Consider the following 118,511-nt stretch of genomic DNA (forward strand, 5'->3'; position numbering starts at 1 on the left):
GCGCGCCCGCTGCTGCTGCTACTGCTGGACGTCATTGCCAAGTAAGTTTATAGCCCAGACCGGCGCCCATAAACTGTACGAATGGTAAATCTACCGTAAGATCATCCCAGCCGAAAATGATGTATTGTAGCTTTCCTACGGGACGAGCAGAGCGAGAGAGAGAGAGAGGGCACGTATGCTTCTCCCCGAATATATATGTCCACCCTGTACCTATGTCTCCAGGCTCGAATCGGCCGTGCGACGATCTCCTTTCCCTTCGTACCAAGCGAATCCGTGTACCGGGAGTTTTCCTTGGGAGAAAACGAAGGAAGATGGCGGATTTAAAAGTGGATTACGTGCATTTCTTTCATCTCGCGCCTTTCCGATTATGCACCCTCGACTGGTCAACGAGATCGAATGTCAAGAAAGTTTATCGGTATGCCAGCCGCATACCGAATCGACTTGAAAGAATGGAGATGAAATATCCACGGTCTGTACGTGCGATATCTCAAGGTCTCTCTATCCGAGACGTACTCGCGTTTCATATGAATCCTCATTCTGCAGAAGCATCCATTGGCTTGCTCGCAGCCAAAAATATTACATTCGCCTTCTGTCGAAGGCATCGCGTGCAAGCCGACTATATAAGCAGCTCTGCGCGTAGGCGTTCTTCTCCGACCGAGCGAAACGCACTCCCCCATTGTTGAATAATCAGGTGAAATCCGGCAGAAACAGATCGGACAAGTTACGCCGCGGTATTACGTGACGATTATGTAACCGCTGATAAGTTCGAATGAGAGGGAGATGGAGCGAGAAGCCGTGAGCCGGATGGATCCGTCGATTCTTGCTTCTCCGACCGTTGTGAATCCTCGGGGGTGCATTGTCGGTACGCGGTGTATACGGTGACGGTTGATCGGCGATCGGCGCACCGGGAGTCTTCCTCACGGATCCGTGCCTCCGACGAATACAAGGCTCAGCTACGCGGCTTTTATCGAGGCTCTCTCTCTATCTATCTCTCTCTCTCTCTCTCTCTCTCTCTCTCTCTCTCTCTCTCTCTCTCTCTCTCTCTCTCTCTCTCTCTCTCTGTTATTCGGGCGAGATTCGGTTTTCGAAACAGTTTAGTGACAGCTGAAAACGAGTCGCCGATAGTTGTATAAAGGATGAAAAGCGCGAGCGACGTTAAAATCGGTAAACTTTTCGTTAAGAAAATCTATACACGATTTTTCAACAACACCGCTACGTAACCATCTTATTGCATAATGATTCCCCTTGAAAAAACAGAGCTTCATCGCAAGAACCGCAGGCCCATTACTTTATACCTCAGTCCTCTCCCCCCTTGTACATTTTCACTACTTCTCCCGTTTTACCTCGAGCGTGATCCTCTTTCTCTCCGGCGAGTATACGTATACGTACACCACAATGCTCACGCACCCATTTCTTCGAAAAAACCACCAGGCGGATTTAACTCCGATAGCAACACCTGTGCTTACCTGCACCTCAAGTGTGATGAACCGCGAATAATGGAAGCGAGGAGAGCACGACCCATAAGGGCCCGATCCAGGCGAAAGACCGCGACGCCATTGTGCGGAATCACGAGGAGTTAATAATCGAACTCGGCTTTTCTTTTCATTCGAAGCCGCCGCGTAGTACTATTATTGCGGCCGTCGCGACGTGTATAGAGGATAAGAAGGGAAAATAAAGGGAAGGAGAGATCGCGAAATGAGCTCACGGGCGCGCGCACGCATTGTACGCGGCACACGCGTGCTCGGGAAAAACTCGCGTTTGTATGTATGGCTCTCTCGCTCGTTGTTGAGTACCTGGCTTTTCAGCCGTCGCCGGCTCGAACGATCGGATTTTCAGCAGCTTTGTGCGCGCGATGTCGATCGAAGGGGTGAGCGTCGATGGTAGGATATCGATGACGAGTTGCCTGTCGTATACGGATCGGTTACTGTTTTGTTTTCCTTCCTTGTCTATTTGGATCTAATATTTGACGATTTATACTAATCTTGCTTTCATTCCTTATCAGATAAACAACGTGTGGCAAAATAAGCTCGCACCATCGCCAGTAATCTTCCGATAAGAAAAAAAAAGCGTCGGGCAGTATTCCAATCAACACGGCAACACCCACGCAGTGGGTCTAACAATACAACGAAGCAATTAAAATGACGCCGCGCAAACGGCTCAATTATCCCTTGAACGGCGTAACGCGCGCGCGTTCGCACACGGCTCTTCATTAAAAGTAAGAAAACGCGGATAACAACATCCTTCCTCCGCGAAGGTGGCCAAGAAATAACCGCCGAGCATCTGTCTGACGGCGGCGCAGCCGTCCACAGACGAGTACGTGTATGGAGAAAAAAAGAAGCCGTGTATGCGCTGTACTCCGTTGTCCCGGCGTTACTTCCGTGACGCTGAGCTTGAATGCGCGCCGATAGTCGCGCGCGCGCGTAGCAGCCGCGAGCCTACTACTACCCAAAGTCGTCGCGTTCTCTCATACGGATATAGGTATACATATGTATACACATGCGACCGAGAATCTCTCCCTCTCCCGCAATACATATCTCTGCACTCGTTCGCCTGCTCGTATATGCAGTAAATGTATGTTGTACGTTCGGCTGGTGTTCGTGCGTGGATCTTGCGCCGGCGCTCTGTATGTACGCCATGTGCTCGGGCTGTGCATGTATAGATATATAGCGCTCTTCTCGGCAATCATAATAGAAGAATAAAAACCGAAAGAAAAGGGAAAAAGTAATAATCTCGGGGATCTTTTAAAATCCATCGAAGCAGACGAAGCCGCCGCCGGATTGTGTCGTGTGTTAGGGGCATTTTCTTCTGCTTCCTCTTTTTCTTTCCCCCTGTATATATATATATATATATATATATATATATATATATATATATATATATATATACTCTCCTTGCTTCCAGATCACTCCTTTTTCCATCTTCTCTTTTATTCTCTCTCACTCGCGAATAACTCCACTATAGCTCGCGCTCCGTCTCCGAGCCGCCGTCAGCGGACTTTCTTCCTTACTCTCTTTTTGTTTGTTTCCTTTCTACTCGTGTTTTTACCCCTTTTTGTTCCCGCTTGTTTTCTATCCTTATCTCGCTCTCGCTCACTCTCTTTCTATCTCAATCCCGAACGTATTGTCTGCTTTTCATTTTGCCATTCTTTTCCCTCCGCACATGCGATGCGTTGCCTTTTTCTAATTTTCTCCCGCTCCTCCCGACGATTCATCTTTCTGGTTGCAGCACTGCGCGAGCTATCTCTCTCCCTCTATGACTTTTTGGAATGTATGCAGGGAAAATATTCGTGAAACAAGAGCTTCCACCAAATGCTGAGGAGTATTAGATGAAAGCTTGAGTATAATGTGCAGAATGTGCGTATTGTTTGTTCGTGGTGGATATAAAAAATGTTCACGCGTTTGTTACCATGTGATCGAAGTTACCTGCACTTTATCAGAGAATACTAAGAGAATACTATAAGTACAATCTTTGAAATGGCAAATTTCCTTGTGAGGTAATGTTTATTGCGGATGCAAATTTATGAATCGCAATCCATACAGTTGACGCAAACGGTGCACTTTGTTTATCCACATATTTGCGTAAGACTTCTAAACTTCGATTGTACGTATCAGTTGTTTGAAAAGACTTTATTAAACAAAATTTCTCAGCAATTTTCTTCGCATGTTTTTCCATCGGAGTATTTCTGACGCATCAGTCATAAATTTAATGAATAAAATAATCAATATGTAAATAACTACAGAAGCTTGCATACGGATGCTAGAAAGAAGGTATTAATTACAAAATTTATTACAAAGTATAATAGGCAGTCATTGTACAGGGACTACAAACTTAAACTGCTATCTTTTTCACCAAGCAAAAAATAGTAACTTTTAAAGCACAGCCAAATTTCAACCACGTTTCGCACATTATGGTATAGTATTTACACTTGGCACGACAGTCGATGATATGCGTTCTTGAGCATCAGGGTTGACCATTTTTGGATAAATCGACCACTTGTGAGGATTAAATCCGCAGTTGACGCCGTACTTTCTGCATAATGTTGAATGCTTTTCGAGACCATAAGCTGTAGAGCAATGTTATAATTAATTTCACATGTTAGACAATTTTAAATAACAATATCAATGACAATTTACCCGTATTTATAGCCAGTAGGATTACAAAAATCAAGAAGAGACAACGCATGCTAATTTTACTGCGCATGTTAACGACGAGGAAGCCTTGACACTTCACGAGCTACTGAAGTTTCGCTGCAGTGCTTGTACCAACTCGATTGCTGCGCATCTTGCTACATAATCAGAGAAATGTTTTCTGTTGGTTTTATCTGTGATTCTTTTAATTAGTCCGCCACAACTGCTCATTTGCACACAATTCTGTAAATATCCGAGGCTATCAACGTTGGCCTCGCGTGATTTCGAACTATGTGATAAGCTCAAAAAAATATACGAGTGTAATCATAGTAACTTAAGCAAACGAAAATGCTGTCATTTCAAAAGTATTATGAACGTTAGTATGGACATGAAAATATTACTTGTTGTATATTACTTAAAAATATTAAAAGCTATCCTACGTTTTGCTGTACGATGTCTGCGTATGTTTGAATTCCCAATTAGATGTTACTTATGTATCAAGCATTCTTAGAGTAAAAGCGATGTTGCGATAAATTAAATTAAATTAAATGTTCATACGTACAAGTGGACCGCTAAAACGATATCAATTACCATAAAAAAGAAGTTTTGACTACCTCTCTTGCGAGCCTTTTCGTCACTAATCATCACCTTAACTCAGTGGCAGCTGACGAAGGTAGGTGATGCGCATATGCATTTTTCTATTACCCTCATAACAAATGCGCGCCAAGTCTAGTATATACCGAGTTCCAGTCGACCGATTTCGATGTGCATTTTATAACATATACGCGAAAACTCACCGTCGTGTAAATTAGATGACGGTTCAAAATCCGTCACGGAGGAAAATTCGAGGACGTTATCCAGAAGAGTAGAATATCGCGTCGTCGACTCCTCTACCCAAGAATACCGGGAGGCACCGAGGCGCAATATCTCCTGGCTCGGATCTTCCAATCTCTCACATATACATACATCCAACGCGCGGAAAAGAGAAAGAGCATCGCGCGGCCGAAGGTATAAAGAGAGAGGAAAAAAATACGAGAAATCCAGGGTGGAAGTCTTGAGCGATAGCTCTCGAAGGTTTTCCAGAGGAGCTATAGTAGAAAAGAAGGCGATGGTGTACCATAGTATGCGCGAGACCACCGCATCCCTCTCGTGCGTGTTATACCCATCCGCTGGCGGCATCTGCAAAATTCTTCACGTGTGTCGTCAATGCGATCTCTGCCATTCGGATTTCAGAGGCGTCAGAGATGGCCATAGCTCTCTCGGGGTGAATCCAAGCGCGCTCGGCGACTTGCACGGCTATACAGCTATATACACGCATGCGGAGGGAGATCGCGAGAAAGGAGTAAGAGAGATATACATCCATCTCTCCGCAGCGAGAGGCAAAACGGCCTATACCTAGAGCTGGCATCGGAACAGGGGGGAGAGTGGAGCATCGGTAGTGGTTGGCATGGCACGGCTGCCTGCCTGGCTATCGAGCGACGCCGATGCAATTCCAATTCCTGGCTGTCAGCGGCAGAGCTGCGGGAGAGAGAGACGCGTCCATTCGTGATCAGCCTCCCGTGAAATCCTGTGCCTCTCTCTCGCTCTCCCTTTTCTCTCTCTCTCTCTCTCTCTCTCTCTCTCTCTCTCTCTCTCTCTCTCTCTCTCTCTCTCTCTCTCTTGCTCTTACTCTCGGTCACGCCAATGCGATTCCCCAAAACGAAAGCCAGGCCGATGCTCGTCTCTCTCTCTCTCTCTCTCTCTCTCTCTCTCTCTCTCTCTCTCTCTCTCTCTCTCTCTCTCTCTCTCTCTCTCTCTCTCCCTGCGTATATATGGATTATTGCTCTCTTGCTTCGACCCCGCGCTCGCGCACGAATTTCGCCGGTTCCTCTGTGGCGAAGCTCTCTATCCCTCTCCCGGTGCTGCGCCAGAGAGGGAGAGAGAGCGAACCACGGAGGAGCGAACGCCGAAATACCGAGCAGCAGCAGGAGCAGCGCTGATGCGGTGTTTGACTCGCGCTTATTCACGATTCTCCCTCCCTCCCTCGTCCCACGTCTCTTTTCCATCAAACCCAGCGTTAATGCGTCAATGCGTGACCTCGTGGATTCTGAATTTCGTAGCTCTCTATGCCCGAATCGCGCGTAGGAGAGATTAACTCCGAGTTGGCTTTGATGCCGCTGGAGCCGCACCTGCGTCGCTTATTTTCCTCGAGTACTTGTTTGACATAATTATTTCTGTGAATTCCTACTCGACTTTCCGTACGAACCACTTCGATCAACAGAACCATTGAATACCGTTCGAATTACCAATATCGTAGTTACAAAGCTCGACCACTGCCGTTACCCAGTCCAACAAAGATCGCACTCGCGAACATTTTTTGAAGGCAAACAATGTGGCAGGAGAGCTTGCGAGTGCTCGACAGCAGCAGTGGCGGTGGCGGTGGTATGGCAGCAGTATTTTCGGAGAAGAAAAATTCCCGGGAACGCAATCATAGGCAAAATATTCGGTCGAATTCCGGGGCGTGTAAGCGACAACTCGTTACCATAGGGATATGCAGTGCACGGCGTTGACGGCTTTTTGACGTGTACACGCATACACACACGGCCGCAGATTGCAAAGCACAAAACGCGGAGAACACGTGTGATCGGGTGCGACTCTCTCTCTCTCTCCCTCTCTCGATCGAGACACCCACTCGCTCTCTCCCTCTGTCTCTCTCTTTTTTACCACAGCAACGATGACGCCGCGTTGAATTCCGAATGTTGCACGTCTCTCTGTCTCTCTCTCTCTCTCTCTCTCTCTCTCTCTCTCTCTCTCTCTCTCTCTCTCTCTCTCTCTCTCTCTCTCCCTCTCTCCCGCTCGCGATGCTATTGTCGCAGCGTCGAAGGTTGATGTGTGCGCAGAGCTTTTTTTTTTGCGCGCCGCGCGTTCGCTGCAGCCTGTATCCGCGATCGTGGAATTGAATTTTATTCCATTTAGAAACACGTCCGTCTGACAGGGTGTTTCGTTACGCTGCATGCGCGCATGGCACAACGGCTCCGATAGAGTGGAAGTTGCGCGCGGGCCGCGCGCCAAAAATCGTTCGAGATTCAAAGTTTAATGAAATTCGCTCGCGCACCCGCGCAATACTTTGTGGCTTTCACTTCGATTTTTTTTCACCGCCAGCTTCTCTCGAGCGAAATTTTCAAAGTAGTCGGGATGAATTCGATTCTCTTTTTTTTCTGTATGCGCGACTCGTGGTGCGATCATGCGTAAGCTTCTAAATTTAGCGTTTACGAGTAAACAATCGCGTGGAGTATAAAATATATTCCCCGGGGACCAATGGAGCACAGTCGAAAATATCAAAAATAATAGACGTTTATCGTTCGAACACGTGCACGAAGCTCCTCCGCGCTACACCCTTCCCCCGCGTGGGGAAATATCGTCCCGTGTAACTCGCTTTTTCCGTCCTCGCCCTTCCGTGTGTGTTATACCCTTTTTAGGGGTGGCACCTACTCTATGACTTATGCGTCAGCTTTATAAGGATGCATAATGTCGCGATGGATACAATAATGATGCGGAGGTCCGTTTTTTTCTTTCGCATAATAGACTCGGTGTATGGTGAGAGAGAGAGAGAGAGAGAGAGAGAGAGAGAGAGAGAGAGAGAGAGAGCGTCGAGCGCTTCATCATTTTGACCCTTTACGAGAATGGAGCTCCCGTCGACGTGACGAATTGGGAGTGAGATTTATTCGCCTTAAATGATATTTATGAATCGATGCGGGCTCGCCCAAGTAGAAAATTATGTTTTATTATTTTCAAGTAACTTTTTTTTCGGGAGTGGAACGCATGACGCTAATTTGATCGAAACGCGGAGAAAAATAGAAACGTGGATTGAAGCATGTCACTAAATAAAATATCATCGAGGAGTAATATAATACGAGCGAATATTATACATAGGTAAACGAGTCTGCTTGATACCCTCATTCCGCGCAGACATGACATCTACGCGTAATTCAGCGCTGCGCGCAGAATCTCCTTGGCGGAAACGAGCCTTCAAACAGCACGCGGCGACGGTCTCCTTTTTAAAAAGGCCCGTGTCGCACGACGCCGCAGACTGCTGCTATTCATCTTTTTAATGAACGGCAAAAGAAGACAGTCCGTATGACTGTAAACGAAATAAAAATTTATAAAAGCCTCCCGCGGGAGCTTGACTTAATTAATTAAAAATGAAGTTTTACGCTTCCTCCGCAAAAAGTCGACCCGCGCATCGCGACGATGCCTCGAAGAGCTCTATCTATCTCGGCTTTGTTTATTCGTCACGCGCTCGCACACGGGAATTTCCCTCTCTTTGCCTCTGCGAAACACGAGTTTTTTTTCTCTGACCCGACATAAAAGTAGAAACAACCCGGGCTATTCGCGCAAAGAAAGAGGGTGGCCGCCTGAAGGGCGGAGATTAAGGGCCACCGAGAAGATGAGTTTGTTAAAAAAAAGGAGGAGCAGGAGAAGAAGAGAGAAGGAAAAAAAGGAGGAAGAAGGCAGAAGCGGGCCAGCAGTACGCGTCAGAGACATCAAAGAGAAAAGACGAAATGAAATCCAACCGCGCGCCTCTCTCTCTCTCTCTCTCTCTCTCTCTCTCTCTCTCTCTCTCTCTCAACGAGGCGACCAACCCCTACAGGTTCTACTTCTTGCAGTCTCGTTTCTGTGCTGGCTCCTGCTCTCTTCCGGTATCCACTCTTTTCTTACACAGTCCGTCCCCTTTCCGCCGCGGCTTGGCTTTCTTGTCGCGCTGTGCCAGTCGCGCCATCTTTTTGTGTATCCTCAGCTCTGCGCGCAACTTCTTCGCCTGCAGTCGCTCTGAAACTCGCCTCTACTGCTACTGCGATTCTACTTGCTTTACGTAACTTTCCGACGTTTTGTAACTCTTCCCTTTAGCCGCTCTGCACTTGTCTAACCTTTTAATTTGCGCGGCAGCCTTTGTGTTAGACGCCGTGTAAGTAAATGAACTATCGAGGAAGAAGGGGGGATGGTATAAATTACTTACACGAATCAAAGTCTTTCGCGATTGTTTCTGCAATACTTTTTCCGCTTCGACATTATCTTTCGAATTATACACTCAGATGAAGTGCAAAGAATAAACGCTTAAATTTACGTATAAGCAAAGCGACTTTGTACTTCTGCGGTTATACTTCGCGCATATATTTCCCACTAGGATGTATAAGAAGGAATAAGAAGAGAGAAGCTCGCGCTCGGCTGACTCGATTCAAATTTTCAACGCTCGCTCGCGGAAACGATCAGATCATAAATATGTATTCTCATCCACGAGCGCTAAATTCATGGAAATTCTTTAATTAAGTTATTTTGGCTTTGCCGGCCTTGCCTTCGCGCCGTATATATAGATATACTTACACAGCGATATCTAGAGTATACTTATAGCGCTGTACAGTTATATGCGCGAAACTCTCGGGAGCCGAGAGAAGACCGTAGCACAGCGCCTTGGCCCAAATCCTTGTGGGAAGCGCGCAAGAAGCTTGGGAATCTTCTTAGTCGTCTTTTCGAAACTTTGCCAAGAACAGGACGGAGAGAGAAAGAGAGATCTGCGTATGACACCGTGCCGCCCGATAGGACTGAAAGAAAAGATGACGTGAAATATAAGAAGCTCGTTTATTTCATACCCGGAAAAACTTTCTCATTCCTTCCGTGATTCGTCGCCAAGAGATTTTTCGTGTTATTCGTTAAGTGGCGGATTTCCATGCATAAATATATCCCTTCAAAAATAAAGGAATGATGATGTATTTTTATTGCCAATCTATGAAATAAAAATAAATGAGGATAAGTCAAGTTTTGGCGTATAAATAAAATTCCAACTGGATCTAGCCGGAACCGAGCAGCCGCTTATCGAATCCCTCGTGTCAGCTAGTGTCTAAATAGATGTCACCTGATCGTACGTTCACCGACTGAAAAAGTGAATATCTTTCTAATATTTTGGTTATTTAAGTTATTCGCGTGTGATTATTCGAAAAGTCGACTGATGAATCGTGTAAACTTATTTATGAATTGATATGTCGATTAATTGCTATAAACCTATAAAACCATGCGATGAGTTCGTCTCGAACCAGGATCCAAAGTGTGCGCTTGCATGTATTCAAAAATGCATTTATAATCGCACAGAAGTATATTATTTAAACTGGCACAAATTTACATTCTTTTTATGAATTTGGAAGTAAAATTTGGAACCAGTTTTGGAACATTGCGATTTGAATCCTACAACTTATAAACACTAGCAAGATTATTGTATAATATTTTACAGCACAGTGGATATCACCCTGTTGTATGTTCATTCACCGACCGATGAGTAGTGAACGTACTCGAGTATTGGCTGTCTGCTGATAAGGATAAATTTTTTAATAATATGCTTCAACGGGGTACAAAACGAAGCCAGTATAACAGCGACGAGGCAACGATCATCAAGCCACTGAATCGTGAAATCTTCAGAAAAACTTTTCCATGCAAATGACTAGCAGCCCAACTAAGGCACGTGGTTTAACGAAGCTGCAAGCGGACAATTAAAAGCAGGAGGAAACGAAAACGCCGAGGGGGGTACGCGCTAGCTATGTTATATAGTTTGAAAAAGACACGAGGTGCGCGTATACACGCGGAAGCAAGTGGCGAATATCGGACGCACAAAGAGGCGGGGGCTCCAGCAGTAGCAGCGGCGGGCTGGTCTCTCTAATGACTTGTTACCGATGATACTGGTCCGTAACGAGGCTACCGCCAAGTGTTGAGGGTGCACACACGCGAAATTCCTGGGGGGGGGGGGCGCGCTCCGCGGGGGGTGGCTGCTGGAACCTCCTCAAACGCCTCGCACTTTAACGCGTTCTCCACCATTATGTGCTGGCCCTCTAGACTCGCGCATCCAGTTACTATAGCAACACCCGCGCCGACTGACAAGAGCACCACCGCCGAGCTGTCCGCAATTTCGCCATCTTTTTCATGCTTCGAGCTACGGATCTCCTCCCCCCCCCTCCATCTCTCTCATCCAGAGTGGCAACCTTTTCAGGGTCTTCGGGATTTTATTAAATTTCCCTGCAGCTGGGAGCGACGTCTTTTTTTCGGTTGTCCAGACACGCGTCTTCTGGGGGGAAAATTACTCAAATTTTCCGCAGCGAGCGTTTTCGAGTCGGTGCGTGCGGGATTCAAATTTTGAATTAAGTTATTCGTTTCAGTTGCGATTACACTAAAATCAAACGTTCCCTACATAAAAGAACTTTGCCACAGCCACGTTTCCCGATATAAATTCTGGCTCTCGCGCTTTTGTCGTGAAACGTCGTTTCCAGTCGTTTACGAGGCATTACGCCGTGACTAACGTAAAATCGCGGCATAGGAGATACACACACTCGCCCGTACGTCATATAGGCGAGCGGTATAATCTCCGAGACTCGCGCGGGAGTTATATGGGCGCACGTGTTGGCGATATGCGGCGGCTGCAAGGCCAGCAGACTATTGATGAATTGTCCGCACGTGCCGAGCGCGCGCGTACCAACTGCCTAATTACACGATGATCAGCGGGTGTCTCTATCGGCGCTTTGCGCGCGCGCGTAGTACAGGACCCCTGCGCGCCTCGAAAAATGCCAAATTGCCCATTCTATGCGCGCTATCGCGGTCGCACGGACGAGCGCGCCTCTGCCTGCGCACTTGAACGCGCGAGCCTTTCAAGTTGTGAACAACTTATTGCTACGGTAGATTTTTTTATTAATCGTATGCATGTCTAACAATAGATATCATCATTTTGTGTGTAAATCTACAAGATAGGAAATGAGACCTTCGCGTCAAATGATGATGATTTGCAAATGAATTAACTAGATCCAAGCAGGACAAGCAAGGCCGAGAAACGATATCATTTAACATTTTTGTTCGGTTATAATACTTAGAACGCTTTTTTACTGTTGGTTTTATACATCTGATACCTAACAATTGATTAAGAGAAGCTATAGATTGACGACGTGTTACAATATACGCTTGCGGTCTCGCGTAAGCCAACCTATATTCACAGATTTTGATTTTTTTACTTATTTATCGAATTATTTATGAGCCTGGAAAATGTTCAGCAATAGTTTGCCATCGCTTGGCTAACCTGTTCAGTATCTGTTGGCTAAAACACGCGTTATTTTTCTTACGGTTTATCAGTGGCGGTTGGCCGATCACTGGTGAACCTTTTAAATTGTAAGAAACGTCAAATAAACTTCATTTACAGAACAAATAACACATTCAAAATGTTATACTATCGATAAACAAGCATTAGTTCAATAATCAACCCATTTTATAAATGTGAAATCAGCAATCAAACGATCGTGTGTAGGCTAGAATTTAAGGCTAGGAGAGCATATTATGGTTTGAGCAAGTTCAAGCGGTCAATTTTTACTTTTAAGCAGCCATTTTTATGGTAAAAATTTTCACCAGAAAATTAAGAAACGCATATTTGTTTCTAGAGTTAATTGCCTATGTATCTTTTAAAAAAATAAAAACAACTACTAAATGCATCGGTATCTAGTTTCTTCCAAACTACTTTATCGTTCCTATTTATAATATTATGATCTAATATTTTCAGTCGAAACAATTCTGTTATCGAACATAACGTAATATTGATTTTCTCATATTTTTGGAATTTTTTATTTAAACCATCAATGACAGCTATAATATATGTCACGTTATTACTGACTTTATCGACTCTATCATTAAAAAACGCACACTTCTGAACATTTTTCAAGAAAAATGTCTTTTGTTTTTTAACATCTGGGAACATTATAATTATGTATTTTTATTCGTGACAAAGCTTCGTCTTGCAGGGAAAAAATATATCATAACGAATCTTTTTAGAAAGATCTTTGATAATAGATCTTCGAAGCTATAGTAAGCCTCTGTTACATATGCTATTATACTTTTACCAAGAGACTAGAAGGAGAAATATGGAAGCATATTTGGAACACGAGTCGATCGTTTGTTTTTTCCCGACTCGCCCTTAAATTTCTCCAGCGTGGCGTTCGTCGTGGATTGATGTGTTCGCCTGGATCCGCTGATAGATGGAGGCGACCAGGCGCATGCTGTTGGCGCCCCTCATCCCTCTCCACCCTTGACGCCGTGCTCTACCTTAACGCAGATAAATGCTTCTTACCCTCTCGACGAATGGCTCACAGATTTATTATGCGAAAAACGCACCTCCGCATTGTACGCGCACCGTCGTATCCTCGTTTTTAACGCTTTCAAGATTTGTCAAAACAACGCCCACCCTTCTTATATTCTGTTAAAAATTCTCAGCTGAGCTTTTTAATTTGCATGATGTTGAATATTCCCGTTTCAATGTTTATTGTTTCGAAGCAAGCATTCTATAGTACTATTTATTTTATTGATAAGCTTTTGCTTAAACAATCCAGGCATTTTCTTCATATCGTGTTAATATACGAATTACGAAATTTATACGAAGAGAGAAAGCAAAAAACGGTATTCGCTAGGAGAAATGCTTACCAACACAACAGCCGGTCGTCAAAATATCGAAAAGGCGTATAGCCTACGTCCAAAAATAACAACAGCTTCCATAATAAAAGATAACCGCAATTTCACGGTAGCGAAAGTATACAAGCTCACAAATTTTTTCCCAAGCCCTCGCGCACACCGGGCCTTGTGATTTATCCAGCGCCATAACTCGGCGTTGCAGCTGTAGAGCGCGCGCGACAACGGACAAACGTGTAAAAGCCGCGGTCTGCGCGAATTCAGACGAAAAGCCGATGCGTCGCTGCGAATCATCGCGACCGATATAAAAACGCGAAGCGCTAGTATACGTGTACGCGCGCGCGGAGAAAGAGATCGTCCCTCTCTGCGTGGCGCATATTTGTGGCGCTCGCGCTATCCGGTCGTAAATAAAGTCACGGGCTAAAAACAAAAACAGCACGAAATAACGAACAAACGCAACCATCACTTCTGCTACATAAAATACTCTTTCGTCCACGTTATATACCGAGCGGAGGGTTGCATTCGCTGCGGCGAAACAGCGCCGCTGTATACCGCTGACTCGGGAGAATCCAGAAACGAGCGAACGCCAGATTTTGTCTGCTGCTACTGCTCCGCTCGCGAATTTCGCTTACTTTACAATAGTTTATTATTTCAGACTGTGAATGAACGCTTGGAGTATTATGGTTTGAGTTGCGCGATTTTGCCGGAAGGTGAGTATATGGAGCGGCTTTTCAGCGAGAGATATGGATAGCTGGAGTAAGCGCCTTTTGATTCAACGCGCGCGTGTGATTCGATGTAGGCGCGGCTTTTGCGCGTGAATTTTTTTTCGAGCGAACCTTCGCGCTACGGAGATTCCTACTTTTATTTGTTTGAGCAATGCTTCACGAGGTGGTATGCTGAATTGTTCAGCTCGCGCTTCTGCTCGACGTGAAAATGAATTCGAGCTCGTTGAATATTTATGCGCGGCGAATATTCTTGTAATCAATTTAAAAATTACGAACCTCCGCTGCGATCGGTTATCCCAAAGAAAACACGATAAAGCAAAACGATGTATATAGATGAAGACAAGAGGATGGAAGCGGGGTGTATAATACAATTCAGCGAGTTTATGACTGACCTAGGGGACTGATGGCGGTTTGCATATAACTAGGGGTAAGATCGCTCTAGGGCAAGAAGAGCCCTGCGAAGGAGTGAAAGACAAGTTGAGATTGAATATAAATGAAAAGAGAGAGGAAACGAAAAATCGTTTAAAATAACGCTGCTTACTCCTATGAGTAATTTCGATCGTATATTGGCTGTAAATGCAAACAACAGAAACCAGCGATAAAGAATTGGAATCGGTTCTGAAGAGTCTATAAAGCGACTTAAATAATGTACACACTTTCGACACTTCTTACACTAGAAACGTCTTTTATCGATCGAGTGACCAATTTCCTGCAACCATTCATACGCATGCCTCTCAATAAATCAACTTGTTGTAATCCGAATCATTTAACCCCTCTTTCACGGGACAGAAAAAAATTGGTTGCCAAAAAGAAGTTATAAGACAGCTTCCGTCCATGCAAAAAGCCCGAACTTACATAAGTATAAGAATACGCACTAAAAGTACAAAGTCCAAAAGTTAGTTCGGTCGTAACTCTTGTCTGGCGAGCTTTGCAGGGGTCGCGGTTCTATCGGTGTATATATATATACATGCGCATGAGGAACGTTATGACCGGAGAATGGATTATCATACCCTCCCCCTAGGAATATCTTCCGCGGGAATTTCTATGATCGTTCCTTCGCGGCAGACCCTCGGCGTCCTGTATGGATATCCCGTCGTGGCGAGGCAAAGAAATGCAAAGTAGGACGGGAGATCTTGTGAGCGACGTCACTGTAGACGTACATATATATTGTATATATGTGTATAAATTCGCGAGGAAGACGATATAAAGGTTTCTCCCCAGAGATGTGTCTTTGTTATTGGATAGAGCTGAAGAAAAACTTGAGAATAATGAAAAATCCACTGCCAGTGCGTTGAGACGCCGGTTTCTACAAGTTAATTAATTATTTTTATACTTCACGGCAAGAATAGCGCTTTTTATCACTTGAAAATTTTATGTTTCAACTTATATGTATCCCCGTACATCACTATACATGTATGGATTATTTCAAGAAAGCTTCGATGCTCTTTTCTGGAAATATGATTTGGACTGAATGTTGTTGTGCGGATTGAACTTTTTAACTCTGATAAACGAAGATAGATGGCGCACAGGCAGTTTTCAAAAAAGTGTCTCCATTTGTTTATCACGTTAACCAACGAAAATGGTTAATTTTCTACCAGAAAACCTATTGCCTAAAACTTCTTTCGGCAAGCATATAGAGTAACAGGAGTTCTTGTGTATACATGTCGCACCACATCGGCGGTTATTATTGAAGCAACTCACGCGGAATAGATTCGAATGTTTTTAGAGCGAGCCGTTGTAGACAGTAGAGCCCCGGGACCTTCGCGTCGCGCAAGATGGAAAAGCAGCGCGGCAGCAGCGGCACCCCAACTGTGGTTCTTCTCCGGTCGGACCACCACGTGCGTTGTATGCACACAAGTCGCTCGTAAATAAAAGGCGATATTGCTATCGTGTATATAGAGTATCTCTTGGCCCCGCTCTCGGATTTCTTGCGAGGGACAGATAGGGAATACGTCGGGAGAGAAAGAGGGATACTCCGCCATTTGTCTTTTACCTCGTCGATCCGCGGAAATCCTCTTTTATGGCTTCGAGCCGCCGGCGCTACTACTGCTGCCTCTTCTGTTGTTGCTATGGAAATAAGTTCTCGATTCTGTCTTTCTGGGTAGTTCGGAGGCAGACGTGAAAAGATATAGAATTTTAGTAGCTGCCGGAAAAGAATTTTTGACTTTTTTAATGCGATACCAACGAACGATTTCTTGATCACGTGAATAATTCAATTTTAACAAGCATTCTGATGATCCCCAAAAAGCTCGAGTTCCTATATAAACCATCACACAGTACTAAAACGGCGGAAATCAATGTCTCGCATCAATTAGATTGAATTATGACATCGAGAAACGCCAGCGAGAACGAAGTAAAGGGGGAGAATTGACATCGATCGAGAGGAGGCGCATCCATCGAATCTCGCGCGCGTAATATAGTGGCTTCGCAACGTTATTTCCTTAGACCATCCATACACAGCAGTGCGTAAGGCAGTTATAGCATCAGCCAACTACATAGACTCTCGACGCGCACTCGGCCGTTTTCAATGTTTTCGCTGCACATATAGCCCGCTCGGGGTCATTATGAAATGCAAATCAGGCCTGAAAACGATCGATCAGCCCGTCGTCGTCGTCGCCGTCCCACGCACGCCTGTATACACAGACTCCGTTTAGAGCGTTAGTCGACGAAGGGGTGAGAGCGCGGCTCGCTGAAAGGCCGGCACGCGCCTCGTTATCGGCCGGTCAATTTTTTATTCTCCGCAGTATTTTAATAAGCCTGTCGCTCTGCTTTTTTTAAACATTTTAGTTTGTATGATCAAAGTTATGACTTGCTGTCCTGTTTGATTAGCATAACATTCATATTCGATTGCTGTGCTCTAATTGTTGAACCTTAACAATTAATTACGACTGCGCGTATCATTAGCTATCGATAAACAAATTCAAGCGCACGTTCAAACAGTGTAAGGCAAAATTATACATAATTGCGTGTGCTCGGTACACTGCACGTTGCACAAAGTCAATAAACAAATGCGCACCAGCTCTAACAATGATCCCATCGATACACAACGTACTTCGTAAGCAGAAATAAATGACGACGCATTTACATGAAATCACGGCGATTTTTCCATACCGTACTCGCACACAGCTGCATCCCTTTGATTCTTTTGTCGCGAGCATTAGCCCCTCTTTTTCACACAGTAGCAGTAGCAGCAGCAGCAGCAGACCCCCCGGACATACTCCTACAGGGCATCGCTTTCTCTCTTTCTCTCATTACTTTTTTCGGTTTTCTCCTTTATACTTTATCGCTTTCTCATTTCCTCGGCGCGCGCGCACGCGATGCTGCAGGGGTGACTAAAGTGGGCGGCTTGGTGACGGGAGGGGTCGTCGCGTCTGCGGCACGTGACCGGTACGCGCAGGAAAGTGGCGTGCGCTCTTCACGGCTGAATGAACTTGCTCTTAAGAACAGACGGACGGATGATCGCCGGCATGAAATGCATTACGGCCGCGCGCGGCGCTACTGTTATCGAGACGATAAGCAATTTCATACACGATGTCTCGCATCTTGCTGTGCAGACTTTCAGAGAGAACGAGAGAGAGAGAGAGAGAGAGACGAGTGCGTGGCGTTTATCTCAGTCTCGGCAGATGATGAGCGAGTGATATTGGAGTTTTCGGTATTAACTAGGGGCTGATTACGTGCGATCCATGACCTGATGTCAGATGAGAGGTATTTGAGTCGGGGATGTGTCGTAGGTCGTAGCAATTTTATGACTCAAGAACCATGTTTTGAAAGGCTTTCCATAAAATTTTAGATTATTTATTCACAACGAGTGCCAATTTTAAGGCCATGTGACATAGCGAGTTTTCTCACCTAACCGGAAAATAAAAAACACTCGTTTAATCTGTACAATCTCCTGCATGACTAAGAAAATTCCAAATATTATGTATTGTCAATCAATGGAATGGAAACCGAACAAGTTTATTTCTCATTAGTAAAGCATTTCCATTGAATAAAACGTTATACTTTTTTTCACCCCTGAAAACTGCAGCTTGCTGTGTGAATATTTGCGCTCGAGCGAAGCGAGTGAAAATGTGCTCCGCGAGATCTTTCATCGGGTAACAATATTATAATTTTACTGAATATCCACTAATAAACTCTTAATACAATAGCTTGTAATGTATAAGCTTGATAATTACGCATTCTTTGACATACTATCTTTTTCATAACAAAACAGATATTTATTTGCTCTTTGTACCTCAAGTACACTCTACAGCCAACCCCCTCAAAACGCTTCATACTAAAAACTTGCATTACCCGAAATAAGATCTCACGCTCATAACAGGGTGGACAAGTCAAGACACACACACACACGCACGCTAGCACACGATCGCCGTGGTAATTCGATTCGATATCGAGATCCAACTGCAGCGTGCACAAAGGAGGGGAGTTATGATTCCGTATAGCAATAATAAACGAGCAGGTCTTACTGTCGATGGACGGCACGTGCTGGCGCAAGTTGCGCCAATTATAATGCGCGATTTGATACGGAGCTCTCTCTCTCTCTCTCTCTCTCTCTCTCTCTCTCTCTCTTTCGTAATCGCCGCGACGTATATACGTCTCAATCCTGTTATATGTACGCCCCTAGGTATACTATACGTGTTCACGTTTTTATCGGCGTTAAAACGATCTGCCACGAATAGAACAATAGGCCACGTTTCGCACGTCACAATACCCTATGTGGGTGTGTGACTTCTTAATTTTCGTCAGGGAACATAAGGGTTGATCGATTCTTGTCAGCTTCGCAATAGACTGCGGGAGGCATTAATGATTTCCTTTTTTGTGCGAAATTGGACTATGCGACTGCTCTCTTATAAGAATGTTTATTATTCAAAAAGAAGCTGAATTTAGAAGTATGGATATGTGCTGATGGCTATTATTAGGCATTGCGTCGAAACTTTGCAATACGTCGACGAACTCTTAGATCTTTATGATCCAGTGTTTAAGGTATAGAAATTGACAAACTTGTCGAACTTCCTTCACTGAGGGACTTTGTGACAATGTTTTTAGAGGCATTGAAATAAATTTGGATTCCTCATATTTATATTTTAGAAGGATCAAAGTATGAAAAAGCATCGAATTGAGAAAAAATAGAAATAATCGAATACAAATTGATGTGGATTTCAATTAATTATTTAATTCGAATCTTCGCGATATTGTTTCACATAGACTAGAGTAGTTGCTCTAGTCATACTAGACTGTAAGTACGGCTACGAGTTACTTATTTGCTCCAAAAAAGTTCTCTACGCTAAACCACTCGCCCTCTCAGCTTAAATGTAAAGCGAATAATAAAAAAGAAGTTTGTGTACATTCCTGCTCCATTTATTGTGTCTTATTCGCCTTCATCTAATCCATAAAAAATAATATTAAATTGACTTTGAAAATTTTTATAATTTTCCCTCGTGAATTTTTTTTAGAGTTTAAAAGTATTGTGTCCCCTTAAGAGAATGCAAAATTTGTGCCAATTGGAAAAAAATATACTTCTACGCGATTATCATTGCATGTGTTCTTAAGTGCATTTTTAAGAGCTATTAGCATTGCTCACGAATAGTCCTTCACGCCAAAAATTGTGATTTACTATTCAAACATTTTGCAATTAAAAGTTTAAATCCAACTACAACGTCATGTTTCCAATACAGACCTTATGGGGGTCGATATGTGTAACGGTGGTAATATAGGGTTGTGTTTCATGTGAGACGATATATTCAACACATTAATTTGATTGTATAGTTCTATGGTGTAAGTATAAACTTTTATTATAAAACTTTTCTTTCTTTAGTGTACTACACGAGAAATAGTTCATCCTTATCATACCTAAAACTCGTCTGCAGTTTCTACTTTTGCACTATTTGCCTCGCTGGGCAAATATCCAATCGTCAAACCATACTCAAACGCTGCATTAAAAATACGTACAGCTCAATTAGTTGATTTATGAAGTAGAAAAAAAAAACTTAACCGATTATTAGCAATTATTAGTACGTAATAAAGTATTAAAAAATCAGCACCAAGATTATACTAATAAATACGATTCTGTACCAATTAAACCGAGCTCAACGCCCACGCAAAAGTGAATTCTCTTCCATGTGCCAGTGTCTAAAGCTGAAAGATGCTCCTCGTTCTTTTCTAGAAAACGAAGCATTTTCACCCCTCCTTTTTTGCTCGCAATAGAACGACGAGTCGGCGCAAGCTAGAGCTATATAACATAAGGACCGAGGGAGAGAGAGAGAGAGAGAGAGAGAGAGAGAGAGAGAGAGAGAGAGAGAGACGGCGGGCTGTGTGTGCAACGTCGGCGGCAGTTCGTGGAAAAGGCATAGAAAAACGCGAGTTCGCTCTCGCGTGACCGTAATCTGGACTGATGGCGAATCTGACACGCGGAGCGTTAACTGGCGTCCAATTTATAAAAATAACGATGAAATTACTGTTGCGTAAAGAGTCACGTACAGCAGCGGCGCTGCCGGCTCCCGACACACGTCGCGCAGCAGCAGCAGCGTTTGTTAAAAGCTACGCTCGCGGAGGGATGACACACGGGTTTACAGCGCGTACACACCGGCCTGGATGGATTTTCCGGGGAAAACTACATACGCGCGTACACACACACACACACACAAACAGGCGCGCGCTCGCGGCAATGGAACAAACTCGCCGCTGCTGGACCCGTTACTACTCCGCTTTCTCTATCTCTCTCTCTCTCTCTCTCTCTCTCTCTCTCTCTCTCTCTCTCTCTCTCTCCCTCTCCGGCCTCGCTCGCACTGTTTTTTGGTAGCGCTCGCGTTTTACACGTTCGAAAAAATATGCGCATCGGCACGTAATGTAATTGAGCCGCTCTTTCTCTCTCGCTCGCCGTAGTCGCTTTTTTCTTGCTGCATCATCCCTCTCTTCTCTTCATAACTCTCGCGTATACACACATCTGCCGCGCGCGCGCGTTCTACACACAAGCGATAAACACGGGCAAGTGTGCGCGAGAGGAGCATCAGATTAATTAAAACGGAAACGCGAGAGAGCCTTTTTGCACCGCGGCACTTTCGGATATTATGTATACATACATATACTTGAATCGCCGATGTGAAAACGCGCTACTCTCGTTTCGGCTGCGCGCGGTAGGGCTATAAGCGTGGCTACGTGATTTTTTTTTCATTTTTCTGGTTCAGCTTTGTGTCTCGCGCGTGCAGGATTTCGCTACATCAAGTACGACTATGGATGCGTTATCATGACAGGATCTTGATGATGGGATTTTTTTTCCGAGAGAGAGAGGGGTAAAGCGATCGGCTGGATTATGTGTGTGGACCTGAGCGAGATTGATGCGCGGGTGTAACGTGTGTATATTCTCCGTGGCGAAGTGAATATACCCTCGATCATACCTGCTGCTTCGAAAATGAAAAATGTCGGTTTTTTCATTTACAGCGCGCGGTATATGTAATGTTTGCCGAACTTTATTTTCGCTCGAGTAGTCTTCGCTATAAAATTTTCGTGTATAGATACATATAGTGCGTATATCACAAGAGCAAGAGGAGATTCTCGTAGCTCGTCCACATGTATAATCATCCAGAGAGATCGTCGATAAAGGAAAAAAAGAGCCAGGATGACTACACGCTGCAAATCCGGAGTTTGCACGAGCGTTGTCGAAAAATACGCTGAAACGAAACGCCAGACCCGAGGACGTCATTGCACAAATCCGATTCACGGGTCAGTGAAGAAAAAGCTGGGATACGTGAAAATTCGGTCCCCGCGAGCGACGTGCTCGTGAGATGAAGATGGCCTGTTTTACTGCACTTTGGAAATAGGATGAGATCCGTCGCGTATTATCGCATCCCATTGTCCGTGAGTGGCGTCGGTGCGGAAAGCTTCGAAGGTAAAAATTTGCGTACACGACGTTCTTTATCTGAAAAAAGTGAGAAAGGACAATTAAAGCAAAACTCGATATCCACGATGAAATGAAACTTTTCGCGGATACAGCCCGAGGCGGAAATAGATAGGAGAATAAAATTCTGTTAAGGGACAATAAAATAACAGAAAACGAGATAGTGGAGCCACAGAAAGAGTGAGAAAGTGAATGAGCAGAGAGATAGAGAGAGAGAGAGCGAGGGGGGGGGGTGAGGGGCGAGCGAGTGAAACGACGGTGTATAGCGGCTGTCGCTATAATCTGTTTATAAAACAATTTGCCGAGCAAGTGATGCGTGAGATACAATATATCTGCAAACATTGTTAGCATCGGCTCGATGAGGATTTGCCGCTTCTCTCGTCGAAGAGAGGGAAGCAACAGCGGCAGCAGCCAGTCCAAGTACCTTCGACGGGGGGTAGATGTACACTGCGAGATAGGAAACAGAGTGAGAGAGAGAGAGAGAGAGAGAGAGAGAGAGAGAGAGAGAGAGAGAGAGAGAGAGAGAGAGAGAGAGAGAGAGACAAAAGTCGCGCTCTATACGCGGCTTTAGGCCACGAGTCTGTGATTCATTGTGATTTAATAAAGCGCACTCGGGAGTAACGAGCTGGGACCGCACGGAATTCGATGACGTTGGCCGAGAGAAAGAAAAAGAGAGAATCATTTTGTGCCAGCGTATGTGCCGCCCGCGGGACAGATCAAAGAGACATTTTTGCGCGAACTAGCATTATTTGCTTTTTTATCAAATGTCGTTACGTCGACTTCTGACTACTGCTACTGCTGCTGTACAGTCGGATGTGCCGTCGGATGAGTTTTGTAATTGCTCAAGGGACGCGCGCGTACAAGCGGACGTCGCTCGCTGGACTGTCAGTGATTTCGTTATATAAATAATTTACCGGAGTGGATACCGTATAGATGGCTCGCGCGGCACCAAATCATGTAGCGCGTATTCAAGGTTCAAAATGAATTTTTTCGATTAGCACATATAAAATCGACCCGCTTAAAACTGATCGGAAATTCATCGACAATACACAGCGACGCGCCAACGATATAAACAAGGATAAACAAGGAAAGCGATTCTCTCTTTCGGCGATACGCTTGTACGCGCAGCGCTTATTCACAGCCATAAAACGCGACACGCGCCATCCGCCGCGGCGGCATAATAAAACCATTCTCAAGAATCCCACGCTCACATCTCCGGAAGCCCGGAAAATGCAGCGAATCCTGCGAGTCTGCGGCTCATTGGCTCCTTAATAGCGGTTACCCGCGGACAGGAGAAGGCGCAACGCATATTGTGGCGAGAGAGCGAGCTTAATGGCCTGTGACCTAGCCGGCTCTGCAGTTAACCCACAGAGCCTATCTCTCTTTCTCTCTGTCTGGCAAAAAAGTACAGATATAAAACGAGAAAGGACGGAATTTAGTTATTCGTTAACGATACACACTCGGCGGAAGCGCTAACGGCCTGCAGGTCGCGTGTCTTTCTGCGCGTGTGCGCGTGTGTATTATGACGCGATACGACGTATAACCGTCCTTATAAACTCAAAATAAAAGTCCCAAGCGTTTCCCGGGAGATTTTCGAGCGAGTCGTCGCTTTGCGAAGACTGAGGCGGCTTCCGCAACTCCTGGGAAAGAACATTCAGAAGTTTGGCGAAGCATTTTGGCATCGGGTCAAAGTTCTTATACTGCTCTGTTCGCTACTTAGGGCACGATTAAAAGATTCCGCGCTGCTGTACTCGCCGAGAGATAAATATTTACCGTTTGCGATGAAAAACTTGAATTTGATTCGTTTTAAAAACTCTTTTTCAATTTTTCAGTGCTGCAACGTCAAACTCGCTCGAGTGATGGATTTATTTTTCGTTCAAAATTTATATGAAAAATTTTCGAAACGCGCACATTGTATTTATACCCATCACACATCGAGAGAGAGAGAGAGAGAGAGAGAGAGAGCGGGGTTTAAAGTGTGTAAAATCTCATTCGCAACCTGTGATGTCCCACACGATTACCTACCCAATCTCGAATATAATTTTCTTGTTAGCTTGAAAATCCAATCAGAAACCGGTGCTCGAACGGCGCATCGAAGCCCCGAGAGCGACCTATGGCAGTCCCTTTTTAGGGTGTGCTCCAGAATCTGCGCGAGATGGAGACAGAGGGATGCAGGGAAAAAGAACTGAAAGAGAGGTGGCGTTAAATATAGAGGAGGCTGAATATTCGAGTCGCATGCGAAGCATGAATAATGTTTATCCCATCCACCGACGAAATCTTGGAGATTTTAGCCTAATTAAACTGACTGATTCGCGTCGAAATATGGTCTCGAAAATTTACGTACGCAATTATTTTTCGTTCAGCCGTACTCGGCACTCCATCAGCGAAAATCAATGTGGAATATTCGCAAATTCGAGCGAAAATAATTCTCTCTCGGCGTATGCGCGAAACGAGGAGAAAATCGAATAAAAAATGGACGAGCCCAGCCGCACTGCGTTACGTAGAATACCCCAAGGAATAGCCGAGACCCTGATGATCCTGCACATAAGGTAGGAGGGTCGAAAAATATTCGTTACCGGTAACCGCCGGGAGGAATCGAGTTAACCGATGCTCTCGCCCTCCTTTCTCACTTTATTTCGTGCGCGCACATATATATATACATAATCTCGGTCGACGCTGTAATGTGCGCGCATTCATATATATAGCCGATTTCGCATAGCGCATATATATATATATATATATATATATATATATATATATATATGTGTATGTACGACCCCAAGCCATGGCCTTTTGTTTCGTCGGCGCGGCCGCCACCGCCGGGGGCTGCGCGTCCAATTATGTCGAAATATAAAAGACCACCGCTCACTCTGTCGGTCTGTCTCTCTCTCACTCTCTTTCTATCCGCAGCTATTTTACCCTCCGCGAAGGGTTCATCCGCAAGGCCTACCATATACTCTCCACCCCTTTCGGGGAGAGCCGAGGGGAGGATTCGCTCTTGCCTTTCTTCGTTCGTGCTCGGCCTCCCGATGATGCGCCGTTGACGCTCCCGCGCGATTCGCGGCAACCAGCATCATAGGCGGAGCCTTCGACTGGAAAATCAGCGAGGTTCTCTGTCTTTTTCTGTATAATGCGCAGGCCGATGCTGTTTCCTTTTTTTTCCATGCTGGATTTTGGTCGGCCGGGCCGCAGTCGATGATTATGATGACTGAGAGGTGTATGGGGAAAACCTATGAGGAGTTATTATATAGGTGTGAATTTTTGAAAAATTTTAAATAAGTCAAGTGCCACGTTTCAGCTACAACTTTGTTCTTATTCTGTTGAAAAAAAACCACTGCCAATTCTTTGGCACGTAGCTTCCTTCGACATCATGTATTGCTTTAATATCAAAATAGTTTTTACTTTATACATAATTCTAGAAAGTTTTTGTCCTTTGATATAGTATATTACGCTACAAGGGCAGGAAGGCTAGGATTCCTGCACTGCGCAGTTCATGGCTTCTAGCCTTCCTGCCCATGTAGCGTATACTATTTTTCTTTATAGCCGGTCGAAAGTACGTTTATAATTATTAATAAGAACCTCAGCACATTCGATTCCGCGGCCACGTTTATTTTTGCTCCTCGCTTTAGCGCTTCTATCAGCCAGTCAAGAAACTAACCTACGATGTCTGCCCCCGACATTTCCAGCACGAGCGAAGCGAGTGCTGCTGGTCGGGGGGGGGGGGGGAGACATCGAAAATATATGAAAAATATATGAAATGAAAAATGCGCTTCTGCGTCGAAATCACGAAAAACTTCCTCTTCATCTCCAGATTCATCAGATGAGCACGATTCAGTCATTTTTCAGCTGACTCTGTAGACTCTGTACCGTGAAGAATATCCTCTCCGTCGGCGTGGAAACGTGGTCGAGAAGTTTCGACTGCAGGAGTTCGACGAGCACGTTTTGCAACTACACCATCAGACAATCCTACCATTCCACACAAGCGCACTCGTGGCTCAGCGCAAAAATTTTTATAGAGGGCGCGCGTATCCCCCATCAGTGCACAAATTTCGGACTTTCTGCATTGAAATAGATGCGGGACGTACGTACTTTCGACCGAGGTATAAAGAAAAAATTATTTCACATGCTTTTTTACTCGAGTTATCGTGCGCCATAGAAAATTTTTGATATTTTTCTTCGGATCTGCTCCATGGAATGGCTTGAAATTAAAATAGGTAAATTTATTCTCTTTCAGGTACATATTAAGCAATTTACTATTATCAAGTTTTCTAATAGCTTAATTATAAAGACTGGAATTTAAAAACTAAAAACACACTGTAAAAAAACTTTCTTACTTTGCAGTTGTTTGAACTGCCATCCAGCTTCGTAAGGATTTTTATCAATTATACTATAACTAAAATAAGTAGATAACAATTCATGTAGAGTATGCAGATCCACACTAAGAGTAACAATGTTCGTTTCAATAAATCAAAAATCCTCTCCGAACGCTGTAACGAAATATTTGACATCATACAATTTCCATACAGAATTATTAAATTAAATTAAGTGCATCAAGTCCAAACAGTCGCTGCGATTGATCACTGAACGATTACGCTATTTGCCATTCCAATTATAAAAGTCGATCGTCGACTACAGCTCGAAGAGCAACCATCGATTTTTAAAATACCCCGTGTAAAGATGAGGAGCATCGCTAAATTACCCACTACGTCCTCGAATTTTTTCGCCAGCAGCTCATCTCATCGATTAAGAGGTAGGCAGAGAGGGAGAGGGAAGAACAAGAAGAAAAGAGAGAGAATAAGCGGCTGCACGGAGGGTGGATGAAAAAGCGCATAATGGGCGCATCCTACTAACGGAAGAGCGGAGAAAAAATGGAAGCGGAAGAAGAAAGGAAAGAAGGGCGCAGGCTCGGTTACTGCTGAATCAATTAAACTTTAATTCGGAACAGCGGGAGAAGCTCGTATTAGAGGTATAGCTGGCGATTCTCCTGGCTTTTTGCGCTCTTGACTCTTTTAACCAGTCTATATATTGAACTCTACTGCTGCTCGTACGAGTGCAAACTGCTACACCAGTGCAAAAAGTAAATCGGAAATTCGATTAAAAGAGAAACGAGTATCTGAAAATGATATCGCCTGATGAATAATTGCGATCCATGAATTTATTATGAGTCGAAAGTTGAGGGTGATTCGAGCGATGGTTACACGCAGAAAATTAGTTCGCCTTTTGTACGAAATAAAAAAGGGTGGAAATCTCTTTGTCGCAAGTTACGCAAGCATACATGCGCCAGATGCACGCTGTTTACACTTGGCGGTCCCGAACCAAATACACACCGAGTCACATACAAGGATAATCTCGATCGCATACCAGCTTTACCTTATATCCAAGTCTTTACTGAATTCCTGGTGGCGATTGCCTATGCTCCATAATTCTGACGGATCATGAACGATAAACTTACGAAACACGATAAGAATATCATAATTTTCTAAAACACCTTCACTACAAACTTCAGCACGGAGATAAAGAGCCAACGCGCGTAAAAGGTATACGTAGAACAATTCAGCTTCGAAAAAAGGTTCCCGGCGAATCGCTCTTTTTTCATCGCCTATAATATAATCTGCAGGGGGTCGACGTATCGCTTGCGCGAACAGACCCCCAGCGTCGCACGAGCCCGGTCCGAATGATCGCAGGGGATTTGCCGACGCGCCCAATCCAGCCTCCCCAGCGAGCGGAAAGTGTAGTTATACGCGTAATGCAGGGTGACGCGTGCTGATGAGCCAGACCGGAAGTCGACGATCGCCGGCTACTCCTCTACACACAGCCCCTACTTTTGAACTATTGCACGCGATACTTATCCTTATAGCCGACGTTGAGTTTTAGCTTATATCTGTGCAGTTTACAAGCTTTCTCGAGAAACGAAAAAGCTCCAGAGCTCGAAAATCCACGTACGCACGCGACATTTTCAATTTTCCTTTCTCATTTTTGGGCTCTGAGCTATAAGCTTTGTGGTAAGCCGAGGGAGTATAGGCTGTGTACGTCCTCCGTGTTTTCATTCCAGGAGATATCCAATCACGGCCGACCTGGAAATTGGCCAAGGCCGAATCTTGCGCGCGACTTAGACGCGCCGTCTATAGCACACGAGAGACTTTTCGCCGGAAGATTTGCCGGTAAACTTAAATCCCATATGAGAGACTTACGTGCCGTGAGCATAAGCTGCGCTTGCCGAAGTGTTTATTTAATAGAAAAACAGAGTCCGCTCGAATGGCTCTCCCGCGTGATAGGAATTTTAAAGTCAGCCTGTGCAACATTACATTTTTTACTCTTATGGACGGAAATTTCGTTATCATCATTACCGCGATGATCATTAAAAACTCTGATGCGCATTCTAAAACCCGTTTGGGTATTCCGCACAACGAGCGCAAACAAAATAGTATACAGGTGAAAAAAAGGGAGAGAGAGAAACACGAGGCGAGTTAAAAGCTAAAAAAGAGTTACACAAATATAAAAGTAGCGAGGGCGCGAGCAGCAGCAGCAGCTTATTCTTTCGCCGGCACAGAAAAGCAAGCAAGTATATTATTTAATTCATCCCTTTTTCATTAATTAAAAAAGTTGTTAGCGCGCGCGTGGAAAGCTACGCTCGAACGGGTGTCTTCCGTGAAAAAAAGGACAGAAGAAAAAAAAAGAAAAGGAAGAACTGCGCGCGAGAAGAAGAGTAAAAAGAAGAGGAAGAAACGCTCGCTGCATGTATTCCGCGAATCTCCAGCGCCGGCCGCCAGCAAAAGTCCACGAGAGAGCAAGAGGGTAGGAGAGAGAGAGTAAAAGAAGAGAAGTGCGCGCACCTACTCGAAGCCGCTGACCCGCGATATAATTTCTCATTTTTGCCCGGGACAAAAGCGAGGCAAATCTTATTGTTCTTTTGTCGGTAATTAAGCGGGCTGAATTAGTTCGCGATTGTTCTCCGTCCGCAGGGATAATAAATAAGATTCCTGAGAAAATTCCGCCGCCTGGCTCTGCTCTTCGCCTTTCTCTCTCTCTCTCTCTCTCTCTCTCTCTCTCTCTCTCTCTCTCTCGTTCTTTTTCACCGCGCCGCATTTCCACAATCCCGTTCCACTTAACTGCTCGCGGAGAATTAATGGGCACGCTCCGAGCGCCTTTTTGCTCCCGGCTTTTCCACCTTTGCCGATCCTCTCCTCGTTCCAACCCCCATCTCTCTCTCTCTCTCTCCCCCCCCCCTTTGCCCGCCGCCAACACTGCTGCTGCTGGAAACTCTGTTGGGCAATTGTAATTATTGTGATAACGAATATACTCGCGGCAGTTTCAAATCGTGCTTGCAGCCGAGAGAGAGAGAGAGAGAGAGAGAGAGAGAGAGAGAGAGAGAGAGAGAGGAAAGTTTGAGGGGAGAGCAGAGCCTGCCGGGGTAATTATTTACGTGTTCATATGCGCGAGGGGCTGCTCGGATCGGAATTTTCGCTGCGTTGTTTTTTAACGGAGATTAACGCTCGCGAATACCGTTGGTTTAATGTTTTGTCACGCTGATGCTCGATTTATTGTTTTTAGCCCGATTCTTCGCTCCATAATGGAGAGAGACAGAGCGGGGCGTTGGCTTGTGATGCATACGATTTTTTACTGGATCAAACGGCCATTAATCCTTTTTGAAACTACACCAATCACCGGGGTATAAATTAATCTGCGCGAGCAGGCACGCTCTCTCGACATTTTTACAGGCAGTTTGCATTCGCGTGCGTACATGGCGCGTTAGTCTAAACACAGCAAACTCGTTCACCGAGACAGCTGCGAGGCTTGTATTTATCACGGCTCGGAATATCAAACATTTACACCGGCAAATAAAAGCTTCTTCATTTTCCCCTTCCCTCGCGCGCGCGCGGGCGCCAGAGAGGAAAAAAAGACGAGCTCGTGGCAAAGTTGTGTGAATAAAACTTCGATTCTCCTTTCGCTTCCGTAAATGCGCGGCTGGATTTTCATCAGGATGGAACAATTTCTCTTCTGTTTTTTTAATTTCGCGAAAGCGCTAGCAAGAGAAACTCCGGCGAAAAAGTCGTCTGCGTTCTAAGTGAGAGAGAGACAAAAGAAGTTTGCGAAGCGCGTCGCCGACTTTGCGTCTGAGAGGAAGTCTCGGATCGGCGAGAAAAAGTTGCCTTTCTGCGTCTCATCCACTGCTGGAATATTGAAGTAAATAGCACAATACCGTATCTAAATTTTAATCAAACCTCACTCGGTTCGTTATTATATTTTAACCAGCGCACAGCGACATTCAAAAAGGCAGCAACACAAACTGATTGAGTTAAGGGATTCCGGCGCAGAACGCCGAACTCGCTCGGTAACAAAGATAAATTCCAAGAAATGCGTGCGATGTCGTGCCGTAAGACGTCCCGGGTTTCCTCGGCTGATTCATGGCACTCCGCTTCGACCGATCTGCATAAACCAAAAACTTCATTTGCATATTCTCGTTTCCGAACCCCGCGCGCGTATAACTTTCCGTCGAAACTTTGCTCCGCAAAACGCGTGACTCGAGTTCGTCGACTGCATAAGCTCGAAGCGGCGAAATTCTTTATAAACAACCTAAGAATTACTATAGAAATTGAGTACCATTCGGTTCTCTCAATTTTTGAAAACGGCGGTGGACTTAATACTCGAAACGCCCGAGGCGGGGGGAACTCGGCCATTTGTCAAGCGGCCGCAGTTAATCTGGTTATACGGCAGCAGCAGCCGATTCCTGAAGATCCGCGCGGGATGGAACAGGTGAAGTGTGAAGGCGTCGGAGGGACGCGTTATATAAACCTTATATGTCCATTCGATGGCGGCTCGCGCGCTCGCGCTCGGATTTAAGCTCTTGCGTATTTGCACGTGACAGACGCGCGCGCGCAAGCGCTGATTGCAGCGGGTAATGACAGTACAGCGAGGGTGAGCAGCAGCCTGGAAGTAAGTAAAAATTTTAAATTTAGTTACAGCTGAGAGAGGCGCGTGGCTGCGACACGCGAACGCTCGTGGATATATCTTTTTGCCGACGCACTTGGTCCGGTCTTCATGTGTGTGTGTGTGTGTGTGTGTGTGTGCGTGTGAGTTTGCAATGTGGCCAGAATATATACAGAGCGGGGATGAGTCAGCTCAACGGTCGGCGGAGAGAGAGAGAGAGAGAGAGAGAGAGAGAGAGAGAGAGAGAGAGAGAGAGAGAGAGAGAGAGAGAGAGAGAGAGAGAGAGAGAAACACAGAGTGTGTGGCTCGGCATTATAAGGGTGTGAGCTTTAATAAGGGCTGCCGAATTTCACACTGACTTGGCTCACTTTTTCGCTTCTCCTCTTTTTTTGTGCCCCGATCGCACAGCAGCAGCGACATATCGGCCTCGAATGTAGACACGCGGAGAATCTTGATCAGGGCGAGAGTCGGTCCGATACCGCGCTAAATTTCCAGCGGGAAAAATATCATTATTCGCATACGCCTTGATATGGCTCGATTCTATTCTGTTACGACCGAATGGGTATTTTTTTATGGGGGGTCCGGCCGTATGTGCGCACACGCAGGACTTTAGGAAAATTGAAATAATACGAGAAGAATCTTGGATTGTATATACACGCTGAGAAAAAAGCTGAAGAAAAAGGTATGCTATTATATAGGTGGCCGATATTTTCTCGACCGATGATGTATATTCGCTTGTACACACGCGGTATGACGTTTGTTGTACGTATGAAACCGATCAACAGTTAGATTATTAGAGTATCAGAAGTTGCCTCGTAACTCACGAGCCTAATGGCGTGGAGCATTGTAGCCACTATTAGAGCGCCGTATTGCGTTTGACGCGAGGGAACGAAGGACCTAGGCAGGATATATGTGCGATTAGAAAGAAATTCAGTTCTTTCGATTCTGCCATGGATGTACGTACAGAAACTTCTTGATTAAGAGCGTAATTCTTTCGACTTTTGTGATGTATCGTAGTCGAGCCAAGTTTGTAGCCTCCTTTTGCTTATTATTGTTCATAAAAATGTATTCTCGTCAAAGATTTCAATCAACTTACGCCACGTCCCACCAGACTTGATTCGTACTACTTACGCTCCGCCGAGCGCAATCAAAATCCAAAGTAATAGTTTTCTCTATACCTAAAAACGAAACGTCTACAATAATTCCAATCTCACGTACACGAGCTCAAGGCCTTAACGTCACTTTTCGCCTCATCTCCAATGTACTTATATACACCCCGGGCGCATCATCGCGTGCGAGCGAGAAAAGATTACGGCACAAGTCAGGCTGAATACTGCGAACTTGGTGCAAAGTGCTGGAAACAGGATTTCGCGACTTGGCCAAGGGGGAAAGGAGGCGACGTATATAAAACGCGTTTAAAATGCATCTCCTCGCCTTCCTTCCTTCCTACCGCTTCTTCTTCCTCCTCTTTTTTTCTCCTCCTCGACCGAATCAAACCTAGAATCCCTGACAGCTGCGGCGTGAGCAGCATCGCCGACTACTTTCTTCTTTATTCACTTTCCTCTGCACAGCTCCTCTCCGCACGAGAATGCGATAGGCGCATACGTAGAAAAACGGGGAAAAGCTCGCGACGGCGCGTAAACAAACTGCGCGCATGTGACGCACGAGCTGGATTGCGTCGGGAGCATTGGCAATGGGATTGTTTTAATGCCATTTGAACTAATCGAATTAGAGAATGAAGCGATATATGTATACATGCGTGTATGCGCGGAGTTTCTATTCCGACGAGAGAATTACCGCGCGCGCAAAAGGGGGCGCGCGGAGGTACACATGGAAAGAGAGAGAGAGAGAGAGAGAGAGAGAGAGAGAGAGAGAGCGAGAGAGAGACAGAGAGCGAGTTGCCACCCTCTCTCTTTCTCTATCTTCTGCGTGTATACAGCTTTCTCTCTCTCTCTCTTTCTCTCTCTCGTTTCCCCGTAAACTCCGCAGCTGCCAAGCGCAGCGACCGCTCAGCCGGAAGTAACGCGACTACTGCCTACTACACGTCTCTCATCTCACTCGTTCTGCCTCTCTCTCTCTCTCTCTCTCTCTCTCTCTCTCTCTCTCTCTCTCTTTCTCGCATACTGTGCTCTCTTTCTCTCCCCCACCCTCCAACTTCGCTCAACGTTTTGCAACTGCTCCGAGCTTTGTTTTTCTTGATTCTTATGCTTTTGAATCATTTCTCCTCTCGATATAGTTTTTGTAAACTTGTCCTCCGAGCACACTTCAGATTCATCGGCTACGTAAACACTCAATTCTAAAAGCGTCTATTAAAGTCACCGGTATGACACTACTGTTAATAATACTTTTCGTATCGTCGCAGCCTGCTCACGAGATGTGAAAACGAACTTTTCCTCTTAGACATTCTAACGCACAGCGTAAGCTACTCTTCCTTCGTTTATCTACCCTCACTATCCGCTCGTGGACTTTGACGGCGCAGCGCCGCGCTTGTAAAGCATATGCGGAAGTTCATCGCTATATGACTAGATTAAGGCAAACGAGAACACGCCAGGCTTGCGCTCAAACGCTGATAAAGATTAGCTCGAGAAAATAGATGTATTAAGCAATGTGCTTCCGGCTAAGCTAAGTGGCGTTAATAATCGCGCGGGCGCGATGTTATAGTGGAAAAAATGCGAAGCGGCAGCTCTGTAAGTGTGTAGAGGAAAAATAAAACACTCTCGCCGTTGATTGATGTTGATTCGCTCTTTTGCCTTTATTTGCGAGTGACATGTTTTTTGTAAGACAGGTTTTATGTCTGCGATGGATCGACATCGAAGAGTACGAAATTCGATGTAAAATGTCAAAAGTAGCTTGGAAACGACAAGGGCAGTATGAGATCTACTGTTGAACTTGTTCGTAAATTTCATAACAAGATTATAAAATTTCAATAAAACCCCTCACCCGACGCTATAACGAATCCAGCCCACTAATCTAACAATCGCGTATAACGCACACACTACAAAACGAAGCGCACGTCTATGCGAAGCCTTTCAGCGGCTTAGGCGCGACTCATTTCCCGCCCTCTCTCCAACTTGCATTAGCCGCGTCTAATAACATCAAGCGAGCAGCGCCGCATATCCGCATAATAAGTCAGCTCCGAAGCGCGCAAATCCGCAGCTCAAATATAGCCGCGCACGCGAGCGTCGTCTCATCCATTGCTCTATGCACGCATCAGGCAAATCTCTCGCATAGAGTCGGCAGATTGATTAAGCGGCGCGAGCTCGCGATGAATAAATTCCGGATCTGGATGCAGCCGCTGCTGCAATCCGATACACATCCGGCTGATGCTGGCCTGCAGCAGCAGCATCCACACACGCGATCTGGCATTGCGCGCGCAGCAGCGTTATTGCTCTCTCGGCCCACCCCTTCGCCGAAGCGAGCGAGTGTGGCTTTTCTGCCGCGATCCCCACCCTGGAGCCTCCTGATCTGCTGCTGCTGTACTCGCCCCCGTGAGCTCCGCCCCTCGGGATACATGCGAGTAGTCCGTGCAGTGCTTGCCGACGCTAGCTCTCTCGCTCTCGCGATGCTGTGTCTTTTGCTTCGCTCGATCTAGCGGATTTTCGGCTATCGAGGAAGGCTTAGGCCTATGCTTCGGATATCGTTTTTTTTCGTTTTGTAGCTTGATGAAGCTATGATGCCATCTGTCTTGAGTTAATTTATGGAAAGATCGTTTGGTAAAGCAGACCCTAAATTGGAAAAGACTATAATTTGATCTGTCTGTGCGTTTTTGCACTCGATCTCTGAAAGAACATCTATTGCTAACTCAAAATATGATAACAAGAGAAGTATGATTTGTTCTCGCCGCGAGATAAGGCCGACTTGATTATTTTTCCTTGCAGCTTGAACTCTCTGGGTATAGTCTTTGACCAGCAAAGATAGATGGTGTCTAGGCGCTTTTCTATTCCTATCTATACAGTCGAGCTAAGTGCATATCAGATAACGGGATGTCATCTATGCCAAAGCTTCCTTTTATTAAACCTGCTACTTGGATCGCTCATACTGTAACTGTCCGAGTTACTTATTTCGATAATAAGATTGTCCAGTACTTTTACTTTTGGATGAACCCGCTACACTTCTTGGGCCGCTCGGGCTATGTGACTGCCCGTAACCTTCGAGACATTGATAGGATGCTTTACCAAGATTTTGCAGGAAAAATAATTTAATGATACGCGATATCGAGTTCATAAACCTCGGGAGTCCGAAAAGATAGATCCATAAACTAAAATAATGAGTGTTTCTATGTGTTTATTGTAGAGTTTTTAAATTTACAGACTTAAGAATACATCAACAAGTACTTTTTATGAGTTAGAGATTGCGCGGTACAGTTTATTTTTATAATCTTTATTTTTGCACTCTTACAATACTTCCCAAGAGCTAAGAGAGAACGATAAAGCGCGTAAAGTATATGCGGATGCCTATGCACCGGACAAAGATCCGCAGCAGCGCCCATCGCGATCGTCATCAAAGAGCCCGAAAAGAACTTTGTAGTGCGTTTGCTGGCTCTCGGTCTCTTGAATTCCAGCAAGATTCAGACCCATTCATCGTGTCTCGAGTCTCGAAAGATCCTCGATGAAAAGTAGCGCTCGCACGCGCGCTCTTTGCAACACGCAATTTTCAGTTGCGGCGAGAAGTCGAAAGGGGAAAAAGAAGAAGAAGCGGTACAGCAGCAGCTCATAGTTCGCTCGCAGCGATGGCATGATCTCCGACTAAAGAGGACACATCGACTTTAAGCCCCGCTGGCAGATAGAGGGAGAGAGAGAGAGACGCAGGCAATCTCGCGGTAGGGCCAAGTTTCCTTTCATTAGTTGGAGTAGAGCGAGGAACCGGCATACCGCCAGCCAGCCAACCAGTCGGCATTACCCTGCCGCCGTTCCATCCCATTCCGCTCTCTCTCTCTCTCTCTCTCTCTCTCTCTCTCTCTCTCTCTCTCTCTCTCTCTCTCTCTCACTCTGCCCCCTTGCTACTATACCGTAGCAGCCGCTGCGCTGCTGTACCACTATCGTTGCTATACTGTATACGAGAGCCGCTGCTGCTCGCCCGCCGATCCACTCTCGTTCCGCGGCGGCCTCCTCATCTTGCGTGCGGTTGACTCGTTTTCAATGAATACAATGGCGAGAGGAGCAGATCATATTGAATATGAAAACGCAAAATCAACGAGTTGCTGCTGCCGCTGCCGCCGTTGCTCCCGTTCCAGCTTCTCTCTCTCTCTCTCTCTCTCTCTCTCTCTCTCTCTCTCTCTCTCTCTCTCTCTCTTTCTCTCCCTCTTTCTCTCCCTAACTACGCTCGTCCTCGCTCTCTTACACTCGTTCTCTTTCTGGACACACAGATATAGCAGTAGTAGTAGTAGTAGACCTCTAGCCACGAGACGAGATCTGGAAATCAGTGGAAATTTCAACGAGATGCTTTGTTGAAAAAAATATCGATAGCCTACGCTGGGGAATGATTCTTTTTTAATCTATCGGGGCATTGCAATATCGATGCTGCTTTCTATTACCAGGTAGAAGATACTTTGAATTTTTTAGTGAATCTCGAACCATCTCTGAACAATCATCGGTAGGTTTGTCGGGGGTTCGATTAATTACCCATAGGTTTGTAATTTTTCAATGTTTAATGATGAGTGAGGGATTCAGGTAGACCCAATAAGACAGTTTTTACGGAAGGAAATAGGAAAAAGCGCCTATGCGCCACCTATATTCCGGTTCTGAGTGTTTTGTTTTGGATTGGTCTTAAACAATTTTTAAAACAAATTTTTAGTAGTGATTTCCTATACTGCAAAAAAGAAATCATCATCATGCAAAATAGGTCGCAGAACGTGGCGCACGGAGTTCTCAAGACGATAACGGAATACACCCTAAATATTAACTCTGAATCCCCGATTGAAAGCAAACTTGCAAAACCTTACAGTATACCGTTCAGTAACGATAGCGTCATTGGCTTCTGAAGTCAAACATCGGCCGAGTGTGTGCCTAATCCTTTCAAGCTTTGATCGCTTTTCAACTGCTCTCAGCGGATTATATGTGCGCCTACACATTCAACGGAGGGGTCAACTGTTGAAGATTTAACCACCGGATTACAAGTTTCTCTTGTATATACTTCGTGAATGAACAAAGAGCGACAAACGCGCGGTTGTATTGCATCCACAAAGCGGCTCTCTCTCTCTCTCTCTCTCTCTCTCTCTCTCTCTCTCTCTCTCGAGTGCCTTTGCTTTTGAAATCGTTAGGCAAACAAGTGTATTTGAGTTGTTGCAATGCCAAATGCTGGCCGTGTTTGCCTTTTGAAATATTGGCGAGCTTCATGCGCGCCTTATGTCGCCGATTTCGAGTAATCCGTCGAGTATTTTCTCTCCTCCCCGCCTCGACAGCGACTTTTCGCTATTCATCGAGAATCACTGAGGACTTATATTCAAAACATGTCTTTGTGATGTACCACCGTTTTATTAAGGCTGGTTAAATATAGTTAAGATAATCTGAAGTACGCGCATCACATGTAGGATATACGCTAGGGTGAAACGTGCTCCTCTCGTTTTAATAAAAAGCTCTTCGCGTATAAAGCACTCCACTCAACTTATATATCCGCGCATTAAAATAGTGCAAAGTCAGGCGGCGAGCTATTCCTCCCAAGAGCAACACACAGAGCTTTTTCATTTCCTCGACGCGCGCGCGCGTTCATCCTCTCGCCGTATACACTCGCTCGGGAGCGGGAGAGAAGAAAGAGAAAAATGCTCGTTCCAGCGCGTGAAAAGATCGGCTGCATTCACCCCCACGCGAGAGGGAGGAGCTCGCTTGCTTGCTTGCTTGCTTGCTTGCTTGCTTGCACGGTCCTTGAATGAAAAGTTCCTACTCGTTCCTGCTTCCATTTCTCGTCAAAGAAGCGAAGCGTGCACCTCGCGCGCGCACCGCATCAGCGGCGAAGGTAATCATTCCCCGAAACGGAGAGAGCGAGCCGAGAGAGAGAAAGCGAAAGAAAGAAGGGAATGACGCTAGTCTGCGAAAACAAGAAGAGCAGAGGAGGAGACATTAGAGTGTACTCTCCGCTGCTGCTGGCTTTTTGAAGAAAAGAGGCACTCTTTGCTATCGCTACTCAGAGAGAAAGAGAGAGTAGTATAAGCCTGCCGGCAGCGATGCTAGCGCTCTACGAGACTTGAAAGGCTCTTTCGCTTGTACTTTTAGCCAAACGAAAGAGGACCTCAAGAGAGAGGGATGACAAGCCGGATGGCCCTGGTCCTGTAATTAGCCCCTGATTTGTTGCCTTCTATCCGCGCGCTGCTCCGCAAAGTGCAACGAAAACGTCCTAGTTCTCATTTCGAGAGAGAATATTTGCACCGACTACTAGCGCGCATCCTCGCCGTACATCCAAACGAATCTCGCAGCACGCAACCGAATTTTTCTTCCAGGCGAACATCCTGTCGAGAGAGAGAGAGAGAGAGAGAGAGAGAGAGAGAGAGAGAGAGAGAGAGAGAGAGAGAGAGAGAGAGAGAAGAAAACTTCCCGATTCGCCCTCGGACAAAGCAGCATTCTTCCGAGAGAAAATCTGCCGCGTTACGGACGCTCTCGCACAAAGCTTATTACGGCCGATCCCTCGCCGAGATACACGCACTCGAGTTAAGTCGATGGTCCTTGACGAGCATCATCCTTCCTGATGCTATATCCTACGCCGAACGGGAGGAGGAAGAAGCTGCTGCGCCTTTGTGCTGCGTGTATATACGCATGCAACGGTCGCTGCCGCCGCCTCCGTCATTGTATATACGAATATACCTCTTGGCTGCGCGGAAGGCAAAAGAGCCGCGGCGGAGGCTCCTCGTCGTCTCGACGAGCAGCGATGCTCGAGTGGCGAACTGTATACTCCGCTCCGCGAGACCCAGGAGGATCCCTGACGACCTCGAGTGCGTCGTCGTCGTCAACGTCAGCATCATCTTTGATAGGCTGTTGAGCCAGTTTTTTTTTAATTTTTCCTCTTGATGTATAGGGCTTCTTTCTGACTTTGAAACTCGGAATTTCATTTGCCAGGATTGCTTATAGTTTTTATTTTATCAGTGCAAAGCGTTGATTATTAATTTCACCGTTTTGGTTATTAAAAAAGATACGAATTATCGATCCCGTGCTATTATAATGACGTACGAAATCACATGTAATTTCACGCTTGACGTGGCAAATTGATTTGGTAATGGAATAAGTGATTATATGGCGATGTTTGTACTAAAAGTACACATAGATTAATTAACTTTAGACTTATTGATATGGTCAATTTATTGCGTAATGTAAGCAGAACAGAGCATTTCAATGATTAATCCGTTATTTTTGCATGTACACGCTCAAACAAACGACTTTATTAAATGCTTTGATACACTTTTAAGCTATCGAACTTTTCAAAACAAGGTCACTTTATACGATGTTAAGCATAGTGTCACTCACTAACACTCGGTAGAACCGTCCAATAAAACATGATAGAGAATTTGAAACGTGCGCTTCTACAGCAGTTTACACAGGTCTCGTAGAACCGATGCCGGCGAAACGACTGATCGTCGGTAGGCCGAAGCAAAGCCTTATATAGGCTTCCCGAATTTTGTGGTCCACTTAACTAGAAAACCTGGTGCGCTAGAATATGGTCGAACGAACTGGTGCCGCTCGAGAGTAATGTACTTACGCACCGCCGCCACCGCTGCTGCGAAATTACACGCTTCGGTTTAGCAAACCGTGAAACCGGCTATTAAGTGTCGGTTGGAAAAAACAGAGGGACGAGTGAGATGTGTGTCCTGTACTTACTGTAAGCTCCGATGCAGGTCGAGAGTATCTTTGGAGCTAAATGCTAGAGGACATATTTTTCTCCATGCTCGTCTGCAGACACATGCTTGTAGGCACCGCTATCGAGTTATAGTTCTTGAGAAATTGATCGATAGTTAATAAATAATAATGAATAGTAAGATACCCTATTGTTTGGAAAGCCTGAAACACTAGATGTCGGGTGGCTCTATTTCTCGATTACGTCAAAGTAGTTTTAAAAAAATGCTATGCCCTTGAAGAAAGATTTACGACCGCAGATGGATTAAAGTCAATACCAACGTTGTCTAAATCATATTGCAGCCTATTGAACTGTTGAGAGAGAGAAAGAGAGGGGGAGAGAGAGAGAGAGAGAGAGAGAAAGAGAGGGAGAGAGAGAGAGAGAGAGAGAGAGAGAGAAAGAGAGAGAGAGAAGTTTGCTGTGATGAAATTCTTGAGAAAATAGAAAATTACACTAACCCTGGTAGAAAATACACCATCATTTCTAGTCGCGCAATTAATTTGTAGTAATTTCTGCCCAGTTGTTTCGCCCATGTTTGGCTTCGTTTTTCACGAAAAGCCTACGAGATATCGACGAAAAAATGATTCCTATATTATTCGGGACCTGAAGGTGAAGTGAGAGCTAAAGCACGCACGCAAATGCGCCACGGGGTATTAAGTATTTCAAATGCAAAAAAAAAACTAAAAGTCGGATTTACCTTTTCTTTCGGTAGATTGATTCATTAAACTCAACACTATGCCGCTCTGGTATTGGTTTTTCGTGGCAAGCACGAAATTTAATTAAAAAAGTTACATGAATTAAAAAAACAGGGATTTTAGCTCCCACATCCCCTGAAGACCTAGACATCTATTTGGGTTTCGTAATCTTATTTTCTTCTGGTAAAATATCTTTCAGATATTAAGAATATTATCATGATATATTTTTCCTCACATGAGACGTTATAAATAACGTCAATAAACATATTGACTCCATGTCGAGTTTTCCCCTAGAACGGCATACAAAATTCATGTCGTCAGTACCGAGATCATTCGCGGGAATCTACCGATATTGAAAAGTTTTAGCCTGTTCGGAAACCCAGCAACGATTTTACCAGAGTGATAGATACATACTTGATATAATGTTCATGTTTATAGTTACAAGCAGTTACAGCATTAGCTGTCTATTAAACAGTCCGATTTAAAGGTAGTTTAGCACAGATGACAAACCATTATATGTGCTGGACTTACCGAAAGCGATGAGGGACATAGGAATGCGCCTATGCGCCATCTATCTCGCCGGTCATCAGAGATCCGTGCGGAAAAGACGGAAAAGGCTAGTCCAAAATTGTTATTATATAGTAATTTGTATATCCATCCAGTTTCATCTAGATTTTGTTTTTAACAGAGGATGATTACCAAGTATTTTTCAGACTTTAAATACTTCTGCAGCCAAATTCGCATCGCCAAATTTTTCTATACATTTTAATTTCCCAGAATTCCCGCTACCACTTAGCATGCAGGAGATGACACGCGTCATGCTTCCCGTTCGTATCACAATGAGACTCGCTTCAGCATTAAAAGTACGTATATGATATCACCATTTTCTGGCTCGCCGAGGAATGACATCGCGTTTCTTTGCTCCGTCGCGTCGACTCCACATCGACACCGCGCCTTCTCTCTGTGCTGCAAAACGACTGTGCCCACGCGCGCGCGCGCGCGTGTGTGTCAAGGAAAAGGGAGAATAAGTCTGCAGCGCAGCCGTCGAGAGCGCGCGCATAAAAGAGACAACGCGAGAAAGACCGGCCGCGCGCGAATTTTCGCGCGAGACGGAGCTTTTGACGCCCGAAACGAATTCCATTCTCTATTCTCTGATGCGAGCGTAAAAGACGCGAAGCTTTGCATTGGGATAAAACGCGTTAAAAAGTCGAGAAGAACGATGGATATAGAGATAGAAGAAATGAGAGATGGGGATGGATACGGGCATTATACGGCATTATACAAATTTATTCCGGGAATATCGCTTAAAATGTTTTGCTCTTCGATATCGCATTGACTTTTGTGTCGATAGGCTCCAGAAGAAATGAAAATTCGTATCTTCGCGTGTGCAACGGTGGAAAATAATTGATATCCATTTATTTTTGAAAACACAAGGCGTCACAGGTTCATTCATAGGTCACCCAAAACTCAACGCGAGTATCAAGCGCACCGCCTAAGAATAAAGGCAGAAAGCGTCGAGTAATCGCGCATTTATAACAGCGACAATCGCGCGTGCATATCGCACAAAACCGCGCCATTATACCGTGCACACAGCACCCTCGAGAGGGTTTCTTCTGTTTTGGGTATACGTATATAGCGAGAGCAAGCTCTACTCCCCCGCAAACAAATCATATAGCTCTCGAACGACGCCACCCCCGCGCCGCAAATATAATTACTGGCGTTTAAGCCGCTTCTATTGTGTGTCGAACGCTTGACTTGTTCCGTCGTCGCGCACGTACTCGAGCCGCGCAACCTACGATTGTTCTCCGTCTCGCTCGAAATCGATACTATATTATGCTCGGAGAAAGAGTCGAGTGCGTCGATCTCGTCACCATGCGCGAGTCTCTCGAACACCGTTTATACCTATAACGTGATATGTCGAGGAAGCCGCGCATACGTCGTATGGGATAATATAAAGGAATGAGTGTACGGGTTTGTTTTCACCGCAAGTCGATTGTAAGGGGCCGAATGCGTCGACTTTTTTGTCTTTCTTGAGGTGGTGAAACCTTTAACAAGATGCTCGACTCTCAAAACAACTGAATTTTGTGAAAAATAAACTAATTGATATCCTCCTACTCTAAAAAAGACACGTAGTCATTCTATTCGTCGTCTGATTGGCTGCTCGTTTTACGGTACAATGTCTGCGTTTAAATTTTCAACCTCATAAAGAGAGAATTGAGAAAATATGATAATTATGTGCGCCTTAACTCTACGTGCCTGTGGTAGGCGAAAGTAGGTTGCACACAGGCACTTATGCATTCCCCTCATATAACAATACTTGCGCAGAGTCTAGATATAGTGCTATGCCACCAATGCTAAAAATGCCTTGTTTGACTCGCTGTTTTGGCCGCTTATGCTACAAATGCGCGTACCTAAAGTCGCTTATTTTCCTTGTTTCAATTAAAAACGACGCAAAGGCCGATGCAGCATAACTTGATTATAGAACATCACACGCAGCGTAACAATAGCCTGAAAAACGTCTCACAATACTTCTGGTTAAGTCCACAGAACGCAAGCACGTGACGTTAGTCCTGCAGGACAATAGACGGTTTCTCTCCTACACTACGTAGCAGCAGCAGCAGTAGTAGCGCCGTCCCATACGGTTATTAATGGCAATACAAATCTCGAGAGTCATCGAGACCTCTTCAATCTGAATGCCTTCTGCTCGTGACGTCACGTAGATGCTGGGTCCACTCGACTGCTGCAGCACACGCCCGCGCTCGCTTCGGCCTCTCGCTGTAGGTATATACCATATATATTTTTACTTCCAAGCTGAATGACTCAATCGTTTTCTCTCCCGCGCACACGGGCACCTCGAGCTTTCTTTTCGCTGAATTCAAACTCCTTGACGATTTCTCTATTCGCCCTCGCGCTTTTGTGTGTCAGAGGCGCGCGCGCGCGCATGTCTCCACGGGCGAGCTCTCAGAGACCTTCAATTAACTCCGATGCTGATTACATTGAACTCTCCGCCACCGCAGCGTCAAACGCCGGCTTATGTGTGTGTACAGTCGCGTCGTCGTCGTCATTAAGCACACCGACTGGTGTGCGCAACGTCCAAGAGCAAAGAGTATAAGGGTTTTCGTGACAATACCGGTGCGCGAGCTGCACTCGGACGCTTTTTTCTTTCAGAGCGACGTGGCCTTTGCGTATACTGAAATTATTTAATTACCTGGTCATTATGGCGCCTTTACGAGAGCAGCCATTACGCGCACTGTACGCAGCAATTATTATTCGCGCGCCGCGGGTGTGTGTGTGTGCGTGTGCGCGCGCCAGCTTTCTGTCATCTCGGCAAAAATGAGCTTTTATTTCCTTTTACCCTTTGTTCTAGGCTTTCTTTTGATTATGCACGCGGCGCGTGCAAACCCGAAAATGCTCCGTTAATGAACGCAAGAGACTTTTTTTTACGCGACGCGAGAGCAGCGCAACAGGTCAGCCGTGCCGCGAGTAATTGTGATTTTCGTTTGTTTTTCAGCTTGCCGGATCATAACTATAACAGTTCGTTCGTCTGCGCGTATTTTTCGATTCGTCTAGCGCCTACGTGTGTGCACGAGTTGAGGGATGTCGGGGAACCCTCGTCGGCGCGACACTTGAGTAATTGATCTCTACGTTTCGAGATCGTCGAGTGGTAACAGGTGTGACCTGTTTCAGGTTTTTGACTCTCGATCGTGAGGGTAGGAAGTCGAGAGAGCCCGAAGGGTCAATCAGCTCGATGAGTCACATCTACGACTACCGCTCGATCGAAAGCAGTTCTCTGAAACAAATAACCCATCGGCGCCTGCAGCAGTCTCGTCGCGTTTTCCAGCACAGCAGCGCGGAGAGCCCGTCGGCGGCCAGCTGCATCAGCCGTCTACGGTAGTAAGCTGCCGCAGAGTATAGAGCGGAGATCCGGAACGAACGCGTCGATAATCGCGAGACAGGCAGGCTCTGTATGCTGCCTTGAATCGAATGATAATCAGGTTTCCTGCGCTCGAGGCGGCTATGTGTGTGCAGGCAGCAGCGCTCGCTCACGCGTACCTTCGTATCTCGCGCGCAGGTATAGCGCATAATGCATCCCGCGGATGGGAAGCGCGCTCACCAGATAGAGAGCCGACAGAGTGGCAACTATGTGGCGCGCTGCCGAGTAGAGGAGCGTCGGTGAGACTATAATGCGAGAACCAGCAGTGCATTGGGCGTCAGTAACGAGATGCAGGAAGTGCGGGCGCAGAGCCGCCGCCGGACGTCGAGCTGAGCAAAGCGAGGGCCGGCTACGTGTAGTGGTAGGCATGTAGCGTATAGAGCTGAGCCGAGGAACACGCCTCTGTCTATGGCCTATACGTATAACCCTCTCTCTCTCTCTCTCTCTCTCTCTCTCTCTCTCTCTCTCTCTCTCTCTCTCTCTCTCTCTCTCTGCATGTATATGCGCGCGCGATAAAGAGCTGCAGCGGCGCGGAGATGCGAGAGGGCGAGAGAGGGGGATGGGGGATAGAACGCCGGTGGCTAGTGCAGTGTAGGAGCGGCAAGGAGGGAGCTGCGAGTGCGCGCTGATATCCGCCTGAATGACTGCCACGTAATCACCGGCTAATTATCCGATAGATACCCGGGAGCTGCCTCGATGCCCAGCGTCAGCCGCAGCAGCCTTACTCCACCTCGACTCGCCTCGCTCTATCTCTATATCTATATACACGCGGAGAGAAAGAGATAGACAGAGATGCCAATATCACCGATATAGCCGGCTCCACCATTGGTTGAGAGACTTGCCGGCGCATCAATACACAAGCTCGCCACAACGCGCGATATACCTGCTGCTGCTGCTCTGTGTTCGCTGCGCACCTGTATACAATACGCCTAGACGGATAAGGTCTTGCTCTAAATATCGATAGTGTGCTCTGTTCGCTATCGTATTCTCTCCTCTCCTCTTGCTGATACTCTCGTACTTTTTTCCCCGAGAAGAGTCTTGTTTCTGATTGATCGGCTTTGTTTCGCGTCTTGCACGTCTGCGCGGCGCTGTACTTTTTTACCTCGGATTTTTCCCTTCGATTGGAAATGGAAAAGTGACTTTGCAGAGCGCATGAGCTGGATGAGTCGGGCTGTTGTGACAACAAAAAGTTTAATTTGGGAAGTAGATACGAAAACATTCTGAGCTGCTCTCTTGTCTCGCGCAACCCCTCGAGTGGCCGTAGATAATTAAGTAACGGGCCGCACAATCGAGAGAAGAAAAAAGCCATCGGCAGAGTACAGCCCGCCTCGCTGATAAGATCTTGATCCACGCGAGGGATGCGTCTCCCGCTTGCTCTCGGCTTTGCGCGTATAAGCTTGAGTGACGTTTTTTGAGCAACCGTTCGAGCATAATACTCTTGACGCCTCTAGTGTGTGTGCTTGCGTAAACTCGTATGCCCCACTTTTGTACTTTCTCATTTTCGGTATATTATTACTCTGATGTATAATATGTAGATGGATATAAGGTGGACACAATTACGACGCAATAAATTAACATTATCCAGTGGTTCTAACACATTTGCACAATTACTATGCAATCACAAATACACCATGAGATCTTAGTTTTTGATATAATCTCATGCGATTGATTAAATAATTTTTATGAAATCAAATAATTCTTTAAACGATCTATCATAGATTTACAGTTTACTTGTATTTGATTCACGGTGATCGTCATTTAATTCTTGACAATCCGTTCAAAAAATCGTACCAAAAACGTCAAAGGCTCTTTGTATTTACAACTAAAAATTAATCCCTGGTTATAACCAACTTGAACCAGGACTTTCCTCCCGACTTTCTCGTACATCACCGTATTTTCTCCGCAGGCGCAGCAAAGCAATATACCTTTTTCCCATCTATTTTTAAACTCGCGAAACACATCACTATGGTCTAGCCTCCTCTTCTCTCGCCTTCCCCTGGCATTACACAACGTGTGTGTGTGTGTGTGTGTGTGTGTGTGTTTAAGTGTACGTATGTATCGCGTCTGCAACACTTACGCCTGGACGAGTCCGGATCGGCGTCCTAAGGGCCGTCGCCTTCACGCATGGCTTCGGACGAACGATCGGGCGCCGAGGAGGAACGTCCGCAGCCACCGCCACGTGGCTGATCCGCTCCGTAACAATGAGACGATTTTATTGTCAATGACAACAGCGCGCGAATCCGGCCTATAATATCTCTCGCTTTTTCCCCGGCTTTTCTCCGCACGCGGTCCCGCCTGCTGTATATACACGCGTTTTGTGCTCGCCGATGTAAATATAACGGCACAAAAAAAATAGAAGAAAAACGAAGGTGTACGTACGCACACAAAGAGGGACGTTGTTGATCCCAGGCGCGCACTCGTGCGTAAACAAAATTTCGTCGGTAATTGAGAGTCTAACGACGATTTAAGTAGTCTTGTGCACGGATGCTTGTTTAGGCTCCCGCGATTGTTGGGAGGGAAGTCGGAGACGACGATCGGGACGTTTCGCGGCATCGATGTAAGATTCGATAATTACGGAATGATCGTGTGCTGATACGTTGCGATGTTATTCTTTGAAAAATTAGGATTGGTAAACGAGCCGCGCGCGATTATTCCGGGGAAAGAATGTGCTCGTGAAGGTCGCTGTGAGCGTATAAAAATAGTTGTCCCTACATTTGTATTATCTACGTTGAAAAACAAATATACGAGCGCTCATTCCGCTGAAGTATTCTTTCAAATATGAAAGTGACGGTCCGTAATCCCGGGGAAATTTATCTGACCTGTGCTGTATACCCTTCCACGTATGAGCATCGAGAAAGAGATTGGCGATCCCCTACGCAGCACGAAAAACAGATAACATATCGGACGGCTCGCGCCTGCTTTCGAAAAGAGCCGCCCCATTTATTTCGTGCGCTTCGCGAGCTCACGCGCGTCCTTATACGAGGCTACCTATATGTATATGCCCGAGCATTGCCCGACGGAATAACGCGTTTCGGCCTTTTATCATCGTGCCACGCTCGGAACGAGTGAATAAATTTATGGTGACCCCGTTTTGCGTTTTTGAGGAATCATCTGACTTTCCGTTTTTCGGAAAAATTCTACATCTATATCTGTCTACGTTATATGAAATTAATTACACTTGAAATCAATTCTGTAAAAGTAGCGCCTAACATTGGAGCACAAATTTTTCAATAAAGATTTTATTCTAAATTTTACATGTGTTCTGATGGCTATAATTCGATGATTATTAAGTAATATTGAAACACTTTAGAATCAACTATTTTTTGTATAAATTTTAGTACATCATAGTCTATAATTTTACTTTTGTTTATAGGTTTATTATATGTTCGATTCCCTAACGCAATGTGCAATGTGCAAACTTTAGCAGACATAAAACAACACAGTTTTGAACTAGTCTTCATCTGTACCGCAACCGTTTAAATGTTGAATTACTTGACTGTTTAGTTAAGGATAGCAGCGATAAGTGGCGCATAGGCAGTTTTCGACAAGCCTCATCGAAATCTGTCACGCAGAATGTATATACATTATAGGCAGGTGTACCACCTATTTCGAAAATGCCATATAGGCCACTTATACTGCAACTGCTTACGTCTAGATTAAATTGGAAGTGACGTGTTATGCAGTAAACAGTACATTCGAAGATTTATATCTTTACAATTCAAAATATCTGCAAATAATTATTTTTGTAAAATGATATCACAAACAGATATTTTATTGATGATTTTATTAAAAACGTCAATAAGAACATATATTATTCCATAGATTTTTTTCAATTTCGAGCGAAAACTATCTCACTTCACATCTCTCTAGCTTACTTATCTTCGATTTACTATATTTTATGGTTATATAAAACTAAATCTTCAGTGAATAGCAACAGCTTTACGCCAAGTAAGTGAGCGCAGAAATTTCTCTACAAGCTTGGCCATCGGTACTAGTTATCAGTATAAATATACAAAGCCCGGTCTTCTCGCACTTTTGCGTACGGTTCGCGACTGTAATCAATACAATCGGCATCATAAGCAGGACTGGCGAGTTGCGAGAGGGCGCGCGAAAAATTAATAATTCAACAGCCATCGGGAAAGCGTGTGTACACATTCCGTCGTCAAACATATATCCCTCTTCCTTGGGCTTGGAGTAGGTCGTCGTTTTTGCTCCCCGATAGCCATCGCTCTCTATACACACAGCTATAAAAGTATATACACTGCCTCTTTCGCGCGCGCTATTTGTATTTTGAATAATTATTTCCTCGGCAGCAGCGCGGTGGCGAGCGACTCACGCTCCGGGAAGCAAGCCGCCCGAAGGTAAGCAGGCAGGCCTCGGCGAAGATGCTAATTAACCAAGTTTCAGTCTTAACAAAGTTTTTCGATTAGCCAGTAAATTGTTATACGGGAGCGCGTGCGGCTAGCCCCCAGCATCGCAGCCGCGCGCACCCCACCTCCTCTCCTTCTTTCCCTGTAACCTCTTCGCTCCTTCTTCTTCTTCTGCTGCTGCTTCTACTTTCTCTCTCTCTCTCTCTCTCCCTCGCGACTGAGGTCTGCTGTTGCGCCGGCTCTCTTGTGTACGAGGAGAGACGAGAGGAAACCTTATTATTATATCTCGTCGAACGAGCCACCGCACAACGGGAGAATCGACGAAAAATAATGGAGACGCGGCAAGTTCCATCGTTAAAATATCGCGAAGACGCGCCGTAGCAGCAGCATCATCACTCGAGCTTCGAGAGAAAGATAGAGAGAGAGAGAGTTTCACAATCTCCCGCGGTATTTTATTAAATATTCGAGTGGTTAATTAATTTTGCCCCGGCGAGTCCGAGCCTTTCTGGCATCATGCTAATTGTTGTATTAATAACTACCAGCGAGTCTTATTAGCGAGTTTTTTGCGTGACAAATGGAGGAGCGTATTCAAACGGCGATGAGTGTCCCCTCACAACGATACATCAACGCAGATCACCCGATGAATTCCGAAGCGATTGGCCACACATCCGCAGCAGAAACTTCTTACCAGGAGTATAAAAAGCAATCATTTGCGTTATTGATGTCTCTTCCCTAACTCCCGATATATATTATAAGCTCGGATCAGAAGGCTCTCGAGAAAACGCGCGCGAGAACAGAGTGAATAAGTATATATCCCGGTCTCGGCTCTCACAAGGATTCAGCGGCGAGCGGCGCAAACGAGGTACGATTTATTTGAAAAATGCTCCTGCGAGTTTTCTCGATTCGACGACGACTCGATAAAGACGACTTTTTCGCTTAGCGCGCCCTTGGCGAGCGTTTCCGCGAGCTCGTTCGCGTTGTTGTTTGCGCGCGCTTATATAACAACATCACGCACATACCACGCCCTCGTTTGTTTCTTTTGTTCCGCGCGGTAGACAGGGGTGCCGAGCTGCGGCCGCCCCCGCGACACACGAGACCTATCTGTTTTACTCTCGCGTCTTGAAGTATACCTATAACGCGACCTTTTATCGGCTTCTTCTTCTTCTTCTTCTATTTCGTTTCAAGAATGGAAGGTGAAATAGAGAATGCGCGAGGCTCATATGCGTATAATCCTGCGGTGAAGGATATTTGACATTTCTTAAAATTCTGAACATTTTTTGCTGGGAAGGTTCGACCAGTAGATTCGAATAACTGTTGTGGAGAGAGAACTTCAAAGATTTGTTGGCAGGTGATGCATTTCGTATGTTCAATTAATCATTTATCACATTCAAATGTTCGCGCTTCTTAATTCGGTGACTCAACTTGTGTAATGTAGTAATACAAGGACACGTGAGGACAAGGACTGGTTCCGTTATACGCTCGCGACCCACCTCACTTGCTTTTCCGCGTTGCTCACGACAAGTAACAAAAGCCTTCTCCTTTCAAGTGTAAATAAGTAAACAATATATAAAGTCGTATTTCTTTTATTCTGGTGTTCATATTTATTTATAACCGTTTATCAGCTGTACAGGTACAATATGAGAAAATTCGAAAGAATCTATGCGTCACCTATCATCTCTGTGCGGAACATAGAAAGTTTAGGTATGGAATTCTTTAACATAGAAATTAGGTCGAGGTTAAACTCGCAAGTTTTTGACAAGAATTTCTAGTCGCGTAAGTGTAAATTTAAGTTTCTACAATAATTAATATTTATAAATTTTTAACCTGTATACCTATGCAACTTTTTATGTCATTCAAATTAATTACCATTAATATTTTAAAAACAAGAATATATTTACAATTACAATAATGTTAGACATCGTTTATTTAGTGATAAAGTGGATGATTATTCAATAGGTATATCTTTCTGTAGTCGATATCCAGATGACCAGTAGTGTGCAACCTTTATAATCCACAAAGTATAGCACTCGACCATGTATAGGTATGATCTTGTATACGACGACTAGACAGGGGTTGCAATACATACCCTGACATTGAATAATTGGAAAAAGACGTGAACGGACAATGACCAATATAACTATGTAAGGGTGATAAAATAAAAAATTCAAGGAATGGTTTGTAATTTTACTTTTATTATATAAGACGTAGACATTATATAGGTTCCGGGGAATAATCTCTGATATATTTTATATATTTATATATACTTCTAGTAAACATGAACAATAATAAATATAAATTATACGAGAATAACCTAGAAAGTCTGCGTCTATATGTGATTCAATGACGATGAGGCTGCGTTTTTTTAAAATATAGCGCATCCATATAATATGGCATCCCCGGTTTTACAAGCCTCGAGCGAATAATATAATATTCATGCACCTTTCCTACATTCTTTATTTATCCCTACATCCGCTGTTGCATTTCGCGTTTTTTTTTTAACTTTTCTCTTTCTCTTTATCTCTTTCTTTCGCCTCGTAATCCGCTTTTGATTTTTTGATATTGACAGGTGATATCTCTTTGTCCGTCGTTTCCTTTCTGTACACGTTGAAATAAGAGCAATGGATCGCCTGACATCGACGTGCAGTCCTGTAAGGTTGCATCACATCACAAGCAAAGCTTTCCATTGCTCCGTACTAATCTGCCCTTACTTTCCCTCTAATTAAATATTACACGATTACCTTACTCCCTTTTAAATATGCCTAAAGCGATAAATCAATCCCGTTTCCTTTTATATAGATCTCTTCAACTCGAGTCATATAATATTCTGTATATGCGGCCGTTCAAAGCGAAAAAACACGATTAACAGATCGATCAGCGCTTTTACGCGAACGTTCAATTTCGACGAATGGAAGCAGAGACTTCGGAATCACGTGTGAATAAAAGCACGATATTTGCATATTTAGCGTACGTTATACTGTTATTTAATTATATGTATTACAATTATATAATACACGCAATCGTAGTCTCGCATATCTATAATTTGCTTGAGAAAAGAAATATAGTTGCCTTTATTGAACGACGGTTACGAAATGGATTGATTCCTTTCATCTCTTCTTCACGTCCGTTCTTTAACGAATTCTGACTATATCGCTTAGTTACACGTTAAAACATTGCACGATTAGAACTTTTCTATGCCTATTTTACAACGCACGTTCTTTAGCCTTTACTTATTTACACTCGACAAATTCCATATGACTTTGCACTTCGCCCTTGCTTGCTTTAAAACAGCGATGTTCTTTATTACAGAAACTCCACAATGTTGTTTTTTCGCACATATTCCAGCACGACTGAAATTAAATCACAAGTAAGAGCATTTCGTAAATTAATACATCATACATCTTTCGTCAATTGGATAGTCAAAAATAAGCGAGACTTATATTTAAAATAATCGCAGCCGAGTTGAGAGGTTAAATGGTAATGATCAATGGAGCGTGCGTTTCGGAGATGACAAAGAAATTGTCAACCGATTGAAAATCCGTTGGCATGTTCTCTTCTGATGCTTTAGCGATAATGAGTATGCGATCGATGATGAACTAGAATAAACTTTATCGATAGAATCACTATCTAGCTATTTTTTATTTATTTAATTATACTTATTTGCGTAAGTTTCAAACTTCAATCCTTAGTTTTATATAGAAATCGAGCTTATTAATTCACAATGAGAAATAAATATCGAGTTTGCCGAGAGTCAATGAATCGATTCTATTGTCAGCATTACATTCTAATGAGAAATACTTTGCTTGGCCCAAAGAAAATAATGCACGTAGCTGCTCAATCTCGAGCGACCAACTAGTTAGATTAAAGAGATGTGATGCCCTATTTTACAGCATTTAATGTTTTTAGCTCGTGAATGTTTGCGAATCACAATAACAGTTTAAACAGATAAAACGTAACAAGTAAAAAACAGCAATTGCATCAAAGCAATAATAAATAATCGATTATTATTAAAATTAAATACCGTGTTCTAATGTACGAAGCAATCTTTTGTAAAGAAAGTTCTGGCTCAAAAGAACACATGCGAGTGGTCGATCCATGACGTACCAGCGGCAAAAAGCGTGGCAAGTTTTATATTATCATCGTATCTTATAATTATATGAACCGCAGCGTTATTTTCCTTAAGTCGTACCATCCGCTATAATTAACACTTCATACAACTCCATCAATGGCAATCTATTAAACGTAGATGAATGACAGAGTTATTATTATCGCATTATAATTCACGCACACAAGTGCGTTCAAAATGTAGAGCATGTGTTTGCAAAGAATATTTAGAACAATCCTTCTGATGGCGTCCATTTGTTATATTGCTGCATTTTTGCTCAGATATAATCGACGCTCCTACAGAAGACTAGCACCACTCAGCTAACTGCGAACACTATCTCACTTCACGACTTGTAACGAAGAGTCTCACGAAAACTGAGATTGCCGCAAAGACTAGCTCGCTAAGATACCTTTGCATCGAATAGTAGCACGTGTTGTGAGCTCGCAACGAAAACGAAAACTCTCTGTCTTTCATGCGGCGAAAAGTAACACCAAAACCGGGCTTACTCTCGCCCGTAATCCTTAACACATAGGCTACATTTTACTAGGATCACTACGAGACTAAAAGGGTCCTCCCTGTTTTTACATTGCAAATGCTGCATTATACACAAAACATTGTAGAACACATTTTAATATCCAAAAAATACCGATTAAAATGAAATTCGAATGATAAAAATCGGACTAAATTTAGTTACTGTTCTGGTAATTTCACGCGCCGACCAATATTTAGATATATTTGTATATTTGCCATTTTTATTATCGAATATGACTTATGAACTTAATTTAACTATTATTATTATTAAATTTGTGAAAACGAAACAAGATTCGATTATAAAAAAATATTTTTAAATATAAATCTTATCCGATTTTTAGCATTTGAATTTCATTTTAACCAGTATTTTTTGAATATTAAACTGTGTTCTACAATGTTTTGTGTATAATGCGGCATTTGCAATGTAAAAGCAGGGAAGACACTTTTGGTCTCGTAGCGACTCTCGGAAAATATGTGACCCATGTGTTAAGGATTACGGGCGAGAGTAAACCCGGTTTTGGTGTTACTTTTCGCCGCATGAAAGACAGAGAGTTTTCGTTTTCGTTGCGAGCTCGCAACACGTGCTACTATTCGATGCAAAGGTATCTTAGCGAGCTAGTCTTCGCGGCAAACTCGGTCTTCGTGTGATTCTTCGTTACAAGCCCTCGTTTTGGGCTTATTTTCCTCACAAAGTAACTTTCGGTGCTGAAGTTCGCGGTTATGTCGAAACGCGTGCTAGTCTTCCTTAGGAGCCTCATAATAAAGTTGTTCTGATGAGCTCAAGAGGCGTCTCTGTTGAAAAAGCTAACGTTGTTTATACATTTTAAAGCGATCGATATGACATGCGTATACATTTTCAGTTTTCTGTTAAAGCATGAGGAATTAAACAATTCTCGATATTATATTATTAACAAAACGCATGTTTTATCACAAAATCGCACCATTTATTTCAACAGAGATTTTCACCTCTTATCACTATATGTGAATGATGATACACAGACCACAGTGTTATATATTCGTACTTAGTTTTAATTAAAATACCATGATTATTTAACGCATCGGCTTTCGAGTGCAGAATAATATTTACGTTCATTCGCTTCTTTTGTGTTTATATGCGGGCCGTCGCTTTCTCTGTTCGAACGTTTCACCAAACCAATGAAAACATTTTTTACAATGATGCATAAGTAGTGCCTATTAAAAAAACTTCCTTATGAACACGTGTGTGGCACAATGTCTTATAGAGTGATAATCTTAAGTTATTACAATTCTCTTATTAAACATCTTGCGCTGTCTTTTATGCGATGAAGAAAAAGGATTACTAATACTTGCATCTCTATATGTTTCTGCAATTATTGTAAGTGTGTAATGTGTAGATAAGTTTTTTTACAATTTTCTATTAGTTTTTAATATTTTGTACATAAATGGCATTTGATAAAGTGCTTTTTTTACAGCTAACTGCAAGAACTGTTAGTGAAGGTAGTCTTATACTTTGGTGTATAGTTTTATTATCACGCAAACGTTTCTTATAGTTTCTATCGAAGTATTCGTATATGCATATAAAACTGTGTGGGGTATAAACAATGAAGACGAAACTTTGTTAAAAAGTTATGGAAAACAGTGCTATCGACTTATTATTTAAAAAATCTTGTGTTGTATATCATGATTACAATTATAGTATGATGGCTTGTGCTACAAATTATTTATTGTATAATGCTTTTACTGCATTGATCATAATAAATACTTAATGTTAATACTTGCACAGAGAAACCATTCGAAATGGGGAAATATTAACGTTGATATATAGTTATATAGATTAAAATTATATGCTGAAATTGAATGTATTGTAGTTAGGATCAAATATACAATATCTATACAATCGAAAGATCATACAAAGCATTTCAATCTCATGCTTAAAGTAATTTTAAAATCCCCACTTCACTAGATTTGTTACAGAATCATAAGATTGAATATGTAGTTATAATATTGCGAGATAGAGAAATTTCATCACATATTTACATATCAAGGATGAAAAGAATTTGCTTCAGTACGTACGAAGAACAACAATTTTTATGCGTCGTGCATATAAGCATGCATGAAGAGTAATATTAGCGAGAGTTTTGCACTCTCACCTACGTGTTTGATCGGAAAAACGAGCGAACAGAGCCAAGAACGAGGTACACGCTCACGTAGAGCCGAGGCGCAGACGCGGTTGTATGTGGCAATATTATTACAGAAAGGGATCATTGAACACTGAAGCGTGCGCTTCTATTTCTGCAATGATTTGCGATGTCAACCTGCTTAATTTTAGCCTTACATGTAGTTTTAAATCCACGAAATACGCGTAAGTATAGCTTCTTTGACCACTGGGATAATCAGTTCAATAAGTGCCCTTTGCGAACCTTCGATGCTCCATCTTTTCTCAATGAAATTCGGTGCATCCTTTTTGATCAAGCCAATAATATGATAATAAATTCTTTCCTTTTACATGTAATATATTATTACTCACTATACAATTACACATATACTTTTTGCTATCCTAAAGAGGCAAAAGCTCAGGTATTTGGAATGACATATAGAGTTTGATAATGATAGTGATAATGACGATGTAGATGATAATGATGATGGTAATGTTATGATTCGTTTTACGAAAATAAATGAATACGCTAATAACAATCTAATTTCAAGTCTTTAAGATAATAATATTTATATTCAAATGTACTGGAAGTATATAAGCTCGTAAATCGTAAGAAGAATAGTTATTTTTCATGTACATTTTTAAACAATTATACTTAGCTTAAAAAATATAGTTGTATAATGTTTCAAGATTTTCAACAACTTTTTACAAAAAACAAAAACTTTCAAATCCTCGAACGTAGAAGTATCGATCACAACCAAAGGTATGAATTTCATAATTTGAGAGTAGTATTTGTAAAGATATCTGCATAATATAGATACCTGTGTATATGAGATGATGAGTCAAAGGTAGAAGCAAGAGTTATCATATAGGATACGATATGCAAATAAGCGCTTAAATTTCAAGCGATATTATTTACGGGGAAAAAGTGAGTGGTAGCACATAGCATGAAGGCAAGTGGCACGCGACATGCACGCATTTCAAATCAAGTCTTCTATATAGCGAATCCGCCCACCAGTAGGAGCTTTATCTGTGTATGAACGACGCGTTAATGATGCCTATACTCAAGTGTAGACGTATATATACGTATTAATGCGCGTGCCTCTTAACGAATGAATCTCCTAGATATCAAAGGGAAAATTAAATCTCGACTAAGACTCGTAATTACTTAGAAGCACACGAAATCAGGGACTTACTCGCGAAAGTATTCGCCAGTTATAGTGAATAATTATGAGGTCGTGGCTAATAAACAATCCTGCAAACACGATATGGAAAGTCACGCTGTTTGAGAAGTCGCAACCTCTTTCAGTTGCTGAATTTGAATTCTATTAATTAAAGGCGCAAGAATGTCTTATTATGTAGATTAGTGAAAGTGCCAAGCTCTTATTCGTGTCCCTTACACCAATTAAAATACACGCATAGGTTATTTTCTTAAAAATTAAATAATGAAATACACGGACAGTTACATTTTATTGGTGTGGAAGCATAATTTAAATTTTATTTATGCAACGTTTTTTTTTCGTTTTTTTAGAAAAATAATTATTGTAACAAGAGCTTTCCAATGAAAAAATAGAATATTTGTAATTAATAATTACGTGAAATGATCAACAAAGCTTAAGAATTAATAATCAGCTCCCTGCATGCAATTTCTTAACACTTTGGTTTTTTCTAATTTGCACACAAAATGAAAACAAATAATTTCATTAAAAATACTCTAATTCAAGTATTTTTACAAAACTCCGATTATGAAATTTGTTTCATTGAGAACTTTCATGCAGGAAATCAACTTTTGAGCACCAATAAATAAATCATTCATTAGAAAAAATTACTTTAATGCTATAAATATATATGCAGTATTTGCTAATTACTATAAAATAACAATAAAAAAATTTTAGTTATCTTTTAAAAATTATAGTCTCATCATAAATTTAAACTATTGTATGTATAGTTTAATTTATATTTTTAATAATCTCAACATTTTTATATAAGCTATATATCGCAATAAGATTTATAATTTAACCATTTTAAGATTTTCTTTTACTGTACAAAAGTAAAATATGAACTGAGCTTTATTGAACTGAATCCTATTGGTCAAAGCTTTCACGATATCAATAACTATATTCCTTTAATTATTTTATGTATATCTAGACATATCGACTATCTTTTTACACACAATTAATTCGTTTCTTACTTTTAATATTTAGTGTATTAACAACATACAAATTATTATTTCTAAGTGATCGTGTATAGATGCCGAGATCTCGGAAGTTGATTCACGAGGTCAGCGAGTGTGTTCTTTTTAATTTTCTTATCAGATATATGCAACGTCTTTTTTTACAAAAACGTAGTCAATAATCATGTATCTTTGGGTACCTATATAGATTTTATTTCCCATCATTTTATCGTCTTTTTCTTTTGGTCCGACGGTATAATATCTTTGTGCGCCTTGGCATATCGCAATTATTAATGATTAGGAGCTGCGTGATTTGATTTTAGATGTCATCATGCAAGTTGCTAAATCCGACGAAAATGCTTTTGGATATTTCAAACAATAGAAGATAAATACCCATAAGCGTTTTCATCGTATTTTCGCTGTGTCTGTGAATAATTAATGTCATATGATGATTTGACACGTTATTTTGTGGATAAATATGAAAAATGTCGTCAAATTCTGTGTGTAAGCAACTTTTATACAACAATGGGTGTGTATTACCCTATTAATATTGTGTATGCATTATAGTATACTATAATTTGCTTAATTTTTCTTTTTCTAAAAAGTGCCATTTCTTGGCCTCAACTTCTTGAAATAAACTGTCATTTCTTAATTTCACCGATAATAAACACGACGGTGTACAGTATGTGCGTAGCATATCCTTGTTACGCGAATTAACAAAGGCATGTATTGTTTTGGCAGTTTTATTGTTGCATTTATAAATAAATTTGTCTTTTCATTCATATTTCAGTAGCTTAAAGTTATTTTCGTTATTTTTATCTTTCTAAATATTTCTAAATTCTTATTCTTTATCTCTATGTGAAGGACCCAGAAAACTTGTTTTCTAATACTGTTCAAAGTTAAGTTGTATTTTTGTAGTAATACATACATTACTCATCATTACCAGACATTTTTTTATCATGTGAGACAAATGTATAGAAGTTAAAAGTTAAATTAGTTCAAATGAAGTGTTTAATAAGCCATTTATAATTTCACCGACATAGTCATTACGAGGCCTCTACATATATAATCTGGCTTTATAATTAATTTATGTATAAAATCGACTGCTGTGATGACCCAATGTAATGTTAGCGTTTCCTCTTTGGTTTTGACTATTTTTCTTTGATTCCATCCAAGCATTTCTATTTATTCAATATAATAGATTTACTTATATTATTTGTTTGCTCTATCCGTGTATCTTTAATAAATCGTTACAGTATAATCACGCTCGAAATATCACTACATCATATTCGTCGCGCGACGTTTTTCAATGTAGGCCGTCCCGCACTCTAATATCAAGAACGATTATGCGTCATGTTCGTTGTCGCTTTGTCAACGCGCTTATTATGTTGTCTATTTTTTTCCACGGTGTTGATAGCATATTTTGCTTGCAAGTTTATATATACGTAATTATATACGTAATCTCCTTCTCTATATATATGAAAGACGGCATTAACACTTTTGCTTTTTATTTTATACCACTCTTTTTTCACTGCAATCTTTATTTGTATGAAAAAATGAATGCCTTTTTTGTTATCGCTTTTGAAAAATTATTGTAAACTTTCTAAGAATAATATTTTTGATAAAAGTTTAATTAAAAAATTGAGGTAAAAATTTGTAAGATTGTTTACGTTTTGACACAAGTTTATGTACTTTATATATTTTTGTGATTTTTTAAACTTTAATCGCACGAGCAATGAACTCAGGAAAATTACGTTTTTGTTCTTAGAGATTATAGTTAATTGTCCCATGATGATACCCGGTGTAGGGTACTTAAAATTTATAAATACGCATAAATTACAATATTATAATAATTGTCAGAAGATTTACGCGCAAATCTATCACGTTTATACCGTTGATTCACATATTGTATGAATGTAAAATTAGGTATTATTATATGATAATAGTACTTAAAAATTACTTTTTTACGATGCATCGAAACCTATTTTACTTGTTGTTATAATCACAAACAAAAATTTCGTTTATTTTAGGTCCGTTTTAAAACTTTTCTTGTGCGAACGATGGGTAATGGAAAGTAAGTGTAATTTCTTTTTTATTCAGTCTTTATAAAAATGTAACTGCCGAAGTTCTAAATTAGTAATAGTTATATCAGTTGATAAAAAAATAATAATAATAATGACCACGAAAATAGTTTCAGACTTAACAGCTGGAGTGTAGTACGGTATATAAGATTTCCTGTTATATAATTGTTCGAAATTCTTGTTATCTATAAAGCTAAAATATATTACAGTAATAGATAAATTTGGAAGCATTAGCTAATTTATAAAGGGTAATTATATCACATATTCAAAATTTCATAATTTTCTACCCATCCGTCAATTTTTCAAGTTCGTTTCATTTCAGCTGAAGATAACAAGAACACGTACATCTTATTCTTGCTGCATTATAGGAATGTGATAAATTTGCAGATGCGATTGAATTATACCAAATTCATGAAAGCGGTATTTGCCTTACCAAAGCTGCTCAAAATATCTATGTCAATGAGGAAAGTTACGTTTCTTATCAATTGAATCACTTTATCTCATTTTTTTTAATTTGAGAGCGGTATATTTTAGCATTTTTTTATAAAGATTCGATTGCCATGAAAATTGTCGAAAAGTTCGTCAACCTGATACGTTGCAATTATCACGTGTCATTCGTAAAGTAAGGCCTACTTTTTTTTCTTATTTATATAAAAAAAAATCATGTCCCATCAATTACATTTCATTATTTCTTTCGATGGCCTTTTCTATTCTTTCAAAACACCACGTTGTAATTGTAACTGTCTGAGAAAAATGCTATTGCTACTTACCTGAACAATGATTTTGCGACTTTACGTACGATATATTAGTTGTATAGTATATCGAACCAATATTACCTGAAAAGATTTTATAATTCTCAAAGAGAATTATATTCAGCTATTACGAGCTTAACTAATTATCACTTATGATAATGAATTAGGGCTTTTTCTATCACCGAAAAAGAGTAAAAATAAAATTAATAAACACGTATTCGTAATCAACATCCAAGAGCTTTGACCGCTAATAAGTGATGTCGCACTACTGGACAATAACGTCGTCCAAATATAGATAAACATGCATTCGTTTACTATAGCACATGCGACAGAATAGCACCACGATAAAAACTAAAAAATAAAATAAACAAAACGAAAAAAATAATAGAAAATATGTTTTATTGAGTTAACTTAAAAAATAACATAAAATATGTTACACAACATAATACGAATAATTGAATACGTGATTGGTAATAAATAACATAATCTGTTGAAAAGTCAGCGTATAGTGTCACAGTAATGCAACATCACCGTTCGCATGTGTAAAGCGCATGACTTAAAAAGAGCATAAAAATTTTGTCCATCGCGAACTCGTCATCACAATATTACGGCTTGTCCTTTTATCATCGTCGTATATTATTTACAAAGGTTGAAAATTTACACGTGGTACGTTAACGAGCGAGAACTAAAACAGAAAAGTGTCTGAAAACATATGGGTACGAGGGAACAACGTGGAAGTTCGGGGACGAACAGTCCGCATTATAGTTCCTCGGACAGGGCTATAGGCGCCCTAGAACCGGCCTTCATGTCCTTCACGCCAATGCTGATGTCGTCCATCGGAGCAGGCGCGAGCTTTAGCTGATTGCCGTTGATCTTGATGTCGTTGACTGAGTGGGAACGTCCGTGCGTCGCCAGAAGTTTCATCGCCACGGGGGTGGTGGTGGTGCCGCTGCTCGACTTCGAATTCGAGTTTGAATTCGAATTTGAATTTGAATTGTTGGAGTTACTATGGGAATTGGAGTTTACGGATGTCTTGTTGGGACTCGGGACACGACAGCTGCTCTGCTGTTGTTGAGGCAAGCTCAGACCTGAGCGGGAGTTGAGGAAGGGATTGGTGATGGATTTAGAACGAGGCTTGGTTCTCGGATTTGTGCTCGTCTGGTAGTGATTGTTCGACTCGTTGTTGCGTTGTTCGCTATGACTTGATTCTCTCGAGGGTGAACTGGCGACTTTCGTTGCAGAGTTCATTGCGGAAGACGCAAGACTCGCCAGCTGACTGGACGACTGCGAGCGGATGGCGTGACCGCCGAGTTTGTCCTTTATTGCTATTTGGTATGCTACTTCGAATGCCTGGCCCAAAGTCAGTATTATCTCCGTTGCCTGGTCCTGAAACAACAGATAAGATCGTGCGTTTACAATCATTTTATTCGATCAAAATCAACGCGCGGATTTTGATCGAATTAAGAGGAAAAACCATATTTACCATGGTTGGCACGCAGAAAACATGGCAGAAATGAGTTCGACTGGCGTGATCTTTGGTAATGTAAGCGAAGTGTGTGAGATCGTCTGCATCCTGACAAGCACAGTGAATATTCCGAATCTCGTGTTCGCAAATCGGCTCCTGAAAGTAAATTAAACATTCAAAACCTTACATTGATTTAATACTATATAATATTAGCCAACGGTCGTAACACTCACATCAGTAAGTGTATTCAGGAATCTGACGCCCCGGTAGGAGATCGACAAAGTGATATCCGGAGTACCTCTGGGATCGCGACAGACCTTCTTCAGCTTCTGAATCGATTTCTTCGTGGACTCCGTTCCTCTCAGTTCTTTGACGACTGTTGAACCCAAATACTGCAAGTAGAACGGAACAATTTTATATCGCACTTGCACAAACAGCAAACAATCGGCCTAAAAGATATGAAAGAACTCACATTAGCAACGTAGGTAACGGAGCCAGTGACTAGATCCTTGGGTTGATGTCTCCATTGTGTCTTGAGGGTCGAGGGCACGCCGAAAAGCAGCTCCGACGGGCCTCTGATCTCCAGATTCTCGGATGCCTGGACGGCCCCGTTGTGCGAGCTCGGCTTTTGCGGGGGCGGTGGTGCTGGTCTGTTCTTCCGGTGCTTCAGTGTACCGGTTGTGCTGGCGTTCGTGCCAGCCACCGTCGCAGTCGACAGTCCCGTCGTCGCTGCGCTCGTTGTTGTCGGAGTCGGCAGACCGTTGCCCTGGACTGTGTCCGGATGCTTCTCGCGAATCTCGTCTTTCAACTGCTGAATATTCGATTTCTGCAAGCAAGTTTTTTTTCATCGTTGACTTTATTTTATTTGCCTTTTGTTGGAGAAATAGCGCAATGGTTTTATGGAAGAATTTTTATTAATTTCAATAAAATGGATAGTCATAATGATCAAGAGGGTGGAAAAAGGTATGTCCAAAACTGTTTTGTTTACGGTTACTTGCGTTGGTAACTATTACGACTGATTATGTATGTTTGTACATCGCTAGCGTATTATTACGATTCTTCATTATCCCATGCATTGCACATCGGAAGCTCGATCCATCAACTAAGAATATCCCGTCACGAAACCTAGTTCAACGACATTAAACTTTATCACACGCGGTCGTTAAAGACAGTCTAGCCGAAGATAACAACTCAATCCGCAAATGCGACTTAGCGCGCACGTATATCGGGCTTGATTTAATTAAGTACGAAAGAGCGAAACACAGCGCCATTGGCACGCGATAAAAAAAGTCCTTCAGCGAGTTTCGCGGTGTAAAAGAAGGGAAAACTTATTAAGCCAATTAGGGAAACGCGATAGAGTGAAAAGAATGCGAGAAAGAGAGTCGTGTGCTCGTGCGCATGAGTGTAGTAGCTATACGCGGCGAGCGGCGATATAGCCGTTCGCGCGCAGGTGTAGTGAAAGGACAGGTGCGGAAAAAGAGACGCGCGAAACAAAAGCCCCGACTACGCTCGAACGGCGCAGCTGAAAGACTCTTCAAGTATCACAGACACGCACACACACACACACGCGCGCACGTACGCAATGTCGGAGCCTCCAATTAGCCGCGATATTTATGCATTGATCGAACGCGTATAACGTCGCTCTTCAGCGATCGGAGACAACTGAAGGGAACGCGAATATAACCGAGAAGGGCAACACTGCAGCTCCGTCTTCATGCGCGAGTATTGTTGCGATATAATATGGAGTGCGCGTCTTATAACAAGGATGGATTATTGCGAGCAGTCACGCGAGGCTTTTGCTTTGTGCATATTTGGGATACTGCATGAATTTCCTTCCACCTTTTTAACACTCGAAATTGCACGCTATTAACCTCGTTCCGCGCGCCGTCTTCCATCTACGGCGAAGATTGAAAAAAAAGGCGCATACGCCTCGTCTACGCGAACGTAATACGCGCGCTCAAAGTGACTCACCAGAGTGTTGAGATCCTTGTTGAGATCCTCGAGGTTAGGCCCATTGCCGTTGCGCACGTGGGAGGCGACGGAGTGAGTGGAGGAGCCGCCGCTGACCGAGGCGAGGATCCTCTTGCGATGCGCGGGCTTCTTGATCTCGAGGACGGCCGCAAGCTCGACCTCCCAGACCCTCCGCACTCGATCCATGTCGGTGTAGAGGTGCCGCCTGAACAGCTCCGCGTAGCTCTCCAGGTGGATGGATTTCAGCCACTCGTCCACCGATTGATTGGGATTGCCAGCCGGGCGCTTCTCCACGCGGTTGTTCAGCATGGACGCCGCGTTCAGGATACTCGCGCGGTCCTGCTCGCTCGTTATGCCCATGTCCTTGAGGTCCGAGTCGTCGAGCACGCCGTTCTGGAATGTATTTTTAGCATAGAAATTATGGTATAGCGAGTTGAGAGAAGCGTTTGGGCGACGTATACTCACGATGAATTCCAAGTCGTCGAATCCGTAGTTGAGAAAGAGCGATTCGTAGTCTGCCAAGTTTAATTTCGATAACCACTGACCTACTAGCGTCACCACGCTCGGACTGCCGGTATCGCTGTTCAAGCCTGCAGAAAATCGTGTGGCTCGCATTGAGTAATTTTATGATTCAATTTTACGATGCAATAGATTTACGTGCAATATATTCATATCGAGAATATATTATAAGCATACTCGACAGCTCGCGTATATATTTTCAAAGAACATCCTCTCTTTTGATAACTCGAAGCTCTCTCTCTCTCTCTCTCTCTCTCTCTCTCTCTCTCTCTCTCTCTCTCTCTCTCTCTCTCTCTCTCTCTCTCTCTAGCACGGTCGAAAAAAGCTTCACGCTCCGATTAGCCTACGGCTATTAGAAAATCGATGTTCTATATTAGTACAGCGGCTTTCGAAATTGAAGAGAGCCAGCGAAGCGTCGCAGAAATCGGAGAGATAATAATGCGCGGCTATAGCCTATGTGCATAAACACGAGGGCCCGCCGCTGCACATAACGAAAACAAGAAAAAAAGGGAGAAGGAAAACAAAACTGAAAAAGGGCTGTAGCGCACGTACATACGCGCTCGTGAGCTCGTCGGCGCATCAAGTTTTCGAGTGCCCGTGAAAGTCCATCTCTGCTGCGCCCGCGCGCGTACCTATTTCAATTTTTTTTTCTTTTCAAGTGCGCGCACTGCACATTCGCGTTTATTACAGCTCTCCGTGGCGGTGCTTAAAAAGGAAATATCAGCGCGCACTCACCGAGCCTCGTCTGGAACTCCTTCTCGAACTCACTCACGAAGACGGACTCGCGCACTAGTCCGGTGCCGAAGGAGGCCATGATTTCCGAGATCTTGGCCCATTCCTCTTGCTCGTCAAAGGGGCTCATGATACTGAGTGTCTTGTCGTCGCGTTGGTTGCCACTGCCGAGCTCGTCGCCGGAACTACGAGACTCCTGCTGATGCTGCTGCTGCTGCTGCTGGTGATGATGATGAGACTGGTGGTGATGCTCGAGTCGCTGCTCGCCGGCGACGTCGGCTCCGGTGCCCATACCTCCAGTCGCCGGCGAGTAGACGTTGCGCAGCCGACGCAGCGTGCGCGGACGCTCCGCAGCCGAGACCGAACCCTTCAGTAGACCTGAAAGCAGGTGAAGAGAGATGTGGGATTTTAGTTGCGAGCGTCGAAAGTGACATCGGCATGTATATAGAAGCATTGAATTAACGGATGAAATACGAAATTCACCGCAAAGAAAAAAGCACAGCGGAATACCTAATCCCGAGAGATCGAACCCAGAGCTACCGGCTATATCTATGCATCGACAGCCGGCAGCGGCGGATAGAGTCCAATCGGCGTAAGAGTACAAGTTCGGTATTCGGCGCAGAGCTGCAAGTAGGACGTGTATGCGTCGGCAAGCTCAAATAGACGAGAGCGAGTTAGATTCACAGCGATCGCCGCACCGGGATATATTCATAATGGATATACGCGGCTGCCTATCACACGAAGCGCATCCTAGAAACGTTGCATATTCAGCGTGGTAACGGCCGGGCAGCGAGTACGTTATCGTTCGACCGGCCGAATCGACTCGACGGCAAATCCAGTCCGCTATGTACTGTAGCAACGCGCGCGCACACATCGATCCTAACGAGATTCCTAAAACACACGCTCTTTGCCGTGTGCAGGGGAGGGCAGGGGGTTCTTCGTTGCGCTGATTTGCTTGGAGCTGCATTTCGCTGATTGGGGGATTCGTCGGCGGTGGATTGGGTCGCGATGGACGATTGTTTTATTTGAACGATAGCTGATTTAAAAATGATATTATATCGTGAATCCAATTAATTCAATCGACAGAGTGCTTAGTCATGCTAATTGCACGCTGTAAATGATCGATGAATGAATCATGAGAACAGGCGCGCGAGAAGAGGGGAAATTCCCCGAGAGAGCTTTCACTCTCTTGTACACACAAATTCTTCTGCATCCCGTCGTCTTGCATAATGATCCCTTCTTGATTTCGTGCCAAACAGCTATATGCTAATCCGTCGCGGCAACTTTTTCTCGTCGTTCTTACGCGATATTTTAACATCAAAAGAAGCCGCTTTCTTTAAAAAAAACGAACCATAATACTATGACGATGCATTCGCAGCATTAAAACTGGGTATCGATGCGCGGATCGGCGGCTCGCCGAAAATCGCATCCGAGACTACTTTCCCGGAATCGATATTCACGCTGGCGTGTACATAAAAATAAGAAATCACGCTGATGTGCACGACGGCGGAGCTGTCGTTATCGAGTCTCGCGAAGCGTAAATTCCAGGAAAGCCGTGAATTCCAGAATAAGAGAAAGACGCGAGGCTGGAGTCGAAGAAATCGAAAAGAAAGGAGAAGGCGAGAGACAGATCTGCGGATGAAAAGCTGCGAAATCGCTTCTTCGCGGCACTTAACGCGGCCTGAAGACGTCTAGGCTCTTGTATTCCATTCTTTTTCCGAGGCGCGTATACGCGGCGCGGATTATATTACCGCGCATTATTGCAGCTCGCGGGGACAATTTGCTCGTTTCTTTCCTTCCTCGCTGGAATAAAGGGAGAGAGAGAGAGAGAGTCGCGAGACGTTCGCGCGACACCGAGTGCAGCCACGCGCTCTCTTTCATAACGAAATTCGCAAACGAGCTGACTGTGTGAGAAACCTGTTTACGAGAGGGAACCTCTAGAGAAGGTGTATGGTATACTCATACTTTTTTGCGTTGGGGGAGGACTTGTAATAACGAGACGTCGGTGTGTGGCTATAAACTTAACGAATAAAGGGAAGAAATGATTTTCGCGAAGGTTTCGAACGACCAATATATTATCGACAAACAATTTTCAAAGTTACGAAGTACAGCAAACTCGAGAGGGTCACACGAGCAAATAGCACACAGCTTTATCCTTTCAAAGACGTTTTCCGCGCGTTTTTCTCTCGCTGCTTTACAAGTGCGAACGTACGTAATTTTAATTAAAATCCCGCGATGGAAAGGCGTCGCTATAATACACTCCCTCGCGCGGCAGCTGCGCATATACATCTCTTTCCAGCATTCGCTCCTCTCTTTCACCCTCGGCGCGTCTCCTCCGTGGCGCGCTAGCGCGTCCGCGCGTTATATTATGCAGGCAGTTATTCAAGTCATATACGCAAATTACATAAATTCACGTTCGCCCTCCTGCACCTTCGTCGCCGTCGCGGTGGTCGCTCTATTCCGGGAACTGCTAGGGATCGAGCAAAGCAGCCGTGTGTGTGTGTGGCTCTCTCGGGGGAAAGAGACGAGTGCGAATTCTCAAGTGCAGCAGTTGCCACGTGATTTTCATCATAACTCGATGTCATGTATACGAACGCGAAGCTTTCGGAATGCGAGGGATGCTTTTCGTTGTCTTGCTGCAGTGCGATTTTGAGTGGTTTACAAAAGATGTTAAAATGACTCTATCGGTCTATACGAGCACAATTAATTTTGAAATAATAGGCTATGACACTGTTTATTCTCAAACTTTAAGATCTCCGAACTGGCATGCCTTTGAGTGGTTTGTTTTTACGCTGTATTTACGTTCGGTTCGATGTCTTGGACCTGCTCCACATAATCTTTCCAAAGCATAAGGATCCGGTTCAAAACTCGCTTGTTGAAACGTACGTACGTTATGTAGATGACGCACAAGCGTAAATCAAAACTGTAACTACGCGACGTACACGCGCCTCGCCCGCAATAAAATCCGAGAAATGTAATTGATAATGCGGTCTACATCAGGCGGAAAGCGGATCTGGACCGCGTTGCAGCCGCAACGACTGAAACGCGATTTCCCGGGACGCGTGCGTGTATACGACTCTTGAAAGTCACAATAAAAGAGCCGCCGCGCGTGTGATCCGCGCGCGGGGACGTTTAATGCCTCGCCATTAGCTTTCATTTCCTTCTCTCGGCGCGGTAAATATCGAACGAGAGAGCCGGCGCAGCGCACACGCGCATTTATATAGATACTGGCCCGCGGCGAGAGGCGCGGAGGGAGCCGCTTTTTGCGTTTTCCGGGCCGCGCGCCATTGTGCAAATATAGAACAGCCGTAATTGCAGCGCTCTCTCGGCGGCGCGTGCCCGCCCGAAATAGATCCATTGCGCCTGGCGAACATCTAGAAATAGAGGAAGTCCAAGCGCGCCGCTCTCTCTCTCTCTCTCTCTCTCTCTCTCTCTCTCTCTCTCTCTCTCTCTCTCTCTCTTTGACTATATGTAGGTATATGTAGGTAGAGGGAGGGAGAGAGATCGTCGGTCACTACAGAGCCGCGTGTAGTGTGATGTGATGCGCTGCAGAGCAGACCGGTGAGGTATATGGCGAGAGGCCGACTCGTCGATAGATTGGATTCGCAAACTTTTCGCGCTAATTACTATTGACGACCACGACTACCGGCAAACAGACTCGCTGCGGAAGAGTCGATCTATACGTATGGGTGGATCTTCTAGATGGGTTTAGGCGTCCGCGGATGATCGAATTTAGAGATTTAAAGGTGCTTCGAAGGGTTGCGAAGGGAAAAAAAGATAATATTTCTTTTAATTTAATTGAGATCATCCTTTCAACGTGTAATAATAAAATATGCGGCACGTAAGATAGTGTAACAAATAATATACACGCGCCGAGTTCGGAGTGCGATTGTTAATTGTACTAATTTAGCGCATTCACTATCATGAGAGCGAATCAACGTGTGAGCGTTTGTCGGTTTGAATACATCAAGGCTTATGGAAACTGAAGTCTCACACATATGGCACCGAAAGAGCATCACTACAACTATATTCCAACATGAACGCGTAGCGCATATTCCCATGTAATTTACGTAATTTCACGCCTATTTGGGAGTAGCTCCAAATACACTATTAATGACGCACGTGCGGTTTCCAGCTTGACATTTGGTCTTATATAGACGCGGATTATAATATCTGAACCATTTATAGCGTTGATCACGGCGTGATTTTGAGAATGTCATTGATGAATGAAAAAATCGACCAATTTGTATTTTGCAATAAGCCTTTTTAGGAAAACAGATACAACTGATTAATGATAAATAATACTGTGAAAGATGCAGCCAGAATTGCGTCGCATAATATTATCTCACGGTTTAACAACAGATTACTATTAGAGAGATACACGTGCAGATCATTATGAGTTTACGCGTAATTTCCATTCGTATTTAAGCGCGCGTAACTTCCGCGTGGCTTAAATCATTGCTTTCCGCTACACCGTCGCCTATAAAGTACGCATACCTAACCAGGCTGTTTGGAAATTGCTAACGCTAAAGCGCCATGATCGAAAAGACATTTTCGTGAAGATATTACTGTTTCGGTCGGTCAAAAATAGGTATTGTCGTGGATCATGTAACTTAGTTCTGTGAAGTACTTCAGTCGTTAAACTACGACGAAGCGGAATTGTTCTGGATATAATTTCGTGGAACATCATTACTGGCTTTAGTAATTTAACGATTTTTTAATTGATTTTCATCATAGTTTTATATAATTTTAAAATTATCTAAAACTGTTCGCTGTACGTAACACGTGATATTCAAGCCACAAAGACATTTGACGATATGCAACAGCGAGTGATATACATCTCGGATGCTATACAATAAAGAAACTTTTGAATCAATGCATATGTAAATCATAGTTGACTGAATACTGGAGGTAGGTGTGGTGCATTACATGCTGAGACCGTTTAGGCAATGAGTTCTAATAGACCGTGGCTGTCGTACTCCCGTCCATGAATTACGCTGGCACTTGTTGGCCAATCATAGCCCGTAGGCAGAAAAACGGCAGTTATGTTCGGGAAATCGCGGTATAACTATATATGCTGCGTAGTTTCGCTGCAGTAGATTGTTTCGTTTGTTAATTTTTTTCTTTTTTCAAGGCTCGCTACTTCTTCCTTCCTGTTATGTTAGAGATTTTGTCCCGATACTATAGCTTTATTGTCTTGCACAATTCAGGAACTTAGCAGAAAATAGTAATATTACGTAGTTATAGTCAAGTATGAGATCACGATGATTTTCTGATCCTGTGCGTCGTTATTATATAAACGAAAAAAATTATGGCATGAACAATCTGCAATTCTAAGTGTTTAGTGGATCGGCGCAAAAGATTCACATAGCATTGAACTTTGAAGGAAATTAATTTTTATTCAAAATGTAGAACTTCTTTCAAAACAAAAGAAAACTCAGCTCTATAAACGCTGCTTTCCACAAGCCTTCTTCCTTTTTCCTTCTCTACATTACAGACACGATATCTCCTACTAAATGCCAATGAAGATCAGTTTCTACGAAATCAATTCCAGCACTGGCGTATCTTCCACTGCTGTCTCTCCGTTCACCGATGATGATAGCATTAGTACAATCGCCGCGGTAGACTAAATACAAGACGGAAGTAATTAAAGTGTCAGCATATTTAAGCATTCTTTTTTTCATCCCGCGGCGTTCTTGCGCGACCCTGAGGATGAGCTAGTGGCACTTGAGAGATACGATTTATTCGGAATGGTTTCTTGGAAGGCCTTCGCCATCATCGCCGGTCAATGCAGCACTCGAGCAGAATGCGAATGAAGCGCCGGGTATGGCAATCACGAAGCGTTGCTCGAACGCACGCACGAGCTTCGTCGAAAACTTTCGGAGAGCGAGTGCACGCAGTCGACTATTATTTGACTGTTTCTATGACGAGCTGCTTGGAAACAATGGCTTTTGTCCATTGGTTGCGTTTTCTGTGCTTTTATTTTTCTAAAAATTTTTGAATTTAATTAGTAACAACTTCCTGAAATTTCGGTAGGTGGCGTGGATCAGAAAAAGAGATAGTATAGTACAACGTTCTTAAAATTTTTGGACGAGATGTAAAGCTAATCTGACGCCGTTTATCTGCGATAAAGATAACGTGCCGTGCAACGCGGACGAGATAAGTGAACGGCAACGTGAACCGAGGCTATATTCTCTCGAGTATCCAAACCTGTTATTTACGCAAGATTTTCACACGCTATTTATCTCTCGCTGCAATTATTCACCAACGTGTCGAAAACGAGAAACACGAGAAATTGGTTTTCTATTGCTGCACAAAAACAAATGTTGTTATCCGAAGACGATGTACATTTGAGATATTTGAGTCACAGCTCTATAATGACCCGTCAATAACATTCACAGATAACGTCAGTGCAATCTCGGGAAAGATTGACGACAGAAGATCGTTAGCCGCCTGTGTAACCGTACAGGAACTGGATAATATAATTTTCTGAGATACATAACTGGATAGACGTATCCGCCGACAAAATGTAAAATTAAATTTCCCTCATAACAAAGATAAATACATCCATATGAAAATCACGAATGGTTCTCTAATTCACAAATCAATTCCACATCGAGCTCAAATCCAGACTCTCGACAAACGGACAGCGCGCTCGCTTAATCCGCGTCTATCTAATCATCTTCCTCCTCGGTACCGCGGTAGCAAGTATCTGGACGGATAAATCACAACGATTGCAGCGGAGAGGGGAGAGTTAATTGTATCGATAAGAGAAATACGTATAATTTCCCGTGAATCAATCATACGAATAGATTCCCCCTTCTCCGAACGTTAATCTCCTCAGAGCGAATCCGTCAATTTCATTTTCCGTGAAATACCTCGCGACAGAGCACCTATGTACACTTGTGTGCGTGTGCCATGCGGCCGCCGCGCGCTTTTTACCACTTGCTCTCGCGCCCAGGAATATATACTTATACTCGTGTACCGCAGCCGCGGCGACGAAGAGCGCACAGTTTTCAGCTTCGCCGAGTGCACGTGGCGTCACGGATGTCTGGCTTTTGCTGTATAGAGATACTGTAACATGTGCGCACGTAAGAGACGGAGCCGATGCTGCGAACAAGTGGCAGACCTCGTGGCAGACTATCTTTTTTTTGGAGCTCGATGTAGGCGGACTGGTGTACACAAAAGAAGTTTTATATTGAGGGACTTTTTGTGGACTTGGCGACGGGCGATTTTTTACGATACGGCAAAATCTCGTTGTTATATTATAGTCGGCCTCGAGAGTTTGTTGTTCTCTCTCTGGCCGTTTCTTGATGTAATTTACACGCGGATTCGAAATAATCGTGTCAATGTTAACGTTCGATATGGAAATCAGTCCAATGTCTTTTACGGAATATGAACATTTTATGCTAATTTTAGTTTACTCCATTGGACAAACCAGTATGTGCACGAGCGGCGTAATAATAACTATAATCCTTCTCGACATTTCTCGTTTCCATAACGGGTATATTCGAAAAACGCTTACTTGTATAATATCGACGATATGCGCAAACACAAGCCGTTCCTTATATATTCGAGACACGAATTCCAAGTTAATTTCTTCATTTCGAAATTCAAAAGTCATCTACCAACGCTCATTACTTCGTTAACGCAACGATAACAAGCGCTGGAGAGTATAATTCGAGGAGAGAACACATCGGGCCGAACTATGCGGGTCTACAACACGTGAGTCTACGTAGATCAGCGGCTCTCCTCTCTCGCACCGGTGCGCGCGGCTCGTTATTATACGCCACACTACCCAGGCCAGTCGTTCGCTGTCTGAGGTCACTAAAACTTGTTGCGCGTCGCCTGTGCAGCCGGCAGACAGAGAGCTGAGAGCGGAGAGCGGAGAGCGGAGACTGACCACCTGTTTCTCTCAAAATCGACAATGGGCCTCTTCCCCCTTATCGCGCGCTACCATACGAAAACCTATATCTGCCTCGATAATCTCCCTTTTCCGTTCCTTTTTTCCATATGGCTAGTTAATGCCTTTCCCGCTTAACGAACTCGCTTCGCGCAGTCGTCTGCTCTATTCACTTTCCCATGTCGCGCAGCGTCGCTCATGTGTAATTATGCCTGAAAGGTTTTTTCGGAGTGACGGGCAACCTGTCGCATCACTCGAAGACTAAACTCCCAAATCAAAATAACGATTCAATTGACATTCCACGAACGACCGTTACGCGAAGCTCCCCGAAACAATTTTTTTCTCTCTCCGCCGCGTCACGGACATTTCACGCGCAAGCGCATATTATAAAGAACAACTCGTCACCAGTGTTTACCGAGTAAATATAAGCGTTCGCGGTGCGTAAGTGCGAGACGACGATCCGCCACTACTGTGTTTTTACCGCCGAGCAGAAAACAAAAAAGAAAAAGAGAACGCGTTGCGCAGTCGACGTTCTCTCCGTCAGCTGAGAGAGCGCACATCTTCTTTGTAACTATGCGCGCCGCAGTATTTATCCAGTCGAGAGTTATCGGCATCGATAAAAATGTAGGCGTGCGACTCGTATTACCATGCGTGCGCTCGATTTCAGAGCCGCGGGAGCACATGTGCGTCGTTGAGGAAATTCCGTTTGGTGAGCCGTGAAATTTACGTGCGTTCGCGAGTCCATTGTTTATTGTTCGTTCGTTGTGTACGCGTATATAGCTATACGTGGACTCAGCAGGGAAGAGTTTTTTCTCTGATTCATACTATTGTTATCGTGGGAGATTATTGTTTCGAGGAGTGCGCGATTGACTTTTCTGATAAAGTCGCCGGCGTGAAAAATTCGATGAAGATGTATTCGCGGCTGTTGAACATTCGAGGAGGCCTTGAGAGGATTGTTTTGCTATAGATATTTCCGCTTGAGCATTCCTCGATTAAAAGAATGCTTGGAGTCGGATACCACCAGCGACGAGTTTTTCTCTCTTATACGCTCGTTATCGCGGCTACTTCGCTGTCATTAATTACAAAGATTACATCTGGCACTTCTAACTATATTTCGGCAAAAAGGCCTCTGGCGTGTTTTATCATTCTATATACACCGAATGATTTACTGCAACGAGCGGCTTCGATTCATTACAACTCGCTCTAAGAACACATCTCCCACATGTACATAATCTCACTCCCACATCAGTCACGTTCTTCTGCGAGCCTATTTAACGCTATGGATACACAACGGCACTAGATCTGCTACTCCGACACTCGTACGTGTATTCCGTTACACATTATCCAGGCTCATTCACGGCCCGCTCTAGCACATAAATCTTCGTAACGATTTCGTAAGCTGGAATTTTCGAACCTCGCAGACACGCACACGTATACGAGCGAGTGCAGCAATTAAAGCCCGAGCGAGAGAACAATACTTTATTTGTTCGCTCATCGCGTACAGAACAGAATTATAGCGAGCAGTCGCGAGCGATGACTCTCGAGATTCAGCCATGATCTCTTTCCACCGAGTTCCAGCGAATTATCGTGAAGCCACACATGTAGACATATACGGTGTCCCGATTACACTCGCGAGCGCGCATGTGCCGACGCAATCGTCAACAAGTATCATCGTACACCTGAAACGCTTTCTTGTTATATTCGCATACTTCTAAACGGCGCATACCGCGCATAGATGCGGCGAAAGGCGGCTCTCGGCGAAGTGCGAAATCAGCGACTTACCAGCATAATAATAATCTCTCTCGCTGCGGCAAGGTGTACCACGTAGGCACACGGCTATTCTCACTCGGCAGCAGTGCACACACAGACACACAGCGGATTAGAGAACCGCTGGAATCGACGCACTATCGTAGTACAATAAGCACAGAACAACCGAAAGACACTGACCGACGTGTAACGTATACAGATATATGAAGTGGAAAACGCGAGCGCGCGCACTACTGACTGTCCGAGGAAGGTTCAATGAGTCGACTAATTCGAGAGCAGGCACTTTACGGACTAGCGCTATAGCGCGCGCCGGCAGCTGGGCCGTGCCGCCGGTGTGGAATTGGAGGAGGAGGAGGAGGAGGACGTAGAAAGAGAGAGAAAGAGAGAGGGAGTCGAGGAGACAAGCTGCGAAATAAAGACGCGAGCAGCGCAAGTGATGCACGTATGCCTATACGTGTGCGTGCGCGCGTGTACGTATATATGCAGAGAGCTGCGGCCTCGCCACCCGCGCTCGGACTGAGCGACTCGCTTTCTTCTTCCTTCGCTGCTGCTGCTGCTGCTGCTGCCGAGCGATTGCCTGTGTCTCTTTTTTTTCGAGCGAGTGGAAAGATGAGCCATATAGGAGCGAGAGAGATGGTAAGTAGTGGGACCGTATCGTTGGCTCGGGATCGCGGTGGGGCCTGCGGCGGGCACGACCCGCACCCGCGCGCGAGAGCCTTTATACCGGCTGTTGTGCATCTTCGATGAGCTGGCTCGAGGGGAGCGCGTGTGATTTTTTTATTCGCTCGTATACTTGTGCCTCGAGCTGCAGGTGAAAGAAGCGCTGGGAGCATTTTTTGAATCGGAGGAATAAAAATTTTGATGTTTGGAGAGGATTTTTCACGACGCGGTGTGCACTGTAAAATACGAAAAATTCCGTTGTAAGCACCGATTCGGGTTACCGCGTCGCTGCTCTTATCTAATGGACCAACAGCTTTATGCTGGCTCAGCTTTGCATAACAACGTGGTTCTCCTGCTACTACTTCCGGAGAGTCACGATGACAAAGGCAGCGAAATAAAACATCATTATCAAGCATACCTGATGCGTGCGGGCTCGATAACTTCGAAAAATAGCTTGTTTCACACAATGAGTTACGAAAGAAGAAATATTTCAACCGAAGCGCTTCAAGCTGGTCACTCGTAGCTTATCAACGCGCGGCTCTCGTTGCAAGAGAGACTCGTCTAGGCGTTGCGACTGTGGAAATCAGCCCGAACGACCGATTGCTCCCAAGAATAACTTCACCGGCTGTTATTTTTATTTCTTCCTCTTGGGTTTTCCACGGAGGTTTTTGCAGTAACGTGAGAGTTTAAAGTACTCGCGAAATGATCAGATAGGCGCATATCGCTGCGTTACAAGAAAAGATTTTTTGTCTCGCATGAATCATACTCGAAATTATAAAAACTTCGCCTCGCCGCGTCCAACAGAAATAAAAACGTGCAGAACCTTTCATCGAAATTTTTTTCACGCACGATATCCGCAAGCATTCCCGTTGACGATACCTCCGCGCCCAGACCCAACGATGCATTTCAACGAAGTGTCCAAAATCAAGTTCGGACACACTCGGCTTTGAGCATATATTTTCTCAAATCCCCCATGGACGAAGCCCAAAGTGGTTCGAGAGCTCTGCGAACGAGGCCGAAATCGCCTCGGCTATATTTATAATACGCTCGGCCGTTATTGGCGCCGACAGTATACACTCTCTATGCGTGTAATACACGTACACAGTACCGCAGTATTAAAACGAAGCCGCCACCGCCGACGCGATGATGATGAATATATATATATATAAATATATAAATATATATATATATATATATATATATATATATATATATATATTTATATATCTACGCGCGCCGCTGACACGAGAAGAGTTTTTTTCGTTCCAGCTGGCGAAGCGTGATCGCTCCAGTTTTCTCTGCCCTCCGCGCGCGCGCGCGCGCATCCTAATAATCAGCAGTGAAACCGTTGCGGCTCTTTCACTTTTTTCCCCGCCGCGCGCATTCCTTTAAACTTTGCCTTTTGTTGTTCGCGCAGAGCCATGTGCGGAGCTCTCCTCCCATATTTTCCGCGGCTCACTTTTTCATTTTTTGCACACTGCGCGCGTGAGAACCGAACTATCGCCGCCGCGCCGAGGTTGCAATTAAGCCAGATGCTCGCTGATGCTTTTTTTTATGAATAATAAGGCCTTTGCACCGCTCGCTGCACGAGTTTTATGGTTTTGTGTGTACCGGCGAGCTTCGCTAGAAAAATAGACGCTGTGGCTCGTGAAGTTTGATGGAACGGCAGAACTTTGTCGGGTGCATTTTTAATTTTTAATTCCTGCAGTGCAGGTGTGCCTCTACACGCGACGAGTATGCGACGTAATTATAGAAATGGAAGTAGCGGAAAAATTATCATCAACTGACAATATTTATATCATAACTTAGAAGAAAGGAACAAAAGAGCCACGTTTTTCGATGAACTGGCGAGATAGCGACTTTTAGAGAACCACACGCTGTAGCATAATCCGCCAATTAGCACGACTGATTTGCATAAGGAATACGCAGCAGACATTCTAACTGATTCACTAATTAGACAAATCCGAGCGAAATACCAGGACCGGCTGCAAACTCGCCGTACATCGGATCTTTAAAACGAACGAAATGAAACTATAATGTCCATACAGCAGACGGGGCCACTCGCGTGAGTCACATCCCACGGTTTACACATTCCACCGTGATGTCATAGTCATCGGTCAAGCGAGTCTGTATCACACGGATGGACTCTGGTGTACGATTATGTATACGTACACAGTGATACGCGAAAAAAAGAAGACGAAGAGAATTTCGACGGAGCTCTTTCGATCTGTTTTGTTGTGCGTTTCTCTTTCAGACCAGTCTATATCTCCGCGTGCTGTATATCTTCTTTGAATGATTCACGTTTATTTAGACGATCGAATAATACTCGATCGGCGAAAGCTTGTAAATCACGAGTTTTTAAATATACTCGACGGGCAAAAACCCTGGCAATTCTTTTCGAAACTTTTTACGTAAAGCTCGAGAAATAGAATTCAAGATTGTTGTACTACATGTTTATCCACATGTAGGAACGTTAATTATACCATCAAAGCAGATTAAAGAAAGATGAAAAAAGAATGAAATATATGGCTAGATATTATCTATAATTACATACCTTTCACCATTGTTGATTGTAGTTTATAATGCATGCCGATCTCGTATACTTATTCATAAAACTTGCGTATTATTACAATAAACTATTATAGGCTGCTTTTAGTAATAAATTATAAACCCAGCAACTTTGCTTGTTATATCATTCACAAATATTATAGCTATAGAATTTGGTATCCAAAGTTATGCATACACAGAAAAATTAGTTGTATTGCGCATTGAAAGTATATACGTACTTTCATCTATTTCATTATTTTTAAAATATGTACAGTAATATAAATGAATATATTCGTAAGTCGAATACAAAATTAACGGTAGCCAATATCCCAAACTTTACAATTTTGAAAATTCGATCACATAATCGTATCAAATAAAATGGAAATGCATACGAAAATGTGTTAGACCCAGATTCATTGATTATTTTTTATGTTTTTTTTATATTAAAAAGCATGCATAACAAAAAACTGCACCTCAACTTGATATATGTGATACCAAGTTGTAAAAGCGTAAGCTTCGATTGAGACAGCATATAACGTGATACAGAACGCACATAGTTTAAATGCAACTTATATTTATTTTAAATACACTTTCATCGTGTATTTTTATATTGAGCGCATAACTAATATATGTATCAAAATATTGAATAACCATAAGAATATCACTACTGTGCAAAAATTATATAAATAATAATAAAATTGCACTATATGTATATTTAATATATATATATATATATATATATATAAACGTCAAAGGTAATAAAAAGCAGTAAAATAAATTGAGACTTGCGTATATATAATAACATAATATTTATTTGTAAATAAATGAATTATATATATATATATATATATATATATATATATATATATATATTTTATGCACTATAATTTCTAAAACATTAAAATAAATATATTAATATTGTATATATGCGTGAATATATATCATATAGATCACTAATAAACGTATATTAAAATATGTTTATTTATGTTTATAAACAAGGCTATTGCAAATAGCTATATATATTGTATGGGTGGATCAGCTATAACTTTAATAATAACAAAGTAAAAACATAACAAAATAAAATCTTTTATAATAAACAGTGTTTTATAATGCATATTAAGTGCATTAAATAATATAAGTGCAGTAAATAAAAACCATAAAAATCAATATTTTTCATGATTGACTTCAATTCCTAAACAAAAATTATTCATGTAATCAGTTTCTAGCGATAGACAATAACGCTGATACAGAGAACTGTTCAAGCAGTCGCATAATTCGCGAGTATACAGCATTTAAAAATTGAAATCAGTTATATAAATTGCCATGGATTAAACGTCAAGCAGTTATTCTTATATTTTGAATATAAGCAATGCCTAATGTCTACTATGCCTTATTAAATTTTTTAAACTAATGTTTCTCCACGTAAGTATCTACTATACGCTATAAAAAATAATGTTTTTGAACTAAATTGAAATAGTAGTTTTTGCGTTTCATTATACATCGAATATACTATTCACCTTTGTATCTATATCTATTTATAATTTACATATAATACTAGAGTTTAAGGTATCTACACTATATCTATAAGCTATTCGATAAATGTCAGTTGTATGTATTTAATTAGACGCTTAATATATATCTATATTAATTAGTAACCATTAATTTCGATATTCTCTATTAGTTTTTAGATACAATCCGGAAATCACACAGTAATTCATTTTAGTACGTGGTCAACACAAGTTATATTTGGATTTGTTATCGGACAGATATACATTTTCCAAATCGATTCAGAAAGACAAATTCTGAATAAAAGTTTATAAACGCAAAATACGGCAAGTTATTGTATGTATACTTATTAAAGAATCACAGATTATTTATGTCATAAAACGATAAAGTAGCACGAACTACTTTGAAAAAATGCGTTCATAGAACTTAAAGGTTTGATCTTGCGATCTCAAATCCGTTAATATTGTTATGGGCATAGAGATTTATTCAAATACAGTATACTTATAGATTAAACCATATGAACCTTTTCAATTTCTTTATAGATAATTTAAAAAAATATTGATTCACGATTAACATTTGATACGTTAATTTCAATGTAAATTCTATATATTAGACAAAAGAATTGGGTATACGACTACGACACAAAATAAATCTCTATTTTCCACCAACAACATCCATACACTGATTACCGGGTATAATGTTCTTCAGCGGCACATCAAACATCGCGCGAAAACGACGTGGCAAAAAATGTACAGGCCTTCATGGCTAGGATAATAAAAGCCGATCGATCGAGCGAGCTGCAGCATGCGTTTTAATATTCTCCGCGGTCGAAAGCGCGCGCGCGGAGGTGGGCTCCGCTACGTGCTCGACTTTTCATGTACGCGAGGCTCTCTCTCTCTCTCTCTCTCTCTCTCTCTCTCTCTCTCTCTCTCTCTCTTTCCCTCTGGAAAATGCAAAGTGCGCCAGTCCGAGTAGCGTTCGATCTACCGCCTCGAATCAAGGGCTTTCTGCTTGCTCGGCACGTCTCGCGCGCGCGCGCGCGCCCGCGGTTAAGGGAAAAGAGCGCCGCGAGCTTTTCGTTCCCTCCCTCTCCCCCTCTCTCCCTTCGGATTTTCCTCGCCTTTCTCGCGAGTATATAACGCTTGAAATAAATGGATCGGCTTGCTCCGCCGATTAACCGCGTTACGTAATTCGATTTCCCCGAGCTCGTTCGCTTCTTCTGTCCCGAATTTCGGAGACGACGTGCTCGCGCCGGAAGATAAATGACCGTCAAACGTTGACTTGTCCAGCGGAGCCAGAGGATCGGAGGCCAACGAATCGCGAACTATGACCGCTTTGATTGGCTTTGTGCGATACCGCGTTAAATCAGCTCTGAGCTCGCTTGTACCATTGGGCGATCTGCCGATTTCTGAGGAGCGGAAAATTTTGAACACTCGTGTAATTGTAGGCGCAGATCTGAATACATTGTTACGACAATATGCTATAGGTTCAACGTTACCATCCAGTCTTATTATAGAGTGATTCTACGACATTGTATTTTCATAGGCTCGAACTAAAATCGCATTGTGAAGGAGAACCATCGGGATCCTTGGCACGTAAAGTAATGTAGCAGAGAAAGTTTGGCAAAAAGTATAAAAAATTGTGCTGGATAACTCCAAAATGTAAAATTAGGTAACTTTTATACCAGACGCGAATTCTCATTTGTAAATAATTCAGAAGCAACAGTCTCGACGGTTGCAGAGTGCACATCTAAAAGTGTATACAGCATCGAGTCCTCGTTACAGGAAATCAGTGTCGCACCGCCCTGGTAGAAATGTTAACGGTTAATAAGCTAAATTGTGGTTAACGATTTAACTAAATAAGCGTTTAATCGTTATAAATGCATAGATATGACGCATTAACTCATGATAAAACGAAACTTTTGCTTGAAATTTGTCAAATGACTGTTACAATCCAAAAATTGTAGAAAAATACGTTACAATCGTAAAAAATCCAAATATTCGTAATAAGACATATATACGTTTTAATGCCAAAAAAAGGGAAAAACAATTTTTAACTTAATAATAATACTGATGTGATATTATAAATACGCATCACTAAAATATTAGTAATATTTTAATTAATTTTTTTACATTAAAATTTGATAAAACTGGCCAATTAAACTTAACTTTTTAACGAATTTCAACCGTTAATTTTCTACCAGGGCGAACGCGAATCAATACAGTGCTAATAATATGTATGGTGACAATATATGTAGCAATAAGTATACAGACACAAAATATCGACAATCGCACGCGGCGTCGCTGCGGCATCATCGCACCAGAGGGTATAGATATAATATAATGTTGCAAGCCCGCGCGATTTACTCAGTACGTCGCGCTCGTCGCCACCGCCGATCGTTATTACGCGGTGGCCGCGCGCGCGCTCAGGCAAATCGCTGACAACAAAAACGTAACACAACGAAAATGCAATCAGTACACGAGGGCAGAAGAAAGCGTCATGCGGTGCAGCCAAGCGTGTGTTGTTGCGGTTGCTGTTTACCTGCGAAGGGCACGTCGCCGAAGTATTCTTCGACGTTGTCCGTCGACATGCTCTTGTCGGAGAGTGAGACCGATGATAGCGAGCCGCTCGACGCGTCGAGGGATCCTCCAGCCGGAAACTGCAGCAGCTCCTCCTCCGTTTCCGTTTCCATGTCGCGCGAGCGCCGCTTGTATACCTGCCGACAAAACACAATTGCGTCACGCGCCTGATTTCGCTTCGCGGCACTCTGAGTCATCTATGTACTGCAGCGCGATCGTTATTCACGCGGTATTGAATATGCCTGATTTGCATGCGATATAAAACTTTCTGAATAACCAACTCTACATGGAATCAAAGTAAAAGCACAACACATCTCTCCGAGTTTCGAACTAAAGACCGCTTACATCCGCAAGTCTCTCTCTCTCTCTCTCTCTCTCTCTCTCTCTCTCTCTCTCTCTCTCTCTCTCTCTCTCTCTACCCATCAACGCTCATTGTTCGCAGTTGGCTGGCGATTCGCGAGCACTACCACACCACTTCATGATTTTCTCGGGGAAATTCGGCAAAGAGCATCGCATCGCACGTCAGCGTGTAGCGGGTTAACTTTGTGCTCTCGCGGGACAGACGTACACCGCGCGGGAAAGCTTCATTATTCAAAGCTCGTCTTGCAGTAGTCTGCCGCTCGGCTGACTCTAGCGCGCGCGGAAAAGCCGAGAGCGGTTCTCGCGCGCGTTTTTCGCCACGCGCGTGCTTGTATGTTGCTCGCGTCTTGAGGAGAAGACGCAGGGGGCCGAAAGATAATTGCGAGATGTATTATAGCACCTTTGCACACCGCAAGCTCGTGTGATGTTATAGCGCGAGTTTCGGATTTTGAAATATTCAAACCACATACGTACAGCAAGCGTTAAAAACTCGCACAGTCGGGGAAAGCAGCACCCGGGGAAGAGATAGAGGCAAGAGTCGCAAAGACAGCGTTCGCCGTTAGCTATGCCGTCAAAGGCTTGACAGGAATCTCACTCTCTCTCTCTCTCTCTCTCTCTCTCTCTCTCTCTCTCTCTCTCTCTCTCTCTTTCTTTCTTTCTCTTTTAGCAGCAGCAGAAGCAGTAGTCAAAGACGCAGGCAGCAGTGGATAGGAGGCGAGGATCTTTCGCGTCTCACCGCAAGCTCGTCGAAGAGGGAAAATCGCGGCTGCGAACCGGAGCGAGAAGAGCTCGTCAGGCGTGCCTTCGCGTCAAACGCGAAAGACGCCAGCTATACGGCGCCAGTCGTCGCGAAGACAGCAAAGAGTAACATACCTCGCATGTGTATGAGTAGTAGTCGCAAGGACGTTAAGGGTTTGCGCGCGAGTCTTTACCGCGCGCACGTGTGTGTTCGTACTTACACACGTATAACATAAAGAGCTCCGAAGCGCGGGTGATGTACCCTTAAGAGATGGAACTGAAGTGAACGCGCTCGGCGAGTCAGTCGTATCACAGGAGAGCGATCACAGGGATTACGGATGCTGTATGCGCGCGTGCCTGGCAAACGGCACTGCACTGACGAAGAGAGAGAGAGAGAGAGAGAGAGAGAGAGAGAGAGAGAGAGAAGATCCTTGTCGTAAATCACGTCAGAGATCAAACGGCGAATTGTATATTAAACGCGGCAAGCTGATGCCCTTCTCTGGAATGCTCGTGTGAGCCGTCGAGAGTTGCGGGAGATGTGCTTTCTTGGAATCCCGAAAATCTCTGTGCTTCCCTTTGTTCGCGCCTTTTTCTATATTTTAATTGAGAGGCTGAGATTATTGGAATCGTTTACCGAGAACACTGCGCGCGCTCGTTAGTTCTGAAGTGAATATAATATGAGATCAAAGAATTTTTCGTCTTTAGCGCGCGATTCTCCGCGAAGAACAAAGTATGAACTGACCTGGCTTAATGGACGAATGCGTTCGTGGATGGACTTTTCAGCTTGCAGCGCCGACGGCGGCGGGTGGTCCGGAGTCGGCGGTTGCACGTAGTGCGTCGGGCTTGTGGGCAGCATCATCTGCACACGCTTGAGTCTCTTATCGGTGGCTTCGCCCGCCGGTTCCTTGCTGTCGTCCAGCAGACTCTCCTGGGAAGACTTGAGCGTGAGGAAGGCGTTGGAGACGAAGGTGCGCTCGTGGCCGTCGCTGCAGGGCGACTTGTCGGCGCCGGGACTACTGTCCATCTCGTAGTTCTCGTAGGCCGAGCGCTCGTACGCGTGTCGCCTGAGCTTCCTGCGCGGGTTGGTCATCCGCATCTGGCGCTCCCCCATTATGGCCACGGGCTCGACGTCGCTGCCCTTGCCGTCCTGCTGCTGGTGCTGGTCAAAGCGAGACTTCATGTCGACGTACTGGTCGACGCTCCGGGTCACGTGGCGCAGCTGCTCGCGACGGGCTTGGATCTGGTCGAGGTCGATCTGGCTGTGGGCACCGCCGCTGCGGGCCAGGAACAAGTACTCGTAGTTGCTGGGCCCGACGTGGCAGTCCGCTGACAAGGACATCTGGGTCTGAAGGTGCGTCGGGGAGACCGAGAGGTTGCGACGCGGCGGCTTCTTCGGTGGCGTTGGCTGCAAAGTCGACGGAAGACCGCCGTTCTGTGCATAAGTATGAGAGAATTTTTGATGAGGATACGGTGCAAGTCGTGCTTCGTATTATACACAAGATTTTTCCGGAATTAGTTCAGCTGTTAGCTAGTTATATTATTTACGCAGTGTTAATATCATAATGCATGTCGCTGGCATTGATGGGAGAACAAAGCACCGACTGTGCGAAAAAAGCAAGATATTCTCGACTCTCATCGACTGTAGTATCTACGACAATAGGTGTATTGATTGAGGAACGTAGTCGGAGAGTATAGCTACACAACAAATATAATATAATACCGCACGAGGTTATACCAACTTTACGTAATTAAATTACATAATTGACGAAATTTGTGTATATTCAAGTCACATTCAATTATTAAATTAAATTCAATCATGGTTGCGCTTTTTATTTTCCATGTACTCATCAACAGCGGGACGCAATAAACGAAAAAAAAAAGTAAAAGAGAGCATTCTCACCGAAACCTTGCTACTGGACGCCGGACTGTGAAGCGAGCTCGAAAGCGGCGCCATGGGCAGATAGATTCCAGGTCCGGACGATGATGACTCTCCCGTAGGACAGCGTCTCTCTCGTGGACTGGGCCCACCGATGCTCGACGACGAGGAGACGCTCAGCTGATCGGACTCGCGACCTCCGTAACAACCAGCCGGCAGCGTCAGCGACAGTTGGTCCTCTGAGTTGTAGCCCTCGGCGAGCGCTCGCGGCACCGGCGGTGTCTGATAGAGTCCGCTGTCCGAGCCCCTGCGTGCCAACAACAACGCACACACGAGTGTCGTCAAGGTTAGTCTGCTTCGCTTGCCGCGATGAGCTTTGTTATGAGTGTATATAGTTGTTACAACGATTCTCAGTGTCTTTATGATTTTCGAGCTAGATCTTTCTTACCTCGGTTTTGCAGAAATGTTTTATATTTTATTTACTTGTTTCTGTGGTGTTTTATATATCATGAGTTGCATTTCAGCTAGTCTGACTATTCTAGGTTCGATCGATGGTCCACCTTTTCATATACTTAGTCAACGCAATTGTACCCTTGTTCACCACGTGGATCAATGCGAGAAACAAAGTAGCTTTTTTGGTGAACCACCTTCGACTACTCTTCTATATTCAAAACTAATCTAGTCGCTAAATTCATAGAAGATAAACAAAATTTTCAGAAAAATCGGGAATGCGTAAGGGATGATTGAGCTGGTAATCGAGACATGAGAGCTTCAAGGCCAAACAAACGAACGTAAAATAAGAAATTGCGGGAGTTCTAAAAACGTTCTATAAAATAAATCAAGTTAATCATATCATACAATTATAAGTGAGAGCGAGAGGAGAGATATGACAAGAGGCATGCGACTCGGTACACATGGCATACCGTGGAGTGTCTCGTGACGGTGTTGTGATCAGGTTAGTGTTAAGTGGTCTGTCTTCGGGTGTTTGGTCTGAGCTTGCAAGGGTGTTTATCGAGTTCAATGTGTCGGACATGGACATAAAGACGCTGTCGAAGACGGAGCTGGGGTCAGAGTCCTCGGTCAGCTGGAGGTGCCTCCATGCTCCGTCCATCGGTTCCCCGTACAGCTCGTCTTCGCTGAAACGCCCAATTTTTCATCAGGACAATTCTCGTTATTCATCGTGTTCTTTTTCATTTTTTTTTTTAATTTTATAAATCTTGCTGCTGCTGCGCACACATGCCGATAACATATTCAATACAATACGACCAAGAAGCCGAACAAGCTTGAGACTCGCCAATGTATAACATCGATGATGACTTTGGTATATGATGATTATGCTGCGGAGCATGATGCCATTATGATGATGATGATGATACAATATGCGCTACATGAAAATGTCGTATTTGTGCCATATTTCGCCGTTTATTTTTCACTCCGTTCGTCGTTAGATTTGAAAAACTTTTCGTGAACTTTGTCTTGCGCGCAATGGGAGCACCAAACTATACTAATTGAATAAAGAAACGAAATGGAGTAGAGGGAAAAGTCGCTAAAAGCACAACTCGCGCAATAGTGGGAAATCGCGGAAAGCGCGAAGCAACGAAACGAGGACGAACAGACGGTTGAGCCAACTAAAAACGAAATAAGGCGAAACAAAGAGAAACCCGAAAGCAGGAGTGATGGGTATATAAGTGTATATACACGGGAGAAAGGTCAGCTAGAAAGTTGCGGAGCCGCTTCGAGACGAGAGTAGCTGTATTATTAGTTTTATGCGCCGGGAGAGAGAGAGAGAGAGAGAGAGAGAGAGAGAGAGAGAGAGAGAGAGAGAGAGACGGAGAAACGGGCTAACATTTACATTGTTTAACGTGATGAATTCATCTCGTGCGGTGGCTCCGGGGGTCGCGACGTCTCTTTCTCTCTCCTCCTCTCCTCCCGTTCAAACAAGCGAGCCCTGGCCTCTCGTAGCTCCGTAACCTCTTCCGAGCTTTACACCTGTTCTGAATTATTCCACGGGATTATTTCAACAAATTCATTTCGCTCATACGCGTTAATAATACAGAATCGACGCGTTATAATTATAACTCGCGTACATCGACTACTGGAACGAGGCCGAGCACGAACCGCCTATACTTTCCGTCTCACGCGTCGAGCTTGCGACGACGCTGATGTCGATATAATGGTGCAATGAGTCGTTACCTGAAAGCACACTTAAGAAACACAACCTCGCGCTGCAAGCTCATGGCACAGGCGAGTTGATAAAGCACCGAACGACGACGCCAGTCATAAGTCCCTCGAGCAACGGACTCGAAGGTTAATCCCCCGCAACTCCAGCATCAGCAGCGGTCGCAGCGGTACAGTAGCCCTTAACCAGCTTTCAGGCAGTACGCGCTATTTCGCAGCCGCGCGATTCGAGCACAGCGTTAGCCTCGGGCCAAGCAGAACACGAGCAAGAGAGCGTAGGGCAGCATCGGCTGCCTACATCAGGAAAATTGAAGCAAGCCAAGCGGTGCTTAACGCGCTGGGGCTACAAGCAAGTACTGCTGGAGCTCCGGAGGCCTCCTTTCAGTCTCGCTTATATTCACTCGTCGGTCCACACACACCCACACACACATGCACACACGCCATCTCTGCAGAGCAGTGGAGAGCTTTTGTTTGCTCGCATCTGTCCTATATTAAAGCGCCGGCGCGCGGCTGTGCACGCCTCTCTGTACCGCAGAGCGTCATATGTGCGCTACCATATACTACTGCTGCTGCTGATGTTCATATAGCTGGAACGAGATGTACAGGACCGAGCTGCATTACCTACACGCGTATAGGTGTGCTTTTATCTTGTGGTGTACTCACCTCGAGCTTTTTTGGCTAAATTAAGTGAGAAGCTCACTTGAAAATTTGATAGCTTTTGGTTCGTAACTTTTGAACGACAACCATTATACCGATGCCTGAAAAGGATGTCATGGTTAAGCTATGCAGCTTTCACGCGATCTTATAGGTTTACATCTTATAGTTTAAACGCTAGATACATTGTTCTTATATACGACGAGAGTTTAAGTAAAGAATATTAGAGTAAAGCGTTCGAAGCGAGCTTTCAAAAAATTTTCATTTCCAACCACGTCAAGAGTAGAGCAAAAAAAGTAATCATTTTAATGAAAGCAGCTACATATTTACGCACAAAGAATAACGTCCGTGATATATACAAAAAATTGCGAAACCCGTGAAATATTACTAGACGCGAGAGAGAGAGAGAGAGAGAGAGAGAGAGAGAGAGAGAGAGAAAGCTCGGAATTTCCACTCTCCCTCCGCAGCAGCGCCCTTCCTTTTTCCTCGCCCGACGTTCCCGAGCTTTTTTCGAAAAAGACGAACGGCCCTGGCGCCAGCGACGCGGCAAGCGAGCAAGCTCACGCTCGAGCTGATTCCGCGGCTCCCGCGTAATGGCAGTAGCAGTAGTAGAGTGAGATAGAGGGACGGAGGTAGGAGGAAGAGGACGAAAATCTCCCCGAGAAAGATTGAGATTAAAATCGCCGAGGGAGGAGGCTCGCTTCCTCCTAAAATGAATGTGTGCTGCTGCTGTTACCGCTTCTTTTCGCGCGGCTGCCTCGGGGATTTTAAAGCGAAAATTCGGTTTTTGCAAATGGACCTACGGGTAATTTAACCCCGAGAAACCAATTGATGCTCGCGTGTGTGTATGTACGTGTGCGTTTAGGGTTGATAAGCGCTGCAGCTCCTTATCGAATAATGAGATGGGTTAGCTGTAAGGTAAACGATTAGTCCTAATTGTAAAATATGTATATAGTGTATTTTGTGGTATGAGGTATACTTGATGATTTGTATATTATATGATAAGCAGATGTTGGACATGCGCGGTAATCCATAAATACATTGCAAATCGTTTTAAAATTGATTGGCAAATACGTGAGTTTCATGAAAAATATAAAAGCTTGCCAAAAATAGGCTAATGTGCAGAAAGTAAATAAGCTTCTTTTGTATTAATGATGATTTGTAAAATGACTGCTCGTAAAAAGCAGATTATTGCTAGAATATTAATAATAAAAGAAACGATCGCATTTTGTATCCTAAATATATGAAAAACAATAGGCAAACCTATAGATATCTGTAAGAAAAATAACGTTTCTATAAAAAGCATCGACAAATCGTAGACGCATAAAGATAGCTGGCAAATGATAGTATAAATCCTAAGCGTTTTTAAGACCTTAAGAAACAAAAACGAGAGAAACAGGACTTACAATGACATCGCAGAGTTAGCAGACACACGACGATCGTCGTCCCGTGGCTTGTGATAGAGTTGCCACCGAGTCGGCGATGCCCCTTCCGCTGGAGAAAGCTCGTCGCCGGGGCGAACATTCTCGTACGGACTGCCAAGAGAGTCATTACCTTGATGCACCGGAATCGGCGGCAGGTTTTCACTGTCGGCGTCGCTCTCGATTCCGGATGATGATCGGTGTCCTTAGCAAAAATTCAAATCGATTATTCACTCGTTCCTTTACCCGTAACTATCGTGGAATATAATATTATTCATCTTACTTTTAATCACAGCTGTTATGTCCTGTGTGACGTGAGCGGGAAACTGTCCAAGTAAGTCGAGCACCGTGTTGTGTCGGGAGTCCTTTATGGCGAGGTCGACTCCGCGATCCAGTAGCGTTCGCACGACTTCCATCTTGCCGCAGAGCGCGGCCTCGTGCATGGCCGTGCCGGCTGATGTTCGGGTGTTGACGTACACCCCTGCCGCCAGAAGCACCTCGACGCAGGCACTTAAACAAGCCGAGGAGACGATATTATTTAGTGCTTTTTTCATTGGCAATTATTATGTGTGCATGAAAAGGGATGTCAGTAGAAAATACAAGCTGCAGCCAGACATAATCACTCTACGCGAAACCAAGCCGGTCAAAAATCAATTATACTCGCCCCCATATAAAACCGCGTTGCAAACAAATATCCGTCGCTCAGTCCCATACGCGTATAGCTCGGCAAGAGCCGGTGCAATAAAACGTCAGATTGCGGTCGGACGTGTATACCCGGGGGCCAATTTAACGTTTTCCAATTTGCCGGAAAGCGAAAGAAAGAGCAGCCGCGGCAGCAGCCGTATCAAAGTACACAGCCGAGCGCTCCGCGATGCGATCGCATTATAAGCGAAGCGTTTGTTAAAGCGATTAGCCGGACGATAGCGGCGCGCGTATACGTACAACAGTATATAGAGCTATATACATACAGACGAAGAAAAAATGCGCAACGTTATGCGATGCGCCCGATTACAGAGAGTCCGCGGTGGCAGTTTCGATCGTCCGGTCTCAATCGGAAGCGCCGATTATTTTAAAGGCTTACCGAGGGGATTACCCGTGCCGTATGGCCCGTCACCGCGATGTTAAGTGCCACGGACCATCGAACCGCGCCGGCGCGAGGCCCGATATTATTCGATGATCCGATTTGCCATTTGCGCCTCGATACTTCCCAACTATATAGATAATCCAGACGGGTGCACATACGCGAGCGATGCGTTCGACGGTTGCACTTTTAAATGCGAGGGATACATCCGGCGCGTATAACCAATGGCTTTTTATATAATGACGATTATATAGCTGCGCAGTCGAGTGTCTGCCTTTTGTCGCTTTCGCGCGGGAGGTATGAGAAGCGAAACATTAACAAATAAGTGAACGCTATTTCACGTGATAAATGCGCTGACCTGCGAAGGACACGTTTAAGTGGAACTGAATGGATTGAGATTCTTTGATATCCTCCGCAACCGCGGCAGCTAATTGAATTAGGAAAAGGCGAGGTTGGCTTAGCTGCGTAGCACGCGAGGCTACATTTATCATGCTTGCAGTTCACGTAGCGAAATTACTGTATCAGAAATCCCGTGGAAATGATTTCCGAGAAGACATGCTATCCAAAGAGAGAGAGCAGTGAATTAAATTCACTTTGAATCTCTTGAGAGCAGGCCAATCACGTTAAAAGAAACATCGTGTAACGCGGAATTAATAGAACCAAATAAAAAAATAAGCTGAGTGCACTCGGTACACGGAAACTAAAGCCGCGTATACAGAATCCAGCGTCGACTCGAAATCCGGGCGTAGTCAATCTGGCAAGATATCCCGAGATAGATGCACAGCGTGCAGCAGCTCACGGCCTGAAACGTCCATACAAGTGCAAAGAGACTGCCGGACACATCCGCACGCATACGTCCATACACAAGCTGCTGATCAGATCCTGAGAGTAGCGCGCGCGGTCGGATGTAGATTCGGCTAATGCGATTCTCGTGATCGGGAAGCGACGGCGCTGCTGCTGCTGCTGCATCGGTCCGCGCGAATGAGCATAGCTCGGATCGGCCGTTGCATTCGGATTCGACGGCGAGAGGCTGCTAACTACGACGACGAGGGGATCTATCTCGTCGAGGCTTCGACGTAATATCGGTTCAACGTGATTACGCAACGGTCTTTCCAGGCTTGTCCTCTCCACAGAGTCCGTCTGTGTCGTCGTACAGCGCCAGCTCCTGTCCATCAACAGTTCGCCTCGTTTCCATCTCTGGCGCAACGTTTCCCCGCTTTGCTCCTCTCGTTTGTGTACTTCCTCTATGCAATATTCTCGGACTGCGCTATAGCTCCGTGTACTGGCCTCCTCTTCCTATTCCCGTTCCCGTTTCGCTCTTTGTCGGGGGAGAGGCACGATTATCAGCGTGTATTATGTACAGCGGCGCTGCTCGTCTCTCGGTTTGATTCTATAATTGGCATCGCCCGCGCTAGAGAATGATACCCATTTCCAGGGGGATGCGCTTAACTAGTTACCGGTTCTACTTGCGCTAGATTCTCTCGCGGTCCTTTGTGCGCCGCGAATAACTGTGCAGGCTGCGCACACAATGTGTGAATTAGTATTCATACGCGGCACTACTACAACATATAGTTCGGCAAAATATTTTCGGCTGTGTCTACAATAACGCAATTAGGTACGTAGCGGCTGCTACATTGTTTTTTCGGCGTGCGGTTACACACAGAGAGTGCGGTAAAAGGGAAGCGAAAAACAAGTCTGTGATTACGGAAAACCCGCATCGGAGCCGCGTCCGCAAACGATTGAGCGAAAATTGCATTCGCTCTCTCCTCTCTCCCTCCCTCTGTTTTTCTCTGATTTTTCGGAAAATTGACTTGGATTAACAGTATCACGCGAAGAAAATTAATTAGCAATTTTAATTCGCAAACATTCGACGCAATTCAGTAGCTGTAATTTTGGGGGCCGCAATGTCAACTTCTGTCAAACTGCACACACACAGACACGCGAGCGCAGGTGCTGGCACGTACACAGCGAGAGAGAGAGAGAGAGAGAGAGAGAGAGAGAGAGAGAGAGGGAGAGAGAGAGGAGCCGAGCCCCGGCATTATTTGTCGACGTGAAATTTGGCGGAAGGTTCGATGTATTGAATCGCGGAGCCACGACGCAGCAGTAACGGCGGTAAACTGTGCGCGCCCTGCACAAATTGGCGCTAATTCGAGGCCGGAGCTCTCTGCTGCTGCCGGTATTTGTAACGCGATATAAAATGGGATTCGCGGTCGCGGCCGAGCGCTGCACGTCGTTCCTGTGTTTGTGTGCAGCGCCCCCTCCCACTGCGTGCCGATACGATCATTGAATCAGCTTTGACAAATAAAGAGGTAGTAAAAACACCGCGAGCGAGCTTATGCCACTGCGGGTATGGCCATTGGTTAAACAAGTCGAAAAATGTCTTTATTTGCCAGAGGAATCACGCTTTCATGGCATTATAAATGATCGGGTTTCGGCACTTTGTTTAACGACGCGGCGCGGTTTAAGTGAAAAAAAATGCCCCCGCGGCTTCGTTTGCGGAGTTTCAATAATTCATACGAGTGCGTTTCTTTTGGACGATCTGATTACATCTCTTTTCACCCCGCCAAAGGTCAAGCGAAGAAATAAAGGAGAACAATGTAATATGGCACACTTGAAACCCAAGTCGAGTGTCCTAAATCATGAACAAAGGCATTCGTTAAGGCACTTTATGCAACATTTGCACTATAAATCTACTTTCCGCGCAATGTGGCACCGCGCGCGCGAGATTAAAGCGGCAATTGTAATTAGGGTTGATTGATGATGATGAAGGTGACTCGAGAGGAATCTTGAAAAATAGAATGCTTACCGGTGACCATTACGCGAAGCCAAGTGCAGAGGTGTATGTGGGAAGATCAAGGAGGACGAGGAGCTGCGCAAAGACTCGATTAGCTCGGGATGAGTTCGCACCAACAGCTCCACTGTCCCCAACCTGAAAATAGCACACGTGTTTTCATCTTACACGACAACAGTATATAATATTACATTTGTTTGTTATTTGCTTCACTCAAAACCACAGCTCGATTGCTGTCGCCACAAAGATTTTGACACTTTTTATTGTATCATCAGGTAATTTGTCTACCGCGTTAATTTATGTAATTGATTCGACGCTATAGATTCAATTAAAGCAAAGTAAATACGCAGTGTCAGAAACAAATCAACTTTCCAATGGAACGACTACTGTTTATTGTGCTTGACCTTTTAAATGTACAATTAATTAACGGGCTTAAAATACCTCAATCATTATAAAAACAAAATTGGCATTGCTAAAGTTACGTATAATAACCGATGAAGAAATTATAATTGAAATTTTATCTCCAGCCTCGCGCGGACGAGAAATAATGGAAATGGAAATAAATAATAATAAATTTTTAACGATATAATTTACCTTCCATACTGTGCGGCCAGGTCCAGGGCGGATTCTCCGCGGCTGTTGCGGATGCTGGGATCGCATCCGTACTGCAGCAGCTGTGCCACGACTTCCGTGTGTCCATACTGTGCAGCGCAGTGCAACGCTGTCTCGTTATCTTTGGTCTGTCGTCAATGGAATTATAAAATTTCGTTTAATCAATCCAATTAATTTCCACTTTTATTGTAATGTACGTCGCCGGCGGAAATAAATATAAATCACGTACGAATTTTCATAAAAATATGAATTTTAATTAATTCGCAATAATTGGTTCAGTACCAATAAGATATCAAATTTATTACACACATCGGTTCGTAATTTGAAGCTCACGTGCGGCATATGCCACGCCAATCAAACGCGAAAATCGCGTTCGTTAATGGCAACAACGCGCGACTCGAAAATGTATAATGAAATCCTCATATTTTTTCATATATAGGAATGATGAAATCAATTACCGTAAGGTTGACGTTCGGCACCGATGGCCCTTGACTCAGAATTAATCGCACAATTTCCGAGTTTCCGGACCACGCCGCTAAATGAAGCGGAGAAGAGCCCTTAGCATCGATGATATTGGTCGAAGCTTCATGCTGGAGAAGCAGCTTCACCACTTCCCTGCAGAGAAGAAAGAATCAAATATATGGTCACAGACAAATATAAGCACGGGTCACTCTCGAGAATAATAGTCTCGTGCACAAATCAATATTTTTCATTTTGGCGTTAAATAATCAAAATTTCTATTTCTATAATGCAAAATATGGTATATTGTTAATTACTTGTGTCCGTTTAAAGCGGCGTGATGGAGCGCCGAATATCCGCTTGAGTCTTGCACATTAGCTCCTGGACCTCGGCGTAGACTGCAATCACAATAAAAAGACAGGACAACATTATTACTCGGAAATAAGTTAAATTGAATATAAAAATATATAAATAATGGAAAATAAAGCGTCAATTAGGCCACATATAACGGTATTCGTATAAAGAACGCTATAGAATATGAATAAAACTGGCGGGAAAGGCAGTAGCAAAATAGAGCTAAAAATATGAAAAGCCTTGCGCTCACCACAATCGACTTTATCTATTTCGTTCTAATAAAAAAAGAAAAGAGATGAGAGGAGATCACACAGCAACGCAGGCTCCGGCTTTGTACTTTCAATTGGACGGAGGCGCTCATCCTGCCAACGAGTCAAACAATAGCCGCGCGCCTTTTCCATGGCATTATATTTCGCGAGCTATTTTTTGCGATAAGAGCATAAACTCGAAGTTTGTGTGCGCAGAGAGGGCGAGAGAGAGAGAGAGAGAGAGAGAGAAAGAGAGAGAGAGAGAGAGAGAGCTTTGCCGTGGCTATTTGCACGTCCTCGAACGAGGCTCGTAGTATACGCATAGCCAGAACGTTGGCAGCAGCTCTTCGTTCGTTTGTTCAAGTCCGAGCAATGCGAGCCTCGCTAACGAAGCCGCCGATATGCCGTTCAACACATGTTCTCATTACGCGCCATTGTTGCAGCCTCGGATCCGCACACTCTCAGCACGTCTATCGTCTGCGGACGTCGCGCGCGCGCGCGCGCGCGAGAGAGAGAGAGAGAGAGAGAGCTGCTCCCGCGGGAATATAACGTCGAAGCATAATCCATAGCCGTGTTTGCTCATGACTTCCAACCCCTCTTTTTGCCTCTCGAGGTGGCCGAGCACTGCTGTACTCGGTATAGACGGATTCTTGCGTAATGCATACGCTGTGTAAAATTTTCCTGGGAAGCGTTAATGGAAACAAAATTAATAGGGCTCACTCTGCAGTGTTGTGCGATGTAAGAAATAAAGAAACGCGATTGAGATGTTGTCGGTGAACGAGTGACTTTAGAGGTGGTCCGCTCATTCTCGCATTTATTGTTTCGAGAGCCTCTAGAGGCTCCTGGAGGCAGCTGTAATAGCTATTTAAAGGATTATTGCTAATTTACAATTGAAAAATTTTGTTCGAAAAAAGTAATTAATGAATGAAAAAATAGGTTTCTTCAGAAATGTCGATAAAAATAATAAAAAAAATATCATCATCCATTTGTGTTTACATAAAAATTCGCGAAAGTGGATGTGTTTCTTACAAGCCATGGTTTGTTTTTCTCTTCGGTGACATTACTCGTTTCCCTCCTATTGTTTAGAAGATCCATATTTGCCCTGATCTTATGACCTTTACAAATATAGCCCAGCCCTCACGCCAGCGCCAATAGTTTTCCCCCTATAGCTCAAAGCATGAAGTGCACAGGAAACTTTTGTCATATATACGTAACAGGCGAGTTATGACGAATTCGAGGCTGCATGACTGGCATATTGATATATATTTACGCAACACAAATACTATGGAATCGAACGTTGTTTGAAGCTTTTGCATACATATATATGTCGCCAAAAGATTAGTATAATTGTATAACATGATACAACTTGTTTTTAAAGTAATTCGCGAGAAACAGCTATTTTTTCATACGCGGTGTCCAAACGCAGTAATAAAGCTCGGAAAAAAAATCAATTAAAACCAGCTCCTGTTAATTCCATTGAAACGGTGCGACGCCTAAGCTGCAAATAACAATTGCGAGTGCAGCACCAAGAGCCGGCGAAACGACGTTTCTACAAAGAAAGCCGTCGGTAGTAACGCGGGGTGGCGGCAGCACAGCGACGCTTCTTAACGAGTTGACTCGAGCAATTAAGCCGCCACCAGTCATTTCGCGCAAAATAATCAAGCGCGGCAATTCAAAGGACACGTAAAGAGAGAGAGTGAGAAGGAGGAAAAAAAGCAAAGAAATCTATAGACGGCGCTCGTTTCAGACGCCAAAGTAGTACCTGCGCCGACGAATCGTTAAAGAGCGAGAACCCCGATCCCGCGTTGGCAAAGGAAAAATGAAAAAAATAGAGGGAGAGAGAGAAAGGTGTATGGGCGAGCACAAAAAAGTCATCGAAGTACAAGGCTTCACTAGAGTAAGCGAGACAGAGAGAGGGAGAGAAAAAGTCGAGCATCACTTCTGCCGCGTGTCGCTTTCGTCGTCAATCGCGAAATCGTGTATTAATCCGATTCCATCCCTTCGCGGTGCGCTGCTACGACCCTTGGTGTCGGCGCGCGTGTGATCTATTGTAGGGAAACATCAAAACGCGCGCGCGCGGGAGAGGAAGAAAGAGAACGCGGCGCGCAATTTCAAATCGCGATGAATGCAAGCACGTTCGAGAGGAACGCGTGTCGCCTCGCGATACATACCGCACTGCATACTTCTCTTCGCTATAGCTGCGTATGCTTGTGTATATTGCTTTTGCGCGCCTGTATGCTGCTGCTTCAGCTCTTCTGCAGTGGTACAGCGCGTGTGCTTTATATATGCTTACGCTCGGTGTTCTGAATTGCTTCTTTTTTTCTTTATTGAGCCTTTTTAGTCTCTTTTGTCGCGCGTCGAGGTACTCTCGCGCGTATTTTAACTCTGTCTCGGCTTTTCCGCTTTAATTTACGAAAAGTGCGACTGTTGTTCGCGTTTATCAAATTTAGCACGGAAGCCGAAGGGATGTGCGTGAATGTGAATTAATCTTCGGTGCGCTTTTCCTCCCTTGTGTATACACTTATAAGAGAGGTTTAAATTTGCGTAAATGGCGGTGAAAAAGAAATTTGAAAAGGCTATTGCGTTAAAGGCTTTTTTGTGTACTGCGAGTGCAAGGCTGACAGTCGAGTCATATATGTGGGATAATGGCAGTTTTTGTAATCATCGTATTAACCTATAAGACGTAAAAGTTAATTGGCTTTTATACGAACTTCTCGTAAGTGTTAATTACTTCTTAAAGGTAATTGCACTTTCAAAAGACTTGCCAAACTGTTCACATATACAGTAGTATGGCAGCAGTTCTAAACGAAATATTTAGATTGGAGTATAATGGGCTCGAAAAGACCTCATTCTCTTATCTCTAAAGTTTAAACTACAATAATGCACACAGCAATAAGCTATTTTTATCTTGGCTAAGAATAGTTTATTGCTACTAAAAAAATAATAAAAAAAGTCTTCGTTATTTTATTAAATGACTCAAATACATTGAGAAAAATTGCATTGATGACACCTCCAAACAAATTTGATAATATAAAAGACATTGAAAGGGCTCAGAGCTCTTGGAATAGATAGCATTTCCATGTAGTATTCAGTTATATAATGAGGACTTAGTTCGCAACCTCTCAAACTCCTGCTTACACATGACAGCAAGTCTGTATAGAGTGCAAGGACATTTGACTCTCCCATTCAGCGCATTTTCATCCACTCAGCCAAGTTCCTTAATTAAAGTCTGAAGATCGTCTACAAAAAGCACATCGAGCATAGCTCGTCTACTTTCGCATTGCGACTGGGAGTAAAAGAAAGATCCTCGCCGGTTTTCTCTTCATCTCACTTTTCTCCTTCAGGACATTCCGAATGGCTTGTAGTGGTTCGCGACTCTTACTAGGGATCGTATAGGGGTGTTTCATAAAGCCGCACGCGGGAAAAACAAGACGAAAAAGGGAGTAAAAGTTTCTTGAAAAGGCAAAAATTTCATTAAATGCAATACTTTCCAGAATAACTGTCGTTAACATATTGTGTAAAACGAGTGATAGATAAAATTTATGAAAAACGATTCATCAATTCTTTTCATCTTCGCAAAATACATCTTCTTCATATATTTTCTTATGCGTTATGTAAAAGCAAAAAAATAAAAGAAACTGGTATGCTCTCTCTCTCTCTCTCTCTCTCTCTCTCTCTCTCTCTCTCTCACACCTTCAACAATCTCTCCCCTTCCATGCGTGGGTGTTGCTCGTTGCCAGCGCGAGGGTCGCGCGTTTCTTACTGTCACTTAATTAAGGGTGTACATTGCCGGACTGTCGTCGTCGGAGGATCGCCGCAGATGAATTACACGGCAGTATACGCGCTGAAGTTTCTCGAGTCTCTCGCGCGAGCTGTTATGTTGCGCGCCATTGTTATGCGTGCCTGAACTACTTTGTCAGGGTGACGCCTTAACTACCTTTGCTCTCTCGCAGTCGATGTCGGACCAGTCCTGGCCCAATTATCTTAACGCGTCTCTGAACACGAGGTCGCGCGGCACATACACTCAGCCGACGGGAGATGCCGTGATCGACGACACATAGCGTGCAGTTCGTTATATTCGAAGCGGTTTAGCGATTGTTAGTTTGCACTTGATTCGGAAGTCTCCTCTAGCCTGCACCGCTGCTCTGCCATGCAGGACCCGATAGTTATTACGCTTTAGCTCCCGAAGATTTTTAACGAACAACCTGCAATAAAGCTTCGACCACCACCTGCTGTGATGTTCTTTCATCTGTCTCTGTGTATACCCACGAGAGCGTATCAAAGATGAAGTTATAAAATATATAATAACTAAGTTCATTTTATGTGCACTTGGTGCGTTCTAAATTTTAAGGCTTTGAGTTTTCAAATTTAGCATCATTAAAAAAAAACAATTAAATAATATCGCCCTGGTAGAATATTCACCAGATTTTCTGGCCGCGTCACTAATTAGTGCCCAGAAACTTCTGGCAACAAATAGTGGGCAGAATTCTGGCATACTTCTGGCAAATGTAGAAGGAGGTTAATTTGAGATCAGGAGGTTAAGGTATATGAACAAACGAATTAATTTGCAACAACTAAATTCATTAATAATTTCTGCTAATAAATCATCGATTCTTTCAGTTTATTTTATTTAATACACATATTATGTGATACGCGTATACAACCACACTTCATTCCACCTATATAACTGAACCAAATCATCAACTTTTATTTCAATAAGTCATGCTATCTGATATATTAACAGAAATTATGAATAAATGCAGTTATCGAGTTTCAAACAAATCAATATGTGCATGGTTATCCTAAACTCCTAACCTGAAATTGACTCTCTTCATCTCCTCCAGAATTTTTTCCAGAATTCTGGGCACTAACCGTCGCGCCACTCCCTCGATATGTGGGAAGGTTCTGTTACAGATTCTGGCAACCCACCAGAAAATTCGCCAGAATTCTGGGCAATATAGCCTCAATTTTCTACCATCAAGGCATTTTCACATTTTTATTTGACTTTTTTATTAGAAAAATATTTGTATGCCAAACGGTGTGTATTATCAAAAACGTTTAAACAATCTCATATCCCAGCACTGTTATTCATCTTTTTAATATTTTATGCACTAATGCATGCGTTAGTCAATTTGTATTATGTACGTGTTGTATAGACTGCCCAATTCATGTAAAAATAATACTGGCTGCGCACATGTGCACAGTGAATTTTTGACTGCGAAACCTGCGGCAAGTCGATTAAAATACAAAAGTTACCAGCCATCACTCTTCATGATGAAGCGAGTAGCGTTCCTATGGCGGTACATATTCATGCTATTCATGGTAAAGTTTGTGTGTAGCGTGTGAGAGCAGGGACGTTGGACGCTCACAATGCTGCGAGGGAGCGTTGCCTCCGTGTGCTGGAGTTATTAAATTATACAGCTTTCCTTCGCGTTTAGCTCGCTGGCATACTGAAAAATGTCAAAGAGCTGCAATTCCAGCTAAAATATGTCGGCCTGAGTTCGTCAAGTATCAAGATTTTTTTTTGTTCTTCCGAAAAATTGTATGTAATTTTTAACAAAGTGATTTTGCATTGTAATTATTGCTTTGAAAGTTACTCAACTTTAATTGATATCGATAAATTATTAAAGTACTACAATTTATCTCTAACCAAAGCATCTTACGTTATAGTCTGTGTGCAGTTCTGGTCATTGGATATAATAACGTTCGATCGCAACCCCCCGGTACGCAAATTCAACACGTCGAATGTGTCCGGCAGAGCGAAAGCAATTTCGCTAAATCACAACAAACAGATTTGCAATCGGAGCAAGACGCCTGTAGTGCATATACTATTGACTATGAAGCTACGGTAAACTGGATACTTGATCTGATCGCGCGTGGATACCCTAATGATGACACTAATTATCCTCTCGCTAGCTCGTTTAATGCATCGCTGCTTGTCGCTTTATTACTTATGTGCTTGTAAGTAAGTAAATGTCAAAGTGATAGTATACTATATTATTGCAAGATCTGTTATTTAACTGAAAACTGCAAATAAAATGTTAAGTACAAAATTACAAGAATTTTAAATATATAACTATGATATGGTAAATATGATTCTGAAATACTAGATTAAATAGACTATATACTAAATTAATTGCAGACTTTCTTAGTTGTCTAAAAACCGAATCTTTATTCATTAATTAAAATATAATAATTTTATTTGATTTAAACTCAATGGCTCTAACAACACTGTCGACACTAGACGCTCGAACCATCTTTCATACAAAATATTACTTTGATATAATTTATTAAAATTTTATTATGTTTCTTTCAGTTTTATACAATTACTATGCTAATGAAGCTGTTTTAGATCCGTCTATATAGCGATGACCCAAAAACACTCATTACTATCATTATCTCGGGAATACAAAGAAGTGCTACATCGTCGAAATTCGCGAAGCGCTGGCGTTGTTCGACCTCCAGCTATACGAGGATCAAAAACTCTTGAAAGAATAAATGGCGACGATCGACGGCGCATAATTGAAGAGCCTCCTCTTGCCGGCAGCAAAGAGCGTGTTGAAAAGCTGCAGGGCGAGGAGCGGTTCGGCTTAGCCTCGCTTCTGGCAGTCTCTTTTTACGCTTGTCCTCGCACTCGCTTTGCTTCTATCGCTTTATTGCTCCCTCGGGCCACGCATGTCTATACGCGGCATATTAGCAGTCAGGGGTCACCACAAAAGCCCGCCAGCTAGCACCTAGCTACCGCGGTTGAGGCAATAGATAGAGAAGAGCGCGTATACGCTTATAAGAAGGGTGAAGATTCGCTGTTGCGTACACCCGGATGATGAAAGAAAAGGAGAGAAGAGCAGCATTTCGACGTAGCCGCAGCTTCCACACGAGGAAACCGAGCTTTGTACCTATGCGCCTCTCATATTTTTTCACACGCACGCTTTCCCGCCGCCCGCTTCTTTTTAATAATAAAGACGCAAGCGCGGGTGCACATCTTTGCCAGCGCGCGCGTAGAGAGACACAAAAGGCAATTTGTTACAAGAGCCCGGGCTGCTCTGCTGTACGTTTGTCGCCCGCGATATAAAAAAACTCCCTTATGGCTCTTCACGCTCCACATTGTCCCTGGCATCTCTTTTTTGTTTTTGAAATTTCCTGGTGCGTCGCTCTCTGTCTATTAAAATGCGAACAGTTTCTTCAAATCTTTGCAGGGAGTACTTTAGCTTTGTCGTCTCGTTATTGTTGGTTTTGTTTATTTTTAATTATTATTATGTTTTGCTAAGCGTAATTACTGAATGTAGCGGATTCTACTTTTATTTGTAAATAACGTATAGCAACTGTTTCTTATGAAAAAGCTTCTTTATGTTTATAAATGCACGATGCGCACAGTGTTTTTTTTTTAATGGAGTTTTAAGTTTAGTCAAAGAATGTAAAAGTACCTATGTAATAAGATTCCGTGTATTTGCTTTCCGATTTCTAAAAAGATTAATCCATATTAAAAAAGTTCTATATTGTTTTGCTTTAGTTTTGAATCTACAATGTTGAAAGTTAGAATACATAGCGAAAAAAACCATCGTATTGAATAATTGCTAAAGACAGCTTTTTTTTTATTTCAAACCTAGTCTTGATATAAGGAGCTTGATATATAGCTAAACTAAAGATACTCCTGCATCAGTAATTACAAGGCCTTTATTATACGATTCATAAGTGTAATGAGCGTAACTAAGGATGATCAATACAAGTAGTTATTGTCTCATCACAATAGCTTTGATGCATTATATCTTTCAAATTGTATGCTTCCATTATAATAAGTGTATGCAGGCCACATTAAAATGTATACCTGTACATATGCATGTTAAACTAATTAAATCAAGGAGTTAATCAAAGTTAATGCAAATCTACTTTTTAAAAAAACACATATAAAACGTCCATAAGAAAAAAGCCGGATTACACTACAAAAAACTCTTTGAAATAGAGTGCTATTTTTTTTATACTTGAAAAACCTTAACCATATGCATCATAAGCTCGGACAGATAAAGCGCATGGCACAGGAAATCAACGACGATTTTATACGAGCCGCGAAACTCGTGAGTCAATCCTTGATTATCACTGCAGCCCGCTGAGTTCATTACACATGCACGTTTGTGCGTACGTTATATAAGTGTAAAGCGCAGAGAGTCTAGGCGTGAGTCACGTATAGATGTCTGAAATCACTGTTATTAGATCAATCAACATAACAGGCTCGTTGTGTGCATATACGCTGCAGTCGCGGCGACAGCAGCAACGGGAGTGACTGTACACGTTGGCGGTCGACACTCTGCACACAGCATCCGAGGTGCGATTATTGGTCATTGATAAAGGCCTATTTTTGTAGTTGTGTGCAGTATACCCGCTACTGTTACGCCACCTCCTCAGCGCGCAGGCAACTTCCGTTATTTACAATCGCGTTTTCTTCTTTGCGCTATATCCTAGATTCGAAGTGGGACGAGAATTACGGTATATAAATTATTTTGCTTTTTAAAATACAGTTCTCGACTTTGAATATTCTTCGCCTTTTGCAGCGACAAAATTACACCTTATACACGCAGTGAAAGAAGAAAAACTTTAGCAAAGAAATTTATAAAATAGATCGTATTGGTGAATTCAAAAAATACTGCTGTCGAAGAAAGCATTTCACGGTAAAGTACAGCAATATTGACTGAGACCGATAAAACCCTGTGTATTATTGCTGTTTGATAAGTGAATCCAATTTCTAAACAAGAGCGAATCCCCTAGAACGCGATAATCTCGCGACAAACAAGCATAAGTCAATAATCACCCGTCCCGTTATTGCTCGAAGGAATTTTCAGTAATTCGAAACCTTGATGGAACTTTTGAAAAAAAATTGAGCAATATCTCCGGCCTCGCCAGGCGACACAACAGAGTTTTTCGGAGCAGCTGCAGAAAGTATTTCTTGCTGCTGTTCCCTTTTTTTCCGGGCTTTCTTAGCCAAGGTACACGCGTTAGGAACCGACCGCTGCCCAGTCTTTGTTTTATTGATTTCAGAGTAGGGTCAACATTTTTATAACATCTCGGTCTAATCCGAGTGTTGGGCGTCAACTAATGGACTTCGCTTTTATAGACCTGATACGTACGTATTCGATCGTATGCTCCTTATCGGAAACTAATTGTTGCTGATGCACTTCCAACTTTTTATCTTTAGTTCTATTTTTTGTTCAACCTTTCCTATATTAGGTGAGTCGATTAAAAACGATACTACAATGAAAACCAGAATGAATGAAGAATCCGAGTATTTTCAGTATACGCGTAAAGTTCGCGTCAATACTTAAAAACACAAAGGTTTTGGATTGTTTTGAAACGAATGCGCAAAAGCACTATATGATTCACGCGCGTTATCGGAAACTTCACACAGCGTGTATTGTCAATGTTAACAAAGACGCTAAAACAAATATAGTTTACTCGTGTTGTACTAGCGCGTGTGCATGACTCATATCAGCCTATAAATATCGGGTATAATGAAAGTGAAGTCCACGTTTTTTTAACTAAAAAAAACTGGTTTGTATCATTGAAAGCATTCGTGCAGCGGCGGAGTCGCGCAACCTATATCACAAAAACCTTTCGAAATACTTCGATTTCACAAAACTTTTTTTGAGACACAACATATGATGAATGCAGGGGAAACCGGCGCGTTACTAATGAGACGCAGACGAGTTATTTACAAGAGTTTTTTTCTTTACGCAACGTTGCATAATGGCCGAGGCGTCGTGTAAAAATACAAATCCAGCGCGGCGAAGACGGAGCTATACAGCTGTGTCTCAACTAGGCGCTTACGAAGTGCAGAGAAGGAACATCGAGAGAGAGAGAGAGAGAGAGAGAGAGAGAGAGAGAGAGAGAGAGAGAGAGAGAGAGAGAGAGAGAGCAGAGCGGGCATTGTCTCTCGCGCCTGCAAACGCAGAGCGCATAAATAATAATAAAGCGCATACGAGAGGAAGCCTAAAAACTCCCATCGCGTTAAAAGCAGTAAATCTAATCTCCTCGAAATTCAAGAGGTGGAGAAAAAATCGCTTCATCCCCATCCATAAAACTAAACGAACGAGAGAGAAAGAGAGAGCGGACGTCTGCAGAGGATTAAAGTGCCAACACTCCGTCATCAAGATGAAAACAAACCGCACTCTCGCGGAAGTGAGAAAAAAGCACACCTAATGGCGCGCTGCGCGCTGGATCCGTGTGTTCCATCCAGTATAAACCTCTACACCCACACACGCGCGTACAATATAATATGAAGAGGCGCGTCTAGCGCGCGCAAAAGAAGAAGTGCGAAATAGTCTAGGCGCTGAGTACTTTTCGTCGGACTTGAATGGCCAGTAGATCACCAAGGTTTCTTCTATATATTTTTGCCTCCTGAACACGAATTTCGAGGGTGGAATGCCCAAAAGTGGTCAGGTAATTTGTTATTAACAAATTAATTGTTAATATTAAACAAAATTATGTTATTTACCAAATACTTCAACCCAAAAACAGTTTTTTAGATTCTTTATATGATTTAAAATCGAAAATGTTCTTATAAGATTTTTTGATAAACGCTTTGTTTTCGAGTAATAGAGTACTAAAATCCGGTAAAAATCGCGATTTTTTTCTCAATTTTATCAAACTTGATCAATTTTAACTCAAAAACAAAGCCTTTTTCAGAAAATCGCATAAGAACATTCTCGATTTAGAATTATGTAAAGAATCTAAAAAATATTTCCTGATTCGAAATAATATAATTTTGTTAAATATTAACAATTAATTTGTTAACAACAAATTACCTGACCACTTTTGGGCATTCCACCCTCGAAATTCGTGTTCAGGAGGCAAAAATACATAGAAAAAACCTTGGTGATCTACTGGCGATTCAAGTCCGACGAAAAGTGATCAGCGCCTAGACTAAAAGGGGTGTAGCGGGGCAAGCGGGTAGGTCTATATATAGCGCGAGGGTGGCGTTCGCTTTCGCACTCTCGAGGATCGTACACTCGCACGCGGCGCTGCTCGAGCAGAGGGCGAAGGGAAAGTGGCAGGTTGTATTGGGAAAGGATCGATCGGCTCTCGCGCGGTGTATATACGTATAAACGCACGCATCGCGTGCGGCGTGGGGAGAGAGAATGGGAGCTGGGAAAGCAGCAGCAGCCGCGGAGATGCAACTCGCGGAGGCGGCGCCGGTGGCGGCTGTACACCGCGACGTCGTTCCTACGTGCGTTGACCCACAGACAGAGAGAAATTTTTAGAGTGCGCGCGCGAGAGAGCTCGACCTCGATATCCGCAGCTAAAATATGTGCTTTATTGACCCCGATACCGAGTCCCATGTCCTGGCCAAGTCGACTCTCTCTCTCTCTCTCTCTCTCTCTCTCTCGCTCTCGCTCGCTCGGCTTATGATGCTCTTAATGCCAAGTGGATCGTCGCCTCGATCGAGCCGCCCATTATACGCGCGGGACGGAAAAGCCGAGCTGTTTTTCTTTTTTATTCAGACTGAAAACGCGCTTCCTCGACGTTTATAACGTGCACGTATAATGTAGGTAAATAGTCACGCGAGGCTTGTCAAAGGTTGACAACACCGCGGCTAACCGACCTGCTCTCGCTCGGCAGCGAATCAATAGCAATGAAAAAACAACGAGAGAAAAATTGGAGCAAACTGATAAAACGCACAAAGCTGCCGCTGCTGCCAGCGGGCGAATCTAACCTCAATAAAGCGCTCTCCCGTTTCAAGGAAGAAAAGCGCATCGAGCCTCCGCCCGCGCGCAAGCTCTCGTCAATCAATGACGAATCCTCGGCTGCAGCGGGATCATGAGCGAATGAATTACTTATTCAGAGACGGAGGCAAACATTGCGACACGGAGAGACGCCCGCTGCAGGGGCACACAAAACAACCTGAAAAGGCGCTGGCTCCACGTATCGCCGTCTCTCTCGCTCTCTCGCGCGCGGCCGCGCAGTGTGTCAGACCGTGTCACACCCCCGCAGCCTCCAGGAAGCTTACTCCCTGGGACGCGTCGAGCATCTCCTCGAGCAATGTGCCCGAGTAGAGCCGAGCGAGTGAGAGATTAGAGAGAGAGAGAGAGAGAGAGAGAGAGAGAGAGAGAGAGAGAGAGAGAGAGAGAGAGAGACACGGATGGAACGGAGTATACACAATAGGTGTCGACACCCACCTTGCCAAGGGACCACTCCTCTTCGCGCGCTGCCCGAGGATCTTCTCGACGACGGCGACGTTGCCGTTCCTGGCTGCTTCGAGCAGCTCCTGGTCCTTTCCCATGGCCCATTTATCGGCGGCGACGAAGGATGCGAGGCGCCGGGCACCCGCAATGAGCCACTCTCTCGCTCGCTCTCTCACACGCACGCACCCACGCACGCACACCGGACACGAGCGCGGCTCGCTCGTTCCTCGGGACAACGGCTTATTTTAACACCCCGTGCAGCGTGTTTTACTACGCGATTTACTCGAGAGTTTCATTGATCGCAGCGTGGCCATCTTGGCCTAGGGGCGACTGAGGCGACGCCGAGCGCTCGCTCCGAGCACTAGCTGCGCTACACACCTACGAATCACTACTTACTGCCTCTCTCTCCGCTGGCAAGCGCGGCCCGGACACGAGCCTGCGGCCGAGATATACGTCGTCTGCTATCTCGCTCCCGCTCCCTCTACTCCCGCAGTCTGCTAGACTCACTGCTACGTGTTGTCGTGCGCGAGAGAGAGAGAGAGAGAGAGAGAGAGAGAGAAAGAGAGCGGAGGCTGCTGCAGAGTGCTGCACGCTGAAGGCCGTTCCACTGCCGTCGAGTCGAGCGACTTTTCGACCGCGCGTTCCGGCATGTGTATATAAGCGAGGGAATTCCCTGCTCCGCTGCGGCGAATGAGTAATGTGGTTCCGCCAAAACCAGATGGACCGCCTTTGTTATTGTTTTGAATTCCAGGTTCCAGCCGGGTGTTAAATATATTATTAAGGATGATGGAAAATTTAGAAATTGATTTTTACCGGAATATCAAAATTTAATTGGATCACTCTCGAGCGATGACAAAGTGGATCAACACGCTTGTAAACAAAACATTCGTTTCAGTGGCTCGTCCGGTTGACGTGGACTGGATATTTCTCCTCGTCATCGTTTTTTATTGTTGCTCGATGCGCTCCTCGAGAGAGCCGGAAACAACCAATATAAGAAGGGCATTCAGCATTTAGGACTAACGGAATCGCCGAGGAAAATCGTTTATTTCTTTCGTCTATTCTATTCTATGGCGATGATTCCATAAAAATGATATAAACATTTATTAATAATAGAATATGACTATTATGGCCACTACAAAATTAAATACATTGCAATACATATAATTAAATATACCTACAGATCGAAAATAATCATTTTGCATATATAAGGCGCATTCTGATGATTCAAATAAATGTTGTTGTCACGTGCAGAGACTGTACACAGATAGACACAAGCCCAATGACAGTAGAAAGCTGTTGCTCTCTCTTCCGCACGCGCGTTATCGGGTAACGCGCCTGTCCGATGCTGTCTGCAGAGTGCAGCAGCAAGCATACATACTTGCTGCCAGTTCCTCGCTGCTGATGCATTTGTCATGAGTTAACGAACTCTCATCGCTAAGAAAGTCTGTGAAAATGATTCGGTATCGTAGTGGAAATTTTTTCGCTTTATTTTTTACGTTCCTGGCGCTGAGCACCGCCTCGGAACTCTCGACAACGATTCTGCAAGTGCCAGGTAAGCCATCTAACCTCAAAATCGATTAACCTCTCGTTTTGTTTATGTTTCGCAACATTCTTTCCCGGACAAGTTTAACGCAACTGATACTTAGTGTACTCTTCTTTTTGTGCGTATGCAGATAAAATGACTAACTGATTAATTTAAAAAAAAATGCAAGTTAGCACAAAGAAAAGAATCATTAACCTAAAACTTGCTTAAACTTTGCTTTTGCTTGAGATTTATTTTTTAAATAATTTCTTTTTACCTTTCTTTATTATTTAAAACAGTTTTATTGATAATCAACGTATATGACCAAATATTGTTGAATTTTTTTCAGATGGCGGAACTGCAAATATCTCCTTAAGCACGTACAACAAAACTCAGAACGTGGATCAAGCATTTACCCAATTAATCAATATAAATGATAGTGCAAACTTTGCTATCACTGTCAATGATATTCCCACTGAAGTGAGTTTTGTTATAATTCAACTACATGCTTATATGCACAATGCGTCCATGTCGTACAACAAGACATCAATCAAGAGAACACCTGGAAACTTTGTCATTGGTACAAATATTGGACTTTATGTTGACACTACTGGTGTCGCTGATACTGTAGTTTATGCATCAAATGAAAATAACTTTGAGATTGCTGGCCTAGTAGCTGTTGTTGCATATAGATATGATGGTAAGTTTTTATTTTAATCGCAATTGCATAACTGAAATATACATTCGTATATTATTCCATTATTCTTAGTCTAGTTCATGGTAAAATGAATACGCAAGTAGAGTAGATGATAGATAGAAGAAAAATATACCTATTCGTAAACATGTAGATGTGTGAAGGCTATTGTTATTGCTATTCTAGTTTTACTTTTTCTTAATTTCTCTATGGATCAATAAGAATTAAGATTTCAATACCTGTTACTATGTATAATATACCAATTATTCTTTACAATTGCAAAAATCTTAGGTTTTCATATTTAATAAATTTATTTAAAGATCTATTATATTTTTTGACAAAATAAAATTAAGTCATAAGTGTTTTAAAATTATCAATTTCAAGAATCTTATCATTCTGATTGCATAAGTTCCTGGCACAAAAATTAGAAGAGTATGAAAAATCGTAATAATTTTAAATATAGATTACTTTTTACACTACTTTTTTACTTTTGTTGCTTTATGATAATCGTATTAAAACATCAACTGTATCTTAGTAAGTTTCAATAATATTGAACTCTGTTTGAGATATTTAATCAATATGAAGACCTTCAATCTAATCTGGACAGTTCTTATCCATACAAAGTAAATATGAAGCATGATTATTGATTTAGGAAATGCGTGTGTTAAAGAATATATACAAATTTTTATAAAATCGATTTTGTATACCTATAGTATGTAATTTTAAGAAAGATTAAAATTAAATAACACAACACCGCGTAACTTTTTTGAAATTTACGTTTATTGCAAAAATATGATATTCAGGATCTATAAAAATATTCTTTTTTATTTAAAATATAAAAACAGCAAACTATCTACGTATACAGTATGATTTCAACCAATTTACCGCGCAACGTAGTTATAGATATGCTTCTAAAAGAGGACATTCGTCCCATTTTACGCCTCTAAGTTCGATTTAAGTTGTTTACATTAAAGCATTGCAAACATGATTAATTCTGTGTTGATTCGATCAAATACAAAATCAGAGAATCGAAACTATTAATTTTAGTCATAAATTTTTCATTTAGTATAAATTATAACTCATTATGAAATATTCTGCATGAAATAATAATAAATTCAAATTATAGTAAATTGCATTGATGTATGTAATCCTTTTGAATGACTAGAATTTATACAAGCATATCAAAATAACTGTAAAAGCAAGTTAAAATTTAACCGAGCCGTCGTTCAACATGATTTTCAGCTCCCTCTCCAGGTGGATGCAACATGGAGTTTGATATCAAGAGATCACCCTTCCAGAAGTTGTTTTACAATCATGCAACTGTGACGGTCGACGCTCAACCCGCTGCCGTGCCGAACATTGGAAATTTCGAATTGCCTTGCGAAAAATATCCTTTACAGCACGATGCCTATCGCATGTACTTGCCCGAAGAGGATTTCAGTAATGAGACTTATTTCTCGGCGATTGCCAATATGCTCACTGTGAGGGATATCGAAAGGAATGCGGATTTTGTAAGTGTAACGCGAGTTTCTACTTTTACAATTACAATTTCATTTTCGTTTCTTTGTTGCATTTATCCGCTTTTTTAAAATTATTATTCAAATTTATCAAATTTTATCTATTATATTATTATTCAAATCTACGATACTTAATTAAAAAAAAAAATATATATATATACAAAATTTTTAACAGTCGATTCTTTTTTATTATAGATACCGGCATCGATCTATGGATCTCCGATGAGACGCGTATTCAGCGTATACCCCGGAACTGGATCCATTCACGGTATGGTGGCGCGTTTTGGTAGTCAATCCGCTGCCTACGTACCGATTGTTACTTATGGCTGTGATTCATCATCGTGGTCCAATTCTTGTTCTATGCTAAGTAAGTTATTTAATCTTGTTTTTTACTACATATGTATAGCTGACTTGAAGCTTGCACCAATTACATAATAAAATGTGTAACTTTCTACAGCCACGACATTTTCGAAAGTCCTCTGTGCCTTGACGTTTTTTATTGGACTTTTCGTAACCATGCGCGGACAATATTATTTTAAAACTTCAATGTTCTTAATGGGCTTGCTGTTTGGAGGCTTCATAGGTTACATATTAGGAAATTTTATTGGAACGTTTGATATCACAGGTATCGTATAATATGTGTCTTTTAAGATCAATTATTATCAAACTTTTTCAATATCGCAAATGACTTTTGCATTTTAGGTGTTCTTGTATCAGCATTAGTTATTGGCACCATGTCAAGCTTATTATGGTTCGTTTTGTGGTCGTGTCTGAGTAGTCCGATTCCATCTCTAATGCTCTCTGGATTGACACTTGGCACGTTCTTCTTCTGTCTATTCTACTTCACCATACCAGGTATGAGAAAAAAGAAAACAAAGTATAAGCTCAACTATAATACATCAAGAAAGTAGAATCCTCTATTCCTTCACAAAAATACTCGAAAGCCGCTGCTGGCTACCCTTGTCTTTTTATATAGCCAAAGTGGGATAAAGAAAGCCAGAGAGGCTGTTGCAAATTATAGGAAAATAATGAAAGCCAGCTTAAAATGCGGCTGAACCCGTAGGGGGAGAGAGATGGAGAGCACAGCAGCCTTCGCGCAACCCCGAAGTTAGTATCCGAGTTTGGCGAAGGGATGAAGCTCTCTCGCACACAGCCAGTAGTCGGTGGTATGGTCCCCCCGTTGCTTCTATCAATGTTGTTCGCTCATGTGGAAACTTCGCTCGCCGAATCCCCCGCGTGCCTCTCTTGCCTTTCTCACCATAACGTCGCTCAGTTTGGATCTGCGCTCTCTCTGTCTCCCTCGTTTCGCGGCCACCCTCGCGCCGAGTAAAACTCCACTTTCATCCCCCTCCGTATGTGTATGTATGTGCGAGGAGGTTACTATTAGAGAAAGAAGGTTTAGAGTCCCAAGGAACGCACACTCGTGCTCTCTCTCTCTCTCTCTCGCTCTCTCTCTCTCTCTCTCTCTCTCTCTCTCTCTCTCTCTCTCTCTCTCTAACCAGCTTGCAGAAGATTCGCATTTACCTAATTGTGGCCCTGTATTTATTTAGTGCGGAATCTATTTAGATTACACGCTCTAACTGTGCAGGGAGATTGCATGTTACGTAAAAATATGATCGAACTGTTAGCCAAAGTGCTGATCGGGCACCCTTATTTTTCTCTCTTTTCGGCAATATATTTCATCGTGAATTGCGACGAAACAGATTTAACCTTACTACATATTTTCTGTTTCAGTTGGGCTGTTGTATCTCGAAGTCAATGCATACTTCTGTTTGATTTTTGCATCGTTCCTCATAGTTTCCATACTCATATTCAGCCTGATTCCTCTCGCCGGAAACATTATTTGTTTTACGACGCTTGGTGCTTATGCCACAATACTTTCTATCGACTATTATTGTGGAGCGAGTTTTAAGTACATACTTCTTAACGCGATTCGACGCGCCACTGTCTCCAACTTCAACGTTGCCATCATTCAGCCTCCTTACCAAGATAAAGGTAAATGAATTGTGCGCCTAGACAATCTCGCGCGTATAATAAAATATAAGCTAATGATGAATATTGTTAAAATTATACTCACAATTTTCACAGACGTACTGCTTACGGTGTTTTGGTCCTTCCTTGTAATATTGGGTCTCTATAAGCAATGTGCAACCAACTGGAATCGTGCGCCATTCCCCCCATCATCACCAATCCTAGTAAGAGATACGGAAAACGCACCATTGCTAGGTGGACAAAGATATCGAAGCAGATACAGATCCTTCAATAATCCACGATTTCGTTATGAAAATTCCTCAGAACTTCGTTTCTAGACTGATGGTGATAAAAACCAAAGTATAGGCTCAATTTTAGGTACTATCTAAGGTTATCTTATTTTTACCTCTTATACAGGTGATATTTTCGATAGCAATCTACTTGAATTCAAATCTTGATTTGTCGATTCACGCCTGTCGTCAAATTGAGAAACGGATCGAACCTAGTAAATAAGACTCAAAAGTGCCTATATGAAGGTATACTAATGGATAAAAGTATTTTTGTAAATTTGCTTTGTTAGTTTTTTTTTAGAGAGTCTGAGTACGTATTAATATTTTTTATAATACGTATATAGAGTTATTATGTTAGAGGTGTTTACGTTTACTCGAAGTTACGATATGTGACTGCCGCACCTCTAATAATGCAACATGACTGTACTTTTTATATGACAAATTATAAACGAAAGCATCAAACAGAGGTGATATAACGGTATAAAAAATATAGTCTGAGAATGTTGAAAATAATTGTTCTTTTTTTGAGGTAGTTTTGAGTAGTAAAAAGCACTTATGTTATCTGTGAGAAAATTTTAATAACGTTTATTTCAATCCCAATTATCGCCTCTTCTTTTGACTTAGCGTAGGGTATTACAATGATTTTGCGAGTTGCCGACCATATGCACGCACATTCAAACACACCCGCGCACATACTTGTGAATTATATCTTTATTTTTTTCTCCGTGGAATGTGATCGCCGTTATTTAAAATGAAATAACATTTATTGAATCCAGACAATTGTGACACCTAACAATTGGTTTTGTTTGTTTTTTTTTTTGCTTTGCCTCTAATGTCTACTACTTACAATCTTAAGAGGTAATCACAGCAACAATATTATTCTCATTATTCACAACACTTACATTTGATTACTGCCGCGATATAATTGTATGTGTGTATATATATATATATATATATATATATATATATATATATATATATATATATATATATATATATATATATATATATATATATATATAATATTCTCGTTAATCAGTTTGCTTATACTTGTACACGATGGGTTGTTTTTTCTTCGTTAATTAATTTCTATTACAGACAATGACGGGAATATTAGAGCGTCGTGTCGTCGAAACTTCCAGTACAGCATGGCACATATACATATGGGGAATTATACGGGAAAGATGCCATTTTCTGGTTTGAGAAACCGAAAAAAACAAATGTTGGGGCACACTCCCGCAACTTTTTTTCTCGTTGTACATGTTTAAAACCATGCAAAACCACGTTCCATCATCGAAAAAGTGCCTTGTGACACTGTTTTTTAGGCCCTTCAAATTCGTCGAAAAATAGCCATTGTTGGATAAGGGCACAAGCAGAAAATGTATTACGGTAGAGTGAGAGAACGGGAAAAGAGCTTCAATTTTTAAAAAAATGCGTTAAAAATGCTTAATTTGGTCAAAAGTTACGCATAATTGAAAATGTGGAAAAATCATGAAAAAAGATACAAATTTCTTAACTTTGAAAAATCCTGTAATTTCCATGATTTTTCCACATTTTCAATTATGCGTAACTTTTGACCAAATCAAGCATTTTTAACGCATTTTTTTAAAAATTGAAGCTCTTTTCCCGTTCTCTCACTCTACCACAATACATTTTCTGTTTGTGCTCTTTGCACAAGGCACTTTTTCTGTGTTGGAACGTGGTTTTGCATTGTTCTAAACATGTACAATAAGAAATAAAAAGTTGTAGGCTCGTGCCCCGAGTTTTGTTTTTTTGCGGTTTCTGCAACCAAAAAAGTGCATTTTTTCCGTAGAATTCCCCATATATACGTTATCGCGCAATCAAACAAGTGCTCTTATATATCATGCGCCGAGCAAACATACTAATGTAACAAATATAATGACTGACAATGCATAGATATATAGTATATATATGTACAAAATGTTTTTGTATAAAAAGCAAATTGCAGAAATAAAACAAAGTCAATAATTATATATTTTGTACACAGTGTCGTATACTTGATTCGATCGATAACATAACGAAGGTTTATTAGGTTGTAAACAACGAAGACATATTATATAAAAGAAGAAAACAATCGTTTTTCAAGGTATTCGCTACAAAGTTTTTTATGTACAACAAAATCATTGCGATGCGGCTCGTATAATTGACTACAATATATATCGATAAAAGTTTTCGTTACAACGAAAGGATCCTTCGAAGTCCGCTCGGCAGAGACGGAAATCGAAGTACAGCAGCCGCGAGAATCATAAGAGAAGGCGAGGAAGAATAAGTAATGACGCCTCGCATACAATAATTTACATAATGAGGAGCGTAGTTGCGCGTGCGAGCGCCGAAAGCCCTTTCTAATTATCACGCTTAACGAGACGCGCGCGAACGGCATCAACCCCTCCGGCGCTTATAGCTCGAGCTTAAAACTACCTAAGTATATACGTCTTGAAATCCGCCGCCGTCGCAGCAGCGCCGACGGCGGCTCTTCCTTTTGCAACTGCGCTCCGCGAATTCAGTATAGTATAGATACTCGTGCGCGGCGTGCTTTCGTTTCGAAATTCGCCCTGAGAAGCTTCGCGTGTGCTTGTTACAGAGCTATATGGAATTTAGCTATATGTGATTCTCGCTCGCGGTCAGACTTCTCATAATTGCGATTGTTTCTTTTTTCTTGTCTTTATTTTTCTTACATACGTTTGCATTATATGTTGCACGACTGCGTTAAAATCGTCGTTAACTATTTATCTGGTATTTGTTTATTATAATTATGATGTCGTTTCTGGCCGTGATAGATCTCGTAGACTCGAACAGAACACAAAGAATACATTCGTTTACGCGATCGGCTGCGCAGATGCGGGGAAGCGGTGTAAGGGTTGGGCAGAGAGGAGCTTTGCGTTCACACGGGCATTTTTTTGCTTATTTCTCATCTCGGTTTTTTATACGAATTATGAATAACGCAACGATATTATATCGTTGGTCAATATGCTTATTGGCTGCGATTAAACGACAAAATACCTGTTTATGTTTATGCATTTATTATTAGTAAATTCATCGTCAGCTACACTTATTACAATGACTGGTTTTCCTTGTTACGGTTTAATCTTGTGTTGATTATAGTCTGTGTGAATATAACAGCTGCATATGGTTAAGTTATGATAATGTCCGAGTCTTCGCAAAAACACGAAAATATCATTAGCTCGCCTTTTTTACAATCGGTATGCTTGTTAATGAAATAACTCTCAGTATATTGTACGTTGCTAATTATAGATTTCGTTCCGGCGATAATGAAAGTTATTGCGGAGAGTGATTTTATCGTGCTTTTATTGTTTGAGCGCGGCGCGTGTTTCATCATTCACGTCTGTTTGTGTGTGTGTGTGTATGTATATGGCTAACATTCTGCACACTCTAACTTAATTAAGTTCGCATATTTAAACCTGGGGACGAAGAGAACTTGACGATTCATTTTTTCGTGACACATACCTCGTGTGTTATATTGTTTGAAAGAACTGGCTGACTATGTTTTTACATATTACACGGACAGAAATATAACGTAGCATCCCCGTAATTAAGATTTGTTAATACATGATAAACAATTACTTCGGCATAATGTCGTATGTCATTTCAATGTGTGTACGCAAATAACAAATTAAAACATTATTCGTTTAATGAAAATTAATCTGTATTATGACTTATTGACGAATCCACACGTTATAATACTTCAATACAGTTGCACATTAAGGTTATTATCAAACAATTGCAACATACGCTTGGAGTGACGTAATAATCTCCATCTGTTTGAAATATTTACCGAATCGAAGTGATGGCGCGATTTTCGAATTTCCAGAAGCTCGCCAATTTCGAAAAAAAAATTTTAAGCTAAGCGAAACAAAGCTATCATACCGTGATTTACATGAGGATTGCAAGCTCAACGACTCTTCCTTGCGGATCAACAATATCTTATACGTACTTATACATTATAGGAGTAGTGAACATCGACATTGCTACAGCGTGCCAGGCAATGATCCGCGTGTGTGCAATTAATATAGGTATCTAATACGAACGCCTAACTTTTATCCGAGAAATGACTGGCGCAAATCTACCTATGCGTAGTGGCCTTAATTTTTTATATTTTATACATATACTTTCGCCTCTCATATTTTGTAACTCTCGTAATTTCGCTTGTCGTTATAATTTCGTATGTATATATAAATACTTTGACTATGTACAGTATGTAATGTTAATACGCGATTCTCTCACTTTCTAATATACACGCTATGAGCTATGTATAACTAAGTTTGAGTATAACAAGTACTATTTTACAACGTATTTTACTTTTTGTACACAGAGCAATGAGCGAGAACTGCCGAACTGCGAAAAGATGTGTTCGATAATCGCATTCTTATTATTATAATCTTACACGAGAAACATATATTTTTCGTCAATGAATAACTTGTTTCGCGCGTACGACAATTCGTACATCACATACAATAAGTGTATATAGCTCGCGCGATTCGTTAATCCCGAAAGAGAACACCGAATTGGCTTCGCAGCGCGCGCTTCGTTGCGTAAACAAATCCATTTTGGACTATTTTTTCTTCTATGCGTTGAAATATTTTAGAAAACAACATGGAGAGAAAAGGACATAGTAGGACACGCGTTATCACACTATGCAATACGTTCGCAGTCGAGCTCGACGCCATGTCTTCGGTGCTGAGCACGATGGCCGACCGAAGAAAGCCCGTGGCACCCTAGTACGTACACACACACACGCGCGCGCGCGCACACACACACACTCACACAGATATATATATATATATATATATATATATATATATATATATATATATATATATATATATAGCACACACCCTCGTCTCCACGCGCAGACCGCGAACATTCGGGGTTGCTTCTTCCTGCTCTCTCTCTCCTCTCAATTACCATAACGCGTCTTCCATTTTACACGCGTAGTTGTGTGTGTGCGTAAATCCTATGTATATATATGTGTGTGGGGGGGAGTATATCTACTGGCCTCATCGATCTTCTCTCTCTCTCTCTCTCTCTCTCGACGACTATACGACGACGTCGACGACGGGAGGGAGATATTCTTACGATGCGAGTTGTCGACGCTACGCATTTCTTCATTTATCTCGTCGCGAGTTCTTTCTCCTCCTTTGTCGCCGGATACAGCCGCCGCGCCG

The 118,511-nt window shown here is 43.0% G+C and overlaps 2 protein-coding genes and 1 long non-coding RNA gene across 6 annotated transcripts; 1 reads left to right on the forward strand and 2 right to left on the reverse strand.

The window, feature by feature from the left end:
• Positions 1–25,367: 25,367 nt before the first annotated feature.
• LOC103317115 lies at positions 25,368–25,875 on the reverse strand. The gene is made up of 2 exons (XR_004226991.1): positions 25,785–25,875; positions 25,368–25,435 (listed from the first exon to the last, which is right to left on the reverse strand). It is a non-coding gene; the product is annotated as an uncharacterized LOC103317115 (long non-coding RNA).
• Positions 25,876–50,516: 24,641 nt separating this feature from the next.
• LOC100119039 lies at positions 50,517–107,713 on the reverse strand. Of its 4 annotated transcripts, none has more exons than XM_031925802.2 (18): positions 107,308–107,713; positions 94,859–94,939; positions 94,541–94,697; positions 94,065–94,210; positions 93,486–93,608; positions 89,882–90,108; positions 89,584–89,803; positions 86,269–86,481; positions 85,376–85,652; positions 84,212–84,901; positions 82,334–82,508; positions 65,413–65,787; positions 64,624–64,748; positions 64,159–64,551; positions 62,660–63,013; positions 62,421–62,579; positions 62,206–62,343; positions 50,517–62,108 (listed from the first exon to the last, which is right to left on the reverse strand). In XM_031925802.2, the coding sequence occupies exons 1-18, from the start codon at positions 107,409–107,411 to the stop codon at positions 61,482–61,484; spliced, it is 4,584 nt and encodes a 1,527-aa protein (XP_031781662.1). In that variant the 5' UTR covers positions 107,412–107,713; the 3' UTR covers positions 50,517–61,481. The 4 variants fall into 4 exon arrangements, with proteins under 4 accessions (XP_031781662.1, XP_031781663.1, XP_031781660.1 ...); XM_031925803.2 differs by having other exon boundaries at positions 84,212–84,874; positions 85,370–85,652; XM_031925800.2 differs by having other exon boundaries at positions 85,370–85,652.
• Positions 107,714–108,646: 933 nt separating this feature from the next.
• LOC100119005 (transmembrane 7 superfamily member 3) lies at positions 108,647–113,881 on the forward strand. The gene is made up of 8 exons (XM_001602808.6): positions 108,647–108,865; positions 109,185–109,535; positions 110,772–111,040; positions 111,242–111,413; positions 111,504–111,671; positions 111,749–111,901; positions 112,781–113,041; positions 113,135–113,881. The coding sequence occupies exons 1-8, from the start codon at positions 108,766–108,768 to the stop codon at positions 113,353–113,355; spliced, it is 1,695 nt and encodes a 564-aa protein (XP_001602858.1). The 5' UTR covers positions 108,647–108,765; the 3' UTR covers positions 113,356–113,881.
• Positions 113,882–118,511: the final 4,630 nt, after the last annotated feature.

The sequence above is a fragment of the Nasonia vitripennis genome, assembly GCF_009193385.2.
Source record: "Nasonia vitripennis strain AsymCx chromosome 3 unlocalized genomic scaffold, Nvit_psr_1.1 chr3_random0004, whole genome shotgun sequence".
Lineage (NCBI taxonomy): Eukaryota > Metazoa > Arthropoda > Insecta > Hymenoptera > Pteromalidae > Nasonia > Nasonia vitripennis.

Coding starts and splice junctions, on each gene's coding strand:
- LOC100119005 (XM_001602808.6), top strand. CDS start 108,766: ATGATTCGGTATCGTAGTGGAAATTTTTTCGCTTTATTTTTTACGTTC. Junction 111,041..111,241: donor TCGAAAGGAATGCGGATTTT/GTAAGTGTAACG, acceptor TTTTTATTATAG/ATACCGGCATCGATCTATGG. Junction 113,042..113,134: donor GCCTCCTTACCAAGATAAAG/GTAAATGAATTG, acceptor CAATTTTCACAG/ACGTACTGCTTACGGTGTTT.
- LOC100119039 (XM_031925800.2), bottom strand. CDS start 107,411: ATGGGAAAGGACCAGGAGCTGCTCGAAGCAGCCAGGAACGGCAACGTC. Junction 94,698..94,858: donor GCCGCTTTAAACGGACACAA/GTAATTAACAAT, acceptor TCTTCTCTGCAG/GGAAGTGGTGAAGCTGCTTC. Junction 63,014..64,158: donor ACAAGGATCTCAACACTCTG/GTGAGTCACTTT, acceptor ACTTGCTTGCAG/AAATCGAATATTCAGCAGTT.